Source organism: Phyllobates terribilis, unplaced genomic scaffold, assembly GCF_046119375.1.
Source record: "Phyllobates terribilis strain yellow unplaced genomic scaffold, ASM4611937v1 Scaffold_8__6_contigs__length_399053987, whole genome shotgun sequence".
NCBI classification, from domain to species: domain Eukaryota; kingdom Metazoa; phylum Chordata; class Amphibia; order Anura; family Dendrobatidae; genus Phyllobates; species Phyllobates terribilis.
Window position 1 is genome coordinate 291417417 of NW_027362768.1, and position 144179 is coordinate 291561595.

The following is a 144179-nucleotide window of genomic DNA, read 5'->3' on the forward strand; positions in this document are numbered from 1 at the left end:
CCACCAGGTTCTGGCTATTGTCACACACGACTATGCCTGGCTGAAGGTTCAGCGGTGACAGCCACAGATCTGCCTGGTCTGTTACAGCTGTCAACAACTCTGCAGCTGTGTGCGGTTTGTCACCTAAACATATTAGCTTCAGCACAGCCTGTTGCTGCTTGGCCAAGGCAGTGATGCAGTGCTTCCAGCTTCCGACTGATGTGGTCATTTCGGAGATGGAGGCTGAAGAGGAGGAGGAGGTTCAGGAGCTGTAGAATGTGGGGGCAACCCTGATTGACCCAGGGCCCACAATCCTCAGCATCTGGAGGACGTGTTCCGTCCCAAGGTCTGATTGGGTCCCGGCTTCCACTGTATTAACCCAGTGTGCCATTAGTGAGGTGTACCGTCTCTGGCCACAAGCAATTGTCCATATGTCCGTGGTTAGGTGGACCTTCTCAGAAACTGAGTTGTTGAGGGCACAGGAAATGTTCTGGGACATGTGCTTGTGTAAGGCGGGGACGGCACACTGGGAGAAATAGTGATGGCTGGGGATCGAATACATAGGGACGGACGCCGCCATGAGGTTGCGGAAAGATTCTGACTCCACAAGACTAAAAGGCAACATTTCAAGTACAAGCATTCGAGAAATGTGTCAGTTTAGTGCTGTGGACTGTGGGTGGTTGGCTGCGTATTTGCGCTTGCGTTCAAAGGACTGGGTTAGGGACAACTGAACGCTTCGCTGGGACAAGGACGAGGTTGCTGATGGTGATGGTTGCAAGTGTGCAATGACAGGTGCAGGGCGGGAGGCAACTTTGCCTGCGCCATGGTCAAGGGATTGGCAAGCACGCAAAATAGCGCAACAGACAGTGGTGTCACCCGCAGACACTGTTTGTGGACCCTGGCGTTCAGCCCAACTAGTCAGGTGCTTTGTTGTCATGTGCCTGAGCATGTTGGTGGTGGTCAGGCAGGTAGTTTTTCTGCCCCTGCTGATGCTGGCATGGCAGATGTTGCAAATGGTCTTTTTAGGGTTAACTGGACAGTCTTTGAAAAAAAGCCAGACTCGGGAAGACCTTCAGTAACAGTTGGTAACTACCCTCGTGCTGGTGTACCGGGGAACAGTTGCCCGACTTGTGTTTTTGGCCCCCCCTGCTGCTTTTTTATGCCTGTTGTGATGCTATGCCTCCCTCCCCCTCTGCGCTGCTGTCCTCGCGCTGCATGTCACCTTGCCAGGTTGGGTCAGTGACTTCATCGTCCACAACCTCGTCTTCCATATACGCAGCCTAGGCCTCCTCCAGACTTGCTGGCAATTGTGTCTCATCATCATCATCCACCTCTTGCAACAATAATTGCACTTTCCCACCATCGCCTTTGTGTGACCGTGGCTGCTCAAATATTTGGCCATCGCTATATGTGATCTCCTCTTGCCCCGCTTGAAGCGGGCCGGGCGACAGGCTCAAATCTATAAATGGAAAAGTGAACAGCTCTTCGGAGTGTCCAATTGTGGGATCACTTGTCTCCGGGCACTCGGCATGGTGGGAGGAAGGAGGATCAGGGTGAGGAATATGTGGTACAGACTCACCACTACTGAGATTTGACCATGTGGAAGACAGGGTGGTGGCGGTGGCAAACTGATTGGAAGCATTATCAGCTATCCAACCAACAACCTTTTCACATTGTTCTGGCTTCAAGAGTGGTGTTCCGTGGCCCCCTAGAAATTGGGACAGGAAGGTAGCTCGACATGATGTGGGTGGGTGTTTTGCTCCCTCAGCAGGCACAGTTTCATCTTGCCCATGGCCTTCGCCTCCGCATGCACCATCACCATCACGTCCACTTCCCCATCCCTTGCCATGCGCTTTGCCCATTTTAAATGGAGTTAAATATTTGGCACGCTCCAAGAAATGACACGATTATTACCGCAGTAATATCGGAACCAGTCTGATGACTATTGTTTTAGACAGTGGCCTTGTAGGCTGGTATTGGTCAGAGACCAAGTGTGAATAGGTTGAACAACACACAACTGGCACACTTTAAATGGAGTATAATATTTGGCACGCTTTAAAAAATGTCACAATTATTACCACAGTAATATTGAATCACGTCTGATGACAGCGGTTTTGGGCAGTGGCCTTGTAGTATGGTATTGGTCAGTGACCACATATGAATAGGTTTAACACCACACAACTGCCAGACTTTAAATGGAGTATAATATTTGGCACGCTCCAAAAAATGTCACAATTATTACCGCAGTAATATTTGACCACGCATGATGACCACGGTTTTAGGCAGTGGCCTTGTAGTATGGTATTGGTCAGTGACAAAGTGTGAATAGGTTGAACAATATACAACTGGCAGACTTTAAATGGAGTATAATATTTGGCAAGCTCCAAAAATGTCACAATTATTATCGCAGTAATATCGGATCATGTCTGATGACCACGGTTTTAGGCAGTGGCCTTGTAGTATGGTGTTGGTCAGTGACCAAGAGTGAATAGGTTGAACAACACACAACTGGCAGACTTTAAATGGAGTATAATATTCGGCATGCTCCCCAAAATGTCACGATTATTACCGCAGTAATATTGGATCACGTCTTATGATGGACAAGTTCCTCTGCTTCCACAATACAGCAATGTGAATAAAATGAAACAAATCTGGCTGTATGCTGCTAACAAGCAAATGGAACAGTAAAAATGGTGTATTATATTGCTTTTCAAGCAAATAATCAGGATTAAGAGCAAAAAGAATATTAGCCCTGATATCTAGGGTTATGGATATCAGTAACAGAAGCAGACAAAAAGTGCAATGGACTCTATTCTTCTCTATACACTCTCCACAAACTCTGCCTGCCCAACCTCTGCTATCACCAGGATTAATAATATGCATCTGGATTAGTCTTTAGAAGGACTGTTAGTTGAGATGTATATTGCTCTGGTATACCTATACTATTACCAAACTAAATACACCGCCAATTCTCTCCCTATCTCAGCAGCACCTCTCCCTACTTTGCCTGTCTGAAGGGTAGACTGTAACGAGCATAGGGTCACCAGGTCTTATATAGACCCGATGACGCTATGCGGCCAGCTAATCACTTTAATGCCACAAACAACATGGCTGCAACATTACAGTGAGTGGCAGGCAATGCCCACATGTTTATTCGCTGTCTAAACAGCGCCAAATATGCGGGGTGGGGACTCGAACTCCCGCCCAAGCATCCAGAAAGTACTCGCTGAGCGCTGAGCATCTCGAACAGTGAGATGCTTGGGCGAGTACTGAGCAGTAGCGAGCATGCTCGCTCATCACTAGTGATCACCAGATCTCAGTCTGTCTCCTGAGTGCACAGCCTGTCGTAGAATAACTCAGGCTTATATAGAAACTATAGTTTTAATAAACTTTTCATATATGAATAGTGCAGGTGAATATAAGAAACTTTTTAATATAACTTATCAGAGCAATCTGTTTCCTTCCCTGCTTATCAGACACTTCTTCCCCTCCACCCTCACACCCCCACACCTGCACCCCTGTCTCCTGAACTAGTCATCCCCTCTGTAAAAACAGCAAAAATCCATCTTGTTCAGACAAGACAGACTGTCAGCATTCTGTGGTGTCATATGATTATATTATACTTTATGGAGAGAGAATGGAGTGGAGTAGAGAAGAGTGAAGAAACAATTAGAGGGAGACGCAGATAGATGGTGCTGAGATTTCTAACGAATCTTTTACGTCACTCCAGTGCTGGATTTCATGCTGCTGCTGCTTCTCTATGTGTGCTAAAAAGAAAAGGACCCAATATTTCTCTCTGTGTGCTGTGTTGTGTAGGGAAGATGTCACGGCATCTAGTCTCCTACAACTAGTTCACAGTGAATTGCAAAATAGAGGGAGACACAGATAGGTGGTGCTGACCTTTCCGACAAGTCTTTTACCTCACTCCAGTGCAGCATTCACATATACAATGATCATTATTGCTCTAGAATTTCCTCCATACTGCTGCTTTTCTATATGAGCTAAAAGAGGAAAGGAACAGAAATTCCTCTCTGTGTGCTGTGTTGTGTATGGGATATGTCACAGAATCTAGTTGTCATGCTTCTGGGTTCAAACCCTTGAGCCTGTGCTTTGTTGTCAGCTTCTCTGTCTGCCAAGCCACAGTAGATACACCTTTTCTCCAGGTGTTTAGTTTCTGTTATCCTTGCTTCTGTCTTTTTAGCTTTTTAAGATAACAGGTGTTTTTATTTACTCATTTGTCTGTTCTATCACCTTTCTGGTGCGGCTTTATATACTTTCCCCCTGCTGGTATTTTCTGCTGGTGATAGCCTTAATTGGAAGTCCAGCCATACTGCTGTAGTTTAATCCAGTCGGTGAAAGATCAGATAGGGTTTATCTCTTTGCTGTTTATGTTCTTTAACGTACACCTATGTTCTGTTTCAATTTAGGAAGTAGACGGCATATTTTCTAACAGTACATACTTAATCCTTTATTTTGTATTTTGTGGTTTGTTTTACTCACTCTGGGATCTCTTTCTATTTCAGGATACTTTCCCTTTTGTAGGTGATTTACACTTTGCTCTGCCCTCCGGTTCCTTAGGAGGAACCTAAAGCGCTCGATGGCCTTTCGGGCAGCATTGGACCGAGTTGCCATTGTCTACTGTTAGGGTTATCTCAGCTCATGAAGGAACCACTAGGGACTGCGGGGTCAGGATCTTTAGTCTGTACAGGAACCGGCAGAGTCAGTTGTAGTGTTTTTTAGTGTGTTAACTATTTTCTCAAGTGAGTTGCTACGTTATCATAACACTAGTCTACTACCACTAGCTCACAGTGAATTGCAAATTGGAGGTTGAGATAGAGGCTGCTGAGGGGAAAACTGATGAAAGTGCTGAGTGCATGCAATATAATATCCAGAAATAGCATTAATCCTTATGTAAACCTACAGGAAGGCTTATCCTGAAAATTTTGTTTCTTCCTCTCCTGCTTCCAAGAGGCATAGCTTTTATTTTTCTGTCGACATAGCTGTTTGACAGCTTGTTTTTTTGTGGGAAGAGTTGTAAGTCTGAATGACACTGTTCATTTTTTCATGTGATACACTGGAGAGCGATATAAAAATTCCAAATGCTGCAAAATTGTGAAAAAAGTGTATTTCTGCAATTGTTCTGAGGTTTTTCTTTTACAGTGTTCATTAGATAATAAAAATGACCTGGGAATATGGTTCTCCAGGTCATTATGATGACAGTGATACCAATCATGCATAGTTTTTTGTTTTTTAATTAAGTGGTGCAAAAAAATTTGGAAATTCGCTAAAAAAAAGTTGTCTTGTGTCTCCATTTTCTGAGATCTGTTATGAAGTGCACCAATTCCTCTGGCAGAAAAGCACATCTAACAGAGCCACCCCAGTGCTTCATGCTTAGAATCCCGGTACTCGAGTTTCCTCCCACACTCAAAAGACATATTGATGGGGAATTTAGATTGTGAGATCCATTGGGGACAGCAATAATAATAATGTATGTAAATTGCTTCGGAATACGATAGTGCTATATAAGCAATGCATAATAAATAAATATGATGTTCTTTGGCTTGCAAGCCTCCCCTTGCTTCCTTCATACACTATGGTGGCTATGTTGAAGTAACTGGCCATTTTTCTGATCATTTTGGAGCAGTGGCTTTTTCTGTGCTCATTGGATTTTCAGGTCATGTGTTCATATTGATTCTTTCGTACCTTTTTGCCTCTTCAAAAGAACCGTGGATAGTTTAGTATTTTTCCCACGAATGTAAATTCATTTTTAGGAGACAGACACTGTTGTTCTTAAGTAATCTGCACATTTGGCTTTGCTACATTTAGTGCTTCCTGCCTTCACTTTTCCACCTGTCATCCTGTTTTTCCAGCTGCTTTAGTTCTCACCATTCCACATTCTGTTTGACAACTCCAGCTCTGCTGTATCATCACGTCCGCTCTGTGATGCTCACACTCACCTACAGCTTAGAGAATCCATCTCACCAGTTGAGCCTGTGAGGAGATGGACCAGCTGCCGTTTTCCCCCCTGAAGACATCAATACTGCTGTGATATATAATATGTAGGATGTGAATAATGTTTTGTACCTGATATGTTTTTCTGTTGTAACAAGTGTTAATTTCCCTGTGGGCTGCAGTACTAACCAACGGGCGCAAAATGTCTCTGTCCTCCTTTATACTGTTGTATAGAATGTAGGTGAAAGGTTAAGTCTGCCCAGCAACAATTGCAGGGACCGACAGTTATGTCAGGGTTAACTGTAAGGTCAGCCTGAAGTGGGGAGGAGTATTGGAAATCTCAGGGTAGTGAGAGATTGAGGAACTTAGTGATGTAGGTGTTAGAACCCTCCTGTTTGTTTTTTCCATCTTGTGTTTTGCGGTCACGTGACCATCTGCCTTTATATTCCAGCTCCGCTCTTTTGGCTGTGCTGGACTTCAGTGCTTGACTGTTTCTCTAGCCAGGTGCTTCGGTGCCTTTCTCTGTCAGTTGGCTTGGTCCTTCTGGGACCTCTAGTACCTTTTTGTCAGTTTTTCATTTTGTGTTCTGCAACAACTTCTCTGTTTAGGAGGTTTCCCATTTTTGTCCCAGTCCTTAGTTCTTTTAGGGACTCCTCCCCTTATGCTATGGTCTTCGTTAAGACTAACCGAGGACTAAGGCGGGTCTGTTCGCTAGGAACAGTCAGCCCGCTACATCGTAGGGATTCAGCTTAGTCTTATTGTAGGGACAGCTTTCCCCTATCTTTCCTTAGTACTTGTTGCAGATCATAACAGTAAGTCCAGCCCAAAAAACTATAAGGAAAAAAATTCGTGGATTAGTATAGTTTCCATCCAGGATTTGGCTCAACGCTTGCAGGGATTGTCTCTGGAGGTGGCCGAGCTACAGCAACACATGAGTAGCTGTTCTGGAGCGCATTTTGTGGAACCCCATGTGGGACTGCCTGATGTTTTTTATGGTAAACAGCAAGATTTTTTTTCCTTTAAAAATGCTTGTTTGTTATATTTTCGTTTGAGACCAAGGTCCTCTGGGAATGAATCACAGTTCATTGGTTTTATAATGTCACTTTTGCTCAATGAACCACAGGGGTGGGCCTTTTCTCTCCAACCTAATGATCCGTGTTTAAGGTCTGCAGAAGAATTTTTTTCTGCTATGGGGCTATTATATGACGATCCTGATAGAATCTCATCTGCTGAGGCAGAACTCAGGCGTTCGAATCAGGGGTCAGGTGATGTTGAAAATTATTGCACACACTTCAGGAGAAGGGCTTCAGAAGTCAAATGGAATGATCTTGCGCTGAAATGTTTATTTCTTGCTGTTCTGAGTGAAAGGGTTAAGGATCTGCTAATTGCATTCCCCGCACCTGAGACTCTGCAGGATGCCATGCAGTTAGCTGTTCGTGTGGACAGGAGACTGAGGTCCAGGGTGAATGAGGTAAAGACTCCTGTAATGTCAGGTCCTAGTCCCCAGAAAATATGCTCTGACGGCAGAGAACTGATGGAGGTTGGAGCGATGTCACTCCGCTCTCAGGAAAGAGACTGGAGGTTCGCCGAGGGATTGTGTCTTTATTGTGGCAAAGCTGACCATTTGATTAAATATTGTGAGCTTTGTTTAAGTAAAGAAAAAAAAAAGTCAGTTACGCCCGTATAGCTTGTTTATGCTCTGCAGGAGTATTTCTTTCTGGGAGTACTACTTTGCAGGAAAATTTGATTGAATTTCAGGTATTTGTGGATTGTGGTTCAAAACTTAATGTGATTGATAAAGGGTTTTTGGAAAACCTTAAATTAAAAACCAAACCTTTGTCATCACCTATTTCTGTGATTGCAATTGATAACACTCCCTTGAAATGTATTACTCACAAGGCTGCTGCATTTCCCCTCATTATCATAGTTACATAGTTACATAGTTTATAAGGCCGAAAAAAGACAAGCGTCCATCCAGTTCAGCCTATTTCTTGTGCACTGCAGCTATTCCGCAGCGTTGATCCAGGGGAAGGCAAAAAAAAAACCATGCAGTATAGGCCAATTTACATCATTGAGGAAAAATTCACTTCCCGACACCAATCTGGCAGTCAGATTAAATCCCTGGATTAATTAACTAAGCATAAGATGTAATTTTATTGTCACCCGAAAGGCGTCCAGGCCTCTCTTAAACTCATTAAGTGAGTTGGAGATCACCACTTCCTCTCCCAGAGAGTTTCAGAGTCTCACGGCTCTGACCGTAAAGAATCCCCTTCTATGCTGGTGCAGGAACCTCCTTTCCTCCAGACGCATAGTGTGCCCCCTCGTCTTTGTCACCATCCTTGGTATAAACAGGTCATGGGAGAGATCTCTGTACTGCCCCCTGATGTATTTATACATGTTTATGAGGTCTCCCCTAAGCCTTCTCTTTTCCAACGTAAATAGGCCTAATTTTGACAACCTCTCTGGGTATTCTAGTCCCTCCATTCCCCTTATTACCTTAGTCGCCCTCCTTTGTACCCTCTCTAGCTCCAATATGTCTTTCCTGAGCACCGGAGCCCAGAACTGTGCACAATATTCTAAGTGCGGCCTTACCAGCGCTTTATACAGAGGAAGAACAATGTTCTCATCATATGCCCCTATTCCTCTTCTGATGCATGCCATGACTCTATTTGCCTTCGCAGCTGCTGCCTGACACTGGGCACTCCAATTTAATTTGCTATTAACCAAGACGCCCAGGTCCTTCTCCATGTCAGATTTCCCCAACGGTTTCCCATTTAATATGTATGGGTGACTGCTGTTTTTCTTTCCCATGTGCATGACCTTACATTTATCGGCATTGAACCCCATTTGCCATTTTTTGGCCCAACTCCCCAATTTATCTAAATCCTCCTGTAGCTGTGCCCTATCCTCATCTGTATTAACTACTTTACAAAGTTTAGTATTATCTGCAAATATTGCTATTTTACTATGCAACCCTTCCACTAGATCATTAATAAATATATTAAATAATATAGGGCCCAAGACAGACCCTTGAGGCACCCCGCTAGTAACCCTGACACACCCTGAGCTTACTCCATTGATAACCACCCTCTGCTTTCTATCACTCAGCCAGCTATTTACCCACTTGCACACATTATCCCCCAGACCAAGCATTCTCATTTTATATACCAACCTTTTGTGTGGCACGGTATCAAACGCTTTGGAGAAGTCAAGGTATACAACATCCACTGACTCTCCCCGGTCCAGCTGTGAGCTCACCTCCTCGTAGAAGGCGATCAGGTTTGTTTGGCAGGAGCGATCCCTCATGAATCCATGTTGATATGGAGTTAGACCGTTATTATCATTAAGATATTCTACAATAGCATCTCTAAGAAATCCTTCAAACAATTTACCCACAACAGACGTTAAGCTGACTGGTCTATAGTTCCCAGGGTCACTTTTAGACCCCTTTTTGAATATTGCTATCACATTTGCTTGGCGCCAGTCTAGTGGGACAGTCCCTGTCCATAAAGAGTGCTTGAATATAAGATACAGCGGTCTGTCTATCACATTACTTAATTCTTTTAGTACCCGGGGGTGTATGCCATCTGGGCCTGGTGACTTGTCTATTTTGATATTATTTAGGCGTTTCTGAACTTCCTCCTGGGTTAGGTGGGTGATATTTAGTGGAGGGTTTACTTTATCACTCTGCATTTCCTCCGATAAATTGTTTTCTTTTGTGAAAACAGTGGAGAAGAAGCTATTGAGTAGGTTTGCTTTACCCTCATCGCCCTCTATGATTTTACCCAGGTGATTTTTCAATGGGCCAACTCCATCAGTTTTAATCCTTTTACTGTTTATATAGTTAAAGAACAGTTTGGGATTCGTTTTACTTTCCTTGGCAATTAGTCTCTCTGTCTCCTCTTTTGCTATTCTTATTTGTTTCTTACAGATTTTGTTTTTTTCCCTATAAGATATTAGCGCTTCCTCGCTGCCTTCTTGTTTAAGTTTACTGAAAGCCCTTTTTTTGTTTTTCATTGCCCTCTTGACTTCCTTATTTAGCCACATTGGCTTCCTCCTATTCCTAGCCCTTTTATTCCCATAAGGTATGTACCTTCTACAGTGACTATGTAGGACTGTTTTGAAAATTTCCCATTTTCTATCCGTGCTCCTATTACTGAAGATACTATCCCAGTCTATAAGGTGAAGGGCATCTCTTAGCTGATCAAACTTTGCCCTCCTGAAGTTCAGTGTTTTTGTGACTCCCTTGCTGGGCACCCTACTGAAGCACATGTGGAATTGTATAATGTTGTGGTCACTATTTCCCAGGTGCCCCCCGACCTGCACCTCAGTTATTCTGTCTGGCCTGTTAGTTAATATTAAGTCTAAAAGGGCCGTCCCTCTAGTTGGTTCCTGCACAAGTTGTGACAAATAATTGTCTTTGATAATTGACAGAAACCTGTTTCCTTTCTGAGATCTACAGCTTTCGGTTTCCCAGTCTATATCGGGGTAGTTGAAGTCCCCCATAATAATCACCTCGTTATTTTTTGCTACTTCGTCTATTTGTCTCATTAATAGACTTTCCGTGGCTTCTGCTATATTTGGTGGTTTATAACAGACTCCTATGATAATTTTATTATTGTTTTTTGCCCCACATATCTCCACCCATAAGGACTCGACCTCCTCATTTCCCTCCCATACATCCTCCCGTATTGTAGGCTTTAGACACGTCTTTACATATAGACAGACTCCACCCCCTTTCCGACTTCTTCGATCCCTTCTAAACAGACTGTAACCCTGTAAGTTAACTGCCCAGTCATAGCTTTCATCTAACCATGTCTCGGTTATTCCCACTATGTCATAGTTACCTGTAGATATTTCTGCTTCCAGTTCATCCATCTTGTTTGTCAGGCTCCTGGCATTTGCTAGCATGCAGTTTACACGATTTTGTTTTGTTCCAATCTTCTCCCTGTGGATTGTATTAGAAATTTTCATACCTCCCTTCCAAGTATCTTGTCTTGGACCTTCTTTGTCGCACTTCATATCTTTCATTAGTATGTTCTCTGGTTGCATGTTCGTGTCCGGCGTTTTTCTTCCCATCCCCTATCAATGGAGTTCACGAAGAAAATTTGGTTGTATTAGATAATTTACCCTCTCCGGTCGTTTTTTTGGTTAAAACTGCACAATCCTTTGCTGGACTGGTCTACTAATGTGATTAAGTCTTGGAGTCCGAAGTGCTATGATAAATGTTGTAATGGTCGCATTGCGGCTGTGGAAAAAAGGGAATTACCTGTACCTATTCAAGATTTTTGGAGGGTTTTTTCAGAGGAGGAGTCACAAGTTTTACCTCCTCATATGGATTATGATTGCACCATTGAGTTTGTTCCTGGAGCTACTCTTCCTAAGAGTCGCTTGTTTAATCTGACTATTCCTGAAAGAAAGGAATTGGAGGAGTACATACAGACTAGCCTGGCTGCTGGTCACATTAGACCTTCTAAGTCGCCTGTAGCAGTTGGATTTTTCTTTGTTAAAAAAAAGGACGGGGGTTTACATCCATGTCTGGATTTTCGTGAAATTAATAAGATTACTGTATGCAATTCCTACCCATTGCTGTTAATTCCTGACTTGTTTAACCAGTTGGTGGGGGCCAAGTGGTTCTCTAAAATTGATCGCCTGGGGGCATACAATTTGTTACGATTGAAGGAGGGTGATGAATGGAAAACTGCTTTTAACACTCCGGTAGGTCATTTTGAGAATCTGGTGATGCCTTTTGGTCAGAACCTTATTAATGACATCTTGAGACCTTTGATTGGTAAGAATGTGGTTGTGTATTTGGATGACATTTTGATTTATTCACCAGATTTAGAGTCCCATTGGCAGAATGTACGTGAAGTTTTGCAGTTATTGAGTGATAATTCACTCTTTGCTAAGCTGGAGAAATGTGAGTTTGCTGTGCAGAAAATTAGTTTTTTGGGCTACATTGTCTCCAGCGAGGACTTTGAGATGGACCTGGTGAAGGTTCAGGCTGTGCAGGAATGGCCTACGCCTATTGGTTTGAAATCTATACTGAGATTTTTGGGTTTTGCCAATTATTGCTGGAAATTCATTAAGAATTTTTCTATAATTGTTAAGCCTCTGACCGATATCACCAGGAAAGGTGCGAATACGGTCCAGTGGACTACTGAGGCCATTGAAGCGTTTGAGTATCTCAAAGAGAGGTTCAGTTCTGCCCCTATCCTTATGCAGCCTGATGAGACCAAGCCTTTTTTGGTCGAGGTCAATGCTTCATCGGTGGGGGTTGGAGCAGTTTTGTCTCAGGAGAACAAGGATGGAGTACATCCTTGTGCCTTCTTTGCGAAAAAAATTTCGGAAACCGAACTGAATTGTGATGTTGGAAATCGGGAGTTGCTGGCTATTAAACTCGCGTTTGAACATTGGCATCATTTTTTGGAAGGCGCTAGATTTCCTATTCAGGTTTTCACAGATCATAAGAATCTGGACGCTGCCAAGCGCTTGAATGCCCGTCAAGCTAGGTTGGCACTTTTTTTTTCTCGGTTTCATTTTTCTGTTACCTATATCCCTGGTACTAAGAATGTTAAAGCCGATGCTTTAACTCGCAGCTTCTCTCCTACGGTCGGTGCCGAGGAGGAGGAGAGCATTTTACAGAAAGGAGTTGTAGTAGCGGCATTGGACTCCGTTTTGGAGAATGGGATTCTGAAAGCTCAAGATGATGCTCCATCTAACACTCCCCATGGGAGGTTTTTTGTGCCTAGAGCCTTTAGGAGAGAATTGTTTGTAGAGTGTCATGAGTCTTGGTTGGCAGGTCATCCAGGAATTTCTGAGACTAAGAGACTTATCAGTCGCAGTTTTTGGTGGCCTGGATGGCAGAAAGAAGTCATCAAGTGGGTGCATCAATGTACGGTGTGTGCTAGGTCAAAGGCTTCACATACTCCTGTTGCGGGGTTGCTTTGTCCTCTAGAGGTTCCTAGTGCGCCTTGGACGCATCTCACAATGGATTTTATTACTGATCTTCCTGTGTCCAAGGGTTTTACTGTCATCTGGGTGGTCGTGGACCGTTTTAGTAAGATGTGTCATTTGGTTCCATTCATTAAGTTGCCCTGCGCCAAGACACTCGCTAAGGCGTTTGTTAAGGAGATTGTCAAGCTCCATGGCGTTCCCACGGATATTGTTTCTGATAGAGGACCTCAGTTTGTGGCTCGCTTTTGGCATGCTTTTTGGGACAGGTTGGGAGTCCATTTGTCATTTTCGTCTGGGTATCATCCTGAGTCTAATGGACAGACTGAAAGAAAGAACCAGGATGTTGAACAGGTTTTGCGTTGTTTTGTGGCGGACAATCAAGAGGTGTGGTCTGAGTTTCTGCCTCTCGCAGAATTTGCTCTTAACAATCATACATCCTCCTCTGCTGGGTGTTCTCCTTTTTTTTATTGTACTGGGAGACATCCATCTTTTGGTTCGTTCTCCAAATTGGGGTTGGCAGTGCCGGAGGAGGAGAATTTTTCCGGTGATTTGGAGAGAGTTTGGACTAATGTACATTGCTACCTTCAAGAGGCTAACAAGAAGTCCAAGAAGTATTTTGACAGGAAACATAAGTAGTTTTTTTTTACTGTGGGTGACATGGTTTGGTTGTCCTCAAAGAACCAGCGGTTGAGAATTCCCTCTAAAAAACTGGGTCCTAAGTTTGTGGGTCCATTTAAAGTACTTCAGGTTGTTAACCCGTCTGCTGTTAGGTTGGATGTCCCTAACTCCTGGAAGATTAATCCTGTGTTTCATGTTTCCTTGTTGAAAACGGCTGATGTATCAGATAGGGACGCCACTGTCACAGTTCCTCCTGTGGTGGAAGACGGCGAATAGAAATTTCTCGTATCTTGAATTCTAGATGGCATAGAGGGAGATTACAGTATCTTGTCTCCTGGAAGGGTTTCGGTCCCGAAGACAACTCCTGGGTAAGGACGGATGATGTCTCTGCTCCTATGCTTGATAAAGCTTTCCACAAGAGGTTTCCGGATAGGCCTGGGCCTAGAGGATCAGGAGGATCCTCATAAAAGAGGGGGTACTGTTAGAACCCTCCTGTTTGATTTTTCCATCTTGTGTTTTGCGGTCACGTGACCATCTGCCTTTGTATTCCAGCTCTGCCCTTTTGGCTGTGCTGGACTTCAGTGTTTGACTTTTTCTCTAGCCAGGTGCTTCAGTGCCTTTCTCTCTCAGTTTGCTTGGTCCTTCTGGGACCTCTAGTACCTTTTTGTCAGTTTGTCTTTTTGTGTCCTGCAACAACTTCTCTGTTTAGGAGGTGTCCCATTTTGTCCCAGTTCTTAGTTCTTTTAAGGACCCCTCCCCTTATGCTATAGGTCTTCGTTCAGACTAGCCAAGGACTAAGGCGGGTCTGTTTGCTAGGAACAGTCAGCCCGCTACATCGTAGGGATTCAGCTTAGTCTTATTGTAGGGACAGCTTTCCCCTATCTTTCCTTAGTACTTGTTGCAGATCATAACAGTAGGAGAGGAGAGTGTGCAGACATCTGGAGAGGAAAAGGACTTGTGTGGAGCTGGAAGGCACATGGCAGCAAGAACCATTACAGAACTGTACAGGTGACTGAGATCCATTTAAGCAGACAATTTGGTGAAATCTATTTGTGGGAGAATTAAAGAAAGGAGTGAGTCCAATGTTGGCCAGACGTGGGAGGCCCTGTTGAGAAGGGTCTTACCCAGCTGAGGACACGGTACAGTAGAGGGATGTGTGGCACCCCAGGGGTCTGGTTACCACAGTAATAGAAATATTACCTCTGAGAGCAAGTGGGAGGTTTCCTGGTCAGGAGCCCTTAAGCATGCAACACCTCCTGCCCAGTCCTGGGAGGGGAGGAATCTGCCCTTATAAACTGGGTCTGGGGCGGGATTAGTCAGTCAGAGCCTGGAGTGAAGTTCCAGACACAGGGCAAGAAACAGCAGGAGCTCTGTAGGAGCAGGAGCTGAGTGCCAGGGGCTGGAGCTAAGCAGAGTTCGCCCTGGCAGAAGAATCTAAGTACCGGACACCGGAGTCCGAGGCTGTGGGAACCTCTAAGGCCAGCAGCAGAAACCAGCCGGCAGGGGATTCCAGGTCCTCTGGCCATAGAAGCCCGGAGGCTCAGTCACAAGGAAGGGACCAGCACCGCCATCGAGGAGTGGAGGCTATCAGAAGGCCCCAAGTCACCAGCCATACGGGTGAGCACCACACGGTATACTCAGGGATGTGGGCTACTTCCACTCGCTTACAGCAAGGTAGCCAGGAAGAGTGCAGATAGACGGGGAGGCCTACAACTCCACCTGGCCAGGGGAACTCCTGCTCGCTCGCAGACTGACCAGGCCCCTTATGCTAGCCAGTACTCCCGGGAGGGTCTGCCTTAATATAATCAGTAAAGACCCTGAACTGCACTGCAAAGACTCTGAGTCGTTCCTGCTTTCTCACCGCATACAGCACTACTAGTACTGGGACGCCCGTGCACCATCACTCCCATCATCCACATTCCCTGCCCTGAGGCCATACTCTTCCCGTGGGGAGTTATCCCATCTTTATCTGCGCACACCACACCAGCCTCAGCGGACTGCCTCGCAGCGGCGGTACACCCTGACCGCAATCCACGGGTGGCGTAGTCGGACATTAAACCACAAAAACCCTATAAAGACTGCCACTGGTTTGACCACCCTGAGCCACGGGACCGGGTCGCCGCCACGGAGACTGCAACCCCCAGAGACCCGGCTCCGGGTAACCCACACGCTCGCACACACGGCCCAGGGGGCGCGTCAGATGCGGCTCTAAGAGAGACCCTTGTTTACAGATCACAGACTGATGTTTGGGTGCAGAGTTCACAGCGTAACATATCAACCCGTGTGTCCCTGTACCGGACAGATGGAGGTTTATCTGATTTGCTCTTCTTGATTACCATCCACTTGTAAGGTGCCGTCGCCCAAAAGTAATAAGAACATACCTCTGTATGAGACAGAAGAAGTTGTAAAGTGTACTGCCTGCTGCCTTGTGTACCTAAGTGTGCTGTCAAATAAAGAGTTCCTTGTTTTTATGAATGTGCCTGGTGTCCTTGTCTGGAAGTCTATTGGACCTGATGAGGAGTGGAATGGGACCTGCCTGAAGGTGAAGGTACCAATAGCAACACTGCAAGCATACACACACATCCAGAACTCTTGTTTTTTATGTAACGTGCCGGGGTGTCAGACTCATAACACTCACCTATGGCTACCACATCGGGCATCGTTACAAGCCTACAACAAAATGTTAATGAGTACCCATATGCATCATGTTCAAGAATCATTAAAAGAATTCACTTTCACTTGACTGAAGGTTTATTGAAAATCACCTTTTATAGACAAAATGTAGCCCGAAGCTGTAGGTTCTCTATAAGAAGGTGATCAGAGACATATTTCTGTCATAATGGATCTATAGACATGATATTGACCTGGGAATAAAGCATGGAATCTGTGGGCTGACGATCTGTAATATACAGGAGTAAGAACAGAGGTTCATGTTCCTATTTATTAGGTTGTAGTACAGAAATTCAATAATAATCAAAAGATTTCCCAAACAGTAAAGGAACTTATAGATTTTCACTGTTATAACGTTTTGCTATTTTAAAGGGAACCTCCTGTCACATCAGATATCACTATTAACCTGGAAATATAGGGTTAATCTGCAGATTATTAGAGTTAGAAAGGTGCCCGGTTGCTGTACTGAAAGTGCAGCACCTGGGAGAAAATTAACTTTATTCCTCCCATGAGCCGCCAGATTTCAGTCATAAGGGCGTGCCACTAACTGACAGACGTTCCTCCGGCGCATCAGTGCCAGATTTGGCTGGATCTTTAAAGAACATTTTCTCACAATGTTTTTATCATCTTCAAAAAAGGTTGTGCAATCAACCATAAAGTAGTTAGAGGGTAATGTCACATCTTGCAGATTTTCCATCCATATTTGCAAGTAGAAAATTTGCAGTAGCCAAGTGTTTGAGTTGTTAAAAAATCTTTTCCACAAGCTGTAAAAAAAAAAATCTGCAGGGTAAAAATTAATGTGTGGTGCAGATTTTGACTTCACACCATATCAATTATTTTGTTGCAAATTTTTACTACAGTTTTTATTACAAAGGGTGAAATCTGTGGCCAATTTGCACCATTACTAGAGATGAGTGAATCCGAACTTAAAAGTTCAGCGTTCGTACCAATCAGTTAGTGTCTGGTGCTAAATGCCAAACATGGACTTTCCCCCGAAGTCTGTTGCAATGTTAGGCGTTCCGGGGAAAGTGAGAGAGAGATTTTATTTTTCCCAGATCCATAGTTTGGGTCTCCATTGTTTTCAATGGGGTTCACATTCTGGTTCAAGTTCTGGTTCTTGGACTAAAGTTTGGGTCGAGTACCAGAACCCGAACTTCCACGTGTCTGCTCATCCCTAATCAATCAGTTACAAAAAGTTCCCCAGACTCCTAGAGATAAGAAATTGTTTATTGCGTTTTTTTAACAATCCCAAATTAAATTGCATAAATCTGGGTGTCATTATTTCCTTTACCCTACATCAAAATAATTTGTTTCTTCATATGTATGGTAATGGTTGACGCCTTTCTTGTCTTATCAAGTCACAGAAATGAGTAACGCAAGAAAAGATCCTGCTTGAGAACAGAAGAACATCTGCTTTTAGAGAACTTGTGGTTTGCAGAAAAAGGAACTTGCAGGGAGGGGTGGGGTTGAAACAGATATTTAGAGATGAGAGGGTTTAAAGGAAAAGTAGACAGATTTGGGTATTAAAAAATTTACCTCTACCAAAACTTCAAAAAAGGAATAAACAGGAAGCAGCAACCGGACCAGAGTGCTACTTTCCTGGATCATAAATGAATGATTTGTGTATAGCTTAAGTGACGGCGAGGCAGGGTTAGGAAGTGTGACTTCAACAAGCCGAGCGTTAACCACAATCTGCCTGTCCTCTTCCTGTTAGTAGGATCCTATTCTGTCACCAGCTCGTGTGTGCATTGACACTGTGACGGGACCAACTTTAAAGTCACTGCAGTATGTTGCGGTGCAGGACGTAGGACATTGGGTGACTTGGTTTTTGTATTGTGAAAGCAGATTACAGAAGAAGAATAAAGTCAGAAGCGATCTTAGACAATTTGATGGATCGGTCATCATGATGTGAAGAATTAGAGAAGATATTTAATAATGAAAAACAAAGACACAGACATAACAGATCAAAAGATCAAAAGAGATAGAATTGGAATACAGGCAAGACTGGATGGAGAATTAGTAATAACCAGATAGTTGTAACTAGGAGTCTTGGTAAAAAGCTTAAAAAAAAATTTATAAAAAAAGTTATATTAAATGGGGAGCAGAGACACAGCAAGATACCTAATGCCATCATCAGGTTCACCTACGAAAGAAAGAGGGGTCCAGCTTCTAATGGAAGACCATGAAAATGGTGAGTACCCATTTCTTTAACTATTACAGGAGAGGACTTGTTGTTGTTATTTTTATGTTTTGGTTTCTCTTTATATACATTATCATTTGATGACTAACGTGAATTACTAAGATTACTGGAGACACAATGTACACTATATGGACACAATATACACTACACATTACACCTACAGGAGCTTTTATCACATCTCATCTTAAATCCATAGGCATTGATACAGAGTGGTTTCTCCCTTTGCAGCTATAACAGCTCCCGCTGTTCTTGGAAAACCTTCTACAAGATTTTGGAGGTGTCTGTGGGAATTTTTGCCCATTAATCCAGAAGAGTTTATGAGGTCAGACCCTGATGTTGGAAGGGAGGGTCTGGTTTGAAATCTCTATTCTAGTTCATCACAAAATCACAAAGGTGTTGGATGGGGGTGAGGTCCAGGCTCTGTCATGTTCTTCCACACCATCTCCCCCAACCAAGACTTTTCTACTCCTACTTTGTGCACTGGGCACAGTTATGGGGAGCAAAAAAAGGTCTTCCCCAAACTGTTCCAACAAAGCTTGAAGTTACAATTGTCCAAAATGTATTGTATGTTGTAGCATTAAGATTTCCCTTCACTAAAACTATGTGGCATAGACAAAACCATTAAAAATAATCGCTCCTCCACCAAGCTTTACACCGGGCACAATGCAGGCAGGTAACGTACTCCTGGGATTTGCCAAACCCAGACTCATCCATCAGATGCCAGATCGAGAAGTGTGATCCATCACTCCACAGAACACATTTCTACCTCTCTCCAGAGTCCAGTTGTGGCTGTTTTACACCACTCCATCCGACATTTGATATAGTGCTTGGTGATGTAAGGCTTGTATGCAGTTCCCATTGAAATACATGCTTTGAAGCTACTGGTGCACAGTTTTTGTGCTGATTTTAATACCAGATGAGGTTTGGACTCTGCTGCTATGGGGTCAGCAGAGTGTTCCCCAGCACTCAACGACCCAGCTCTGTAAGTTACATGGTGTGATACATTGTGGATGACTTGCTTTTCTGTACCATCACTCACAGGTGATGGTAGAATATATAGGCAGGAATACATTTAACAAACTGACTTGTTACAATTGTGGCATCCTGTATCAGTACCAGTCAGCTCTGTACCACGAGCCATTCTTTCATAGGTGCTATCAAAGGCAGACTGCATATTCCTGTGGCAATTAAACTGCATGAAAAGCTATAATCTCAATGATTAATATATTTGTCCAGATACTTTTGTCCATAGAGTGTTTCTTAAAACTGCACAATTCCTTATGAGCAACTACAGTGGGGACATATACTGTATGAGAACAGGATGCCAACTTAGGCTACTAATTATCTATGCCCTGTCCAGTGCCCACAGGTAGCCGAGAAGCTGTGAGGCATTGTGTTTTGGTCACAGACATGTAGGTAACTAATACTATATGTTTGTGTTGACTAGAATCATATTAGGGAATTATTTTTTTAAGCAATTTTCATATATACTGAAAAGTGGCTCCAGCGTTAAGTTCTTTCCCACACCGCCAACCATAAAATGTTGCAAGTTCCTTCCTTTGAGATTTATTATGCTTTTTGTTTTGTGGTTATTTGCACTTTACACAATATTCCGTGATTTTTATTTTATGTGATCCCTTACCCAGGGCTTGACAACAGGTAATATTGGAAGTTCCAGGGCCACAGGATTGATAGATGTATTGACCATTCGCTAGGAGACGGCTCCACAGCAATCCTCTCATAAAATTCTAGTTTAAAATTGCATCATGTCAAATGCAAATTTGATGTCTACTTATTGCAAAAAAACAGATCAAGTGTATGCATTTGCAATATCACATGTCTCTGAAAGAGCACATTACATGCAATATTACATCCGAAGGAGGGGAGAGTAACGGGTTTGCTGAGTCGCTGCAGGGCTTGCTTGACATAACTATGTCACGCAAGCCCTGGGAGAGCATCGCTTGAATGGTGCTGGCATTGGAGGTGAGTATAAGTTGTTTTTATTTTATTAGGGGGAATATAGTGAGTAGTGTACAATCCCTTTAAAGAGTATATAGACCTTTGCATATTTGTTTTTGTGCAAATGCATCTAAAAAACCCCAATGGAGATATTTTACAACTAGTTTTGTTTGAAAAAATACCTATAATTTTGCTGATTCAAGTCCTATGTATACCTGCTTAACTTTCTAGTATATTTGTTACTTATTATCAAATGTACCATAGTAAATAGTAGAGGATGTTTCGAAGATGTTCCAAAAATGGGCTATAAGGGCACAATCCCAAGGGGCATTTCCATATCTGACCTCCTGCATCTGAAATAAGGCAGAAAAATCTACAGTAGAAAATACTATTGTGGATATTGCTGCAAAAAATGATGTAGTTAAGCCTCACATATCACCCTTTGCAGTACCATCTGCACTATAAATTGATAATCTGTGGACTTTAAATCCACAGTACCCATCAATTTATGCTCAATTTGTGCTGAAATTTTGTAAAATCTCATGAACATTGCTCATTTTCCAAACATAAAATCTGTTGTTTTTACACAAAATAAAAAGTACCCCTAAGGCTGCGTGCCCACGATGCATTTTTCAAGCATTTTGCTGCGGAATTTGCGCAGCGTAAACGTTTGTAAAACGCTTGGTAATCCGTCCCCCATGGTCCCCAATGACATTCCGCAAGATCAATGCCCATGCTGCGGAATTTTCCGCAGCGTTTTTGATGTGCGGAAAAATCCGCAGCATGTTCATTATTTGTGCGTTTACGCATGCGGAATTGCCTTCTTCAATGCATTAGAAAAACGAAAGGCAATTCCGCATGTCCAAAACGCTTCAAAAACGCTCGAAAAACGCGTGTGAAATTCCACATGCATTTTTCCAGGCAAGGACATGCAGAAATGAAGAGGAAATTTTCCGCTTCATTTCTGTATCGTGGGCACATAGCCTAAAGGTAACACCTACTTTAGACGTCCCTTTTAATAGGACTTGATGCCTGATGCTTGTTACACTGTATAACTAATCGATCCCTAAGGTTATCCGATACACAAGTTTCTACACTAATGTTTCTTTTCCCATTGTGAACCCAATGGCTTCCTCCTCTGTGACTTCCTTTGTTTCCTCTGTCTTTGCTTTGTAGTTTTGTAGTTTTCGCAATTGTTTCAAGGTTTTTTAAGTTGTCCCAATAGAGATTCCAGTATCTTCACTTCCATTTCTGTCACATACTTGTGTTATCGGAACTGTTTCCTTTATTAGCATCAGTCCCAGAAAGGTCCCCATTTCCTGCACTTTTTGAACAGATGCAGTGATAGAAACTTACAAAGCAAAATGTGGCAAAATTAAGGCACAAAGAACTGGTGTACAGTACGTAACTTGTGCTAGATTTATGAAGTTTACAGACTTTTGCACAAATTGCACCAAATTTATTTTCCCCATGCCATTTAATTTGTATGTAAAATATTGGTGTAAAGTAAGCCAATTAATAAGTGGAGTAAGGAATAGAAAAATGTCCCAAGATGCATGAAATCTATGACACATGTTCTACTGTGATGCGATTGGTTGACTACAATTAATCTTTATCCTCCAGTTACTTTATTACAGCCTCTATTATTTGCAAAATTATCAGTAGAGATGATCACATCGATCCGTAATTAATCAAACAAGTTATGAATTTCCAGAATATTTTGGCATTTGAGTTGCATAATTCCAGCAAAATGGCTTCCAGGAAAGTCTTAAACATTAAACAAAAAAGCATATTATAATCATCTGTCCCAGGCTCTCACCTAACTCTTTATACTGAGTAAATTGAAGCTTTACGGTCCTCCACACGGCTCTCATGAGTTCACATGGGGGTTGGCGCATTTCGTTGAAGATAGTGATGTGCATTGAACCCACTTTTCCCAACACGACCATAATAAGTAATGAGCCTAGGACAGGTAAGTATAAGGTGCTTTCTTGTAACTCCCCTCCTTCCCTTCTGTTTTTTAAATTTTAGGACCTGGAGTGATCCCAGATCATAATTATCGTCTTTTCTTGGCAATAGGGACACTTTCAATTTGGACCGAATAGGGCATTGATCCAGGGAGCTAGTCTGATTGCCGAATGTGGAGTTGGGAAGGAATTTTTCCCTCAATATTGAGCTACTAGCATCTGCCCCATGTGGTTTTTGCTTTCCTCTGGATCAACATGCTAGGCTATTGATTGAATTTGATGGACTTATATCTACCTTCAATCTTAAAAGCTATGAAACTATAAATCAGCAAGGAGATTCAAGTGAATCTGCCTAAAAAAAATTGGGGGTGATTCACTCATCTCTAGGGATGAGCGAACCCCAACTGGAAAGGTCGAGGGTTCATACTGAACTTCTAGTGTCCGGTACCCGACCCAAAACACGGAATACTTACTGTATGTCCGGTTTCCCGTTCCAGTTCGTCATCCTAATAAAGCTTGTTGAAAGGCTGCAGTGCAGCAAATCAACAAGCTCTAAGGCTGTGGGCACTTCCGGCTCCATCTCAGCCATGTCAAAAAATGGCATGGCTGCGATTGGCCAGCGCAACACAAGGCTTGGCCGGACTGTGTAAAATAAATAAATATTTAAAAAAAAAACAACAACAAAGTGCTGTCCCCATCGTTTTTAAAACCAGCTGAGAGAAAACAGACAGCTGGGAGCTGGTGTTATTATTCTGGGAAGGGGCCAATATCCATAAAGGTTCCCAGCCTATTGATATCAGCTCACAGCTGTCTGTGTAGCCTTTACTGGTTATTAAAAGGGGGACCAAAAAAATGATGTGGGGTCCCCCTGTATTTAATAGCCAGAAAAAGCTAAACATATAGCTGTGGGCTGATATTAATAGGCTGGAAAGGGGCCTTAGGTATTGGCCCCCTCCCAGATTAATAACACAGCCCTCAGCCGCCCCCAAAAATGGTGCAACCAATAGCTGCACCATTTCTGGCGCTTAGTCTCGACTCTTCCTGCTTGCTCTGGTGCATTGGCAAGCGGGATAATGGTTTTATGGTTGATATCAGGTGTTTTATGTCTGCTGCCATCAAGCCCAGTAGTTGGTAATGGAGAAGCATCTATAAGACACTCCCATTAGTAGCCCCAAAGTCAAAAGTAAGAGAGACAAACCCAGAGAAAAGTCCTTTATTTGAACAAAACACTCCCTGACAAATCCCTTATTTTACCTATTTATTAAGATAAAGTTAAAAAACAAAAATCAAAAGTAATCCTCATCAATAATCCTTAATGATGATGTCCCATGACGATCCCCGACTCTGCTCCATCCAGATGCAGTCCCGAGCAGTGACATTAGTAATGTTACCGTTCAGCACGAAAAGCTTGAACCCATTGGAAGTAGAATGTGAATATGACTGCTGCGACTAGCAATGACGTCACTAAAGTTATCGCACTTCATAGCTGATGAACTGCGGTAACCTTACTGAAGTCACCGCTCATTACTCCGGCACTCACACTGAACCTGTGAGAACTGGCGTCTGTAAACTGAGGTGACTGCATCTGGATGGAGCAGAGTTGGGGATCATCGTGGGACCTCATCATTATGGATTATCGGCGGACAGATGGGGATTACTTTGATTTTTTATTTTTAATTTTATCTTAAAAAATGGGTAAAAGAGGGTATTTGTCGTGGAGTGTTTTGTTCAATTAAAGGACTTTTCTCTGTGTGTGTCTTTCGTACTTTTGACTATGAGATTAGTAATGGGGATGTCTTATAGACACCTCTCCATTACTAATTCCTGTGCTTGATGTCAGCAGACATAAAACAGCTGACATCAACTCCAAAACCATTACCTCACTTGCCAACGCACCAAAAGCGGGAATAGCCAAGGCCATCTAATGGATGTGCCATTTCTGGGGTGGTTGAGGGCTGGTGTTATATGTATGGGAAGGGGACAATATCCATGGTCCCTTCCCAGCCTATTAATATAAGCCCACAGCTGTCTGCATAGAATTTGCTGGTTATTAAATATAGAGGAGACCCCACGTCATTTTTTTGGATCCCCCTTTAATAACCAGTAAAGGCTACACAGACACCTGTGAACTGATATTAATAGGCTGGAATGTTTATGAATATTGGCCCCTTCCCTGAATAATAACACCAGCACCAAGCTGTCTGCTTTCCCTCACCTTGTTATTAAAAATAGAGGGGACCCAAAGTCTTTTTTTTTTGGACCTCCATTTTTAATAACCAGTAAAGGCTACGCAGACAGCTGTGAGCTGATATTAATAGGCTGGGAAGATTAATGGATGTTGGCCCCTTCCCAGAAAAATAACACCAGCTCGCAGCTATCTGCTTTTCTTACTAATGTGATTTAAATCTGGGTGGGTTTCAATGAATGGATGGATATTTACATATGACATTGATAAGAATAGTTTACATTGACTTGCACTGTTTTTGGACCATGTATTATCTAGCATCACACCATTCTATTGATTCTATCCAGCCTGTTGAGTAAACTAATTAACTAAATGTTTACTGACTAATTTAAGGGATTTAAGTCATTTACTTATACACATTTATTTGCAGGGCAATTGTCCTGCTCTTACCCCCATTTTGCTTCCTTTTGCAGCCTCCGGCTTAGTGCCCACGATGCAGAAATGAAGCAGAAATTTTCCTGAGCATTTCTGCATCTCTTTGGCAGAAAAACGCATGCATTTTTTTACATGCGTTTTGACGCGTATTTGATGCGTATTTGCATGCGTATTTGCCATGCGTTTTTCCAATGCATTGTATAGGCAAATACGCATGCAGAAACGCACAAGAATTGGTCATGTCCGTATTTTTTTTGCGAGTAAAATCTGCGCAGAAAAAATACGGACCATGTGCACAGAACTTGCAGAATGTGATAGGAAGCCATGGGATAAGGTATGCAATGCGTTTCTGGAGAGTTTACGTGCTGCAAATTCGCACCAAAATATGCACCAAAAACGCATCGTGGGCACACAGCCTCCTAGTCCTTACTACGACAATTTTACAAACATTTTACAGCACCAAAGTTTGGGTCCCCATTGACTTGTATTGGGTTAAGGTTCAGGGTCAAGTTCGGATCCAAACCAAACTTTAAACTCTATATTTGTCGAATCTTCCGAACCCCAACATCCATGGGTCCACTCATCTCTACTCATCTCTATTCATAAGAGAAAAAAAAACTGGCTGCCATAAACTTTTAAAAAGCTTCGCTCGCATCTTGGTTTGCTAATTAATGGCAGTGTTGGATCATATGCGAGTATGATAGACACAAGTGGCGAGAATGGACCCCCAATAATGGAGCTTGTCAGATTTCTTTTATCATGGTTTCCAACATTTTAGGGGTCAAAATAAAGTGCTATCTTTTGGCCGGATTTGCGATTTATTTCCTTGCATGGCAGAAGAAGTGACTGCAACATATGGTAGAATTGTTGCTCACTGTTGATCAGTATTGTCCTCAGCTTTGTGCTCTGAATAGCTACAAGTCACTTGGGACACATAAAAATTGTTGAATTCTTTTTATAGCAAAAAAGACCAGAAGCTTCCTCATTTACAATGAACATGTCACTGTGACGCGCCCCTGGGCCTGCTGTGTCGCGCAGCGTCTCGCGCACGGGGGCTTACCCGGAACCGGATCAGATGAGGGTTGTAGTCTCCGAGTGGCGGGGACCCGGTCCGTGCCCAGGGAGTCAACTCAGTGTGTGGCAGTCTTGATAGATGTTATTGGAGTGTCGACTACGCCACCCGTTGATTTGCAGCTATGGAGCTGTCGCTGCAGGGCAGACCGCTGAGGCCGGTGTAGAATTGTGCAGCGTGATAGTATAACCCCCAACGGGAGGGGTATGGCCTCAGGGCAGCCGACGTGGAAGATGAGGGTAGCAGGAACCACTCAGAGACGGTGCGGTGTAATTCAGGGTCTTTACTGGTAACAACGATAGACCCTCCCGGAGTACTTGCTAGCGAACGGGGCCTGGTCAGTCCTTGAGCAGATGGGATCTCCCCTGGCCAGGCGGAGTTGTAGGCCTCCCAAACTGACTGTACTCTTCTGGCTACCTTGCTAGAAGCGGATATAAGTAGCCCACGTCCCTGAGTGTACCGTGTGGTGCTCACCCGTATGGCCGGTGACTCGGGGCCTTCTAATGGCTTCCGCTCCACGATGGCGGCGCTGGTCCCACGCGTGTGACCGTGCCTTCGGGTTTCTGGGCCAGAGGACCTGCAATCCCCTGCCGGTCGGTTTCTGCTGCTGGGTAAGGATTAGTCCCCACAGCCTCGGACGCCGGGTCCGGTAAGAAAGCTTCTCAGTCAGGGCGAGCTCTGCAGCTGCCAGCCCCTGACTTGTAGTAGTATTGCTCCCACTGAGCTTCTGCTGTTTCTTCCTGTGACTGTTTCTTGTCTCTACTCTCCTTGACTGACTAACCCTGCTTCAGCCCCGGGTTTATATAGGGGAAGGTCTTCCCCTCCCAAGACTGGGCAGGAGGTGTGGCATGCACAGGATCCCTGGCCAAGAGACCTCCCACCTGCTCTCAGACATAACATTGCTTGTTACTGTGGAAACCAGACCCCTGGGGTGCCACATTCCCCCCTAGTGAAATTTAGTACTCCGGGACTAAACATATTTTAGAAAAACATAACAAGATATAACAATAACATTACAATAAAGAAACACATAAAGGTGGTCACGGCATGTCCGTAACCGGGTGCAGTTTTTGAAGAAACAAAGGTGTCCATTTCACCAAAACAGGGAGACGTAACCAGGTAGGGGTCTGTCCTACCCCGAGTCCTTAACAGTCTCTAGTCCATCCTGGGTTACGCTCCAACTAATTGTACAAGGATTCCCGGTAGATCAACCAAGGATTCCTAAAAATAACTAGAAACACAAAATTATACACAAGCAACAATACACAGGTAAACATAAATAAAACAATTTATACACTTTAAATCCTCCAGCGTGCGGGTAACTGGCCTCTAGTGGCCCTAGTGGACCTACGGAGCTGACTGTCTAGCCCTGAACTACAGGGTGTAGGAGCTGTCAAGGGTAAACTGGGCAGCTGTCTACCGGCTCTTTGGCTCACTAGGGATATGGCAGGCTCACTGCAAGCAGAGGGTTGATCCTCCTGGTCTGCGGGTGTGGGGTCTTCTGCCTCCTGGACCGGCTGTTCTTCCAGCTCTACCTGTTGCTCCGTAGGTGCTTGGGATGCTGGTTGGAGGAAGGTGAGTACGGGTACCACAACTGCACCATTGACTTGAGTCCAAGACCGAGGGAAGTCCCCGAGCACAGTACTAACCATATCTTCCCTTTCCTCTACGGGTCGATGGTCTTCTTGTTCCTCTTCAGGGTTCCTCAGTTGTTCGGGACACTTCTTCAGGTGGTCCCGGGATACAATGGCTGTAGTTTCCCCTCCGTCTTTACTGATGGTACAAACCTTCGGGTTCTCGTGGCTTGAGGGCAGTACGGTGTACGGGTCCTTCTCCCACTGGTCGTCCAACTTGTGGAGCCGTCTCTTCCTCTTCAAGACCTGCTCTCCGGGTACCAGGGGAACAGCGGGAGCATACTGGTTGTAAGTTTTCTCTTGTCTTTCCCTAGCCTGACAGAGACTTCGCTCCACGCTCTCCTGTACTCTCCGGTACTGCTGCTGCCTCTGTGTCCCAGTCTGCTTCTGGTGAAGTGTCCTCGGGTGTCAGGACTCCCATTTCCAGGTCAACAGGTAACTTACCAGGTCTTGCCCTCATTAGGTAAGCCAGGGTACAGTTGGTGGAACCTACCGGGATGTGGTTGTATAGGTCCACCAGATCGGGCAGCTTCTCAGGCCACAGACTGCGTTCTTCCAGGGGCAACGTTTTCAGAAGATCCATTACCACCTGGTTCATTTTCTCACAAAGTCCATTAGTTTGCGGATGATAGGGTGTCGTCCTTATCTTCCGGCAGCCATACAGAGTGCAGAATTCTTGGAAGACCTCCGCTTCAAAGGCAGGTCCCTGGTCTGTCAACACTTGGTCCGGGTACCCGTGTGGACGGCAGAAATGCTGGTGGAAGGCTCTCGCTGCTGTTCGAGCTGTTAAGTCCTTGACGGGGACGACAACCAAGAACCGGGAGTAGTGATCCACGATGGTTAGTGCGTAGACGTAGCCACTTCTGCTTGGGGTCAGTTTTACATGATCCAAGGCTACCAGTTCCAACGGCTGCCGGGTGATGATGGACTGCAGGGGAGTCTTCTGGCTGGTACGGTCCTTCCTTCTTAGGTTGCACGGGCCACAGTCTCTGCACCACTTCTCAATGGTTCCCCTCATGCCTACCCAGTGGAATCGCTCGCGCAGCAGGAACTCCAGCTTCTTCCACCCGAAGTGTCCAGCTCCGTCGTGGTATGCCTCCATCACCATGGCTGCGTCTCTTCGTGGCACCACTACTTGCCAGAGTAGTTCATGCGTCCGGGAGTTAACCATTCTGCGGCACAACTTCCCCTTGTAAAGGAACAGTCGACTCCTCTCTGCCCATAGTTGTTTGGCTTCCTCCGGAGCGTCTGGTTCAAGGCAAGCCTCCGGGCGAGTCAGCATCTCCTTCACCAGTCGGACGGCAGGGTCGCTGTCTTGCGTTTCCGCCCAGTTGTAGTGAGGTAAGGGGTTCAACGTAGCAGCCTGCTTACTCCTTACCCGGTGGGAGTACTGGATAGTCCCATGACGGTGGAACGCAGGGAGTTCAACTTCTTCCAGTCCCTCCGGATCTTCTCCTTCGTCCGGCAGGTTGGGCATCCTGGACAGGGCGTCCGCGTTGGTATTGGAGCGTCCGGCCCGGTATTTGATTGTGAACTCGTAGTTGGACAGACGGGCCATCCACCTCTGCTCCAGGGCACCGAGTCTTGCCGTGTCCAGGTGTGTCAACGGGTTGCTATCCGTGTACACGGTGAACCGGGAAGAAGCGAGGTAATGCTTAAAGCGCTCGGTGACTGCCCATACTACGGCCAGGAACTCTAGCTTAAATGAGCTGTAATTCTCGGGGTTCCTTTCGGTGGGTCGCAGCTTTCGGCTGGCGTAGGCGATTACTCGTTCCTTCCCCTGCTGGATCTGGGACAGTACGGCTCCTAGCCCGATGTTACTGGCGTCGGTGTAGAGGATAAAGGGCTAGCTATAATCCGGGTACGCCAGGATTTCGTCCCCCGTGAGGGCCATCTTCAGCTGGCGGAAGGACTCTTCTTCCAGCTCCTCCCATTTGAAGGGCGGCTTCTGGTTCTTGGCCTTCCGGGACTGGCCTATCAGGAGGTCCTGCATAGGTGCTGCCTTTTTGGTGAAACCGGGAATAAACCTTCGGTAGTAGCCTACCAACCCGAGGAACTGCCGCACTTCTTTTACGCTGGAGGGGCTTGGCCATTCCTTAATTGCGGTGATCTTATCAGGGTCGGGAGCCACTCCGTCAGCGCTCACCACGTGTCCCAGGTACTGCACCTTTGGTTTCAGGAGGTGACACTTGGAGGGTTTCACCTTTAGGCCGTAACTCGCCAGAGCTTCGAACACTTCCGCCAGGTGTTTCAGGTGGTCCTCATACGTCTTGGAATATACGATGACATCGTCCAGGTACAACAGGACCGTCTCGAAGTTTCTGTGGCCCAGACAACACTCCATTAGTCGTTGGAAGGTTCCTGGTGCGTTGCAGAGTCCGAACGGCATGCAGGTGAACTCGCTAAGTCCCATCGGGGTGGTGAATGCGGTCTTCTCCCGGTCCGCCTCTGCTACAGGAACCTGCCAGTACCCGCTAGTGAGATCCAAGGTAGAGAAGAAGTTAGCAGATCTTAAAGCAGCCAATGACTCCTCTATCCTTGGTAAGGGGTACGCATCCTTGTGTGTGATACGGTTGATTTTCCGGTAATCTACACACATCCTCATGGTGTTGTCTTTTTTTCTGACTAAGACTAGTGGAGCTGCCCAGGGGCTACAGCTATCCCTGATCACCCCAGCCTCCTTCATGTCTCTAAGCATCCCCTTGGCGAGTTGGTAGTGTGCAGGGGGTACGGGTCGATACCTCTCTTTTATGGGAGGATGGTCTCCCGTGGGGATGTGGTGTTCTACCCCCTTGACTCGCCCGAAGTCTAACGGGTGTTTACTAAACACTCTCTCGCACTCTTGAACCACCCGATAGACTCCCTGTTTCTGATGTGAGGGAGTGGAGTCAGTACCCAAATGTAGTTGCTGACACCAGTCCTCCATTGTTTTCTTAGAGCCGTTACCTTCCTCCGGGTGAGATGGAGGCAAGGGTTTCACAGATTGTATAGCATTTTGGTTAATGGTATATAATTTGGCTAGCGTGGCATACCGGGGCAGGTACACTTCCCTCTTCCCGATATTGATTATGCGAACGGGCACCCTCCCATGGCGTACATTAACCACCCCCCGTGCTGTCAAGATGGTGGGCCTACTGTCTGAGTAAACTGGTTCTACCATTGCCTGGTAATCTCTACCTCTCAGACCAATAGCTGCCCGGCACCAAATCATCATTTCACTTTTTGGGGGCATGGCAATAGGAAAAGGGTCACACATTCTTACGCTACCAATCTCACCGCCGGAGAGTTCCACCTGTTGCCGTCGCATCAGTGCCCGGATCTCTTTCTGGAGCACCAGCTGCTCGCCGGAGCGGGCGTTCTTGGCAACCTGCTGTAAAAGGAAAATCACCTCTGCAAGACAATTTTCAATTACATTAGTTCCTAGAGTTATTTTTGGGTGACTCTCATGTTTGTCAATATCTACAATGATCAGTCCCTGTGCTGCCAGTTCGACTCTACCGATTTTGATGGTCACCTCTTTAAATCCGATCTGTGGCACGGGCTGGCCATTGCTGGCGATGATACTCAAGTCGTTGTCAGGGTAGCGGGTAATATCCGAGTCATTCCAGTACTGCTTAAAGAGCACGTACGGGATGGTGGTGACCTGTGACCCGGTGTCCAGTAGGGCACTCATGGGAATGCCATCCAGTACCACAGGCAAGACTGGACGTCCTCCCACATATCTGTCGCGCCAGTTCGATGGGCCTGGTGATCTTTTTCCTGGGGGTTGGCCCTCTACCCCAGGTTGTGCCCGTTTAAAGAACAGTACCTTGCCATATGTCCGGGTTGATTGCAGCGGCGGCAGATGGGTCGTCCGTCTTCGCTGTATCGGTCACTGGGTCTTCCTCTGGCCGGTGGGGTCCTCCTTGGTCGACGCCACGGGATGTCCTCCGGTCCGGATGCCAGCTGGATCTTCCCTGGGGTGGAAACCTGTAAAGACTGCACAGTTCGGGTTAGCGCAGCAACGCTCTTAGCTAGCTCTTGGACCTGATGGTGTAGGTCTGGAGCCGGGTTATTGTCCAAAGCCTGCGCATCAGCTCCCACAGGCCCTGCCGACAAGGGCGCCGCCTCCTGGTGGTAAGTGATAGCTGGGCGCCTGTGGGTCACAACGCCACCCGGTGCCGGTTCTCGGAGCACCCGGATGGCTCTGTCCTTGAACTGTGCAAAGCCCAGATGGGGATCCTGTAAGGCCATCGCCCGCAACTGGGTTCGGTGGGCATTACAATATAGTCCCTCTATAAATTGTTCGGTCAACAGCCTGTCCTCGTTTCCCACTCCATCAGGGTCGGTCTGCTTAATGGCCCTCAGGGCCTCTTGTAGGTTTAGTGCATAGTCCTTTATACTCTCATGCGCTCGCTGCTTGCACCCGTAGAATCTAAGCTTAATCTCGGCTGAGGTGCGGGTATCAAAGGTATCCTTCAGCCGGGTTAGTATCCCTGCGACAGTCTTCCTCCCAGGTGGCCAGGATTTTACTTCCCTTTTGGCTGCCCCGGTTAGTTGGGCCACCAGGATGCTCACTTTTTGCTCTTCTGTGAGGGGGTACACCTGGAAGAGGCTATCCAGCTTTTCTCTAAAGTCATGCAGGGTATGTGACTCCCCTGAGTACTGGGGTAGCCAAGCTGCTCCCGGGATATAGGGCATGGTGAAGGGCATAACTGCAGCAGCGGTGGCGCTGGCGGGGGTTGAGGCAATGAAGCTCTCCTCCGCATCCGACATCTTCCTCCCCCCTAGTGGACCGTGGCCTACCTTGCGATGATCCTGTTCCGTAGGCCGCGGCTCCGCAGTAGATCGTCAGGGTTGAGGACCTTCCGTCGCGCTCCGGTGACGTCGGCGTCTGCTGGGCTCCTTCCAGGACCTTACGCAACATCCGGACGTGAGGCGGGGCTTCAGTTCTCGCGCGCTTTCGGAGTCCACGCCCCTCTTCTTCCCGCGCAGCGTCCTCAAGATGGCGTCCAACGGCGGGAAAACTCCACGGATGGCGGGAAGAAGGCTGAAGATGGCGCCGGATGGCGGGAATCTTCACAGATGGCGGGAAGAAGGCTGAAAATGGCGCCGGATGGCGGGAATCTTCACCGATGGCGGGAAAACTTCACGGATGGTAAGTTTTAAAAGTCTCTTTTTCAGGCACGCAGTACCCGGTGGTTGCGGGCACGAAATCCTGCCGACTACGCCAAAGTTGACGCGTTCCTGGGCCTGCTGTGTCGCGCAGCGTCTCGCGCACGGGGGCTTACCCGGAACCGGATCAGATGAGGGTTGTAGTCTCCGAGTGGCGGGGACCCGGTCCGTGCCCAGGGAGTCAACTCAGTATGTGGCAGTCTTGATAGATGTTATTGGAGTGTCGACTACGCCACCCGTTGATTTGCAGCTATGGAGCTGTCGCTGCAGGGCAGACCGCTGAGGCCGGTGTAGAATTGTGCAGCGTGATAGTATAACCCCCAACGGGAGGGGTATGGCCTCAGGGCAGCCGACGTGGAAGATGAGGGTAGCAGGAACCACTCAGAGACGGTGCGGTGTAATTCAGGGTCTTTACTGGTAACAACGATAGACCCTCCCGGAGTACTTGCTAGCGAACGGGGCCTGGTCAGTCCTTGAGCAGATGGGATCTCCCCTGGCCAGGCGGAGTTGTAGGCCTCCCAAACTGACTGTACTCTTCTGGCTACCTTGCTAGAAGCGGATATAAGTAGCCCACGTCCCTGAGTGTACCGTGTGGTGCTCACCCGTATGGCCGGTGACTCGGGGCCTTCTAATGGCTTCCGCTCCACGATGGCGGCGCTGGTCCCACGCGTGTGACCGTGCCTTCGGGTTTCTGGGCCAGAGGACCTGCAATCCCCTGCCGGTCGGTTTCTGCTGCTGGGTAAGGATTAGTCCCCACAGCCTCGGACGCCGGGTCCGGTAAGAAAGCTTCTCAGTCAGGGCGAGCTCTGCAGCTGCCAGCCCCTGACTTGTAGTAGTATTGCTCCCACTGAGCTTCTGCTGTTTCTTCCTGTGACTGTTTCTTGTCTCTACTCTCCTTGACTGACTAACCCTGCTTCAGCCCCGGGTTTATATAGGGGAAGGTCTTCCCCTCCCAAGACTGGGCAGGAGGTGTGGCATGCACAGGATCCCTGGCCAAGAGACCTCCCACCTGCTCTCAGACATAACATTGCTTGTTACTGTGGAAACCAGACCCCTGGGGTGCCACAACTGCATCACGCAGGCAAGTGAATTTCTACTTTAGATACCTTTTATAATAGCGTCTGTTGGAACTAATCAAGGTTTTGAAATCTGCTGTCAACAGCAGTAACATTTGGAAGTGAAAATTTCCTCTTGCAGGAAAGCGTGCAGTTTTGGGATAGTGTAAATTAAATTGAAGCTATTGCATCTGCAGGTTTTTTGCTCATAGGGAACTTTAGGCCAAGTCTAGATCTTGTCGGTGGAGGTTAGAACTGCTTCTTACAGATGGAAAGGGCGCAGTCAGATTGCTGTATAAATCGGATGGCAATGAGAACGTAGTGCACAGACTGGTCGGCGGTTCTCCCGCCCGAGCATAACAGCTTCATATATTTCTATTCAGCTGTCACGCTCGGGTCAGGAGAGCCGCTGGAAAGTCTGTGCACTGCGTTCCGATCGCCATCCGATTTATACAGCCGTCAGTCTGCCCGCATACAGTAGTGTACAAAACAGTAGCAATGTGTTCAAAAACATGAGTTAACCCCTTAAGGACCCTGGGATTTTCCATTTTTGCATTTTTGTTTTTTGCTCCCCTTGTTCCCAGAGCCATAGCTTTTTTATTTTTTGGTCAATATGGCCATGTGAGGGCTTATGTTTTGCAGGACGAGTTGTACTTTTAAACGCCATTACTAGTTTTACCATATCGTGTACGGGAAAACGGGAAAAAAATTCCAAGTGCGGTGAAATTGCAAAATAAGTGCAATACCACAGATGTTTTTTTTTAATTTTTTTTACCACGTTCACGGAATGCTAAAACTGACCTGCCATTCTTATTCTCCAGGTCATTACGAGTTTGTAGATACCAAACATGTATAGGAAAAAAAATTTCAAAGTTTGCTAAAAAAAAAAAATGGCGCCATTTTCCAAGACCCGTAGCGTCTCCATTTTTCGGGATCTGGGGCTGGGTGAGGGCTTATTTTTTGCATGCCGAGCTGAAGTTTTTATTGATACCATTTTGGGGTAGATCCGATGTTTTTATCGCCCGTTATTGCATTTTATTGCAATGTTGCAGTGACCAAAAAACGCAATTCTGGCGTTTAGAATTTTTTTCTCGTTACGCCGTTTACCGATCGGATTAATTCTTTTTTTATATTGATAGATCGGGCGATTCTGAATGCGGCGATACCAAATATGTGTATGTGGTTTTCTTTTTAATTATTTTATTTTGAATGGGGCGAAAGCGGGGTGATTTAAACTTTTATATTTTTTTAATTTTTTCAATATTTTTAAAAACATTTTTTTTTCACTTTTTGCATGCTTCTATAGTCTTCCTAGGAGACTAGAAGCAGCACTTGTCTGATCGCCTCTGCTACATAGAGGTGATGAGCAGATCACCTCTATGTAGCAGAAATGCTCCTGTGCTATGAGCGCTGACCACTAGGTGGCGCTCATAGCGATCAGTATATGACAACTACTGGGGTCTGCTGCAGACCCAGGGTTGCCATGCCCACCCATCAGTGACCCGCGATCACGTGACAGGGTCACCCATGGGCGGGGTAACTGATGCGCTTCCGGAGCGGCGATGTTAAATGCTGCTGTCAGAGATTGACAGCGGCATTTAACATGTTAACAGCTGCGGGTGGATCGCGATTCCACACGCGGCTGTTGCGGGCACATGTCAGCTGTAAGAATCAGCTCACATGTGCCCGGTTCAGTGTGGGCTCAGCGCCGGAGCCCACGCTGAACAGGGGATGACAGCCTGGTGCGTAATAATACGCCCCAGGCTGTAAAGTGGTTAAGCACAAAATCTTTATACTAGTTTTTATTTCCATGCATTGGGAACATTGCACACTGTTTTCTAATTTAAAACATGAAGAGAAATGTATATAATTTTAACTACTTTACAGAAAATAACAAAAAATTAACATTGGGCTATTCTAAATAATAGCAGTGTCTGCATTTGTCTTTACAAACTCACAATATGTCCTCTTTGTTTGATGATTTAGCATTCCTGTGAATCACTAACCTAATATTTAGCTGTATAACCACAGTTTTTAGAACTGCTTCACATCTATGTTGCATAGAGTCAACCAACTTCTGGCACCTGTCACCTGTTATTCCAGCCCAGGATGCTTTGACTACATCCCACAACTTTGTGCCATTTGTTGGCTTTTCCTCAGAAATGGCATTTTTGATGTCAACCCACAAGTGTTCTATTGGATTAAGGTCCGGGGATTGGGCTGGCCACTGCATAACCTCAATTTTGTTTGACTGGAACCAAAATTTTGCATGTTTGCTGGTGTGTTTATGGTCGTTGTCTTGTTGAAGCACCCATTTCAAGGGCATATCCTCTTCAGTGTAAGGCAACATGACTTCTTCAAGTATTTTAATATATGTACACTGGTCCATGATCCCTGGTATTCGGTCAATAGGTCCGGCACCATAGTAAGAGAAACATGTCCATCACAGGACCAGGAACCACGAAGGCCCCAGCGTTACCAGGGATAGTGGTTGCCAGCAGAAGGTCCTACTACCAAGCGACAGGTGAAGGAACAGCACGACACATGAGCTAGGCCCAGTTGCAGGCTGGCCAGGAGCATACAGAGAAGCAGACACGGACCAGGAGGCCTTATACCCGCTCACTGGGGAGAAGTCCTGAAGTGCACCCATCCTACTGAGTACCCTGGACCGTACCTGACATCCGCACCAGTAAAGGTATTGAAGCGAATCCCCTGTCTCTGTCAGTTACTCCTGCTGCGCCATCCCGTCTGCATTACGAGTCCCAGCATCACCACCCACTAAGCTCCACACTGCCCCGGGGGCCCGCTCCACCTGTGGGGAGCAGAAACACGTCAGCTGCCATCCCATCACCCCCCGGAGTTCTGCAGCAGTGCTGGTAAACCTTGCCAGGTACCACAGGTGGAGTCACAAACTATTTACTTTATTTTTTTATTTTCTATCCAAGTTACAATCCCCTTTTTGGTTGACCGCCCTGGGCCACGGACCGGGCCAGCCACTGTGACATATCCCCCACCAGCATCCATAGGCCGAGTACCCCACAGCCCTGGGGGCGCGTCAAAAAGTTCTGTAGCTCCATGGTTGCACACTGCCAGGACTGTAGGTCACTGGTTGCTCATTGCCAGGACTGTAGCTCCCTAGTTGCTCACTGCAAGGACTTTAGCTAACTGATTGCACACTGCCAGGCCTGCAGCTTCTAGGTTGCACAATGCCAGGCTGTAGTTCATTGGTTTAACACTGATGGGACTGTTGCGCATTGCTTGTATACTGCTGGGCTTTAGCTCGCTGGTTGAACAATGATGAGGCTGTAGCTAATGAGTTGCACACTGACGGGACCAGGGCTGATTCTAGATTTTCTGCTGCCTGAATCAAAAATTAAAATGGCCATCTCTGTTTTTACTTCCAAAAAAGAATTCAACAATGAATGAACCATACACAAATACTGTATACAGTATATCAGCATGATGAAACCATATACAGTATATATATGTACATACAAAGAACAAAGAAATGTAAAAAACATACACATACTGTATTGTACTGTATATACCAACAGCAAAGAAACCATATACACAAGTATATGCTAGTATCTAGCAATGAATAGACCATACACATAAATATTAGAGATAAGCGAATAAATTCGAGTGGAATTAAATTCTACTCTCATTTTACAAATATTTTCATTTGTCAAAATGTGGATTGTTTTGTAATTTGCTCCGATGCAAATTTAGCAAAATGGCATACTCTTATTCACACTGAACGATTATCGTTTCCTGATAATTGTGCAGTTTGAACATGTTGCTCATTTAATGTTTGATTTTTTAGGCTTGCTTCAAATCAACGATCTTGGCAGCACATCATCTTTTGTAAACAGAGCATGTGCTGTTGAGAACAATGATAGTCTATGAAACAGAATGATCTATTACTGATTATTCTGAGCACATATCAGATGTCTGCCTAAACAGCCTATTAAATGACCGACGATCAGCAAACATGTTGCCAATCAGTGGTTGTTTAACACTGCAAGTTGGACGCCTGACTTCACCTTCTGTTCCTGCCCTTTAATAGACTGGTGGTATATATAGCTTTTATGGGTCAAGAAGCTACTACTTATAACTCCCTGGTTATGCACTGCTGGGCTGTAGCTCCCTGTCCAGGCTTTGCCTCCCTGGTTGCACATCTCCAGTGCCCTAGCTTTCGAATTGCAAATTGACTGTCTGTAGTTCTCTGGTTACCCACTGATGGGGCTTTAGCTTATTGGTTGTGCACTGCCGGCCTGTAGCTCTCAGGTTGAACACTGCCAAAGCTGCAACTCCCTGGTTGCACACTGCTGGGACTGAATCTCCCTGGTTACACACTGCTAGGGCTATAGCTCCATAATTGCACACTGCTGGGTTGTGTATCTCCTTCATTACACGCTGCTGGGATCGAATCTTCCTGGTTGCACACTGCTGGGGCTGTAACTCCATGGTCACTCCCCATTGGGGATGTAGCTCCTTGGTTGCACACTGTTGGGGCTGTAGCTCCATAATTGCACAATGCTGGGACTGTAGCTCCATAGTTACTTCCTGTTTTGGCTGTATCTCCCTGATTGCACACTGCTGGGGCTGGGCTGTATCTCCTTCATTGCATAATGCTGGGGCTCTATCTCCCTGGTTGCACACTGCTGGGGCTGTATCTCCCTGATTGCACACTACTGGGGCTGGGCTGTATCTCCTTCATTGCATAATGCTGGGGCTGTATCTCCCTGGTTGCACACTGCTGGGGCTGTATCTCCCTGGTTGCACACTGCTGGGGCTATATCTTCCTGGTTGCACACTGCTGGAACTGTAGCTCCATTTTTACCTACTGCTGGGGCTGTAGCTCTACGGTCGCTCGCTGTTGGGGCAGTAGCTCCATAATTGCACACTGCTAGGGCTGTAGCTCCATTGTTGCACACTGCTGTGACTGTAGCTCCATGGTCGCTCCCTGTTGGGGCTGTATCTCCCTAATTGCACACTGCTGGGACTGTAGCTCCATAATTGCACACTGCTCAAGCTGTAGCTCCATAATTGCACAAAGCTGGGGCCGTAGACTTCTTGCTGCACAATGCTTGGGTTGTAACCTCCCGGCTGTACACGCGTAAGGCTATTGATAGCTGCAATGCTTGCTGTCATACGTTGTAAGTTGTAAGTCAGACTCCTCTCCAGGCACACTTTACAGCTAATTTGTGACCATATACTTATATTGTTTCCTGCCATAAGTACTGTTTAGTCCTGCTGCCCAATATTTACTTGCTGTTATCAGTAAATGATAGGCACAATAAAAAGTGTAGGGTAGGGGAACACCATATTCCGAACACGAAATTCAGTTAATCAGTGAAACTGTGAGCGGAAAAGGATGGAGTTCACAGCTTCAGCAAATCTGAAGTTTAACAGGTCACTTCTTATCCCCTTGTAGTCATTTAACTTGGATTTTAATACATTTATGAATGAGGATGGACTGAGGGTGATCTAGACCCCATCCATTGAAGGTCATAGAACCCTTACTGACTATGAAAATCACTAGTCATGACTTTCCCTCTTATGGCCAGCACTAGAGATAACAACGTGCTTCTTCATGACGCATTTCTTTAAAAAGTTGTTTTAATTATAATTGTCGTTTTAACCTTTGTCAAGGGTTTGAGAGGAAATGTGGGTCTTAGGACTTTAGTGTCACCAGTTGGGGAAATAAATGTATTTAGTGGAAAAACTCCGTAAGGGCCATTTTACGCTTGTTTATAATTGAGAACTAACCTTTTTAGGTACTCTCATTCCCAAACTATCTAAAGAGGTTGGCAATCACCCAACAAATTAGTCAAACGCTCTTTTGTCAGTAAGATAGTTTATAAGTAGGGTTACAAAAACATTCTTGTAAAAAAACAAGACCTTTTACTCAGAACATCCAGACTGAAGATTGTTCTATGCACATGGATGTGTTGAACGGCCACAATTGGGCAGTGTGAATGGGCCGTTAAAGTGCATCTGGCATTATACTTTATTGCTTCTAGCACATGTGACTGATAGCTGCTGTGTATATTTAAGAGGAGGTGACAATACTCCTGAAAAAACAGATGCTGTGTATCATTGGTGCGAGAAGGCTGCTACCTACCTTTCAGAAGGGACTATGCGGAACTAACCGGAAGAGTAAGAGTTGCAGGGGGGCGAGTTTGAATGCAACTCCTAGTCAGGTGCCATTGATGACGGAGTTCCTCAATATAAAGAGTCTGTGCACGAAACCGGAGATGGTTTTGGCGCCAAAGGAGAGAGCGGTCCAGACGTGCTCAGGAGGAGATGCTACAGATGGAGTGACAGGTCTAGGCCCGAATCCCAGACCTGCACCAATCAAGACCCAGAGTCCAGACGATGCTGGTCAAGAGCCGGAGCCCAGCCATCTTTCCCTCAGACTTGGAAGACACCCGACGTTGGTCAAGCACCGAAGATCCATGAGGACTAATGTGCCACAAACAGGAAGTTGATATCACCAACCATTCCCATTTAATTTAGGTGTATCCATATAAATGGCCCACCCTGTATATGAATAAGAAACAAAAAGAAATCACCAAAATCACAAGTTCAAAATGTAGATTTTCTTTTTTATTTTATCAGATCACAGAACTGATTTGTAACACAGAAGGAATGAAGGGATCTATGTTGTACCCCCTTTTGCTTTAAATAAGTGAAACACAGTTCCATATTAGAAGGTTTGCCGATCTTTAGCTAATTTCTGTAGATATTTGCAAACTGCACAAATAATTGTATGTCTTCCTGTAGAAAATATAAAATATTTCTAAATGCACTGTATGTTTTCTTTCAAAAGGAAACACAATGGTTCAAACAAAGGAGACAAAGATCACATCACCAACCAAAGATGAGCTACTGGAGCAAATTACAGTATGTTGGTCCCTTTCTAAATCCATCCTGTGCTATCTTATCCCATTCCTGTTTTCATTATTTTAACCATTATATTGTTAGTTTTCATTTATTTTTCTATATGCAGTGCAATTCCATAAAAGCTCATATTTCATGGTTGTCTTTTTACCAGTGGCATAACTAGAGTCTGATGGGCCCACACGTTTTTCTCCCCCTCCCCCATTATGTAGTAATATCCCCCATCCTGGTATATATCTCCCCCATCATGGGCCCCTTCCTGGTATATATGTCCCCCATTATAGTATATATGTTCCCCATCCTGGTATACATGTCCCCCATTATAGTATATATGTTCCCCATCCTGGAATATATGTCCCCCATTATAGTATATATGTTCCCCATCCTGGTATATATGTCGCCCATCCTTGGCCTCTTCCTGGTATATATGTCACCCATCCTGGTATACATGTTCCTTGTCCTGGGCCCATCCTGGAATATATGTCCCCCATCTCATCCTGGTAGTCACATCCCCCATCTTGGTATACATGTCCCCCATCCTGGGCCCATTCTGGTATATATGTTCCCCATCCTGGTATATATGTCCCCTATCCTGGGCCCATTCTAGTATATATGTTCTACATCCTGGGCCCATTCAGGTATATAAGTCTCCAGTCAAGGGCCCATCTTGGTATACATGTCCCCTATCCTGGTATACATTCCCCCCCATTCTGGTATATATGTCCCCCATCCTGGTATATATGTCATCTATCCTGGGCCTATCCTGGTATATATATATATATCGCCCATTCTGGTATATATGCCTCCCATTGTAGTATATCTGACCACCATCCTAGTATATGTCCTCCGTTCTTCCTCTATTCTTTAAAGCATAAAAAGAAACGATTCTACTCACCTTACCGCCACTTTAACACTGCACGATGTCCTCTTCTGTAGCCAGCACCTGACATTAGCGTGCTGACGATGGGCAGTGCATGATGTCACCTCCATGCACAGCCAGTGACTTGCACGCCAATGTCAGCTGCCGGCCTCAGATTGGCCGGCGACGCAATGCATTTCAGCTGAATGTGCATCCTTGAAGGCACATCCAGCTGAACTAAGTGCTGCGTCAGCGGGCCTCCTCCCACACGGGTCCAATCGCGGTCGCACCATTTGTGACCACGATTGTTACGCCCCCGGCTTTTTACTCTAATTGATAGTAGTCAATTTGCAGTGACATTTTTTTTAACTCAGGTACAACAGAGACACCAAATAGTACACGTATGGTTGTATGTCAGATTTATAGGCTTGCACTAGGCAAAATATAATAAAACCAGACATGCATTCTGAGTCCAGTGATGTATTTCCGCTGCTGTACTGGTCTTTGTTTACATGCGTCACAGGTGGTTACATCGCAACTAGAGCACATATGACCGCTGCAGCCAATCACTAGGCTCAGCAGCTTGTGCCATCTACTTTGGCATGACTGCTGAACTCACTGATTGGCTGAAGTGATCATGTGCTCTAGTTTTAATATCCCCACAGCTGTCTGTAAATAAAGACCAGAGTAGTATTGGAGAGGCAGCACTGGTAGTTATTAAACTCTGATTTGATTATTTTTCCTTAAAACGTTCAGGCATAAAAAAATCGAAAATAGAAAATCCCTTTAAGAAACACATTTCATAAAACAAAAGTATGTTGTGCACACATTAGAAAATCACAGTGCAATAAGTCCAAGGCACGTCTCACATAAGTACTACACACACATCACATAACTACACCACACACTTCACATAAGTACATTGTACACATCAGACATGGCATACACTGTGTTCCAAATTATTATGCAAATAATATTTTCTCAGATTTTCCCAAATTACCTATATGAATTGCAGTCATTGTAATTTTCCAGTCAAATAACTATTAGGCTATGTACCCACGTTGCATTTATGAAGCAGAAAATTTCTGCTTCATTTCTGCAAGTCCTCTCCCGGAAAAACGCATGCGGAATTCCGCACGCGTTTATCGCGCATTTTTCGCGCGTTTATCACGCGTTTTCCACATGTGGAATTGCCTTGCGTTTTTTATGCATTGGACAAAGGCAATTCCGCTTGCGGAAACGCAAAATTAAGGCTGTGTGCCCACGTAGCGTTTTTCAAGCGTTTTTGATGCGGATTTCCGCAGCGGAAACGCTTGTAAAACGCTTGGTAACCCGCACCCCATGGTCCCCAATGGGATTCCGCAAGTTCTATGCACATGTTGCGGATTTTTCCGCAGCATTTATGCTGCGTTCAAAAATCCGCAGCATGTCATTTAATTTTGCGTTTCCGAAAGCGTAATTGCCTTTGTCCAATGCATAAAAAACGCAAGGCAATTCCGCATGTGGAAAACGCGTGATAAACGCGCGAAAAATGCGCGATAAACGCGTGCGGAATTCCGCATGCGTTTTTCCGGGAGAGGACTTGCAGAAATGAAGCAGAAATTTTCTGCTTCATAAATGCAACGTGGGCACATAGCCTTAATGACATGCTGCGGATTTTTGAACGCAGCATAAACGCTGCGGAAAAATCCGCAACATGTGCATAGAACTTGCGGAATCCCATTGGGGACCATGGGGTGCGGGTTACCAAGCGTTTTACAAGCGTTTCCACTGCGGAAATTCCACAGCATAAGGCTATGTGCCCACGATGCAGAAATGAAGCAGAAAATTTCTGCAGCATTTCTGCATCTCCCTGGCAGAAAAAAACGCATGCAGATTGTGCATGCGTTTTTCCTGCAGAATACATGCGGATCCACATGCGGGTTCACATGCGTTTCCACATGCAGATTGACAAGCGCTTTCCAGGCGATAGCATCACTTGGAAAGTGCTTGACAACTAGGTCACACTGTATAAATCCATGCAAACAGCATGGATTTATACAGTGTGAACCGTAAAAATGAAAACAAATAAAGCTATACTCACCCCCGATGCCCGGCGTGGCTGCAGCGCTCGTTCCTGTCTGGTTCCCGGCTGCCGGCATATCGCGAGACAAAGCGGTGAAGGGCCTGCGGTCACATGACTGTGACGTCACCGAAGGTCCTTCAGCGCTGCTGGCATTCAGAGAGAAGACGCCGGACAGGTGAGTATAAATTTTATTTGTTATTTTATTCTTTTTTTACAGGTACAATGGTACCCAGGTCTGGAGGAGAGTCTCCTCTCCTCCAGAACTGGGTACCATCCGCACATAGAGACGCATAGAAGCCGCTTGTACAAATGTACAGTCGCGGTTTCTATGCGTCTCAATGAAATGACATGCTGCGGATTTTTGTACGTAGCATAAACGCTGCGGAAAAATCCGCAGCATGTGCATAGAACATGCGGAATCCCCTTGGGGACCATGGGGTGCGGATTACCTAGCGTTTCACAAGCGTTTCCGCTGCGGAAATTCCGCAGCATAAACGCTTGAAAAACACTACGTGGGCACACAGCCTTAGAGTACAATTGAAAGGTTTTTGTACAAACTGCCTATGATAACAGTATATTTAAAAAAAAATAAAACACTCAAACTGCACTCAAAATGCATGTTCCAAATTATTATGCACAGCAGAGTTTTCAACCTTTTCATTTTAATAAAGAACAAAAAAATGGTCATTTTTGAAATTATAAGCATTAGCAGGTTATTACAAACTGAAATCAAACAGTTTTCAACTCAAAATTTTATTCTAGGTGATGTTACATTTGCACATAGGACCCCTTGTTCGAAAGGAGCTTCTGAACTCTCTCGTCCATTGAATTTGTCAGGTTTTGGATGGTTTCTGCTTTAATTGTTTTGCATGAGGACAGAATACCCTCCCAGAGCTGTTGCTTAGATGTGAACTGCCTCCCGCCATCATAGACACTCCTTTTGATGATGCTCCAGAGGTTCTCAATGGGGTTGAGGTCAGGGGAGCATGGGTACCACACCATAAGTTTGTCCCCTTTTTATGCCCATAGCAGCCAGAGATGCAGATGTGTTATGTGCAGCATGAGACGGGGCATTATCATGCATGAAAATGATCTTGCTGCGGAATACACGGTTCTTCTTCTTGAACCATGGCAGGAAGTGCTGTTTGAGAAACTCAACATACATTATGGAGTTCATCTTTACCCCTTCAGGGATCCTAAAAGGGCCGACAATCTCTCTCCCCATGATTCCAGCCCAAAACATTACTTCACCTCCTCCTTGTTAGCGCCGTAGCCGTGTTTGCATGGGGTGTCCATCAACTAGCCATCCTCCACTCCATCCATCTGGACCATCGAGATCATTTCATGCATGATAATGCCCCGTCTAATGCTGCACATAACACATCTGCATCTCTGGCTGCTATGGGCATAAAAGGGGACAAACTTATGGTGTGGCACCCATGCTCCCCTGACCTCAACCCCATTGAGAACCTCTGGAGCATCATCAAAAGGAGTGTCTATGATGGCGGGAGGCAGTTCACATCTAAGCAACAGCTCTGGGAGGGTATTCTATCCTCATGCAAAACAATTAAAGCAGAAACCATCCAAAACCTGACAAACTCAATGGACGAGAGAGTTCAGAAGCTCCTTTCGAACAAGGGGTCCTATGTGCAAATGTATCATCACCTAGAATAAAGTTTTGAGTTGAAAACTGTTTGATTTCAGTTTGTAATAACCTGCTAATGCTTATAATTTCAAAAATGACCATTTTTTTGTTCTTTATTAAAATGAAAAGGTTGAAAACTCTGCTGTGCATAATAATTTCGAACATGCATTTTGAGTGCAGTTTGAGTTTTTTATTTTTTTAAAAATATACTGTTATCATAGGCAGTTTGTACAAAAACCTTTCAATTGTACTCTAATAGTTATTTGACTGGAAAATTACAATGACTGCAATTCATATAGGTAATTTGGGAAAATCTGAGAAAATATTATTTGCATAATAAGTTGGAGCACAGTGTACAAGCAAAGCGCACACATCAGACATGTCATAAATGTGCAACGCGCACATCAGACATGTCACACAAGCACAGAGCACGCATCACACAAGCGCAGCACACACATCAGACATGTCACATAAGCACAGTGCACAAGTCAGACATGACGCACAAGCGCAGCGCACACACACAAGCACTGTGCACAAGTCAGACAAGTCACACAAGCACATCAGACACATCACAAAAACACAGTGCTCACATCACACATGTCCCACGAGCACAGCACAAACATTATACATGGCACATAAGCACAGCACACAAATCAGAGACATCATAAAATTACAATGTGCACATCAAACACTGCACACGAGCAGAGACTCAATTCAGAAGTTACAAAGCTCCACCCACTAGCACCAGTAAGCCCTGCCCACTAGTGCAGCTAAGTCCCGCCTCCATTTATCCCACACTGAAATCTTCTGTTTACATTCCAATGCAATACACATTATGTGGTATACAGTTCACGACCCTATTATAGTTGTGATGGCCCCCTCCCATCTGGACCGAAGCTACATCTGTTGCGCAGGCTATTTGCTCGCCTTTGACCCTGGCAGTTGGAGAGTTGGCTACAAATACATGGCTGCCTTCATTCATTTCTATAGGTAATGAATCTACTGGTGATTTGTGACATCACATCATTATGGCATATATGTCACATGCCTCTTTAGAGACTTCATTGTTTCTTTAATTTTTTCCCTTGTCTGTTAGGGTCCGTGCCCACGATGCGTTTTTCAAGCGTTTATGCTGCGGATTTTTTGCAGCGTAAACGCTTGGGAAACGCTTGGTAATCTTTTTCGCATGGTCCCCAATGAAATTCCGCAATTTCAAAGCCCATGCTACTGAATTTTCCGTAGCGTTTTTGATGTGTGGAAAATTCCGCTGCATGTCCATTATTTGTGCGCTTAGGCATGCGGAATTGCCATCTACAATGCATTAGAAAACGCAAAGCAATTCCGCATGTGCAAAACGCTCGAAAAACGCGCGTCAAATTCCGCATGCGTTTTTCCGGGCAAGGAAATGCAGAAATGAAGTGGAAATTTTCTGCTTCATTTCTGCATCGTGGGCACATAGCCTTACTATACACTTTACCACATCAAGAATTCATGTCAGCTATCATTTTGACACCCTCTGCTTTGTCTTCCTTTTTCTTAATCATTGAGAGCAGAACTTGCAAAATGAGATAACAGAAATTGTGGCTGAAATAGATGATTTTGAGCGCCTGCAGCTAAGGTGAGTAGAATTTACCACTTACGTTGCGCATAAACATGTTGCGCTGCTGATCAGAGATTTAAGTCAAAGTTTAATCTGTTTTCTCATAGTCGAAAAGAACAAAGGGACAATGAATTGCTCAGTGCAAGCAGGAAATTTAACATGGATCCAGAGAAGGTGAGCCTAAAAGTACAGAAAAATGATTAATAATTCAATGACTTGTGAACGTATGTGGTACATATAATAACATTATGGACCAGGGGCAGGGGTGTAGTTACTGGGGGTGCAGAAGCTGCAGTCAGCTTACAAGCAGGGGGAGCCCATTGTAATTTACAAGCAATGCGAAGCTGGTAGCACTAAGGAAGGATGTGGTGACCCATCATAAAAGTCTGGGCTCGATATCTATTTTATTTATGTATTGAGGTGTCAGACTCTTAAAATGAAAATTAGATTTGAATATACTTGAATTCAGAAAAAGTAACAGAGATAATTCATTGTTCATAACCCTCATTACTATCACTGCTCTCGTGCTCATTACAAAGTATGAACATCTAGAAATAAGCAAATGTGCATTAGGCCACATTCAGACAAACAGGTATTTTTGTACATGAGAAATTACGGACTGTTTTTGAAAGGGTTGTCCAGGCTTGGAGTTCAGTGTGTGCGCTGTCAGGATTCTCCGGTTCCGGTGGTGAGAGCTGACGGGTGTGTCACCGCAAGTTTGTGTTTTGCATACATGCAGTCACATGCCGACTAAACATGTGTGGCCTCCTTCAATTCAAGTGAATTCAGAGGGGCTGGACACGTCTAGTTGTAGTGTGGCCGGAAGTATTCAGATTGCATACTTGCGGTCACATGACCGCCCACTCCCGGCACCAGCACCGGCAAATCGTGACAGCGCACACTGTGCGCTCGGTAAGAATTCACAAGTCTGCAGTCACAGAGTGATTATAGTAAGGTCATCCAAACCAAAGAGCATATTAGAATAAAAGGGGCTATTTTATTGGCTTAAAAGCCTCCAAACAAAGATGTCTGAATCCACTATTTTTTGTATGATCGCCCACCCTTCTATGGCAGCATCCTGACTAAGTGCTCTTTCACATGCCCAGATATTTCCAGTACTGGAAAAACCAGTACCGGAGATATCCGTGTCCGTGTGTACCTGTGTAGCATATGTGTGGCAACCGTGTGCCGCCTGTGTGCCGCATCAGGATCACACGTACCGGCGCCTGGGAATCAACGGTACAGTTAGCGCTGTTCCCAAGTGCTGAAGGAATCACTCATCGTCGTCCCCTGCTTGCGCTGTGATCAGCGCAAGCAAGGGACAATGTTGAGAGTAGTATTCACCTTCTTATGTCTCCAAAACCTGTAAAAATAAGAATAAAATAAAAAAATCTTTATACTCACCTGGCTTAAGGCGACCGCACATGCTGAGGGCAGAGGAGAATGACTCACTGCAGCGAGCGGGCCCCTGAACTATGCTGTGCTCAGTGAGTGACAAGACACCGCTCACTGAGCTCAGCGCAGGTCAGGGCAAGCCAGGTGAGTATAATGAATTTTTTATTATATTCATATTTTTACAGGCTTTAGAGACATCGGGAGGTGAATACTACTCTCAATATTGTCTCTTGCTAGCGCTGATCGCAGCGCCAGCAGGGGATAATGATGACAGATGCCTTCAGCGCAACAGCTGTACTGCTGATTCCCAAGCACCGGTAAGTGTCACACTGATGACACACGGGTGTCATGCGTGTGTCATCAGTGTGCATGTGTGTGGGACGTTTTGCAGCGTGTGCAGCGTGTAAAAAACTGAAATGTCAGCATGTTTTGACCATGGACACGCGGTACATGGAAACACACTGACATGTGCGCAGACCCATTCATTTGTATAGATTTACATGTGTCAGTGTCTTCAGTACGTGTGAAAACTGTCACCACACGTACTGGACACACTGACATATGAAAAAGGCCTAAAGAACTACTGAGAAGATGGGGTGTCCTTTATGGAGTAGACCATGTCCAGGTAGCTGATAACGCTGCAGGTTCTGAAGATTAATGAGTCCTGTCCTAAACTGATGCATTCATTAATGAGGACACAGCACATGCCACAAGGAACAGACATTATCAAACAACAAAATAAGCCTAAAAACAATTGGTTATTCTGCAAATAAAATCAGTGTCACATACTCACCAGCCCCACACCCTCCACCAATCATCTCTATCATGCCCCACAGTTTTGTTTCGGCAGCTGACAGATACAGTGGGCTCTTGCAACGTACAGCCAGCATTATGTAGCAACAAAAATACAAGAGGTGGCCAGCAAATGGGTTCGTTGGGCAATTGCTGTTCATGGCACTCTACTTAAGGCCTCATTCGGACGTCCAATTTTCATGTACGAGAGCTATTTGTGTTCTTCACGGATAGCACTCGTACCTGTGATAGTCTATGGCGCCATTCACATGTCCGATTTTGATCCGAGGTGCGGCAATGCAAGTGAATGGGTCCGTGAAAAAAATCAGACCGCACTCAGAAGACATCCAAATGTGGTCCAATTTTCATGGCCTGTCAGAATGGAGAAGGTGGAGAAACTTTTTTTTTTATTTCTCCATGTACGAGAAAAGTAGATGACACTCGTACCACACTCTGATAAAACTTTAATCAGAATAAGGCCACGACCCCACTATTAGTGTTCTGTCAGTATTTTTCTCAGGAGTGGGAGCCAAAACCAGGAGTGGGTGATAAATACAGAAGTGGTGACTTGCTTCTATTATACTTTTCCTATGATTGTTCCACTCCTGGTTTTGGCTTACAGATACTGGTGTAAAAAATTCACCAAATACTCAGTGTGTGCACGTGGGCTTACAGTCTATGGCGTTGTTTCATGTGTCATTAATTTTTTGCAGACTAAATGTCTACAGAACAAGTTGATGTCGGTTTTTGATCCGGATGGATCAAACGTGTTCATTCAGACCAATGGATCCATGAAAAATTGGACAGAAGACAGGTTTCATCCTTGTGTCATCCAAGTTCAATCTGTTTTTTTCCTGTTTTAGAGCTCATGCAGACGTCTAATTTTCACGTACCAATGCGATCGGTGTTTTTCACGGATAGTGCTCATACCTCTGATAGTGTGATTCACATACCCATGGAGACATGTCTAATATTGATCTGAGGGTCGGATCAAAATCAGCAATGCAAGTCAATGGGTCCGTGAAAAAATCAGACTGCAACCGGATGACATCCAAGTACAGTCTGATTTTCATGGACTTTCAGGATGGAGAAGGTGAAGAATTTTTTTTTATTTCTCCAAGTACGAGGAAAATGGATGACACTTGGACCATACCCTGATCAAAATCTGATCAGAATAATTGCTCCGTTTTTCTCGTATGGCTACGGCCCCACTATCAGTATTCGGTCAGTATTTTTCCTCAGTATTTGTTAGCCCAAAACCAGGAGTGGGTGATAAATGCACAATTGGTGATTTGTATCTATTATACCTTTTCTCTAATTGTTCTTCACCTGCTTTTGGTTTACAAATACTGACCAAATACTGACAGTGGGGCCATAGCCTATGAGGAAAAATCTGAATGACGTCAATGGGTAAGGGAAGTTGACATTTTTTTCCCTTAAAAAACGGATGAAATACCAATGGACACACCGCCCAAAATGGATAAAAATAGGATCAAGCATACTGATGAAAAAACACCTTTTTTTCTTTTCTCATATGCAAAAATAGGATGTATGAATGAGGCCTTAATCCACAATTTCCACTTAACAAGTTCTGTTACTATATGCCCTATAAAACTTATCTTTCATTAAATGTTTTTTTTTTACTTTTTGTCATATATGTCGTCCAGGGAATTCAGTTGCTTATTACTAAGAAGTTTGTGGAAAAAGAGCCAGAACAAATTGCAAGCTTCCTATATAATGGGGCAGGACTCAGCAAGGCTGCCATAGGGGAATACCTCGGACAAAGGTGAGTATATGATAAATTTTAAAAGCATCAATGGTTATTGCTTACTCCGTGTTAACCAGTCATCTTCCCCTGTGTCTGCGCACAAGCAGCAGTCTGTCATCCGTAGAGCTTCCCTACAGTGCAGTATTGGATAAATCATATTTTAATCAGGATTATATTGCAGCAACAAAACAGTCCTTGGGAACATTTCCCTAATGACGACGCTGCTAATTATCTCTTAATTGCCATTAGATTTGATAATGAATTACAAGAGTAAAAACAACCACAAGCGATAGCACACGTGACGGTAAGCATACAGGCCACTAGTGATCGCCGCTCCTTTATCGCACGGCTCTGTGCCATGCAGCCCCGCGAGCTGCGGAACAAATAGGTTTATTTGCAGGAACAGTGACGGTCGGTTAATCCACTCCCATTACTGACCTGTCTGTCATTTTCTTGACACTGCATGAGCTTTCAGGACAATGCTGCAAACATGGATGCCGGGTTTGGGCTAGACTCCAAGAAAATCCTCGCTGCACAGCCATTCAGTAATTGCAATATAGAAATGAAAATGACAATGAATATATAGTTTCACAACAACTAAGTGCATATTCCAAAGTGCAAAAGCGCTGATTTTTTTTTTTCGCTGCGATTTTTTTTCCCGCAGGTGCCCGCACAAAATTCTGCAGTAGAAATATTCTCTGATTATTGCATTTTTGGTATGTTTTTGGTGCAGATTTGAAGCAGAAATGCATTTTTTTCAGGCTCCCTATATAAGCCACCAAAAAATGCACAGTTCAGTAAAGACTCAGGTATGAGTTTTCTGCCGGGTTTAGATGACAATATGAAGAATCATTCGATTTTCATCCAGAAAACTTTGAAGATTTTCATCCGTTTTGTCATCTGTATTCCATCCGTTTCCATTTTTAAGAGCATTGTGGTATTCCTGCAGCATCCGTATTTACGCATCCAATTTCCTATATTAATAATGGCAATGTATCCATAAAAATCGGATGATATCCAGATGATCCGTAGGGGATCTGATTTTGTCTGCTCATCCATAGACTTGAATGGGCGAGTCTCTCCAAAATATGGAATAGAATAGTGCATGCTGCTGGGGTTGAGACTCGCCTATGGGTGCGCAAAAAAAAATTGAATTCCATATGGATTAATCGTATAGCATCCAATTTTTACAGATACATTGCAATTCTTTAACATAGGAAACAGTATTTGGTATTGTAGACTATATTCTTTGCTGGGGTATAAAAATGGATTGTGTACGGATGACAATACAGATGGAAAAAGGCTGTTTTTTTCTGGATGAAAATTGGACACTTTTTTTATACACTTGTGTGAAGCAGATTTTCTGAACAAAAAAAATACAGCACTTATGCTACACTACTCAAAAAAGTAAAGGGAACACTTAAACAACAGAATATAACTCCAAGTGAATCAAACTTCTGTGAAATCAAACTGTCCACTTAGGAAGCAACACTGATTGACAATCAATTTCACATGCTGTTGTGCAAATGGAATAGACAATAGATGGAAATTATTGGCAATTATCAAGACACCCTCAATAAAGGAGTGGTTCTGCAGGTAGGGGCCACAGACCACATCTCAGTACCAATGCTTTCTGGCTGATGTTTTGGTCACTTTTGAATGTTGGTTGTTCTTTCACACTCGTGGTAGCATGAAACGGACTCTACAACCCACAGAAGTTGCTCAGGTAGTTCAGCTCATCCAGGATGGCACATCAATGCGAGCTGTGGCAAGAAGGTTTGCTGTGTCTGTCAGCGTAGTGTCCAGAGGCTGGAGGCGCTACCAGGAGACAGGCCAGTACACCAGGAGACATGGAGGGGGCCGTAGGAGGGCAACAACCCAGCAGCAGGACCGCTACCTCCGCCTTTGTACAAGGAGGAACAGGAGGAGCACTGCCAGAGCCCTGCAAAATGACCTCCAGCAGGCCACAAATGTGCATGTGTCTGCACAATCGGTTAGAAACCGAGTCCATGAGGGTGGTATGAGGGCCCGACGTCCACAGATGGGGGTTGTGCTCACAGCCCAACACTGTGCAGGATGCTTGGCATTTGCCACAGCACACCAGGATTGGAAAAGTCGCCACTGGCGCCCTGTGCTCTTCACAGATGAAAGCAGGTTCACACTGAGCACATGTGACAGAGTCTGGAGACGCTGTGGAGAGCGATCTGCTGCCTGCAACATCCTTCAGCATGACCGGTTTGGAAGTGGGTCAGTAATGGTGTGGGGTGGCATTTCTTTGGAGGGCTGCACAGCTCTCCATGTGCTCTCCAGAGGTAGCCTGACTGCCATTAGGTACCGAGATGAGATCCTCAGACCCCTTGTGAGACCATATGCTGGTTCGATTGTCCCTGGGTTCCTCCTAATGCAGGACAATGCCAGACCTCAGGTGGCTGAAGTGTGTCAGCAGTTCCTGCAAGATGAAGGCATTGAAGCAATGGACTGGCCCGCCTGTTCCCCAGACCTGAATCCGATTGAGCTCATCTGGGACATCATGTCTCGCTCCATCCACCAACGTCACGTTGCACCACAGACTGTCCAGGAGTTGGCGGATGCTTTAGTCCAAGTCTGGGAGGAGATCCCACAGGAGACCATCCGCAACCTCATCAGGAGCATGCCCAGGTGTTGTATAGAGGTCATACGGGCACGTGGAGGTCACACACAATACTGAGCCTCATTTTGACTTGTTTTAAGGACATTACATCAAAGTTGGATCAGCCTGTAGTGTGTTTTTCACCTTTAATTTTGGGGGTGACTCCAAATCCAGGCCTCCATTGGTTAATAAATTTGATTTCCATTGATGATTTCTCTGTGATTTTATTGTCAGCACATTCAACTTTGTACAGAACAAAGTATCCAATGAGAATATTTCATTCATTCAGACCTAGGATGTGTTATTTCAGTGTTCCCTTTATTTTTTTGAGCAGTGTACATAGCAACGTTGTCTTTGTCAGTCATTATGAAAGACAAAATCATTAGACTTCCAATAGATTGCATAATCGGACTTCGCGAGATCACCCTGGTGCTAAAAGAATCTGCTAAATGATAAATTCAGCTGTTTTGAATGTGCACTAGTAAAATATGAATGGATCATCAACTTATTATTTTTTTTCCATTGTGTCTTCCCTTTGCTGTTATTTTCCTCTCTTGGCCCAATCCCATTTCCTTCCTTTTCCTTTCCTTTCTCTTTTGTTCTTTCTCTCCAGGGAGTCGCTGAATATTCAGGTTCTGAACGCTTTCGTGAAATGCCACAACTTCAACAAACTCAATCTAGTAGATGCTCTGAGGTAGGAATTTTATTGTATAGTATCAGCCAATATTGCCACGGGGTGGCGACTTTCTACATAATACACTGAATTAAAGGGGCATAAGGAGTAACGTTTCTCCTTGTGGAGAGTGACATACTGGCTCTGGCATGCCAGTGTAAGGAGGTAATGCTCCTCTGGGAAATTTAATATGCAAATTGCCTCTTTGGAGAAGAAGAGGACTTGAACTCTATAGCGCCACCTGTTGGAACTAGCAATCCTACAAGTCACTGTCAGCCCTTTAACGAGCCTTGTAATATTGCTTACGATAAAAGCCAAATCAGAATTTCAATTTATAGACACAGTGTTTTGGTGTATTGCCCCTCGTCAGTGCAAAGTATGATGACTGATTTGGCTGCTTCCAAGAGGTGGCGCTATACAGTTTAAGTCCTCTTCCTCTCTGAAGAGGCAATTTGCATATTAAAGGGGTATAAGTGATTAAAGTCAATTGCACGTTCTAGACAATAATATCTAGTACGTTTTAATAATAGATTCCTATGGTTGCAGATGCCACAGTGTGTCTGAGTAAATTTTTTTAACTTAACTTATACATCTGAAATGCGTTAAATACATTGCTAAAATGTGATGTCTACAAAGACTAACAGAATCCAATAGGAATACATTCATTTTGTCAATGTTTTCTTAAAGGTTTGTTCTCATGATCCTATCTTCAGGAGCGCACTGCTCCCCAGTCTCCCAGGTTCCTTCTTGCCGAGTGACGGTGCACTCCTAAATAATTACAATATAGTGGCAATTTTGCATCGCTGGCCCGAACTGTGTTTTCTCTGATGTTGCTAGAGGAGCACATGGCTACTGGTGCTTGCTGGATCCAGTGGTCTGTCCAACTTACAAACTCAATAACAAAAAGCTTGTAAGTGTCCACTCCTTGCCTAGAAAACTAGCCACCTTTGAAAGACTGTAGCGGTGACCAGTAACCTAAACTTTAGAATTAAAAATCCTTCTGTTGTTGAGAAAAAAAAGGATTTTTATTAAGAGATGAATTTCAAAGTTGTTTGTTTTTACAACCACTTTACATTTTTACCTATTTAAGATCCTGAGACAACCCTTTAAAATCCTCTCCTAGTTATCTTAGCTGTTAAGCCATTTCAGAATCTTTTCTATACTCGAGTATTTACCCAAGTTACTTCTTTGAAAGAGTATTCCGATATGAGATATTTATGGCATATTTGTGGCACCCCAGGGGTCTGGTTCCCACAGTAATAGCAATATTACGTCTGTGAGCAGGTGGGATGTTTCCTGGTCAGACATCCTATGCATGCCACACCTCCTGCCCAGTCCTGGGAGGGGAAGAACTTCCCCTATATAAAGCTGGGGCTGAGGCAGGGTTAGTGAGTAGAGAAAGAGCAGAGAACACAGACAGAGACACAGTCTGGTCTGGAGTGGAGCAGCTTTAGGAACAAGAAAGATCAGGAGCTCTGTGGGAGCTGTGCTAAAAGAGATCAGGGGCTGGAAGCTGTAGAGCTCGCCCTGATTGAAGAGTTCTTACCGGACCCGGAGTCCGAGGCTGTGGGGACTAATCCTTACCCCGCAGCAGAAACCGCCCGGCAGGGGATTTCAGGTCCTCTGGCCAAGAAACCCGAAGGCACGGTCACACGCAAGGGACCAGCACCGCGACGTGGAGCGGAAGCTACCAAAAGGCCCCGAGTCACCGGCCATACGGGTGAGCACCACACGGTACACTCAGGGACGTGGGCTACTTTTACCAGCCTCTAGCAAGGTAGCCAGAAGAGTACGATTAGTTGGGGAGGCCTACAACTCCGCCTGGCCAGGGGAGATCCCATCTGCTCGCGGACTGACCAGGCCCCGATCGCTAGCCAGTACTCCGGGAGGGTCTACCTTTGCCACCAGTAAAGACCCTGAACTACACCGCACCGTCTCCGAGTGTTTCATCATCCACGTCCGCTGCCCTGAGGCCATACCCCTCCCGTTGGGGGTTATACCATCCCCGCTACACAACCGTATCACCGGCCTCAGCGGTCTGCCCTGCAGCGGCGGTCTCCTGACCGCATTCAACGGGTGGCGTAGTCGAACATTCTAACATCTACTGCTAAAGACTGCCACTCAGCTTGACTCCCTGGGCACGGACCGGGTCACCGCCACGAGACTACTACCCCTATCAGATCCGGCTCCGGGTAGGCTCCCGCGTGCGCAACGCTGCGCGACTCAGGCCCAGGGGCGCGTCAACTTTGGCGTAGTCGGCAGGATCTCGTGCCCGCAACCACCGGGTACTGCGTGCCTGAAAAAGAGACTTTTCAACTTACCTGTGGTGAAGATTCCCGCCATCCGACGCCATCTTCTACCTTCTTCCCGCCATCCGTGGAGTTTTCCCGCTGTTGGACGCCATCTTCTGCCTTCTTCCCGCCATCCGTGGAGTTTTCCCGCCGTTGGACGCCATCTTGAAGACGCCGCGCGGGAAGAAGAGGGGCATGGACTCCGAAAAGCCCGCGAGAACTGAAGCCCCGCCTCACGTCCGGACGTTGCGTAAGGTCCTGGAAGGAGCCCAGCAGACGCCGACGTCACAGGAGCGCGACGGAAGGTCCTCGACCCTGACGATCCACTACGGAGCCGCGGCCTACGGAAGAGGATCATCGCAAGGTAGGCCACGGTCCACTAGGGGGGAGGAGGATGTCGGATACGGAGGAGAGCTTCACTGCCACAGCCACCGCCAGCGCCACCGCTGCAGCGGTCATGCCTTTCACGATGCCCTATATCCCGGGGGCAGCCTGGCTACCCCAGTACTCAGGGGAGTCACATACCCTGAATGACTTTAGAGAAAAGCTGGATAGCCTCTTCCAGGTGTACCCCCTCACAGAAGAGCAAAAAGTGAGCATCCTGGTGGCCCAACTAACTGGGGCAGCCCAAAGGGAGGTAAAGTCCTGGCCACCTGGGAGGAGGACTGTAGCAGGGATATTAACCCGGCTGAAGGACACCTTTGATACCTGCACCTCAGCTGAGATTAAGCTTAGATTCTACGGGTGCAAACAGCGAGCACATGAGAATATAAGGGACTATGCACTAAACCTACAAGAGGCCCTGAGAGCCATTAAGCAGACCGACCCTGACGGCGTGGGAAACGAGGACAGGCTGTTGACCGAACAATTTATAGAGGGACTATATTGCAATGCCCACCGAACCCAGTTGCGGGCAATGGTCTTACAGGATCCTCATCTGGACTTTGCACAGTTCAAGGACAGAGCCATCCGGGTGCTCCGAGAACCGGCACCGGGTGGCGTTGTGACCCACAGGCGCCCTACTACCGCTTACCACCAGGAGGCGGCACCCTTGTCGGCAGGGCCTGTGGGAGCTGACGCGCAGGCTTTGAACAATGACCCGGCTCCAGACCTGCACCATCAGGTCCAAGAGCTAGCTAAAAGCGTAGCTGCGCTAACCCGAACTGTGCAGTCTTTACAGGTTTCTACTCCAGGGAAGATCCAGCTGGCAACCGGACCGGAGGACATCCCGTGGCGTCGACCAAGGAGGACCCCACCGGCCAGAGGAAGACCCAGCGACCGATACAACAAGGACGGACAACCCATCTGCCGCCGCTGCAATCAACCCGGACATATGGCAAGGTACTGTCCTTTAAACTGGCACAACCTGGGGTAGAGGGCCAACCCCCAGGAATAAGATCACCAGGCCCATCGAATTGGCGTGACAAATATGTGGGAGGACGTCCAGTCTTGCCTGTGGTACTGGATGGCATTCCTATGAGTGCCCTACTTGACACCAGGTCACAGGTCACCACCATCCCGTACGTGCTCTTTAAGCAGTACTGGAATGACTCGGATATAACCCGCTACCCTGACGACGACTTGAGTATCATCGCCAGCAATGGTCAACCCGTGCCACAGATCGGATTCAAAGAGGTGACCATTAAAATCGGTAGAGTCGAACTGGCAGCACAGGGACTGATCATTGTAGACATTGACAAGCGCGAGAGTCACCCAAAGATAACGCTAGGAACTAATGTGATTGAAAATTGTCTTGCAGAGGTGATTTTCATTTTACAGCAGGTTGCCAAGAACGCCAGCTCCGGCCAGCAGCGAGTGCTCCAAAAAGTGATCCGGGCACTGATGCGACGGCAACAGGTGGAACTCTCCGGTGGTGAGATTGGAAGCGTGAGAATGTGTGACCCTTTCCCTATTGCCATGCCCCCAAAAAGTGAAATGATGATTTGGTGCCGGGCAGCTATTGGTCTAAGAGGTAGAGACTACCAAGCAATGGTAGAACCCGTCTACTCAGACAGTAGGCCCACCATTTTGACAGCACGGGGGGTGGTTGATGTACGCCATGGGAGGGTGCCCGTTCGCATAATAAACATCGGGAAGAGAGAAGTACACCTGCCCCGGTATGCCACGCTAGCTAAATTGTTCACCATAAACCAGAATTCTGTACAGGCCGTGGAACCCTTGCCTCCATCTCAACCAGAGGAAGGTAACGGCTCTAAGAAAACAATAGAGGACTGGTGTCAGCAACTACATTTGGGTACTGATTCCACTCCCTCACACCAGAAACAGGGAGTCTATCGGGTGGTTCAAGAGTACGAGAGAGTGTTTAGTAAACACCCGTTAGACTTCGGGCGAGTAAAGGGGGTAGAACACCACATCCCCACGGGAGACCATTCTCCCATAAAGGAGAGATACCGACCCGTACCCCCTGCACACTACCAACACGCCAAGGGGATGCTTAGAGACATGAAGGAGGCTGGGGTAATCAGGGATAGCTGTAGCCCCTGGGCAGCTCCACTAGTCTTGGTTAAAAAGAAGGACAACACCATGAGAATGTGTGTAGATTACCGGAAAATCAACCGTATCACACACAAAGATGCGTACCCCTTACCAAGGATAGAGGAGTCTTTGGCTGCTTTAAAATCTGCTAACTTCTTCTCTACCTTGGATCTCACTAGCGGGTACTGGCAGGTTCCTGTAGCAGAGGCGGACCGGGAGAAGACCGCATTCACCACCCCGATGGGACTTAGCGAGTTTACCTGCATGCCGTTCGGACTCTGCAACGCACCAGGAACCTTCCAACGGTTGATGGAATGCTGTCTGGGACACCGAAACTTCGAGACGGTCCTGTTATACCTGGACGATGTCATCGTCTACTCCAAGACCTACGAGGACCACCTGAAACACCTGGCAGAAGTGTTCGAAGCCCTGGCAAACTACGGCCTAAAGGTGAAACCCTCCAAGTGTCACCTCCTGAAACCAAAGGTGCAGTACCTGGGACACGTGGTGAGTGCTGACAGAGTGGCTCCCGACCCTGATAAGATCACCGCAATTAAGGAATGGCCAAGCCCCTCCAGCGTAAAGGAAGTGCGGCAGTTCCTCGGGTTGGTAGGCTACTACCGAAGATTCATTCCCGGTTTCACCAAAAAGGCAGCTCCTATGCAGGACCTCCTGATAGGCCAGTCCAGGAAGGCCAAGAACCAGAAGCCGCCCTTCAGATGGGAGAAGCTGGAAGAAGAGTCCTTCCGCCAGCTGAAGATGGCCCTCACGGGGGATGAAATCCTGGCGTACCCGGATTACAGCCAGCCCTTTATCCTCTACACCGACGCAAGTAACATCGGGCTAGGAGCCGTACTGTCCCAGATCCAGCAGGGGAAAGAACGAGTAATTGCTTACGCCAGCCGAAAACTGCGACCCACTGAAAGAAACCCTGAGAATTACAGCTCATTCAAGTTAGAATTCCTGGCAGTGGTGTGGGCAGTCACCGAACGCTTTAAGCACTACCTCGCCTCTTCCCGGTTCACCGTGTACACGGATAACAACCCGTTGACACACCTGGACACAGCAAGACTCGGTGCCCTGGAGCAGAGATGGATGGCCCGCCTGTCCAACTTTGAGTTCACAATCAAATACCGGGCAGGACGCTCCAATACCAACGCGGATGCCTTGTCCAGAATGCCAAACCTACCGGACGTGGGGGAAGATCCAGAAGAACTGGAAGAGGTTGAACTCCCCGCGTTCCACCATCATGGGACTATCCAGTATTCCCACCGTGTAAGGGGTAAGCAATCCGCTACGTTCAACCCCTTACCTCATTACAACTGGGCGGAAACGCAAGACAGTGACCCCGCCGTCCGACTGGTGGAGGAGATGCTGACTCAGCCAGATGCCCGCCTTGACCCAGACGCTCCGGAAGAGACCAAGCAACTGTGGGCTGAGAAGAGTCGACTGTCCCTTTACAAGGGGAAGTTGTGCCGCAGAATGGTTAACTCCTGGACGCATGAACTGATCTGGCAAGTAGTGGTGCCAAGAAGAGACGCGGCTATGGTACTGGAGGCATACCACGACGGAGCTGGGCACTTCGGGTGGAAGAAGCTGGAGTTCCTGCTGCGTGAGCGGTTCCACTGGGTAGGCATGAGGGGAACCATCGAGAGGTGGTGCAGAGACTGTGGACCGTGCCACCTAAGAAGGAAGGACCGTGCCAGCCAGAAGACTCCCTTGCAGCCCATCATCACCCGACAGCCACTGGAACTGGTAGCCCTGGACCATGTGAAACTGGCTCCAAGCAGATCTGGGTATGTCTATGCCCTCACAATCGTAGATCATTACTCCCGGTTCCTGGTGGTGGTCCCGGTCAAGGACTTAACGGCTCAAACAGCAGCTAGAGCCTTCCAGCAGCACTTCTGCCGTCCACACGGATACCCGGAGCAGGTGCTGACGGATCAGGGACCTGCCTTTGAAGCGGAAGTCTTCCAGGAGTTCTGTACTCTGTATGGCTGCCGGAAGATAAGAACAACACCCTATCATCCGCAAACCAATGGGCTCTGCGAGAAAATGAACCAGGTGGTGATAGATCTTCTGAAAACATTGCCCCTGGAGGAACGCAGTCTGTGGCCTGAGAAACTGCCTGATCTGGTGGACCTATACAACCACATCCCGGTAGGTTCCACCAACTGTACCCCGGCTTACCTAATGAGAGCAAGACCTGGTAAGCTTCCTGTTGATCTGGAGATGGGAGTGGTGACACCCGAGGACACTTCACCAGAAGCAGACTGGGACACAGAAAGGCAGCAGCAGTACCGGAAAGTACAGGAGAGCGTGGAGCGAAGTCTCTGTCAAGCTAGAGAAAGACAGGAGAAGACTTACAACCAGTATGCTCCCGCTGTTCCCCTGGTACCTGGAGAGCAGGTCTTGAAGAGGAAGAGACGCCTCCACAAGTTGGACGACCAGTGGGAGAAGGACCCGTACACCGTACTGCCCTCAAGCCATGAGAACCCGAAAGTCTGCATAATCAGTAAGGACGGAGGAGAAACCACAGCCATTGTCTCCCGAGATCACCTGAAGAAGTGTCCCGAACAGCTACGAAGCCCTGAAGAAGATCAAGAAAATCCTCAACCCGTAGAGGAAAGAGAGGAGATGGTTAGTACTGTACTCGGAGACTTCCCTCGGTCTTGGACTCAAGTAAATGGCGCTGTTGTGGTACCCGTCCTCACCTTCCTCCAACCAGCATCTCAAGTACCTACAGAGAAACAGAGCTGGAAGAGCAGCCGGTCCAGGAGGCAGAAGACCCCACACAAGCAGACCAGGAGGATCAACCCTCTGCTTATAGTGAGCCTGCCGTACCCCTAGTGAGCCAAAGAGCCCGTAGACAGCTGCCCAGCTTACCTTTGACAGCTCCTACACCTGGTAGCTCAGGACCAGTCAGTCAGCTCCGTAGGTCCACTAGAGCCACTAGAGGCCAGTTGCCCGTACGTTGGAGGATCTAAGTGTTTAGACTGTTTATTTGTATTTACCTGTTTTCTGTTACCTGTAAATAATTGTGTATTTTTAGTTATTTTATAGGTGTCGTTTATGGATTATCCGGAATCCTTTGTACATATGTTGGAGCGTAACCAGGAATGGACTAAAGACTGTTAAGGACTCGGGGTAGGACAGACCCCTACCTGGTTGCGGCTCCCTGTCTCTTGGTGAAATGGACACCTTTGTTTTCTTCAAAGACTGCACCCGGTTGCGGACACGCCGTGACCATCATAATGTGTTTTTCTTTGTTATGCTGTTTCTGTTTATAACTTGTTTTGTTTACAAAAATATGTTTAGTCCCGGAGTACTAAATTTCACTAGGGGGGAATGTGGCACCCCAGGGGTCTGGTTCCCACAGTAATAGCAATATTACGTCTGTGAGCAGGTGGGATGTTTCCTGGTCAGACATCCTATGCATGCCACACCTCCTGCCCAGTCCTGGGAGGGGAAGAACTTCCCCTATATAAAGCTGGGGCTGAGGCAGGGTTAGTGAGTAGAGAAAGAGCAGAGAACACAGACAGAGACACAGTCTGGTCTGGAGTGGAGCAGCTTTAGGAACAAGAAAGATCAGGAGCTCTGTGGGAGCTGTGCTAAAAGAGATCAGGGGTTGGAAGCTGTAGAGCTCGCCCTGATTGAAGAGTTCTTACCAGACCCGGAGTCCGAGGCTGTGGGGACTAATCCTTACCCCGCAGCAGAAACCACCCGGCAGGGGATTTCAGGTCCTCTGGCCAAGAAACCCGAAGGCACGGTCACACGCAAGGGACCAGCACCGCGACGTGGAGCGGAAGCTACCAAAAGGCCCCGAGTCACCGGCCATACGGGTGAGCACCACACGGTACACTCAGGGACGTGGGCTACTTTCACCAGCCTCTAGCAAGGTAGCCAGAAGAGTACGATTAGTTGGGGAGGTCTACAACTCCGCCTGGCCAGGGGAGATCCCATCTGCTCGCGGACTGACCAGGCCCCGATCGCTAGCCAGTACTCCGGGAGGGTCTACCTTTGCCACCAGTAAAGACCCTGAACTACACCGCACCGTCTCCGAGTGTTTCATCATCCACGTCCGCTGCCCTGAGGCCATACCCCTCCCGTTGGGGGTTATACCATCCCCGCTACACAACCGTATCACCGGCCTCAGCGGTCTGCCCTGCAGCAGCGGTCTCCTGACCGCATTCAACGGGTGGCGTAGTCGAACATTCTAACATCTACTGCTAAAGACTGCCACTCAGCTTGACTCCCTGGGCACGGACCGGGTCACCGCCACGAGACTACTACCCCTATCAGATCCGGCTCCGGGTAGGCTCCCGCGTGCGCAACGCTGCGCGACTCAGGCCCAGGGGCGCGTCATATTCACAGAACATATACTAGTCATATCCGACATGTCTCCTCTCCTCCTCTTTTGGGTGCTAAGTGGAGGAGCAGGGGATTCTCAGTCTACATGTCTCAAAGGAAATATTCTTTAAAAAGTATCTAAACTTTTTTAATCATCTTCCAAACATTGCAAAATTCGGTATTTTTCTAATATACTTCCTTATTTTCCTTCCCTCTCTCACAAACACTATGCTGCAGTGCCATTTCGATGCTCAGTCCCTTTAGAAACTGTTTTCAAGTGCTGCTCAGCAATATCATATGCTATAATCAATCAGAGTATGGAAATTGTCCTCTCTGAGTACAGGGGTGGGGAGAAGAGAGGCTCAGACAGAGAAAGTCCCAAACTCTGTTTGAATTTAGAGTATGGATCTTGCACAAGCAGCAGTTGAAAGGAGATTCTAAAGGAGCATGAACTACGCATTGAAACAGCACTGCAACATAGCATTCACAGGGAGAAGTAAGCAAAATAAGGTAGTGAAGTACATTACAAAAATTAAAAATTTTAATTTGTTTGGAGGATAAAGGAAAAAATATAGCTTAGGTACTTTGTAAGTGGTACAATCTGATAATGTAACACCAAAGAATGTTGTGCACCTCTACCACAACCAAAAATAGCAACTAAATCTTTATGATCTGTGTTCTTCCAGACAATTTCTTGGTACTTTTCGATTACCAGGAGAAGCACAGAAGATTGACCGAATAATGGAGTCTTTCTCAGCTCATTACTGCCAATGTAACCCAAGCACCTTCAAGTCCACAGGTAACCATGGCCAGTGTAACTGATTATTCTAATTTCTATCAAGAATTACTAATTTCACACTGCTATCTTGTGGAGAAGTGTTCGAGGATATGCTGCATTTTCTTTTCAATATAGCCATCGACACGCTGAGACATTAAGGGCCCGATTGGTCAAAGCTTTTCTGCCAGAATTCTGGCATAAATTTGTGAAAAATTGCAAAATTTAGGTGCCAAAAATTTGTGACTTTTGCCATTTTCATGGCAGTTTCTCCCAGCTCCTTCTACAAAAAAAATGGAGCTGGGGCGGGACGGTGGGACGACACCTGAGCTTGTCTAATTCATGAAGAGTTGTGGCATTCCCTACTCCAGAAATCTCACTCCAGTCCATGACCAGAGTGAGATTTCTGGTATGGCACACGGAGTCGCTCACCACTCAACAGACGCTCCAGATTCATGAAGAGGTATGCACCTCTTCATGAATCAGATGCGTCTGACTCCAGCACCCCTCTGGAAGAGCACCGGTCTTTATGAATTGGGCCCAATGTGTTTTTAATATTTTTGGCAAGGAGATAAGTGATCCACATCAAGTATGTATTACAAACCCAAGCAACTCATGGTATACATAGTTACCATAATTGTGTAGGTAACTTGTCTCACCCCAACACAGAACCATCCATTTTTGGGAAGTTAGCACTTTTGGCCTGGAATGCTGCGAATTTGCCAGGATTGCTTCCGAAAGATCTGGACTGTTTCCAGATATGGGTATACAGTTGCATACATCGGGGGTTTATATTTAGAGTGTGTGCCCAGAGATTTTTCCAGTTTAAAATATGCTGAAAATAAGCCATAACCGTGTGAACAGAGCCTTATTGCTGAAAATGTAAAACCATTTCAAAGGGAACCAGTCGGCAGATTAATGCTGCCCTAACCATGCACACACAGCCTGGAATAGCAACATGCTCCCTCATTACAGTGAAAAACCTGTTGATCAAGCTGAGCCACCCAATGGAGAATTTTCCTTGTACCTGTCTCTTCTTATGTATTCTCTAAATGTTGCTGCATTTTAGAGTTAAACATAGTTCGCAGTAATGAGGAAGCCTGTCGGGATTTTTTGCCGCCTGTGGTTACGGCAGCATGAATCTGCTAACAAGTTCCTGTTAACTAGAAATTCCAGGTCAATGTATTTGGGTGCTTATCTCATAATGCATATTACTTGACTCTCTATAATCAATATCGGAGTCAGTCTCACAGTCGGGTTCGCTCTGGTTTTATACCGTTATGTGCGCTTCTAGCTAATTACAGAATCTCAAATACTGATTCATTGAGGAAACTTTAGACTGGAGCTGGAAATGGGATATTTGCTCTACCACCCACTGATATTCCCTTTCATTTAACCACCAGTTTCCGTGCTTGCGGAGAAACACACTGAGTACAAGCCATCAATACTTCATCTAGTGCTGCCGATGGGATTTCTAGTTCTATTTTACCATATTTTTATATAGTGATGTAATGGAATATTATATTCTTTGGTTGAGGATTTAAGATGTAATTTCTCCGTGTCTCCTCCTGATGGACATTTGGTGGTCTTGCTGGTTTTGTTTCTATATATATTTGCAGACGTAGCGCCTATATGCCAATATATGATAGGACTGCTCTAGTTTGTGGTCTGCTGGGTTGATGTTCTCAACATCCTGTTTGAGTGTGATCAAATGGTCTATGTGGAAACAGTAATAAAAATGCAAAATGCTTCAAGTCTTTTGGTTCCCTTAGATACCGTAAAATGTGTCGTCTGTGATTCCAAAATCGCTAATGATATCTATTGTAGCAGCGAAGCTTAAGGCTGAGGCTACAAGCCAACACTCGTTGTGTGGCCAAAGATAGCTGTATGCCTCTGCTACTACACAGTAGCATAGTGCAAGAGAATGGGGTTGCATTGTGACCCGCAGGGTACCATGACTACAACAAAAAATCCGAATGTTGATGACTTGCTTGCTGCCATGGTGGTACCTAATGCAAACTCCATTTACTTGCACTGTGCTTCAAAGTATCTATGGCAGCACAAGCTCTGTCATGGTCAAAGTTGCCTTAAAGATCACATTATTTCTACAGACTTAAAGAAGTACTCCCATCTAAGTTTCTATTCCCTAAATATTCTGCAATCATTGTATTATATAGCACTGTGTACTTACAATTGCTCATGTTGCCTTTCCACCCAGATAATTCTTCTCTTTTCTCTGCTCTATGTAGAAACAGGAAGTCTCTTATCCCTGCAGAAATTATCCCTCTCTTCAACTCCTGTCCCAGCTGCTCCCTCCTCCCCTCTGCCAGGGACTTTTTTAGTGACTCATGCAGGGAAAATTGACCTCCTGTTTCTACATAGAGCTTAGAAGGATTCAGCTAGTCAGTGTTTAATCACGTGATGTCATAGACCTAAAGGAAAACAGAAAAATTAGCTGGGTAGAAGGGAAAATGAGCAATTGTAAGTACACAGTGCTGTATGAGATGATGACTGCAATATATTAAGAGGATAAAATGTTGATGGGAGGGCTTCTTTAATACTTTCAAATGAGACTTAAAGAGGTTGTCCAGGTTCAGAAAAGCCAAAAAACCTAAAATAACAAACTCAGAAAGTACTCAATGTCCCTGGGTCCAACGCCGGTTCCCTGCCTTCTTCGATCTCGGTGTTGTGGCTGCAGGGGTGAGGTCACATCAACAGCGTGAGTCAACGTCCTAGTCAATCACTGAACTCGGGAGCACAAACATTGAGTTCATGCCATCAACCTCAGAACAGCTGCTGAGCTCAGTGATTAGCTAGAACGGTGACACGACTCATGTTGCAACCAAAACACCGACAGTGGCAGTGTTGGGGAGCCGGCGCTAGACTCAGGGAGGGTGAATACCTGTTGTATTTTAGGTATTTTTCAGAGAGCTTGGTTCCCATTTTCCTGAACGTGGGCAACCTTTAAAGTGCTCGCCTGTGTAGCTTACATTTATTAAGCATAGGCTGATAAAATAGCAATTATGTTAAGGAAAAGATCTTTTTTTTTAAAATACCAAGCTCATTTGGTTTGCTAGGTGGTGGTATGACAAGCCATTTTGGCGCCCAAGGAAATTCTTGGAAAATGTGCTCATTCTATCAGTATCAGCTATAGCTACAAAATAAGAGTGACAGCCGCAGAGCTCCCATAGACGGTTTGTCTCACTCTACAGTTGTGTAAGCCATAACCTTTTTTTTAATTACAGTAAGTTATCAATATTTTATCATTCTAATTCAATACAGTTTAGCACCACCCACAATAATCAGCCTTAGTACCCCTTTAAGAGCAGCCTTAAAGCTCCCGGCTGAGTAATAGGTTTAGTGACCATACAAACTATAATAAAAACCAGAATAAATACCAGACACAAGGGAAAATATTTTCTCATATGATTAAAAACACCCATACAGTAGAATAGTGTGGGTTGACAGTGTCAGAGACAAAGCAAGTTCATACCCTCTAACTCTGTAATAATACTCTCTGAGGGTCCCCTTAAAACAAATAATGCCTCCTGAGTGCTCGCTATAGAAAGTATAAATGCCCCAGTAGTGTCTCTTTAAAAAGTAAACATTCCCTGTGAATGCCCCCTCCAAAGTAATAATTCCATCTCTGTGCCATCCCTGAAAAATATTAGGTTTATACTGACCTAATCCAAGCAACTGAATCCTCTTTTTTTGTGCACACACAGTGGGCCGCCATGGGCAGCGCAACACAGTGACATCATTGTGCCACCTTCACCGGGATGCTGACATCTTGAAGGCCATAGGCTAATAGCATCCTAGAGCCTACAGAATGGAGAGTGGTGGGGAAGGGAGCCTCTGGCTCCTTGCTCTACCATAGGTTGCTGCCGATTCTGCGTAATTCTGATGCCCTTCATTCAAAGTGGAATTTCCCCAGAGACTGGGGCACTTGGCATGGCCCCGGATTTTCATCACTAGCGATGCCACTTCTTAGAAGTGCAACATTTCATTTTTTTAAATGTCGTGCCTCTAAAAATTCTGCAACAGCCATTGTGGCCATGCAATGCTATGTCACTTTATCATACACCCCTAGACTTTTAGGTGGACTTTTAGTACCTGCAAGAAAAGTTTTTTTTCTTACTTTTTTTCAACTCTACAGGCTTTTTGCCCTTTATGCCTACTTCCCTGCCTCCCCAGGCTGTGGAGAATAGCAGACGCCTCTGGGAGTTTAGGGAGGTCTTTCCTTATTCCAGGAGCCTCTTGGACGTCCCGAGAGTATTGACAAGTATGCCTCTACAGTCAGTCACCGTAAAAATACATAGTAAACATTTTTTTATTTTAAGATGGCAGAATATGTATGACGTCTTCACATGTGTGGTGTACCTTGCATACCTCAGGGGTTTACGTTTGGCAATTCTCCTGCCATGAATGCAGCAAATATTTAATGTGATGATACAATTCTAAATCCTTATAGCAATTGCAAGTTAGAAGGCTTATACTGTGTTTTATACAGATATTTAGTAAAAAATCCGATATAAAAAAATCAAGTCCTCCTTCTAATTTCTTCATCTTTTTTTTATATATTCATTCATTCAGACAGTTGTTATATCGTCTCCTTCTCACTCATCATCTTAAACACATCTTTACACAACCCAAGTGTAAAGGAGAAGCCTGACCTGCAGCATTTCATTTCTTTACATCGGGGTGTACACCCAGGTGGAGATCTGCCCACAGAGCTGCTGACCGTGAGTAAGCTTAAAATATCATTAACATAATGATAAGAAGTTGTCCATTACCCAGAGTGAGCTGCCATCTCCAGTCAAGTAAAAAAATTCCATGCAATGCTATCCAACATCAGATCATGGTTTCTCTGGCCCACCAAGCCAAATTGTTCTGAGAGTCCACCCTCTATTTACTGTGCACAGATACTATTAATTGTATTATACATTATTTTTGATCATTGTACACCTAGGATTTTTTATCAATAATCTTTTTCTGAATCAAGTAATAAATAAATCCTAGTGTCTCTAGGTTGTCTTCTGCTGGGGCTTTGACCTCCAGATTCTTCCATAACAGAGGAGGATTGTGCATGTGGAATTGCACTGCCTGATCCTTTGGTTTTCCTGGGAGATAAGAGGTGTCTGACAGTGTTTTACTCCACTTTCCCTATTCAGGACACAGCTTGCATTTGTGATGAAAGATAGTTGTCAGCTAATGGGCACCTTAAGACTCACAGCCACCAAAAGGACTTGTAGTCCTCTCGTGGGTCGTTGTGAAGCTGGTGCTTCCAGTAGGTTGGTTATTTTATTGGGCTACTGCAATAAATCCATGACTATTTTTTTATTCACTAAAGTACATGGGCCTAAATATGATTTGAATATCGCTTAGTAAGCATCAGGCCAGCACCCAACATTTTAGTCAATATCAGCTTTTTTACATGATCCCAGAAAGCTTTTATAGGGCCCAGTGGTTTCATGCATTTTGGCTCATACACCCAAAGTATACTGTAAACACAATGTGAACTGAGCTTTACAGAGTGGCTTCAGCCCAAAATCCTGTATCATGTACCCAGCATCTGCAAATGTTGGCATATTGAGGTTTTTATAATTATTGTCGCACGAATATTTTGTGTTTGACATCCATGCTCGCTCGTTCCTGGCAGGACATGTACGAGAGCCTGAAAAAGGAGCCATTTCAGCTTCCAGAGGATGAAGATGCCTGGGAACTCACACTTGCCTTCCAAAAACCACAAAGAGAAGGATGGCTCCTCAAAATGGGTATGTTTTTTTTCACCAATTGCTAAAAGTCGAGCCTTCTTGGCGCATCCAACTGGTGTAAAGACACAGGTCTTCTGCATTTGAAAAGATAAAGTTTGATCCATGTGAAACTTTTCAAAATATTTTGTGCTTAGATGGGAAACCTAAGTCTAGAGGGTAGAAATTTACATAGACAGAGGTGTAACTATTGTAGGTGCAGGGGTTGCAATTGCTCCCGGGCCCTGGAGACTAGAGGACATCTAAAAGGTCCCTTTGATCCAACGTTTCGCACAGAGCTTTCTCAAGGGGATACATTTATTAGTTGGAAATATAATTTGTTTCGCACTCTGGGGCCAAAGTGAAGAGTAGGACATTATCTGCTTTGCATAGATGTAAGTAAACGTTTTTTGTAGATCAGCTATTTTTGAAGCTATGGACAGAGACTTGTGAAGAAACCACAAAAGTAACTATGTCAAGTTGTATGTGACTTAGTTCCCCTGTTGGTACGTAATTCTGCATTTCAGCAATACATATAGTCTCACTTCCCATTTCTTCATAAGAACGTAAATGTCCCCTTTTTCTAAAATTGCACGCTGTTTTTTACATCTCTGAATGTGTAATGTGTGTCACATCCCTATATTAATATCTTTTACATTAGCTGTGTTCAGTATTTTGTGCCTGTTGGTCAAATGCCTCTGAGAAAAATGTAAATGATCCCAATTTTGGGGAAAAACATAATTAGGAAATTTGCTTCAAAACCGAAACCGGGTCACTGAAAAATCATGGGAAAATAAAAGAAATGACATAAAGGATGTGAAGACCGAAACAGCCCACTTTTAAGGGGTTATCCAACTTGTAGACATTTGTAAGAATGGCTGCCGAAATTGTGAAATAAGAAAATAATTGCTACATCCTCTATATTCTCTCCCCCCAGCACTGACCCTTTTTCTTATGCGGGAGAATTGGTATTCTTTATTGCCACTAATTTGTGCCATATATTACTGTGTCATTTTATTTATTTACTTTACTATTTTTTTTTGCAATGCAAATATAGAAAGAAGCGATTTTTTATTACATTTTTTTTTTTATATATATTTTTTACTGTTCATGTTTTTAACTAACTAACCTAATCTTGTGGTGGGGACTTTTTGCTTTTCAATACTTTTTCTATTTTTTTTATAATTTTTTATGTTTATATTTTTTTTTATACAGTTTGTCCCCTTAGAGATCAGTAAAGATCTCTGGGGAAACATTTTTTTTTTAATTTATTGATAATTTTTTTGCACTGTAACTGGGGCATTCATAGAAGCCCAATAACAGGGGGAAACAACACACTATGGTAAGATAAGTCACTGGCAGACATGTTCTGCATCTGCTAAGACCCATCAGCTCTGCTATGCCAGCGGAGACCCGGTGATCATGTGATCGCCAGGTTCCAGAGAGGCATCGGCACTGCTGATGCTTCTGTAGTATACTACATGGTGCAGAAACCATTATAAACCACTTCTGTCTTCTCCCTAGTGTTCCCGGCTGTGTCTGCCAGCTAGAGACCTGGCCTACTTCAGCTAGATTGCAGAAGTAATAGATTTAACTTGGCACTGTAAATTTACAATAGCATAGGGTTAAAGCCCAGGACCAAGTGCCATAAATTTACACTACTTGGTCCTTTTCAGGTTAAAGATGGTGATATTACAATTAGTCATCAAAAATTCACAGATGCTCAGAGGGGCACAAATGTCAATCTTTCATCAACTACTAGTTTTAAAACTTCACCTTCATAGTTGGAATTTAATAAAAGTGAAGATTTAAAACTAATGGATGGTGAAATATCGAATTTTATGCCCCTCTGGGCATCCGCAATTTTTTTCATTCTTTAATAAGTGCTGAATTTTTCTGCAGATCCTCCAAAGGAGAACTGAAATATTACATGATGCCCATTAAAATGAATTGACAAACCTGGTCCTCCAAAGATAAAGAGATCCTTTTTTTCATAACCAATTTCTCTGTTGTATCTTATTGATGGACTTTTTGTACACTTCACTTTAGCTAAAATGAATCACTATAAAAGCTAGAACTTTTTGGGTTCCGAAACACTTGTTTGACACTTTCCCTGATTTTAGGCTTTTCAGTTTGCTTAATGAAGGGTAGTAGGTTCAGCCATAATGCAATGTATGTGATAGGGACAAGCAACGAGGAAGTCTCTTTTACACAAGGAGAAGTAACGTTCGATCATGATCTCACACATACTGTAAATGGAGGATGTGAAATGTTGTTGCTTAATCTATGGGAAAATAGCACTAATCTCTCAAATGTGCTCTCCACAGTTATGCAACAAAGTGAATCGCATAAAAAAAGTTTTTGATATGCTAAAAGCCCCCTATCCAGGATGTGTCCAGCCACCATAGATGGACAGCAAGGGAAAGATCACTAACAAGGGTTACTCCAATGTTTTCTTGATGATTTTGGATCTGAATGAGAATATTCATTCACTACCAGCAGGCAGAGATGTTACAAATATTAATAAAACTCCTTGACTGTAGGCTTTCTCTACTTGTAGGTCAAGACACATACGTTTCAAATATCATACAAAAAACAGAATCCTAGAGGAGACAGGTCCCATAGCAAATTTTTGCATGGGAGCCTCTTCGCACACGTGACACCCCATCCTGACGCTGACTAGTGCAGTGCAGATCAACTCGGAAAATATTGTAGTTTGTAGACCATAGTTTTTGGACTATAGGATGATGCACCTTATTGTAAGATGCACGCCCATGTTTATCGAAGTAGGAACCTCAGCACCACAAAAAAGAAAATGGAACGGTAGTTCTTGCTGCAGCATTATTTATTTTGATCCAGCAAGGAGTCAAAACAGATATGGTCCAACGTTTCGTCCGAGAGCGATCTTTATCAAAGGCATCTGTGTGTAGCAAGAGCCGGGAACCAGGTAATGCGGCAAGGTGTAAGCCATGGGCACCCCAGGTTTAAATATAAAAAAATAGGTATAATGTGTTTCCTACCAGTTGAAATTTTTTTGTTGGCGTAAATATCATAAGTGGAGAGGTCAAAATAAATAATTTTTATATTCTAAGCTAGAATAGGGAGGTAATACTGTAATTAAGACATCTCCTTTTAGTTTTTCTATGAAGCTTGTACATACACATATACACACAACACTTCTGTGAACACAGCAGATGTACACACAGCTCTGCTGCCTGAACAGTACATGAATAGACAGCACTGCCGCACACAGCTTTGCTACATACACACACAGCACTGCCACAAACACACATTACTGCATATACACACAATTGCACAGTACTACTGCAAACATACAGCTCTGTTATATATACACCTACAAGCACACAGGTCTGCTGCATACATGCATACATACACAGCTATGCTGCTGCTGCATACACACACACAGCACTGCTACAAACACACAGCGTTGCTTCATACATACACACAATCGCTCAGCACTGCTACAAAAGCACACCACTCCGCTACATACACATGATCACTCATACATATCAGCTGAATACATACTTACACTCTCACAGTACTGCTGCTCCATACAAAAACACAGATCTGCTGCATACAAACACACAGCTCTGCTGCATACAAACACACAGCTCTGCTGCATGAAAACACACAGCTCTGCTGCATACATACACACATCTCTGATGAAAAATATAAACACTCACACAGTACTGTTGCATAAATACACACACACAGCTCTGCTGCATACACACACTCACTCACATAGCTCTGCTACATACATAAACATACAGCTCTGCTGCATACACACACTCACTCACATAGCTTTGCTACATACATACACTCACTCACATAGCTCTGCTACATACATAAACACACAGCTCTGCTGCATATATAAATACACTCATTTCTGATGAACACATACATATACACACACCACACTGCTGCATACATATATGCACACACAGCTCTGGGCTACATACATACATAGTACACACACATATCTCAGATGACCACAAACACATACTACTGCTGTACACATAGCTCTACTGCATACATACATACAGACATATACACAACACTGCTACATGCACAGACCTCCAGCCACATCTTATATCTATGTTATTAATGAGTAAATCAGTAACACGTGTAAAGTTGTCTTCTTACTGTATCCCCCACACTTTCAGGCACGTGACGGATCACATATGACAAGGACCTGCAGTTAAATAGGTCCTTTGATCTCCTGCTGCACAATTCCATGGTTTGCTTTTTCAAGACCTGAAGTATGGGAAGTTCTATGCAGTAGGGGGAGAGTTAACTTTTTCATCATTCAAGAAAAAAACAAAACTGAAATTTTAAGCATCAAACAAACATCCCAAAACTCTTAGACAGTTCATATGTTATGTGAGAGATGCGGAGGAAGAGGGGGATTTTGCATCTTCACTCTTGGCACCAACCTGCTTAATAACTCCCCTTTAAAAACTGAGCTGGCCGAATACCTTATTAACATATATATATATATATATATATATATATATATATAGGAATAATGTTTTTTCACTATGAACACCATATGGGAACATATCAATTCATTTGCATTTAAAAAGGCAATTTTATGAGCGACCAGTAAGCATCTGAGAAGTAAATGTCCAATTTCCTCTTCATCATGGTTATGATGAGTTTGATAGCAGCTCATATTGCTTGTTACAGGAGGCCGCGTGAAGACTTGGAAGAAAAGATGGTTCATTCTCAAGGACAACTGTCTATATTACTTTGAATATACAACGGTAAGAATGGCATACCAATGAAAGGCCAACAAGAGGCGTAGGTCAAAATGGAGAGATTAACATCCTCCTGTGTTTATGTCTTTCCAGGATAAAGACCCACTTGGAATAATTCCTCTGGAAAATCTATCTGTGGAATTAGCAGAAGACCCTAAGAAGCCGGTAACTATAATCATTAAAGTCGGCAGAGGCAATCTTTATTCTAATTCTCAGTAGCTCTCATGGAAAAGTGGAGGTGCTATTCTAAAGATCAAAATGGCCTTACCATTATGTTGCCCAAATTTGTTACGCAGGACAGAATGAATTAATGTTTGTTTCTTCTTCACCTTTTCAACCCAAGAACCAAATTTTTCATCCCCTTGTTTGTTAAAAATATAGTTCCACTGAGTGAAACTAACCAATTCTGGGCCCCCCTTCAAGTGCTTCTGACATGCCCCCAGGGCAATGGGGTACTCGGCAGCTGGGCCTATGGATGCTGGTGGGGGATATCATGGTGGCTGGCCCGGTCCGTGGCCCAGGGCGGTCAACCAAATAGGGGAATTGTAACTTGAATAGGAAAAATAGAATAAATAGTTTGTGACGCCACCTGTGGTACCTGGTAAGGTTTACCAGCGCTGCTGCAGACCTCCGGGGGGTGATGGGATGGCAGCTGAGGTGTTTCTACTCCCCACAGGTGGAGCGGGCCCCCGGGGCAGGGATGGTGTGAAGGGATGCAGGAGAGAGGGGACCCAACCGGGTCAGAGGAAGAACAGACACACACACCGGGGCTAGTTTCAGTACCTTTACTGCAGATGGTAGTCAGGTACGGTCCGGGGTATTTGTAGGTGGTGTCATAGGAGGATTATAATGAGGGCAATCCGGGCTACTGCCCGGGGCCCCGAGCCTGCAGGGGGCCCGCGGCTCCGGGCGGGGTGTCTAATGCCGGATTGCCTCAATATATGTGCGGGCCGCCGTGGCACATACCGATAGCAGTGGCGGGAGGGGGGGCCCCGGACCGCTCCCCCAGCAGCGGCCGCTGCTGCTTCTTCATCGGCCGGGCCAGCACTGCAGCAGTTAACTTCCCTGTGCTGGCCCGGCCGCGTCACTGCTAGGAGACACGGCCCTGTGCACGGCCGTGTCTCCTAGCTGTGGCGTCACGCAGTGCGCGCCCGACCTGCACTGCTGCAACGGAGAAGTCAGAGCATTCAGGAGGAATGGAGCCAGGGGATGGTGAGTGTGTGTGTGTGTGTGTGTGTGTGTGTGTGTGTGTAGGCAGATATCATTGTGTGATTTCTGTTTATATGTATTTTTGTGTTTCAAATGTGTTTATGTGTGTATGTATATGACTCGCCCCCTGGGCCGAAGGGAACCCGGAACCGGGCTTCTGGGGGTTGTAGTCTCCGTGGTGGTGACCCGGTCCCGTGGCTCAGGGTGGTCAGGCCAATGGCGGTCTTTTTATAGGGATTTTACGTTAATTGTCCGACTACGCCACCCGTGGATTGCGTTCAGTGCGGACCGCCGCTGCAAGGCAGACCGCTGGGGCTGATGGTGTATGCAGCTGAGGTAGTGTGACTCCCCACGGGAAGAGTGCAGCCCCAGGGCAGAGAATGTGGATGATGGGAGTGATGGTGCGCGGGCGCTACATATATGTCTGTATTTGTTTGTGTGTGTGCGTGACTGCATGCGGCCTCCTGCTGAGTATAAGTGGCGCCGTGCGGCCTCCTGCTGTCTCTGGGGGCGGGTGCCGTGCGGCCTCCCACTATGTATAGATGGCGCCGTGCGGCCTCCCGCTATGTATAGATGGCGCCGTGCGGCCCCCTGCTGTGTATAGATGGTGCCGTGCAGCCGCCTGCTGTGTATAGATGGTGCCGTGTGGCCCCCTGCTGTGCATAGATGGCGCCGTGCGGCCTCCGGCTGTGTATTGATGGTGCCGTGCGGCCCCCTGCTATGTATAGATGGCGCCGTGCGGCCCCCTGCTGTGTATAGATGGCGCCGTGTGGCCCCCTGCTGTGTATAGATGGCGCCGTGCGGCCCCCTGCTGTGTATAGATGGCGCCGTGCGGCCCCCTGCTGTGTTTAGATGACGCCGTGCGGCCTCCTGCTGTGTATAGATGGAGCCGTGCGGCCTCCTGCTGTGTATAGATGGTGCCGTGCGGCCTCCTGCTGTGTATAGATGGCTACGTGCGGCCTCCTGCTGAGTATAGATGGCGCCGTGCGGCCTCCTGCTGTCTCTGGGGGGGGCGCCGTGCGGCCTCCCGCTGTGTATAGATGGCGCCGTGGGGCCCCCTGCTGTGTATAGATGGCGCCATGCGGCCTCCTGCTGTGTATAGATGGCACCGTGCGGCCCCCTGCTGTGTATAGATGGCGCCGTGCGGCCTCCTGCTGTGTATAGATGGCGCCGTGCGGCTTCCTGCTGTGTATAGATGGCGCCGTGCGGCCTCCTGCTGTCTCTGGGGGGGGGCGCCGTGCGGCCTCCCGCTGTGTATAGATGGTGCCGTGTGGCCTCCTGCTGTGTATAGATGGCTACGTGCGGCCTTCTGCTGAGTATAGATGGCGCCGTGCGGCCTCCTGCTGCCTCTGGGGGGGGCGCCGTGCGGCCTCCCGCTGTGTATAGATGGCGCCGTGCGGCCTCCTGCTGTATATAGATGGCGCCGTGCGGCCTCCCGCTGTGTATAGATGGCTACGTGCAGCCTCCCGTTGTGTATAGATGGCTACGAGCGGCCTCCCGCTGTGTATAGATGGCTACGTGCGGCCTCCCGCTGTGTATAGATGGCACCGTGCAGCCTCCCGGTGTGTATAGATGGCTACGTGTGCTCAATATTGAGTCATACAATTAATGTAAGGCTATGTGTCCACGATACAGAAATGTTCCGGATTTTTTTTGAGCGTTTCTGCATCTCCCTGGCAGAAAAAACACATGCGGATTTTACATGCGGATTGTACATGCGGATCTTACATGCGGATTGTAAATGCGTTTTCCTGCCAGGGACATGCGGATGTGAAGCGTTCTTCACTTGCATTTCCGCATGCGGGTTGACAAGCGCTTTCCAAGCGATTTTAGCATCACTTGGAAAGTGCTTGACAACTTGGTTACACTATATAAATCCATGCAACCAGCATGGATTTATATAGTGTGACTGTAAAAGAATGGTAAAAAATAAAAAATATATACTTACCTTCTGATGGCCTGCCGACGTCAGCGGTCGCGTGACCCGTCACATGACTAAATGACATCACGGCAGGTCCTTTTCAGACCATCGCGAGCTGCCGGCAAGCCAGGACGCATCGGATAAAGACACCGGGGGCCATCAGAAGGTAAGTATAATATTTATTTATTTTTTTTTTTTACAGGTTCGCTGGGATGCGAATTCCATGCGTTCTAATGCAAGTCAATGGCGGCGAAAACGCCACGCTTCCGCAAAATAATTGGTAGTGCTGCGGATTTTTTCGCAATGATAATCCGCAGCGGAAATTTACGCAGCATGTACACAGCACATGCGGATTATCATTGGGGAACATGGCTGACCTTCTACCAAGCGTTTTTTAAGCGTTTCTGCAGCGGAATTGCCGCTGTGGAAACGCTTAAAAAACGCATAGTGGGCACACAGCCTAAAAAAAAATATTATAATTAATATTGTGCCAAATTAATTTCACGTGAACTATCACAGGGGATCATGTGACATGTCACGTGATAAATCAGGTGTGTGTGTGGGGGGGGGGCCCGCGCCTTCTAAACTGCCCGGGGCCCTTGCTACTCTTAATCCACCCCTGGGTGGTGTGCACTTCTGGTCTTGCTCCCCAGTGAGCGGGTGTAAGGCTTCCTTTCTGTATCTTCCTGTCTCTCTCCCTGGAGCTTCTGACCTGCCTGGAACAGGGTCTAGCTCCCTTGATGTTTCTCTCACCCGTCTTGCTTGGCGGCGAGGGCTTTCCCACTGGTTACCACGATCCCTGGACGCTGTGGCCTTCATGGTACCTAGTCCTCTGAATGTGCGGTATTCACGGGTGGACTGAGGGATATGAAATCCTCCTCAGTATGCTGGATTCCCTACTGGGCATAGAGATCCCAATAGGCTCGGGCCCGGTGCCCGGCTTGCATCAGGTGACGAACTCTTTGTGGTTCCTCTGTCCCTCATGGCTCTTCTCTTCTCCTTGCCTTCTAGCCCACTCTAGGCTCTCACTGGCCAGACTAGCCCGCAGCTTGGGCCTAGCCTGGCTTTCAGCCACACAGACTTCAGCTTGTCTGGTGCAGCAGCATCGTGTTACACTGCTTCCCACTGACTGACTTCCTGAACTCCACCACCCAGTATATACAGTACAGACCAAAAGTTTGGACACATCTTCTTATTTAAAGATTTTTCTGCATTTTCATGACTATGAAAATTGTACATTTACACTGAAGGCATCAAAACTATGAATTAACACATGTGGAATTATATACTTAACAAAAAGTGTGAAACAACTGAAAATATGTCTTATATTCTAGGTACTTCAAAGTAGCCACCTTTTGCTTTGATGACTGCTTTGCACACTCTTGGCATTCTGTTGATGAGCTTCAAGAGGTAGTCACCGGAAATGGCCTTCACTTCACAGGTGTGCCCTGTCAGGTTTAATAAGTGGGATTTCTTGCCTTATAAATGGGGTTGAGACCATCAGTTGTGTTGTGCAGAAGTCTGGTGGATACACAGCTGATAATCCTACTGAATAGACTGTTAGAATTTGTATTATGGCAAGAAAAAAGCAGGTAAGTAAAGAAAAACAAGTGGCCATCATTACTTTAAGAAATGAAGGTTAGTCAGTCCAAAAAATTGGGCAAACTTTGAATGTGTCCCCAAGTGCAGTTGCAAAAACCATCAAGCGCTACAAAGAAACTGGCTCACATGAGGACTGCCCCAGGAAAGGAAGACCAAGAGTCACCTCTGCTTCTGAGGATAAGTTTATCCGAGTCACCAGCCTCAGAAATCTCAGGTTAACAGCAGCTCAGATTAGAGACTAGGTCAATGCCACACAGAGTTCTAGCGGCAGGCACATCTCTACAACAACTGTTAAGAGGAGACTTTGTGCAGCAGGCCTTCATGGTAAAATAGCTGCTAGGAAACCACTGCTAAGGACAGGCAACAAGCAGAAGAGACTTTTTTGGGCTAAAGAACACAAGGAATGGACCTTAGACCAGTGGAAATCTGTGCTTTGGTCTGATGAGTCCAAATTTGAGATCTTTGGTTCCAACCACCGTGTCTTTGTGCGACGCAGAAAAGGTGAACGGATGGACTCTACATGCCTGGTTCCCACCGTGAAGCATGGCGGAGGAGGTGTGATGGTGTGGGGGTGCTTTGCTGGTGACACTGATGGGGATATATTCAAAATTGAAGGCATACTGAACCAGCATAGCTACCACAGCATCTTGCAGGGGCATGCTATTCCATCCAATTTGCGTTTAGTTAGACCATCATTTATTTTTCAACAGGACAATGACCCCAAACACACCTCCAGGCTGTGTAAGGGCTATTTGACCAAGAAAGAGGGTGATGAGGTGCTACGCCAGATGACCTGGCCTCCACAGTCACCAGACCTGAACCCAATCGAGATGGTTTGGGGTGAGCTGGACTGCAGAGTGAAGGCAAAAGGGCCAACAAGTGCTAAGCATCTCTGGGAACTCCTTCAAGATTGTTGGAAGACCATTTCCAGTGACTATCTCTTGAAGCTCATCAAGAGAATGCCAAGAGTGTGCAAAGCAGTCATCAAAGGAAAAGGTGGCTACTTTGAAGAACCTAGAATATAAGACATATTTTCAGTTGTTTCACACTTTTTTGTTAAGTATATAATTCCACATGTGTTAATTCATAGTTTTGATGCCTTCAGTGTGAATGTACAATTTCCATAGTCATGAAAATACAGAAAAATCTTTAAATGAGAAGGTGTGTCCAAACTTTTGGTCTGTACTGTATATACCTGACAGGGCTCCATCTAGTGGACTTGGGTGGAGGTGTCTGCTTGTATTGAGGCCACTGGTGAGAATCCCATCTGTGCAACACCCAGGAGTTCTGTGACAGCCTGCAGCTTCAGGGCGTCACACTTCTTAGCGGCCACATGGTGTGCCTTTATGGTATATACAGCTATTTCTCCAAAATTCCTCGTCGACATGCACACATAAGGCCCGATTCATCATGGCCGGTGTTGTTCAGGTTGGTCTTGATGAGGGTGCCTTCTGGAGTCAGACACTCCTGATTCATGAAGACGTGTGGGCCTATTCATGAATCTGGAGCATCTGTTGAGTGATGTGCGCCTCCATGCGCTATGCCAGATATCTTACTCCAGTCAGGTATTTGAGTGAGATTTCTAGCATAGGGAACGCCACAGTTTGTCATGAATTAGAAGAGCTGTGGCGTCACACCTCTACCCCCACCCCGCCCCAGTTACGCCCATTTTAACGGAGCTGGGAGAAACTGGCATGAAAATGCCAAAAGTCGAAAAATGAAGGCTAAACTCCAAGCTGTACCTAAATTTTGAGACTTTTCAAAGCTTTTACTCTAGAATTCTGACATGAAAGCTTTGATGAATTGAACTCATATACTCCTCTTGTGGTGGCTTATCTCACATGGAAACAACAGGATTGGATGTTGTAATTCTACATGCTCGATTCTTCTTTCTCCTGGCATCCTTCTGCCGGGTGAAAGTTGGGAAGCCCCCATATATGTAAGTCGCCCACTACTGCCGTAATTTGCAGGTTCGGCTGGCATTAATCAATTGTGTATGTGGACCTTAAAGGGGTTTTCCTTTGACTTGTTGATCAGTAGGGGTCCGAGCACTGGGTCCCACACCAATTGGCAGAATAGGGATCTTTTAACCAATTTAGAATGGAGTAGAAGCACATGCTTGACTGACGCTACATTTATTCCCTATGGAACTACTGAGCATCAAGCCCATTTCCGACCTGACACTCTATTTTGTAACGGAGATAAAAATGCCTTGTCAGGGATAAAAAATTACCTGTTCTGCTGATTGGTACAAGTCCCGGTGCTCAGATATCCCCCCTTCCCATTCAGTAAGTTACCACCTATCCTATGGATAGGTAATAACTTGTGTAACTGGACAACCCCTTTAAGCCTGTACAAGCTCACTTCGTCTTCTGTACATATGTGGAAGGTTCTGCAAAGAGTCTCCTATGGCGGTGGCTGCAATAACTCCGGTGCTTTCATCATATTTATGGTAAAGGAAGGGTGATTCATGGGACTAGGCTCAATGGTTCTGTATTTTTAGTAAGTATGCATTATGTTTAGTTATTTTCCTGGCTATGTAATCCTGAAAAAAACTTTAATGATCTGTGTGAAACATTTTACAAATTTCCATACAATCTTCTAACTGCTGTAAACCAAGTTAGAAATGTTAGAATATGAGCAGTGTATGATGCCCCAAGTGGCCAACTCAAGAATTAAAAGGAAATGTAAATGTAAAGTTACTATATTATTAGTTATTGCATTAGGATTTGCCATATTTATGTCTTTTATTTAATTTAGCACTGCTTCGACCTGCACGCGAGAGGGCAAACTGTTAAGGCATGCAAAACCCAAGCAGATGGGAAAAAGGTGCAAGGAAATCATCAATCTTATCGATTGTCAGCTACAAGTCATGAAGAAAGGGAAAGTTGGGTAAAAAGTCTGAGGTCAGTCTTTACAGAATATGCAAAAAAAAATTCAATTGCTCTATAAGTCACGCATTCTTAAGATTCAGGGCTTTATGTACTAAGGTGGAATTGTACAATGCCATCTAGATTTTCTTTAGACATCCTTGATTACAGGCACCCGTCACATTGCAGGCTGGTAATTATGCCCCGTTAGACCAAAATATCTGCTTTTTTTTTGTATATACATTTTGTAATGGTTGAGCAATCATGGGCCATCTCACATGCCAAGCTATTTCCATAAGTGTCCATTCATTTTAACTCTTCTACGTTCTTGACCCACAGCCTTTTGCAAAAATGGACAGAAAACAGTCACTTAAAATGTAAAGTTATGCATATCTACATTTATGTAGTGGTTTAAAGTGGAGATGAATTCAAAATGATATTTCTATTTAAATCAATGATATTTTGCTATTAAATGGGTAGTTCGGGACTAAGATATTGATGATCATATTTTTGGTCCAAGTGCGATCCGACAAAACATTGTATCGCATTCGGACCAATGTAATTCTATGGAGCCATGCAAATGTCCAATTTTTTCCTTGGTTAGAAGAAAAATTGTCAGCATGCCCAAGGTGGATTCTATTATCAGATCATGCTCGGCCATGCAAGTCAATGAGTCCTGGGAAAACATCGGAGTGCACTCGGATGACATCTGAGTGCGGTGCAATTTTCACGAAATGACAGAATGGAGAGAATTAAGAATTTTTTTTTTCCATCTTCCCCTCATCCAATAAAATCAATCACACTATGATCACACTCTGATCAGTGTCTGATTAGCATAATCGACCTGATTCTCTCAGATGAGAAAATATGGTGGTGCGTCCCTAGCATTAGGATGTCATCAATATCAGATTGGTGGTGGTCCAACACTTCTAATAATCAGCTGATACGAGGTTCACAGTGTACAGCTCAGAACACTATGTAATGGCACTGTAGCTCTGCTCCTGCTGAAGTTAATGAAGCTGAGCGACATAGAGAGCCCCTATGGGGACATTGATGATGTCTGTAAAGTACTGTAGAAATTAATTACGCTACATAAGCAAGTAAAATAAATAAGGATAGGTCATCTCCTTTAATGATGTGCCAGATTTTCAGTAACAGATATCTCTTGGTACTGCAAAAGGAGTTCAAGCCCTTCCATTCTTGTTATTATGGGCAGTCAGCACTTATAAGCTTCATCAATGTGATCTTCTGATTTAGATTTGTCGTGAATTCTCACCATTTGTCAATGGGTACAATCTGTTTGCAAAGTAAACTTAACAGACTTATCTTCTTTTAGATCCAGTATTTCTTGGGATCCTTTCTATGACACAGTCACCATCCAGAAAAAGATCTCAACAATCAAAAATGGTCACTGATGAAGACGAAAGCAAAAGTTGTACATAAACAAATATTATGTGATCCCAGCAGACATTTCCCTCAAAGTGCTGGATATATATTTGGACCTACTTACCTGCAATTTGAGGTCAATATTACAGCTTTGTATGACCATGGCAAAACATCAGCATTCTGAGCTGAAAACTGATATTATTGTAAATTTTCTCTTGAAACCTCAAACTCAAGGAGGACTATATGGAAGATGACAATGCAACAAGGCTCTCTGGTCTTCGGAATCCCTTATGGCTTCCATAAACTCTGCTGTATGTTGTCAAGTTCACTCAGAAGTGTATATTTAACCTATAATTAACATGGACAAAGTGATGTGAACTGAAACAAGAGAACAGAGGCATTAACATGGGTGGACCAATATTCGTGGAGGCGAGAGATGAGCAAAACATAATTGACTTCACTACAAATTTCTCAACATTTTTGATTCTCCCGAAAAGAGAAATAGTTGGGACACGATTCATTAGGATCCAGTTGCCATTTTTTGGGTTTGCTGTAGGCTGAGAAAGAGTTAAAATATAAAAAAAAAACTTTATACTCACTTTTCCTCATCTGTTCTTACACAACCCCCATGGCCACACCTATGTCCACCTTTATGGTCCTTCACGAAGTCTTCTGATCTTCTGTCCTGTTCTTCTTCCTTTCCTTTGCGTGATGCCAATCTGAGGCTTGTGATTGACCTCACCTTGGTCATGTGGGCCAGCGATGTACATCATGACTTGTGTCACTCATTCACGTAACCAAATGTGGACAATCTGATGCCTGTGATTAACCTTTTGCAGTCACTTGGGGAGGTGACACCCATCCAAGTGACCAAGTCAGGACAATCTGATGCCTGTGACTGACCTTTTAAGGTCAGTTGGGGAGGTGGTATATATCATGACGTGCATCACCCGTCCAAGTGACCAAGTCAGAACGATTTGATGCCTGTGACTGACCTTTTGCGGTCACTTGGGGAGGTGGTAAATATCATGACGTTCATCACCGGTCCAAATGACCAAGTCAGGACAATTTGACATCTGTGATTGACCTCTTGCCGTCACATGGGTTATATGTAACCTCCCCATGTAACTGCTTGAGGCTAATCACGGGTCTCAAATTGACCTCACGCACTGGAATGGAGAAAGAACAGAAGGCCTCATCCTGAGCTGGTAACTAAGGAAGGGTAAAAACAGGTAAGGAAAGGTGTGTTTCATTTTTTTTGTTAAACTCCTTTGGGGAAGTTTTGTTTTCGGACCAAATTCATTCAGACTGAGTTTGCTGATCAAATTCAAGCAAATCTTCCAAAGTTGAATTTTGGGACATTCACTCTTCTCTAGTGGTGGTCCCTCAGATGGGTCCCAATATCCTTTTACGCCTCATTCCAATTCTTTGGAAAATGTATAAATGTGTAATAAATTACAAAAGGGGGATAGGGGAGTAGATGTATAGGGGTCATCCTTGAAATGTTTAGACAAGCAAAAACAGATTGCACTTGTCTGAGCACACAGGAAATTATGCTCATATACAGGAAATGTATGGAGGAACTTGCTCTACCTGTCCTGTGTGTAATACTTGACTGTACATGTACTAACATGATAAATCGCCCAGGGAATTGTTTTTGCAATTATCACTATTTTCTTATCATTTTGCTCTAATATGTTAAATATTTGATGGCACTAAATGGGTCAACATAAAATTAAAAAACTTTTTTTTTGCAATTCCTTGTTCAGCTATACCCCATGTGGCCAGAAGAGGTCGTCCAACACCATGATACTAAGCAGAAACATAATTACCGTGACTATCTCGCTCTGCAATTATATCAGCATTGCTCATAAAGTCTCTTGGCATATTTCACAGCTTAAAAAAAAAAAAAGACAATTTAGCGGGACTACATGACGGTGTCACTTCGATTTGCAAGAAACTAGAGACATTAGATTGTTGATGATATATAGGTTACCCATTATGATGAATGTTACAGTTTCACAGTCACTTTCATCATATTCTCTGGGTGAAAAATGATAGACCACCCCGAGAGCTCATGCACGGTTGCATGTGCTCCTCTCGGAGTATTGCTGCTGAAGATGAGTGTTGTCCCCTCCGGCAATGATCCACTTTGAAAATATGATACATGTCTCCAACACGGAGTGTGCATACATTCAATACCAGCTACAGATCTTTCCTCATTAAAACTGATGTATGCAAATGAGGCACCAAATATTTCTTCTTTGAAGTCCCTGCTAACAAGCACGATAAAAGGGATGCAATTTAACCCTTTCCCTTTGAGGAGAGATCAGCAGAGCTATTACTCGTATATGATTCCTGACGGCTGCATTTCCATCCCAGGAGCCCCAAGCTTCCATACAGAACCTGGGAAAGGGGGGGGGGGGGGATAGTAAAGGACCTTTCATCTAAATCCCTGATCGCTCCCTATCACGTCAGTTTTACCTCCAGAGGAACATTACTGTCAGAAGATAATTTGCAGAGGGGGATCTTTAAATATGGCTGCCCACTGGGAATTTTCAAACCAAATGCCTTATAATTAAGTCTAGGTTATTGGTTGGTATATTTAACCCACTTGTTCCAGAGTTGAGTGCAATGGAGTGGGGGGCATTTAACATCAGTAAGTGCAAGTGTGGGTGCACATATTGTGTCTTTATGTAAATGCTTTGCCTTACAAAGTATTTAATGGATGTCGGTGAGATGACGGAGCTGCAGTGCACGGTGTGATGTGTGTGGTCTATGGATCACTGGACTTGCAGCATCGAAGCATCAGGTTTAATTGGTGCTGAGGAGAGGAGGTTTCCATGGTAACAACACATCCCATCTCTGCACTGCGCTACTATGGGGTAGGACACACCCCGGAGAGAGGGATGGGGAGATGGAGAGAGAGAGGAGAAAAGGAGGAGAACATTGGAGGAGTGGTAGAGATCTCGAGAGTCCAAGACGGGCTGAAGGAAGGAAATGACTTAGATGGGCAATGCATATCATAGATGTCGAAATGAGCAAAGTGGTGGAAAAGGTGGGGGGATGATGAGAAATTTTAATATGTGATAGAGAAACAAACAGCGGAGGAGAAAAAAAAGGGAGGGATACCAGGAAAGATTGATGGAGCGAAGGAGAACTTCACTCCCCCTGCCAGACCTCATTGGCTACGAGGGAGATAAGATAGTCCAGGTTGTCTAAGAGAAGCTCCCAGGTTGTGTGAAGATCCGATGACTCATTTCCATAGTCGCTTTCTCTACTGAATCTCTTATAAAAGACGAATATGTAGAAGAAGAGCTCTAGAACACATATTACCCCACTAATGCTTTCTTGCTAGTGTATCATTAACTCCTTTCCCTCCACATACCGCAAATGGTTGTGCATGTATAGGTGACAAAGACTGTGCAGATAAATCTATCAATGGGGGCTGTAAGTGTTTCCGTCTGTCACTGATCTGGATACATGAAGATGGATTCAGCCTCACTGTCTGCAAGAGGGAGGATGGGGGAAACCTGCCACCATGATAGATAAGGGGGAGGCAAGAGGTGAGAGAGGAGATTGTAAATCACATGCTGAATAAGCCGGTTCCTGCTGTCTCTCTTCACTGACCAAGACTGGAGAAAAGTCCAAGGAGAAGAAAGAGTGGATCCAAGAAAATTAGAAACAACAGATATTAATATGGAACTTGAAGGTAAAGCAGCTTTGTAGCCTATGTAAGGAATATATCAGAGAAATGTTTTTTTTTTTTTTTTATACCATATAAAATAAACTCAACTCCATGAGGGGTCCATGTGTTGATTTGATGCACTTTTTAAAATCCTCTGGTCAGTTTTAACACTTTTAGAGATGCACCACTTTTCTGCCTTGTGTAAATTTTGACGCTCAGTTCTGCAGCATTCCATCTATACTGTATAAGAATCATTAGATATGATATTCAGTTCCGGTTAGATGCATCCCATCCAGTCTACAAAGAGCAACAATTCTTAAACATCCAATGCCTCAAAAATTCATTGTGAGACACAAATTAAAGAGAATTCCTGTTTCTACATAGAGCAGACAAAAGAGAAGAATTAACTGGTAGTGATGGGCGAGCACTAAAATGCTCGTTGCTCAGGTCGAGCACATTGGAATACTCGGGTGTTCGACCCGAGCAACAAGCTCAATGTAAGTCTATGGGAAACTCTAGCATTTTTCAGGCGGTTCCCCCCGTCAGTCTGCAGAGGGCCTAAAAACAGTGCTCAAATGACATGGGAACAGCATGGGGAAGACCCCTGGAAGCATTTCTGACTCCCAGGTCACTGCTGTCAACAATGTTGTCAGAGGTATTACGCCACTTTTACGGACTCACAATAAAACATACAAAAACAAAACCAAAATGGATTTTCCTGGGAAACAAGTTAAGGAACATCCTTTCCAGGATAATGACTTGTATATACAGGCAAAATAAATACTCCTCCACACTATAGGCTATGCTCACATGTAGCGTTTTTGATGCGTTTTTGCACTTTTGTATTACTTTCAACCGTGACAAATTCATTCACCAGGAAATATCATTTTAACATTTTACAACCTTATCTGGCCATGTGGTGTGTAACACATCCTGTTTCATTTATGAAGGAGGAACTCTGAAAGTCACAAAGCCTATTTTTATAGGGCCATCAGGCGGCCTTTACTATTCTTAGAGAGCCATCAGCCGGCTATGCTTTGTTGTTCCCATTACTAAAGAGTGGGTCTCCTATACTGTTATTGCGTATGCAGTGAGTGGCAGGGCTGCCCAAAATTTGGACGCACCCCAGTACCCCTTTGAAAATTTGGACGCACCCCAATACCTCTTTGAAGATACTTAGAGGAGGGCCTCCTGAAAACAATGTTCCCATTATTAGGAAGTGGGTCTCCCATACTGTTTGCCTATGCACTGAATGCAAGGGTTGCCAAAAATTTGGAAATACTCCAATGCACCTTGGAAGAGAAGTAGAGGAGGGCCTCCTGAAAAAAGATGTTCCCATTAATAGGAAGTGGGTCTCCCATTGTGCTTGCCTATGCAGTGAATGCAAGGGTTGCCAAAAATTTGGAGCCACTCCAATGCCCCTTGGAAGAGACGTGGAGGTAAGAGGGCCTCCTGAAAACAATGTTCCCATTATTAGGAAGTGGGTCTCCCATTGTGTTTGCTTATGCAGTGAATGCAAGGGCTGAAAAGAAAATTGGGAGGCACTCCAATGCCCCTTGGAAGAGACGTAGAGGGCCTCGTGAAAAAATGTTTCCATTATTAGAAAGTGGGTCTCCCATAGTGTTGGCCTATGCAGTGAATGCAAGGGCTGCTAAAAATTGGGAGGCACTCCAATGCCCCTTGGAAGAGACGTGGAGGAGGGCCTCATAAAAAAATGTTCCCATTAGAAAGGAGCGGGTCTCCTATACTTGTAATGCCCATGCACTAAGTGTATGGCTGACAAACATTTACCCCTGGGGGGTATACATGGACATACTATATAAAAAAAAATGTTACCGCCATCATAAACACCCTTTAAAAAAATGATGCTGGTGTTGCATCACGGACCACGATCACCCTGGTGATGTAGTGGTGGAGGATGAGGATGAGGAGAAGGAGGAGGACAAGAGCAAATAGCCAGAATAAGGAAGCATATACCCATGTGTGGGTATGAAAAGGTGCATGGGAATACACCTCCCAAAAAAAAGACACTGGATTTGAGTTTATGTTACGCTGCTATCATTCGGTGGTGTTGAGAAGTCTGGCCCAATCCAGCCCTTGTTCATTTTTATAAGAGTCAGCCTGTCAGCATTTTCAGTTGACAGGCGGATGAGCTTATCAGTTATAATTCCACCAGCGGCATTAAAAACCCGCTCTGATAAAACGCTAGTGGAAGGGCAGGCCAGGACCTCCAAGGCGTAGAGAGCCAGTTCATTCCACGTATCCAGCTTGGATACCCAATAATTATAAAGCACAGAGGAATCACGGAGGACATTGGTACGGTCAGCAAGATACTCCCTCAGCATCTTCCCAAACTTTGCACTCCTTGTGAGAGTACCCCGCGCCTCACGGCCTGTGCAATGGGAGAGGCAGAGAAAATTCTCCCAGAACTTTGACAGTATTCCCCTGCCTCTGCTGGATTGAAGTTGCGTCTCTCTCGTCTGTAGTCCTTGGTTGTCCAACGAACTGTGACCTCAGCCGCCAGCGTTTTCAGATGGGAATTTTTTTAATAGTTCCGCAACAAGAGCCTTCTGGTACTGCCCAATTTTTGTAGACCTGTCCGCCTCAGGAATAAGAGATATAAAGTTCTCCTTATATCATGGGGACTAGAAGTGTCACCAAGCAGTAATTACTGTCAACCAAAATTTTGAGAACGCGAGGGTCATGGGAAAGGCAGCGTAACATAAACTCAGCCATGCGTGCCAGACTGCTAGCAGGCAAGACTTCCTTGTCCTCACCAAGAGGACGACTGACCATGCTATCCTCTTCCTCATCCTCTCTGTTCTCAGGCCATCCACGCTGAGCAGATGGTATGATAGTTCTGCAGGTAGTATTGTCTATAGCACATGAAACTAGCCCCTGTTCTTCCTCCTCCTCTTCCTCATTGTCACCCAATCCACGTTGGGATGAGATGAGCTTGGGCTGTGTGTAATCACCCTGTATGGTTCCTTGCTCCATCTCATTGTGCTCCGCCTGCAATGCATCCTCTTTGATTGTGAGCAGAGAGCATTTCAGAAGACAGAGAAGCGGGATGGTGATGCTAATTATGGCGTCATCCCCGCTCACCATCTTGGTGGAGTCCTCAAAGTTTTGGAGGATGGTACATATGTCTGACATCCATGTCCACTCCTGAGGTCTTATGTGTGGAGTCTGAACTGAATACCGACGGCTTTGCTGATGCTGGTACTCAACAACTGCCCTCTTCTGCTCACAAATCCTTCCCAACATCTGCAGTGTAGAGTTTCAACGCGTGGGGACATCACACACCAGTCTGTGAGCCGGAAGCTGCAAACGCTGCTAAAACACGGCAAGGGCGGCGGAAGCTGTAGGTGACTTTCTAAAATGGGCACACAGGCGACGTTTATTAACAAGCAGATCCGGCAGCTCCGGGTAGGATTTGAGAAACCGCTGAAGCACGAGGTTAAGCACATGGGCCAGGCATGGTACGCGTGTGAGCTCGCCTCACACAGAGCCACCAGGTTCCGGCCATGTCACACACGACCATGCCTGGCTATAGGTTCAGCGGTGTGAGCCACAGATCTGCCTGCTCTTTCAGAGCTGTCCACAACTCTTCAGCATTGTGTGGTTTGTCACCTAAGCATATTAGCTTCAGCACAGCCTGTTGCCATTTGGCCGAGGCAGTGCTGCAGTGCTTCTAGCTTGTGACTGATGTGGTCATTTCGGAGATGGAGGCTGAAGAGTAGGAGGAGGCTTAGGAGGATGAGGTGCAGGAGTTGTAGACTGTGGGGGCAACCCTGATTGACCTAGGGCCCGCAATCCTTGACGTCGGGAGGACATGTTCTGTCCCAAGTTCCGAAAGGGTCCCGGGTTCCACTATGTTAACCCAGTGTGCCATCAGCGAGATGTACCGTCCCTGCCCACAAGCACTGGTCCACGTGTCCGTGGTTAGGTGGAGTTTCCCGGTAACTGCGTTGTTGAGGGCACGGCTAATGTTTTGGGAAACTTGCATGTCTTAATCGCAGAGACGGCACACCGGGAGAATAAGTGGCAGCTGGGGACTGAGTACCGAGGGACGGCCTCCGCCATCAGATTGTGGAATGCTTCCGTCTTCATGACCCTAAAAGGCAACATTTCGAGTGCAAGCAGTCGCAAAATGTGGGAATTTAGTAGTGTGGCCTGTGGGGCGTTGGCTGCCTATTTGCGTTTGCGTTCCAAGGACTGGGGTATGGACAACTGAACGCTGCGCTGGGACAAGGACGTGGATGTGCTTCCTGATGCTGCTACTTGAGAGTGTGCAATGACAGGTGTAGGGCCGGAGGCATCTTCGCATGCACCATGGACAGGGGATTGGCTTACATGCACAACAGCGGAAGAAGCAGTGGTGCCACCCGCAGACACTGTTCCTGGACCCTGGCGTTCGGCCCACAAAGTCAGGTGCTTTGCTGCTATGTGCCTGATCATGCTGGTGGTGGTCAGGCTGGTAGTTTTACCAACCCTGCTGATGCTGGCCTGGCAGGTGATGCAAATGGCCTTTTTGGGGTTATCGGCAGAGTCTTTAAAAAACAAGACTCGGGAAGATCTAACAGTTGTACTGGCAACTTCCTTTGTGTTGGTGTTACGGGGAATGGTTGCCTGCCTTCTGTCTGTGGCCACCACACTGCTTCTTCCTGCCTGTTGGGGTGCTCTGCCTCCCTCCCCCTGTGTGCTGCTGTGCTTGCTCTGCATGTCTTCCTGCCAGGTTGGGTCAGTTACTATATCATCCACCACCTAGTCTTTCACTTCCGCACCCTGGTCCTCCTCCTGACTTTCTGGCAATTGTGTCTCATCATCATCCACCTCTTGGGGCACTTTCCCACCGTCGCCTTCGTGTGAACTTGGCTGCTCAAATATTTGGGCATCGCTACATGCGATCTCCGCTTGCCCCGCTTCAAGTGGACCAGGCGAAAGGCCCGAATTTATAAATGGAAAAGTAAACAGCTCTTCGGAGTGTCCAAGTGTGGGATCAGTTGTCTCCGGGCACTCGGCATGGTGGGAGGAAGGAGGATCAGGGTGAGGAATATTCAGTCCAGAATCACGACTACTGAGACTTGACCGTGTGGAAGACAGGGTGTTGGTGGTGATGGTGGCAAAGTGACTGGAAGCATTATCTACTATCCAACCAACAACCTTTTGACACTGCTCTGGGTTCAATAGTGCTGTGCTGCGGTCCCCTAGGAATTGGGACAGGAAGGTCGGGCGAGAAGATGTGGGAGTTTGTTGTGGCACAATTTCAGCTTGCCCACGGCCTCGGCCTCTGCATGCACCATTACCGTCACATCCACTTCCCTGCCCCTTGCCACGCGCCTTGCCCATTTTAAATCGAGGATAATATATATACACTGCCTTCCTGATATCTCTGCAGATGGATTAGTCCTCAGAAGGACTGTTTGATGATATGGATATGTGTAATATACTTCTGTTCTACCTACACTACCTAATAAACAAGCGAATCTCTTCCTAGCTCAGCGGCACCTCTCTCTACACTGTTTGATTGCGGAGTAGACTGACGAGCACGCCGGCGCCAGGTCTAATATAGACCTAATCACGCTGTGCGGCCAGCCAATCACTGTAATGCGACAACCAACATGGCTGCGGCATTACAGTGAGTGGCAGGCAATCCCTGCATGTTCATTGGCTCTGTAAAGAGCGCCAAACATGCAGGGAGGGCACCCGAGCATCCGCCCGAGCATCTCGCAAGTACTCGGCGAGCTCCAAGCATCTTGAGTACTGAGATGCTCGGGCGAGTACCAAGTACTTGCTAGTATGCTCGCTCATCACTATTAACTGGGTAGAAAGGAAAAATGAGCAATGTAAGTATACAATGATAAGTAATATGTTGACTTCATTATATTAAGAGGATAAACATTTTGATGGGAGGAGTGCTTCTTTAGGTTACAGGTTCAGAAACTTTCACTCTAATCGGCTCCATTACAAACTTTTGCTCTTTCCATTGTAAATTGCAGAACTACAGTATGTCTGACCAGACGAACAAGAAATTAGGAAATAAAGTCCATCGTTGACCTTGTCAGGCTGCAAGCATAATGTGACCTAGGGGTATAGCAAGCTCTAAAGTTGCTCATACGCTTACAGAAGCCATTGGCCAAACACTTGTATGATTATCAGCTGCTCCTCTCAACTTTCCTATTCTCATGTACTTGTGGCGCCCTGCTGCGCATTGGTGCCACAGATCCCAGAGGGGTGCATGGACGGATTCCTCCACAAGAGGCCCTCATAGCATTCACACACCTCCACCTTCAACCTCAGACCAGCAGAGGAAGCCCGTTAGGGAAATAAAAAGGGAAGGTGGAGCTAGGCAGTTAGTCAGTCTGCTGCAGCCAGAGAGGTTGTCAGGTCAGTTCAGACTCAGTGAGCTCAGATTAGTGAGCCTAGGGAGTGCCGACGCCAAAAGAGCGGTGAAGCACAGTGTGCTTGCTGCAGTGTGAAGCCTAGTGAGGGCCCCGAGCATGGCCGAAGGTGAGTGGAAAGAGAGCAACATAGGGGGCAGAGGAGCTTAACCAGCTCACCCCAAAACCATTTACCGGACACCGGGTCCACGCCTACAGGGGGCCTATATCCCCAGCAGGAATAACCGGAACCCCTGGCGAACTATACGTCCCAGGAACACCAAAAAGCTAACTGTTATACCAGGGTCAGGAGTCACGGAGGCCCAGGAGACCAGGGAGTGTGATCTCCAACAGAAGGCCCTACCACTAGGTCAGCAGGTGCAAGACAGAGACCAAGTTAGGCCTAGCTCCAGGCAGGTCAGAAACTTATCGAGGAAAGGCAAGAAACAGGAGGCCCCACACCCGCTCACTGGGGAGAGTCCTGATATGCACCCTTCACCCTGAAGTACCCTGGACCGTGCCAGAAACACCACCAGTAAAGGTACTGAAGTGACCTGTCGTGTGTGTGCCTATTCTTCCTCTGACCCGGCTGGGTCCCCTCTGTCCTGCATCCCTACACTTACGCTGCCCTGAGGCCCCGCTCCACCTGTGGGGAGCCGCACCAACTAAGCTGCCTGAACACCGGCCTCAGAGGACTGTTGCAGCGCTGGTGATCCTCACCAGACACCACGGGTGGCGTCACGAACATTCCCCTATCCCATATAACTTCCCCCTTTCTTTTAAGAGTGACCCCAGGATACGGGCCCGGGAGCCGACCACCGCGACATCCCCCGAGATCAGGCAATAACAAGGCCCGGGCGCCGAGTCGTCCCCATCCCCTGGGCGCGTCATACTCTTTGCTTGACCGAGAATGCATGTGCTTTCAATGTGGAAAGGAATATAGTAAGCCACTACACTTCTGAAACAAATCACTGTACACAAGTATATTAAAGCCACAAAGACCATGAATAAAACCAAATTACTGCATCAAAACGTGCATTCAAAATAAATCTGAAATAGTAATCACTAGTCCCAGTGGTCAATAAATCATTATTCAGGTATGGTTACCAACAAGCATACAGTAAAAATATAGCAAATAGCAATATATTAAATACAGGGCAATGCAATTGCTATGCAGAGGGCAGCCAGGTTAGGAAGCTGGGTTTATTCATTTAATACACATCCTACCATGGCGCAAAAAATCTACGGACGTGGATATATGTACATGTAGCACCCCGAGGGCTCGGCTGCTACAGGGGTATTGCACCTCAAACCAGAGGTGTGATATTCCACTCCCGGGTAAGGATGGAGTGTGGACCAGGACTCGTTTAGCTGCATACAGCACACACACCCCATTTCCGAGGGACAGGTCAACGGTGCTCCCACTAGACAGAAGTGCAGGCATGACAGCATCTGTCCCTGGCTGGAGTGGGGCGGGGGGTGGAATACCCAGTGGTGTAGGAGCAGATAGGGGTGGGTCTCTGGGCATAGGTAGGAGCCCATTGGTTGCAAGTCACCTGGGCTCACACATAGAGGGAGGTATTTAAGGTGGGCACCATCTTAGGACAGTCCAGTTCAGTTCAGAGAGGAGTTCAGCCAGAGAGGGCTGACAGGGAGCTGTGGCTCAGTCTGGGCCTAGCTCCAGAGGCAGGCCTGGAGTGGAGGCCAGAAACAGCAGAAAGAGAGAGGAGAAGGAACAGAAAGGAAAGTAAGAAAGGAACTGGAACAGAGGAGAAAGGAAACAAGGAACACAGAGAAGGCCCAGAGACACGAGGACAGAAGGAACCCCATATGCCCAGGAGATACAGGGTGAAGGGTTGGCAGAGCAGGGTACCGGAACCCAAATTGGTGGAGGCGAATAATCCTCAGCCAAAACTGGAGGTTGTGACCACATCTTGGTGCGACCCCTCACTACATCCACCAGGAAAGCATACCACATAGGGTCAGGGAAAACGGAGAGAGGTTTCGCCAACAGAAGGCCCGAGGAAGCTGGACAAAGGTGGGTCACTGGTGGGGACGGCCAGAGAAAGGAAAGGAAGGGAGCCCTGTGCCACGCACTGGAATTGCCTGGGAGTTGGTCGAGCCCCTTGCCTGGTGAACGCAGCACGGCTCAGGCGGTCCTTCATGTGCACAAGTGACCTGGATGAGAACTGTGAGTAAAGCATTGGAAACTGCACCACAAGTCTCTGTGTTTCATCGCCGCACCAGCACCATCAGTACTGGGACGCTCACACCATCACTCCCATCATCTCACACTAGCTGCCCTGAGGCGATACTTCTCCCGTGGGGAGTTATTCCATACTCGGCTGCGCAAATTACATCAGCCTCAGCGGTCTGCAGCGCAGCGGCGGTCCCCACTGACCGCAATCCACGGGTGGCGTAGTCGGACCATTACAATACAAATAGACTGCCACTGAATTGACCACCCTGGGCACGGACCGGGTCAGTGCCACTGAGACTACATCCCACCAGAGGCCCGGTTCCGGGTATCCCCTGCACAACACAGGCCCAGGGGGCGCGTCAACTTTGGCGTAGTCGGCAGGATCTTTACCAACCCGCCACAAGCGGGTATTGCGTGCCTGAAGAAGATCATACATGTACCTTGAAAAGAAGTCTCCCGCCATTTCCAGAAGTTTCCCGCCGTCCGGAGTCGTTTCCCGCCATCCGGAGACGATTCCCGCCATCAGACGCCATTTTGGACCGTTTCCTGCCATCTTCATCCGTTTTTCCCGCCCTGGCAGAGCGGACGCCATTATGTGCGCACCAAAGGACAGCAGGAAGCCGCCTCCCATCGTGGGCCAGGTCCCAGAGTGGCGCCAAAGGAGGGTCCCGCCCCCAGCAACAATGAGTGCAGCAATGGAGATGTCCATCAACGTGGGGGGGCTGCCCCTAAAGGTGATTGTCAGCAGATGCCCCCAAGACCACCCCCCATGGGGGTGGATAGGAAAGAAAACTGTGGGGCCGGGCGCGGCCTGGATCAGTCTGGACCTGCCGCACCTGGAGATGGAGGGAGCAGAGAACTCCACCAGCACCCTGGCCCGCAGCCTGCTGCAAGCTGAGCCACCCTGCAGCCTGACAGAGTTGCTAGCCCAGCTGCCCAGGGACCCGGACAGTGCGCGCGCAGCGCTGGAAGACCTGAACAGGAGGATGGTCCGGGCGCAGCGGGATGTGTTTGCCGGGTGGAGAGAGGAGATGGCCCGGCAGCACGAAGGCAGCCAGCGGAGGACCCCGCCGGGACCGGGCAGCACGCTTACCGCCGGGCGCGGAGAAGAGGGACCGGCAGCTGCAGACGACGCCGCGGAGGAGGCCACGGAGACCGAGGCACGTAATGGGGACGCCACCACCCCAAGCCCTGGGAACACCAGCCTGCCCTCACCCTCCACTGCGGGACCCGAAGCCCTGGGGACCGTACCTGACATCATGCCTCCACCGCCGCCAGCTAGGCCTCAGGCTGCAATCGTCACTGTCACGCCCCACCCCGCGCTGTGCCCTCTGAACCCGGGCGCCGTAAAGCGGGAGACGTCACAGGCCGGGACGCAAGACCCAGCACACCCGGGCGCCGCTGCCTCACCAGCGCCCCCTACCTTGGCGGTGCCACCCCCGGGTGCGACCAACAAGCGACCACCGGCCTGGTCGCAAGGTCGAGTGCCCCCGGGTGCTGCCACTCGTCCGAAGCCTGCGGTGCCACCCCTGGGTGCGGACCTGTACGCCCAACATACCAGCCCAGACGGGCTGCCCTTTGAGTGGCCACCGGAGTTTGTCAACCCCCGTCTCCGGAAAGAACAACCCCTGAGCGAGCCTCTGATCCCGGCCACGGAGCCTGCCAACATCGCTCCACCCCCGCCGGAGGATGCCCAATTTGCATGGGACCCCACCGGCGAGAATCTCATGGGGTTCACCCAGGAGACCCGGGCGGAAGCAGCCCAGCGCCTGGATTGCTGCCGTCAGCAGCTGGCCACCTTTGAAAGGGAGCGACGGCAGAGGCGCATCAGGGAGGAGCGACTCCAGGCCAGGAGCGCGGAACAGAAGAGGAGGGCCCGACAAGATGCCCACGTCATCCGCGGTCCCAGAGCCACCGGGACCGTAGTCAAGTTCCAGCTGGAGCACGGCTGGGGCTTCATCAGAGACCCGGAGGCTGACACCGACGTCTTCGTCACTAGAAGGGACGTCGAAAGCCACCTGCCAGAGGGACATCACGGACGTGACCTGTACCCCGGTGACATGGTCACTTACACCCGGCACAAGGGCGCAAAGGGACTGTACGCCCTCCATGTCCACCGTCTAATGGAGGAGGAACTGCGGTACCGCCCAGACATGGACTACCCTGAGGGTCCGGACGGATCTGAAGACTACCCGGAAGAGCGAGGAGGACACCGTTACCAGTAAACGGTAAAATGGAACTGTTCCCGTTTGTGAAAGTGTGGTCCCCGTTGGGACAAATAGTGAACTGTTGACTGTTTAAAAATTGCCCCTAATCCCTAACCAGGCTGAGGACTGTGAGCAGCCATTCCCCTATCCCCACTGGCCAAGGACTGAGAGCGGCCAACCCCTTGTAAAAAGTTGCACTTCTTAAAGCGCCCCCTACTGGTTTTATACAAAAACCGCAACATCTACCTAAATGCGGATTAAATGGACTGTTGCACCTTTTCCTGGTCGCAAGTTGCGCAGCGGCCAGAGCTCAAGAATCTGTTTGAAAATGTTTTACTTGAAAATATCTCATGTGAAGAAGTTTAAAATGCTGCTAAAATAGTAATGCAAAAGTTTTATATAGTATTTTATAAAAGAGTTCCAGTGGCCTTAGCAAGATGTTGTATGAAAATGTAATCAGTAACGTTAAAAGGAAAAAGAGTACCTCCCATACAGGGATGAGTTTTTAGTTAAATGTCTTATATGCGAATGCATTCTAAAAATTTTGTATGTTGAAAATTGTTTTATTCTATTCCAGCCCGAGGACGTGCTGTGGTTTACCAGGGGGGAATGTAGCACCCCGAGGGCTCGGCTGCTACAGGGGTATTGCACCTCAAACCAGATTTTTCTGTATTTTCATGACTATGAAAATTGTACATTCACACTGAAGGCATCAAAACTATGAATTAACACATGTGGAATTATATACTTAACAAAAATGTGTGAAACAACTGAAAATATGTCTTATATTCTAGGTTCTTCAAAGTAGCCACCTTTTGCTTTGATGACTGCTTTGCACACTCTTGGCATTCTCTTGATGAGCTTCAAGAGGTAGTCACCGGAAATGGTCTTCCAACAATCTTGAAGGAGTTCCCAGAGATGCTTAGCACTTGTTGGCACTTTTGCCTTCACTCTGCAGTCCAGCTCACCCCAAACCATCTTGATTGGGTTCAGGTCTGGTGACTGTGGAGGCCAGGTCATCTGGTGTAGCACCCCATCACTCTCCCTCTTGGTCAAATAGCCCTTACACAGCCTGGAGCTGTGTTTGGGGTCATTGTCCTGTTGAAAAATAAATGATGGTCCAACTAAACGCAAACCGGATGAAATAGCATGCCACTGCAAGATGTTGTGGTAGCCATGCTGGTTCAGTATGCCTTCAAAATTGAATAAATCCCCAACAGTGTCACCAGCAAAGCACCCCCACACCATCACGCCTCTTCCTCCATGCTTCACGGTGGGAACCAGGCATGTAGAGTCCATCCGTTCACCTTTTCTGCGTCGCACAAAGACACTGTGGTTGGAACCAAAGATCTCAAATTTGGACTCATCAGACCAAAGCACAGATTTCCACTGGTCTAATGTCCATTCCTTGTGTTCTTTAGCCCAAACAAGTATCTTATGCTTGTTGCCTGTCCTTGGCAATGGTTTCCTAGCAGTTATTTTACCATGAAGGCCTGCTGCACAAAGTCTCCTCTTAACAGTTGTTGTAGAGATGTGTCTGCTGCTAGAACACTGTGTGGCATTGACCTGGTCTCTAATCTGAGCTGCTGTTAACCTGCGATTTCTGAGGCTGGTGACTCGGATAAACTTATCCTCAGAAGCAGAGGTGACTCTTGGTCTTCCTTTCCTGGGGCGGTCGTCATGTGAGACAGTTTCTTTGTAGCGCTTGATGGTTTTTGCAACTGCACTTGGGGACACTTTCAAAGTTTTCCCAATTTTCCGGACTGACTGACCTTCATTTTTTAAAGTTTTGATGGCCACTTGTTTTTCTTTAGTTAGCTGCTTTTTTCTTGCCATAATACAAATTCTAACAGTCTATTCAGTAGGACTATCAGCTGTGTATCCACCTGACTTCTGCACAACACAAATGATGGTCCCAACCCCATTTATAAGGAAAGAAATTCCACTTATTAAACCTGACAGGGCACACCTGTGAAGTGAAAACCATTTCCGGTGACTACCTCTTGAAGCTCATCAAGAGAATGCCAAGAGTGTGCAAAGCAGTCATCAAAGCCAAATGTGGCTACTTTGAAGAACCTAGAATATAAGACATATTTTCAGTTGTTTCACACTTTTTTGTTAAGTATATAATTCCACATGTGTTAATTCAAAGTTTTGATGCCTTCAGTGTGAATGTACAATTTTCAAAGTCATGAAAATACAGAAAAATCTTTAAATGAGAAGGTGTGTCCAAACTTTTGGTCTGTACTGTAGGTTGAACCCCCACAGTCCCCCACACAGCATACAGTGCCTACAAGTAGTATTCAACCCCCTGCAGATTTAGCTGGTTTGATAAGATGCAAATAAGTTAGAGCCTTCAAACTGCAAACGAGAGTAGGTTTTATGAACAGAAGCATAAATCTTACAAACCAAAAAGTTATGTTGCTCAGTTGAATTTTATTAAATTTTAAACATAAAAGTGTGGGTCAATTATTATACAACCCCTATGTTTAATATTTTGTGGAATAACCCTTGTTTGCAATTACAGCTAATAATCGTCTTTTATAAGACCGGATCAGGCCGGCACAGGTCTGTGGAGTTATCTTGGCCCACTCCTCCATGCAGATCTTCTCCAAGTTATCTAGGTTCTTTGGGTGTCTCATGTGGACTTTATTCTTGAGTTCCTTCCACAAGTTTTCAATTGGGTTAAGGTCAGGAGACTGACTAGACCACTCCAACACCTTGACTTTTTCCCTCTTGAACCAGGCCTTGGTTTTCTTGGCTGTGTGCTTTGGGTCGTTGTCTTGTTGGAAGATGAAATTACGACCCATCTTAAGATCCTTGATGGAGGAGCGGAGGTTCTTGGCCAAAATCTCCAGGTAGGCCGTGCTATCCATCTTCCCATGGATGCGGACCAGATGGCCAGGCCCCTTGGCTGAGAAACAGCCCCACAGCATGATGCTGCCACCATCATGCTTGACTGTAGGGATGGTATTCTTGGGGTCGTATGCAGTGCCATCCAGTCTCCAAACGTCACGTGTGTGGTTGGCACCAAAGATCTCGATCTTGGTCTCATCAGACCATAGAACCTTGAACCAGTCTGTCTCAGAGTCCTCCAAGTGATCATGAGCAAACTGTAGACGAGCCTTGACATGACGCTTTGAAAGTAAAGGTACCATACAGGCTCGTCTAGAACGGAGACCATTGCGGTGGAGTACGTTACTTATGGTATTGACTGAAACCAATGTCCCCACTGCCATGAGATCTTCCCGGAGCTCCTTCCTTGTTGTCCTTGGGTTAGCCTTGACTCTTCGGACAAGCCTGGCCTCGGCACGAGAGGACACTTTCAAAGGCTGTCCAGGCCGTGGAAGGCTAACAGTAGTTCCATAAGCCTTCCACTTACGGATGATGCTCCCAACAGTGGAGACAGGTAGGCCCAACTCCTTGGAAAGGGTTTTGTACCCCTTGCCAGCCTTGTGACCCTCCACGATCTTGTCTCTGATGGCCTTGGAATGCTCCTTTGTCTTTCCCATGTTGACCATGTCTGAGTGCTGTTCACAAGTTTGGGGAGGGTCTTAAATAGTCAGAAAAGGCTGGCAAAATAGATCTTTAATCCACACATGTGAAGCTCATTATTCTTGGTGCCTGAATTACTTCTTAATACTTTAGGGGGACCAAACAGAATTCTTGTGGTTTGAGGGGTTGAATAATAAATGACACTCTGAATTAACTTTTAACGTTTTTAAAAAAAAAAAAAAAAAATTTGCTGCAGTGCATTTCCCACTTCCAGGCTGATCTACAGTACAAATGTCACAATGCCAAGTTAATTCCGCATGTGTCAACCAGCTAAATCTGCAGGGGGTTGAATACTACTTGTAGGCACTGTAATACCCACAGAGTCCCCTATATAATGTGATGGCTCCCATAGCTCTCCACACACAGTTTGATGGTCCCACAGCCCCCAAACAGTGTGATGCCCCCACATAGTATGATGTCACTACATATTCCCTGCAGTTTGAAATTTATTAAATGATGCCTAGTTCTCCTGTACGTGGAGAGCATAGGTATGAAAAAATGCAAGCGCACAATAGGGTCTTATCCAATTAATAATTGTTACAGAAGTATTAAAAACTGCTCACCTAGTAGGGTTGTGTGGGACACAACACCTATAAAGCCTGGACTCCAAATGCTGCAGCTTCCTATGCATATGTCAGAGATAGGTGCTGGGAAAATAAGTTGTTTCCTGCTCTCTGGAGTCACGACAAACCATTAATATGGATAAAAATGTAGGTTATTGTCTACGCGTTTCAGAGTCCACCAACTCCTTCCTCAAGACAACCATACATAACCATTATGGATAAAAATGTAGGTTTATTGTCTACGCGTTTCAGAGTCTACCGACTCCTTCCTCAGGACTACCATACATAACCTTACTGTAAGGTTATGTATGGTTGTCCTGAGGAAGGAGTCGGTGGACTCTGAAACGCGTAGACAATAAACCTACATTTTTATCCATACTAATGGTTTGTCGTGACTCCAGAGAGCGCAGAAACAACTTCCTTACCCAGCATCTATCTATGGAGAGCATAGCGGCATTCTGTACAAAAAAAACCAGGTTGGTTGAATGTGTCCTTCTTACCAAGAAACACAAATCTGCAAACTAATTTTTGCAAGGATTACTTCTATTGAAAACATATGTTCAAGGGGTAAATATGAGTGGTTGCCATCCTTAGCTTGAGGCCACAGAACATTTTCAATGTGCTCATTTTTATTCATGGTCCCTATGATTTTTTTTTCAACATTTGTGCTTGTGTTCAAAAAAAGCTTTTTGGCACATAGTTATGCAAAGAAGAGAGCAATTTAATAGAAGGTTTGAAATTGAGAAACATGAAACATTTAAAAGGAAAATGTCTTGCTTGGGTTGTTTAATAATAGGAAGAATATTGAACCCATATTAAAAGAGGCATCCTTAGGTACCAGAATGAGCTATTTTATGATAGCTCCTTGGTAAGGCTTATATTGTAGATGGCTGGTTGGGGTACAAAGAAAGCTGTTTTAGATTATTATTATTTTTTTTTTTTTTAATTATTATAACAATAAAATAATAATAGTAATAATAATGATACTTATTATTTTTTATGATTGTTATTATTGTAAGTATTACATTGAACTCTCTCAGATATTCTGCACTGTATGTGTGAATGGTTTCCATACCTTTCTCCTCTTTCCTCATTTTGAGGTCTCACCAGTATACTTGTTATGTTTACTATTTATTGTGCATCTTCCATTATGGGAGATTTATGATGTCCATATGTTTTTCTACGACCTGCTGCAGGATGTATTCCTCAGCATTATTGCCACTGATTGGCGTTACCATTTGTATTTAGATACCTTTCGCTAATAATTGCATATTCATACTTTTTGCATGCTACAGCCTTGTTTGGTTTATGCATGGAATCATATTAACTACTGTTTATTGTTTCTTGTGTAGCTTGCACATGGTTGAGTGAGGTTCCTCTGTTACACACGCCAAGTTTTCTCTTTTTACTTACTTACGTCAAATTTGTATCAATAGAGACTATTATTATAAGTTGGGTAGTCGTCTCTGTCCCAATGTGTTTAACATGTCCTTGGGAGTAGTCCCGATCTTCATTTTTACTATATGAAGTAAGTATACTGTGCCTCCAATAATCCTCGGAGTATAAAAAATTCAAGTATCTACACTATAAGTAAAAAAATAATATTTGTGGGTTAGTTCACTTGCAAACTGATGTTCTAATATATTTTGATTGCTAAACAGGGAATTACAAACTGTTGTCTATCTGGAAAGGGAAATTGCTAGTTAATAAAGACCTGGGATTACAGCAGCATTGGCACTGATTCAAGCAGATGGTAAGGCTATGCTAACAGGCGGCAGGGCATGGGAAGCACAAGTAATGTCAGCTAGCAGGTTTGTAAATATAGTGACTGTGTCTAACCTCGTAGCTATCTGTATCATTGCAGACAATGATAACTTCCTACTGCACTGTGTGCACAATTATTTGGCAAGTAAGTACTTTGACCATATCATAATTTTTATGCATATTTTCCAACGCCGCGCTGTATAAACTTGAATTCCTGTTGGATGAAGCAGATCGGGTGATGTGTTTTGTGAATATTTAAGTAATGAAGGAGGCTGAGAGTAAGGATATTAACATCCTTTATTAAGGTGTGCAGAATTATTAGGCAGCTGTCACAGGGATACTGCGACAGAGAGGAGCCAGAAGACCGCGGTGTCTGGTTTCACGAACTCCTGCACTGGTTAGAAGTAATTCACTGTGAAGACCCGGGGTCTTACATGGGCGTAACGCTACTCAGACAACACAGGGTGAGGTTAAAACAGCGTGGCAATACTTTATTGAACCACAAAGCGGACAATAAACAAACAGAACAGTCCCAGCAAATGCCCAAGATGGTACAACATTACACAGTCTCACCCTTCCTTCTCCGCCCGCCTGGGATAGAACAGCTGCAACTTTGGAAACTTCCAGGGCCGACTTACCTCAACCAGTGGCCCACCGCTTCTGGTTGGCTCCCACAGAGGGAAGGTAGCGGCAAACTTAGGAAGCTAGCAGTCCATCGAGGTACAAGGCCAGGAGACAAAATGGTCCCACTCTGTCCTCTCGAAGAGTTTCCATGGGGCTCCTGGTAACTCTAAATGTCTCCATGGGTTCTAGGCGACCGGTGGGTCCCTCCAAGCAACCCCAAAACAACATATTCATGGGGCCAGGTGACTTTTTCGTCCTCTTCTGGTCTTCCCAAAATGTATCCATGTCTCTCTGATGGTTAATGGAGCAGATCTGTATCTTTCCAGTCAGACTAGAATCATGTAGAATACAAATCTGTGTCTCTTTGGATGCCATGCAATCCATCTTCTGTCCTGAAGGATGTCTATAATTATCCTTCTAAAGTCTTTCCTTGATTCCCTGTCCCAAGTCTCACTCCTACAGAAGCACATCTCCTTTTTAAGCACACATCCACAGGTCAAGGGTCATTAGTCACATGTCAGAGGTAAAGGTGCAGGTCTCAGCTATCATTGTTTTAGCTAATCTATTTACATAGTTGGTATCACAGGGGCTGTTGTAAATAAACATCTAGGTGGCGTTTAGTACAATTTGTCATTAGCATAGTAAACATAATTGTTTCCAAAGGAATACCCTTCAAAGTTCAGGGTTGTACAAATACTGGTCTGTTCCTATTGACCAGACACAAATACACAAATATAATAGGGTATTTCTCTTGGATTAACGAATCTAATTGTCTGGCTTTTTAAGATTTTAGGCTGTATCGTCACATTCACCATCTTATTAAATAGTGCAGTTTTTTTCCTAGCTAGCAGTGCAAGGGTTAATCTGGTCAGTTGAAGCTCCTGGAACTTTCCCACCTGGATTGTCTCAGCTGTTCAGTGTTGGGCATTCCCCTCTGCTATATATACTTGTCTCTGGCACTTAGGGATTACCAGTATTAGTTCCTACTGCCTGGTTCTGGAGTTGGAGGTATAGTTCGTGGTTGGAGTTGGTGTTTTGGAGAATTATTCGGGAGATTGTTGCTTGGAGTTTTGTCTGTGTGCACATCCTCATCCTCTTCTATTTGGCTTCTCCTTCCTTTCTCTCGCCTATGTCCCACTCTGTTGTTTGGTGTATGAATTTTGTATGGCTGTTATTTTCATTTATCCCTGTCCGTCTTCCATTGTTTGTCTGGTTAGTGTGCTCCTATACACTTTAGCTTTCCACTACCCTGGGTGTGGGGATAGTTAAGGGTTGATATAGGAGCATAGCAGGGCATGTGAACACAACGTTTCCACCTTCAGAAGTAATCCGGGGGACAGGGATAGACTAGGGCACCCCTAGTTCTAGGGACCTGGTTAGCGCCCATAGTCCCAACACCATCATTACAGTAGCTTGTTTTCCTCAGGCAAAATGAGTCAAAAAGAGATTTAACTGACTCTGAAAAGACCCATTACCTCCATTTCAATTTATGAATTTATGTGTTTTTTTCAATGGTGGTTGGAAATTCAACCTTCCTTATTTTGGCCGTGTCAAAAAGTGTTAAAAGTCTTACAGAAGGATGCAGCACTATTGAAATTGCTAAGATATTGGGGCGTGATCACAGAACCATAAAAAGTTTTGTTAGATATTGTCAACGGGGTCTCAAAACATGTGTTCAGAAAAAAAGACATACAATAACTACCAAAGATTTGAGAAGAATCAATCATGAAGTGACCAGGAACCCATTATCCTCCAGTGCTGTCCTATTCCAGAGCTGCAACCTCTCTGGAATAACCAGAAGTACAGGGCATTCAGTGCCAAAAGACACAGCCCAGGTAAGGAAATCTGAAACCTGACCTCCACTGAAGAAGACACAAAAGGTGACATGTGAAGACTCGGCCAAAAAATATCTGAAGACAGATTTTTGAAAGGTTTTATGGACTGATGAGATGAGAGTGACTCTAGACGGACAAGAAGGATGGACCCGTGGCTGGATCAGTAATGGGAACAGACCTCCACTTCGACTCAGACACCAGCAAGGTGGAGGTAGGATCTTGCTATGTGCTTGTATTATGACATGAGCTAGTTGGACACTTTGGGGTTGAAAATAGAGTAAAAATCAACTCCCAAACCTACTGGCAGTTTTTAGAAGACACTTTCTTCAAGCAGTAGTACAGGAAAAAGTTAGCATCTTTCAAAAAACACATTTTTATGCAGGACAATGCTCCATATCAGCATCACAGTCTCCACTGCTCAGCTGTCAGTAAAGGCCTTAAAGATGAAAAAATAATGACATGACCCCTTACTCACCTGATTTAAACCCAATTGAGAACTTGTGAGAGATTTGTAGTGAAGAAAAACAATCACCATTATGGGTTAAGATGGCCCGGTGCAGGAAAATGAGTGAGTTAAGATGGCCATTATGGGTTAAGATGGCCCGATGCAGGAAATGCATTGTCCCCCCTCCACACCCAGGGCCTCAATGCAAGTAGTTAAATATAATAGTATGACAGGGTCATATTTAAAAAGTATATCCCGTGCACCACTAGGTGCCCCCTGCAGACTTGGTACAACCCTCCACTCAGTTGTAAAAACTGAATAATCCAATAATCCAAGGCACCAGGTAGTATCCTTCAAAAAAGTTTTATTGGCATCAGTGTACACATAAAAAATGGGCATGCAATGTTTCGCCCACACAGGGCCTTTTTCAAGCCAAGAAAATATGTACACCTTGTTTTTGGCTTGAAAAAGGACATGTGTGGCCAAAACGTTGCATGTCCGTTGTTTTATGTGCACACTAATGCCAATAAAACTTTTTTGAAGGATACTATCCAGTGCTTTGGATTCTTGGATTATTCAGGGAGCCGTCATATAAAGCTTCACCATATAATCTGCTCATCAGTCCTCATGCTGCACTGAGGAACAAGGAGTAGCTTTTTTGTTCTTTTGTTTTATTTTTGTCAGTTAGTTCTTCAGTAGAGCACAATATTTTGTGGAAGCTTTGGGGACATCATTTTTTGTGAGGGTCTTTGGGGGTATCCTATTGTGTGTTTGTATGTGGGGGGACGACAATGTCCTATGTGTGAGCTTCCGTGTAGTTATCATACTGTATGGGATGGGTTGTTGGAGCCATCATACTGTGTGTAGGGGCATCATACTGTGTGGCAGCTGCTGGAGTTATCATACTGTGGAGGGAGCTCTTAAGACTATTGTACTGTGTGGGGTGCTATAGGGGTCATCATTCTGTGTGGGGGCATCTGTGGAGGCCATCCTACTATGAAGAATAGCATTGAGGGAGGCATAAAACCATGTCGCAGTTGGGGTTGGAGCCATTGTACAGTGTGTGGGGACTGTGCAGTCATTATACTGTGTGGGGAGGGTTGTGGGGGCAATTATACTGTGTGGTGGACTGTGGAGGCATCATACTGTGGGCAGAGGGGCTGTGGGGGCATCATCATGTATGGTAGGCTATGGGACCATCATACTGTCGGGGGAGTTGTGGGAGCTTTATGTTGTGTGAGTGACTGCAGGGCCATCGTAGTGTGTGGGTACACCCTAATGTGTGGGGGTCATTGTAATGTGAGTTGGGGTCTTTAGTGTCATCATAATGTGTGAGGGTGTGATTATCATTGTGTGTGTATTACTGTGAGGTCATTATACTGTGTGGGCACACATGCTGTATGTGGAGGGCATCATACAGTGTAGGGGGCTGTGGAGTCATATTGTCAGGGAATGTGAGAGTATCATACTCTATGGAAGGCTGTGAGGGTTATACTGTAGGGGATCTGTGGAAGCTTCATACTGTGTGAGAGCATTGTAAAGGCATCATACTGTGTGGGGGAGGGGCTAATGATCATCATAATATGTGGGGGGCTCTGAGGGCCATTGTACTGTAAAGGAGAGGATTGTAAGGGGTATCTGTGTGTGTGGGGAGCCCGTTGGGAATTATACTTTGTGGAGGCATCATACTGCATGAGGGGCTTTTGGGGCATCTTGCTGTGGGGCATCACACTGTGTGAGGGGCTTTGAGGGTATCATACTGTCGGGGAAGTCACTGTCAGGGCATCATAATGTGTGCGGGAGATTGTGGGGAAAGTCACTATGAGGCCTAAAAAATATGCGTGAGGGAACTTTGAAGACATCATACTCTGTAGGGGCATTGTGGTGACATCATACTGTCTTCGGGGGCTGTGGGGTCATTATATAGATTTGTGGGCACTTGGAGGAATTATACTTTGTTGAGGACACTGTGCGGGCAAATTATGTGAGGGAATTCAATTTTTAAGTATCATACCGTTTGTGGGAGGCATTATTTGGGAGATATGGGGGCCAAGAACGGTATCATAGAGTTTGGGAACACTGAAGAGCTTAAGCAGTGGTGTAATTACAGTGTAAATGCATTGATATGATGCGCCCCCAGGGCCGTGGGGTACTCGGTGCCGGGCCGGTGGATGCTGAGAAAAAGGGATATGTCACAGTGGTTGGCCCGGTCCGTGGCCCAGGGCGGTCAACAAAAAGGGGGTTGTTATTTATATGGGGTTTGTAGTTTTACGAAGTGTTCGTGACGCCACCTGTGGTACCTGGTAAGAATTACCAGCGCTGCTGCAGTCCTCCGGGGGTGATGGGATGGCCGCTGAGATGTTTCTGCTCCCCACAGGCGGAGCGGGCCCCCGGGGCAGTCTAGGTGCAGATGGTGGGTGGTGATGCTGGGTGTTGTAGTGCAGAGGGAGAGATGGCGCAGCTGAAATAACTGACGGAGGCAGTGCAGTGCAGTCATCCGAGTTTTTACTCACAGTTCTCATGTAAGTTCCACAGGTACACTGCGCGGGTGCCAGCCTCCCACGTCGTGCTGCGTCCACCAGAACGGGGGTTCAGCCCTTCCTCAGATGTGTCAGGAGTGCTTGACGGAACCCCGCTTTCTTATGTTCCTTACTAGACCGACTTCATGCTGGGTCTTCTCCCTCCTGCCCTGCGCTTCCCCACTCACGTGCTCTGAAGTCCCTCTGGGCAACTTGGAGTTCCCGGACCGGCTTGACCCTCATAGTGACTAAGATGAGGCTGTGGCAACTGCACTATAAAAGTCAGAAGCCTCCGGTTTTTCCAGCCGTGACCTGGAGTAACACGGCTGGTCCAGGGGCTGGTCCCCTTCTTGTGGCCTGATCCCTCTGCCTCCTGGCAGATTCGGGGCGTACGGGTGTCATCCTGCACTCGCCATACTCCCTGGGATCCCTTCTATAGAACGGAGCCTTAATCCTCTACTCCCCTCCTGGGCCTCTGTCACTAGGCCCCACTGGTGGAGCAGAGCTCCTAAAGAGACTCTGCTCCCTGACTGACTGTCCTCACTGTCTGACCTTCTTCTGTCCTGCCACCCTAAGATGGCTTCCCTTTATATACCTCCTACTATGGTGCTCCCCTACTCTACTTCCTCCACCCACACCCACTACTGGTTCCCCCTACCTTTGGTTCCTCCCACTCCAGCCAGGGACAGAGCTCAGCAGGAAACACAGTGCAACTTGCCCTTCCAGCCGGCCTGGAGCAGTGTAGTGTTGAATGTGGGTGTTGGGGTTCCGGGCAGCACTCCCTCCTTACCTGAGAGAAGGAGACACCACATCTCTGGGTGAGGTGCCGTACCTCTGTAGCGACTGAACCCTCAGGGGCGCCACAGATACATGTCCCACTCTATATTGGGAGCAGGTGTGGATATATAGCCATTGCCTCCAGTTCAGCTGCACAGGGGCCCAGAAATGGAGGGGTGCCCATACCCACTGTGCAGGGTCGGATTATAATTAGGGCAATTTGGTCTACCACTTGGAGCCCAAGGCTCTGGAGGTCCATGGTCAGATTGCCCTCATTGTACTCTTTTTAATCTTATTGCTGGGCAGAGAGTGTTCCTGTAGTACCACTGCCAGCAATAAAGTAGCAGCCGTCACTTTCTCTACTACTCAGCCAGTTTGATAATGTCATCACAACACCTGCATCATCTAATAGGCGCCCGAACAGAAGAGGATGGAACTGGACTGGCCTTGTGGAGTATTATTTGGATAAGTAAGTACATTTTTTTTTTTTGTTTTAAATAACACAAGGGGGAAGACTATGATGGGGGAGAGGAAATATTAAAGGGGATCTTAATAAATTGGAGCAAGAGGAGGGGGAGGACACATTGCAGGGACGTATAATGAATTGCAGAGGTGAGGTGAGAGGATACTATACATGGACTTACGATGAATTGGTGAGGGGTGAGAGAGGACACAAGACGGAAACTTATAATAAAGTGGGGGTCAGAGAGAATTCACTATATAGAGACTTATAATGAATTGTGGGTTGGGAAAGAGGTCGAAGAGCAGAGACTTATAATGCATTATAGGGTGGAAGAGAAGACACATGTCAGGGACTTATAATAAATTGGTTGTTAGATAGAGGACACAGGATAGGCTTTTGTAATGAATCTGGGGAGAAAATCACATTAGTTAATTAATGTTTATTTATTGGGCTGCAGAAAAATGGCTAATTATAGTTCATGGAAGCATAGTGTTGGCTTATCAATTTATATTTTGATTGGTGCGTGGCTAATTGTATATTAATGGTATGATACATACTTGTATTCAAGGACAAAGTGTGGGAGATTTTTTATTCAGGAGGCAAATGTATATATACAATATATATGACCTTGTTATTTCAGTGCCGCGGTGATCAGTGCGGCAACATGAGTCTTGGGTGGAAGACGTTGACATGAAGGTCTGACCAGAAGATGACTAAAAAACAAAAGAAAATGACTCAATCAGAGATGTCACTAGTAAGTTACTGGATATTATACTAAATATTTATTCTGTATCTACACTGTATGACTTGTAGAGAAATGATGGGAGTAATATCTTGGTTGTAAAACAACTTCCCTTATTATGTATAGCATCATCCCTTAGTATATTCTGTACTCTGTTATCATGTATAGCATGCACTATCCCTTGGTATATAGTGTACTCTCTTGTCATGTATTGTGATGTCCCTTATAACATAACTTTCTCCCATACTTTGTATTGCGCTGTTCCATTATTACTGTACATAGCATCCTCTCTTGGTATCTATAGTGCTGTCCCTTATTAAATAGCATCCTTTCTCATTATGTATAGTGCCATCCCTTACTACATAGTGTTCTTTCTTATTATTATGCATAGCACCATCCCTAATTATGTACCATACTCTTTTATATATAAAGTGACTGCTGATGGCGTAGCATGCGACCTGACCAGTTCCATATATATAAATCGGCTGACGAAGGCAATTCTAGCCGAAACGCGCGTAGGGCAGAGCAGGAGCAAGCGGCGTGGTTCTCCCAGTTGCTGTAAGTAAGTGATCCTTCTTGATCACATCATGCATATCATGGAGCATAATTTCCTCACTATTTTCTACAGTGACTGGGAATACATACGAGCTTAGGTATCCTCTGCAATCATGTATCACTATGGGCACATGTGATGCAATCATGACACCTCTATATATAGAGTACTATTGTGGGGATTAATTTAAGGCAATTAAATGTTTTAGATATAGAAATTCCTGTAATACACACTGTTGCCGTATAGGTACCGTCCCAATTTAGGGTCACCTTGCCGCTGGTGGGACGGCTTGTATACTTTTTTTGATCAAAAATAGTTCACTAAGTACCCTATATTTATTATGCAACTTTGCTTTACATTTATATATAATGATGGTAGGGTATGAGATATATTTTTGTCTTTTGTAGGTTTTGCTTCTTTTTGCTAGTGTGAACATGCTCCTAATTCTTGCATGTCTACCATCTTAGACCTCAGTTCACATTGCTTGGTTTTTTATCTTGTTTGCATTCTGTGCAATTTAAGGGTGTGGCATCCCCTTTGTTGAGCTGACTGGTACATATGTAGCTTACCACGGGCCTGAGTGGTCTGGAGTTGGGACCCGGTCCTATTTGTCTACCCTTTTATATGCATTACTTCAACTTTGATATACAGTAAGGTTTTTAATATAGGCAGTATAGGTACCGTCCCAATTTAGGGTCACCTTGCCGCTGGTGGGACGGCTTGTATACTTTTTTTGATCAAAAATAGTTCACTAAGTACCCTATATTTATTATGCAACTTTGCTTTACATTTATATATAATGATGGTAGGGTATGAGATATATTTTTGTCTTTTGTCTTTTGTCTTTTGTAGGTTTTGCTTCTTTTTGCTAGTGTGAACATGCTCCTAATTCTTGCATGTCTACCATCTTAGACCTCAGTTCACATTGCTTGGTTTTTTATCTTGTTTGCATTCTGTGCAATTTAAGGGTGTGGCATCCCCTTTGTTGAGCTGACTGGTACATATGTAGCTTACCACGGGCCTGAGTGGTCTGGAGTTGGGACCCGGTCCTATTTGTCTACCCTTTTATATGCATTACTTCAACTTTGATATACAGTAAGGTTTTTAATATAGGCAGTATAGGTACCGTCCCAATTTAGGGTCACCTTGCCGCTGGTGGGACGGCTTGTATACTTTTTTTGATCAAAAATAGTTCACTAAGTACCCTATATTTATTATGCAACTTTGCTTTACATTTATATATAATGATGGTAGGGTATGAGATATATTTTTGTCTTTTGTCTTTTGTCTTTTGTAGGTTTTGCTTCTTTTTGCTAGTGTGAACATGCTCCTAATTCTTGCATGTCTACCATCTTAGACCTCAGTTCACATTGCTTGGTTTTTTATCTTGTTTGCATTCTGTGCAATTTAAGGGTGTGGCATCCCCTTTGTTGAGCTGACTGGTACATATGTAGCTTACCACGGGCCTAGGTGGTCTGGAGTTGGGACCCGTTCCTATTTGTCTACCCTTTTATATGCATTACTTCAACTTTGATATACAGTAAGGTTTTTAATATAGGCAGTATAGGTACCGTCCCAATTTAGGGTCACCTTGCCGCTGGTGGGACGGCTTGTATACTTTTTTTGATCAAAAATAGTTCACTAAGTACCCTATATTTATTATGCAACTTTGCTTTACATTTATATATAATGATGGTAGGGTATGAGATATATTTTTGTCTTTTGTCTTTTGTAGGTTTTGCTTCTTTTTGCTAGTGTGAACATGCTCCTAATTCTTGCATGTCTACCATCTTAGACCTCAGTTCACATTGCTTGGTTTTTTATCTTGTTTGCATTCTGTGCAATTTAAGGGTGTGGCATCCCCTTTGTTGAGCTGACTGGTACATATGTAGCTTACCACGGGCCTGAGTGGTCTGGAGTTGGGACCCGGTCCTATTTGTCTACCCTTTTATAAGCATTACTTCAACTTTGATATACAGTAAGGTTTTTAATATAGGCAGTATAGGTACCGTCCCAATTTAGGGTCACCTTGCCGCTGGTGGGACGGCTTGTATACTTTTTTTTATCAAAAATAGTTCACTAAGTACCCTATATTTATTATTCAACTTTGCTTTACATTTATATATAATGATGGTAGGGTATGAGATATATTTTTGTCTTTTGTCTTTTGTAGGTTTTGCTTCTTTTTGCTAGTGTGAACATGCTCCTAATTCTTGCATGTCTACCATCTTAGACCTCAGTTCACATTGCTTGGTTTTTTATCTTGTTTGCATTCTGTGCAATTTAAGGGTGTGGCATCCCCTTTGTTGAGCTGACTGGTACATATGTAGCTTACCACGGGCCTGAGTGGTCTGGAGTTGGGACCCGGTCCTATTTGTCTACCCTTTTATATGCATTACTTCAACTTTGATATACAGTAAGGTTTTTAATATAGGCAGTATAGGTACCGTCCCAATTTAGGGTCACCTTGCCGCTGGTGGGACGGCTTGTATACTTTTTTTGATCAAAAATAGTTCACTAAGTACCCTATATTTATTATGCAACTTTGCTTTACATTTATATATAATGATGGTAGGGTATGAGATATATTTTTGTCTTGTCTTTTGTAGGTTTTGCTTCTTTTTGCTAGTGTGAACATGCTCCTAATTCTTGCATGTCTACCATCTTAGACCTCAGTTCACATTGCTTGGTTTTTTATCTTGTTTGCATTCTGTGCAATTTAAGGGTGTGGCATCCCCTTTGTTGAGCTGACTGGTACATATGTAGCTTACCACGGGCCTGAGTGGTCTGGAGTTGGGACCCGGTCCTATTTGTCTACCCTTTTATATGCATTACTTCAACTTTGATATACAGTAAGGTTTTTAATATAGGCAGTATAGGTACCGTCCCAATTTAGGGTCACCTTGCCGCTGGTGGGACGGCTTGTATACTTTTTTTGATCAAAAATAGTTCACTAAGTACCCTATATTTATTATGCAACTTTGCTTTACATTTATATATAATGATGGTAGGGTATGAGATATATTTTTGTCTTTTGTCTTTTGTAGGTTTTGCTTCTTTTTGCTAGTGTGAACATGCTCCTAATTCTTGCATGTCTACCATCTTAGACCTCAGTTCACATTGCTTGGTTTTTTATCTTGTTTGCATTCTGTGCAATTTAAGGGTGTGGCATCCCCTTTGTTGAGCTGACTGGTACATATGTAGCTTACCACGGGCCTGAGTGGTCTGGAGTTGGGACCCGGTCCTATTTGTCTACCCTTTTATATGCATTACTTCAACTTTGATATACAGTAAGGTTTTTAATATAGGCAGTATAGGTACCGTCCCAATTTAGGGTCACCTTGCCGCTGGTGGGACGGCTTGTATACTTTTTTTGATCAAAAATAGTTCACTAAGTACCCTATATTTATTATGCAACTTTGCTTTACATTTATATATAATGATGGTAGGGTATGAGATATATTTTTGTCTTTTGTAGGTTTTGCTTCTTTTTGCTAGTGTGAACATGCTCCTAATTCTTGCATGTCTACCATCTTAGACCTCAGTTCACATTGCTTGGTTTTTTATCTTGTTTGCATTCTGTGCAATTTAAGGGTGTGGCATCCCCTTTGTTGAGCTGACTGGTACATATGTAGCTTACCACGGGCCTGAGTGGTCTGGAGTTGGGACCCGGTCCTATTTGTCTACCCTTTTATATGCATTACTTCAACTTTGATATACAGTAAGGTTTTTAATATAGGCAGTATAGGTACCGTCCCAATTTAGGGTCACCTTGCCGCTGGTGGGACGGCTTATATACTTTTTTTGATCAAAAATAGTTCACTAAGTACCCTATATTTATTATGCAACTTTGCTTTACATTTATATATAATGATGGTAGGGTATGAGATATATTTTTGTCTTTTGTAGGTTTTGCTTCTTTTTGCTAGTGTGAACATGCTCCTAATTCTTGCATGTCTACCATCTTAGACCTCAGTTCACATTGCTTGGTTTTTTATCTTGTTTGCATTCTGTGCAATTTAAGGGTGTGGCATCCCCTTTGTTGAGCTGACTGGTACATATGTAGCTTACCACGGGCCTGAGTGGTCTGGAGTTGGGACCCGGTCCTATTTGTCTACCCTTTTATATGCATTACTTCAACTTTGATATACAGTAAGGTTTTTAATATAGGCAGTATAGGTACCGTCCCAATTTAGGGTCACCTTGCCGCTGGTGGGACGGCTTGTATACTTTTTTTGATCAAAAATAGTTCACTAAGTACCCTATATTTATTATGCAACTTTGCTTTACATTTATATATAATGATGGTAGGGTATGAGATATATTTTTGTCTTTTGTCTTTTGTAGGTTTTGCTTCTTTTTGCTAGTGTGAACATGCTCCTAATTCTTGCATGTCTACCATCTTAGACCTCAGTTCACATTGCTTGGTTTTTTATCTTGTTTGCATTCTGTGCAATTTAAGGGTGTGGCATCCCCTTTGTTGAGCTGACTGGTACATATGTAGCTTACCACGGGCCTGAGTGGTCTGGAGTTGGGACCCGGTCCTATTTGTCTACCCTTTTATATGCATTACTTCAACTTTGATATACAGTAAGGTTTTTAATATAGGCAGTATAGGTACCGTCCCAATTTAGGGTCACCTTGCCGCTGGTGGGACGGCTTGTATACTTTTTTTGATCAAAAATAGTTCACTAAGTACCCTATATTTATTATGCAACTTTGCTTTACATTTATATATAATGATGGTAGGGTATGAGATATATTTTTGTCTTGTCTTTTGTAGGTTTTGCTCCGAAACGCGCGTAGGGCAGAGCAGGAGCAAGCGGCGTGGTTCTCCCAGTTGCTGTAAGTAAGTGATCCTTCTTGGATCACATCATGCATATCATGGAGCATAAATTCCTTCACTATTTTCCTACAGTGACTGGGAAACATTTGTATCCTCTGCTGGCAATCAACCTCTATATATAGAGTACTATTGTGGGGATTAATTTAAGGCAATTAAATGTTTTAGATATAGAAATTCCTGTAATACACACTGTTGCCTTGGAGTATTAACACTGAGCAGTCATATATGGGACATGATATTCAATGAGTCCTAGAATCTAATTGATATCCCAGTATAGACGTGCACATTGTCCCCTATGATCTGCTTTATTCGTGCCTCCATTGTATTTACATTTAATTTACCTCTATATATTAATGAATATAACGTCATTCTTGTCTCCAAGCTCTTTTTCTATTGTTTTTATATAATTGTGTGTGATCCACATGTGTCTCCTCCTAATTCTATATTTTGCTAAATAAAAGTTTACATGTTTTCTAATTGGGACGTGTTTCGAAGTCTTTCTCCTGTTGTCTAATCTTTGGTATATACATACTTCGGTAGTCCTTTTTTATTGATAAATAAGTCATAGTATGGGGTTTTATTTATTTTCACTACTGAATTACCCCAAATGTTCCATATTGTTAACTATTATAATATAAAAGCTGTAGCTTATAAAGGAGCCCAGACAGCACAGGGGCCCCAGGCTGTTAGTGTTCTCCCTTAGTCGGGAGCTTTGCCCTCTTGCGACTGCGCCTATGTGCCATGACTCTGCCTACTCCGCCATTTTTTTCTGGGGGAAGGGATTTAATTAGGACTTTTACTATGGGGACCATAATTTCAACTTACGTATGCCTCTGGTCTGTGTCCCTAAGGGGATAAAGGTTTGCATATCACATCTGAACATATGTGAAAAAAAGTGTATTTTCATTGTTCTTGGTGGAATTGTAAAAGTATGTTTTATTTAGAAAATGTCATTATTTTAACCTGCTCATTAGCCAAATAGATTTGCTGTTCTAAAATAGTGAAACCAGTGAAATACACGTGCACACATGGCTTAATATAGATGTCAATACACTTGTGTGTGAGAGATGAGCAGAGGCAGGAAGTATATGTAGCACCCCGAGGGCTCGGCTGCTACAGGGGTATTGCACCTCGAACCAGAGGTGTGGTATTCCACTCCCGGGTAAGGATGGAGTGTGGACTAGAACTCAGTTAGCTGCATGCACCACATACATCCCATTTCCGGGGGACAGATCAACGGTACTCCCACCAGATAGATGTGCAGGTACGACAGCGTCTGTCCCTGGCTGGAGTGGGAGGGGGGGAGGAATATCCCAGTGGTGCAGGAGCAGAGAGGGGAGGGACTCTGGGCATAGGAAGGAGCCCATTGGTGGCTAGTCACCTGGGCTCGGGTGTCAGAGGGAGTATAAAAGGTGGGCACCATCTTAGGAGTTCAGTCAGACAGAAGAAGAGGAGAAGAGTAGTGACAGGGAGCAGCAGCCCTGTCTGGGTGCTGCTCCTGAAGGGAGCAAGAGAGAGAAAGACAAGAGGAAAGGAACAAGGAAGGAATGGAACCTGGAGAAAGGCCCAGAGACATGAAGGAAGAGGGAACCCGAACACGCTAGGAGTCAGTGGGTGAAGAGTTGGCAGATCAGGGTACCGGATCCCGAACTGGTGGAGGCCACTGATCCTCAGCCAGGAACCGGAGGTCGTGGCCACGTCTTGGCGCGACCACTCACTACACTCACCACGAAGGCACGCCACATAGGGTCAGGGAAACCGGAGATAGGTTTCGCCACCAGAAGGCCCGAGGAAGCTGGACATGGGTGGGTCCCTAGTGGGGACGGCCAGAGAAAGGAACGGAGAAAGGAGTTCAAGGTCACACTCTGGAACTGCCTGGGGGTTGGTCGAGCCCCGTACCTGGTGGACGCAGCACAGCTCGGGTCGTCATCACCTGCAGGACTGACACTGATAACATCTGTGAGTAAAGCATTGAAAACTGCAATCAGTCTCTGTGTTCCATCGCACTACCAGCACTAAAGGTACCGGGACGCCCTTTCTATCACTCCCTTCACCCGCACCAGCTGCCCTGAGGCCATACCTCTCCCGTTGGGGGTTATACCACCATTGCTGCACACATACCACCGGCCTCAGCGGACTGTTCTGCAGCGGCGGCCTTGCGACCGCAAATCAACGGGTGGCGTAGTCGACACTTAAACAACATCTACAAAGACTGCCACACACTTAGTTTGACCACCCTGGGCACGGACCGGGTCCCCGCCACTCGGAGACTACTACCCCCATCGGATCCGGCTCCGGGTATTCCCCCGCGCACACGTGCGCCGCACTACAGCACTGGCCCAGGGGGCGCGTCATATACAGGGAAACGCATTGATCTGTGGGCCTTTAATTAAATGCCTTTTAGGCAGACATCAAACGAGATGGCATGAGGGAGAGAGAGAAAACAAGATGGAGAGAATGTACTTATAGAAATGGAATAGTAGAATCATATAGTAAATAAATAAAGGGGAATAGTAAGTTCAAGTAATTACAAACTTCAATATAGAAGGCTGGTCTCAGAGGGGATGATTCCTTCTCTAATAGGATTTAATCATTTTTATGATCCATTAGCAACAACAAATTTCAACTTTGCATTTTGTCAGATGCAAGTGACAAGAGAAAGCAAATATTTATTTATTTTAGAGTCTCCTTAAAGGGGTTGTCCACTACTGGTTGTCCAGTAACGATACCCACATCCTGGGCTGGTGCCACTCCTCCATACTAATCACTATAATGTCCTCTGCCATGTTGCTAATATCCACACCTGATGGGGGTATCACATGAGCCAAGCCGCAGATCAGCTGCCGCATTCTCACTTTTTCCAAGCAGAAGAAACAGTGCTTGTTCCAAATCTTTGTTTCAAAGGATTGTCCCAGGAACAACATTCACAGAACAGTGATAAATGTATCTGTAAATGGATCTATATGTGGAGGTCCTACCACTGGGACCTGATCTGATCCTGAGATTTCTTTGTCCTCATGTGAAGGGAGAGGTAGTGCATATGATTTACTACTAGTGCATTCACACATTGGTCACGCAAGAGCACTACTGCTCCAATGGGTGTGTAGAACGGAATGGAGGAGTGGCTCAGTGGTTAGCACTGCAGCCTTGCAGCCCTGGGGTCCTGGGTTCAAATCCCACCAAGGATAACATCTGCAAGGAGTTTTTATGTTCTCCCCGTGTTTGTCTGGGTTTCCTCCGCGTTCTCCGGTTTCCTCCCACACTCCAAAGAGATACTGATAGGGAATGTAGATTGTGAGCCCCAATGGAGGCAGTGCTGATATTGTCTGAATTGTAAAGCGCTGCAGAATATGTTGGCGCTATATAAATAAAAAGATTATTATTATGCATGCACACTAGGGCTCCATAGGTGACATGGGACCTCAATTTTCAGAACCAGCTTGATCCCTACCGGTTATACCGGTTATGGGAAAATCCCCTTAGAGAGGGTTTAGAGATTGGAGAGCTTTCATTAATTTGGAAAGACTTTCTACAAGATTTTGGAGCATACCGGTTGGAATTTTTGTCTCTTCATCTATAAGAGCATTTGTTAGATCAGATACTGATGTTGAAAATGGCCTGGTTCACATTTTTTGTTTTAGGGGGGTTGATGTCAAGGCTCTGTGTGGCCAATCATGTTCTTCCAACCTAAAGTTGTTTTGGGCCTTTCTCAAACTGTTCCCATAAAGTTGGAAACAAACAATTTTCCAAAATATCTTGCATGCTTTCTTTCTCTTCACTGGAACCAAGGGTCTTAGGCTGACCTCTAATCCCCCCACACTCCATATCATTGTCTCTCTTCCACCATACTTTACAGTTGACGCAATGACATAGCGCTGTTCCTGAGATGTCAGCAGCACTGCAATTCCTGCACACTGTTATGTTACGTGACTGCTGCAGCCAGTCAAAGGTCATTGATCAGCTGTAGCCTTCCTACTTCCATCACACAAAACTGTTCTATTTAACAGAACTGTGAGCACTGCAGCCAATCAGAGTCCAATGACTGGCTGCAACAGACATGTGATATAACAATGTCAAGTGAGCACTGGGAATCACAGCACTGGCTTTGCGCCAGACTGGGAAATAATATGTTTTTGTTATGTAGGACACTTAAACATGGTTTATCCAGTAGTGTACAACCTTTCTTAATGCCAAAGGAGGTTTGGAACTCTGCTGTTATTGAGTCAGCAAAGCATTGGCAACTTTGATGCACTATGCACTCAGTGACCCCACTCTGTAACTTTATGTGGCCTGACACTTTGTGGCAAGGCTATTGTAGTTCTTAATCTCTTCCACTTTTCAATAATACTACTGACAGTGGATGGTGGAATATTTAGGATAGTAGACATTTAATGAACTGACTTGTTACAGTGGTGACGCACTATGAGGCTGTGTGCCCACGTAGCGTTTTTCAAGCGTTTTTGATGCGGAATTTCCGCAGCGGAAACGCTTGTAAAACGCTTGGTAACCCGCACCCCATGGTCCCCAATGGGATTCCGCAAGTTCTATGCACATGCTGCGGATTTTTCCGCAGCGTTTATGCTGCGTTCAAAAATCCGCAGCATGTCAATTAATTTTGCGTTTCCGCAAGCAGAATTGCCTTTGTCCAATGCATAAAAAACGCAAGGCAATTCCGCATGTGGAAAACGCGTGATAAACGCGCGAAAAATGCGCGATAAACGCGTGCGGAATTCCGCATGCGTTTTTCCGGGAGAGGACTTGCAGAAATAAAGCAGAAATTTTCTGCTTCATAAATGCAACGTGGGCACATAGCCTGACAGTTCCACGCTAGTATCAGTGAGCTCTCTACTACGAGCCATTCTTTCATGGCCTATAAGTCTCCTTATGCTGACTTGGCACGCTTCACAAGGAGAAAAGTTCTCCCTTAGCTCTCCATTCTTTCTCAAGTGTTAGCAAACGCAGACTTCATGGCTAAGGGACAAATTGTATATGTGGCACCCCAGGGGTCTGGTTTCCACAGTAATGTAATGTTATGTCTGAGAGCAGGTGGGAGGTCCTTTGGTCAGGGATCCTGTGCATGCCACACCTCCTGCCCAGTCTTGGGAGGGGAAGAACTTCCCCTATATAAACCCGGGGCTGAAGCAGGGTTAGCAGTCAAGGAGAGTAGAGACAAGAAACAGCAGAAGCAATACTACTACGAGTCAGGGGCTGGCAGCTGCAGAGCTCGCCCTGACTGAGAAGCTTTCTTACCGGACCCGGCGTCCGAGGCTGTGGGGACTAACTCTTACCCAGCAGCAGAAGCCGACCGGCAGGGGATTTCAGGTTCTCAGGCCCAGAAACCCGAAGGCACGGTCACACGCGTGGGACCAGCACCGCCATCGTGGAGCGGAAGCCATTAGAAGGCCCCGAGTCACCGGCCATACGGGTGAGCACCACACGGTACACTCAGGGACGTGGGCTACTTATATCCGCTTCTAGCAAGGTAGCCAGAAGAGTACAGTCAGTTTGGGAGGCCTACAACTCCGCCTGGCCAGGGGAGATCCCATCTGCTCAAGGACTGACCAGGCCCCGTTCACTAGCCAGTACTCCGGGAGGGTCTATCGTTGTTACCAGTAAAGACCCTGAATTACACCGCACCGTCTCTGAGTGGTTCCTGCTACCCCCATCATCCACATCTGCTGCCCTGAGGCCATACCCCTCCCGTTGGGGGTTATACCATCTACGCTGCACCATCCATCCACCGGCCTCAGCGGACTGTCCTGCAGCGGCAGCTCCATAGCTGCATTCAACGGGTGGCGTAGTCGTCCTGCATCTACCGCTGTTACATCGCCGCTCAGTTTGACTCCCTGGGCACGGACCGGGTCACCGCCACGAGACTACAACCCTCAAGAGATCCGGCTCTGGGTAAGCTCCCGCGTGCGCAACGCAGCGTGACACAGGCCCAGGGGCGCGTCATATACACCTGTGTCAATGGGACTGGATGAAACAGAATTCATCCAGTGTGACAGAGACTTCCATAGTCTCACTGCTCTTACCATAAAGAATCTGCGTCTCTAAACCTTCTTTCCCCTAGGCATAGAAGACAAACCCTTGTCCCTGTCATAGGTCTAAGTGTAAAACGATCATTAGAAAGATCACTGTACTGTCCATTCATATATTTGCACATTGTAATAAGGCTCCTATGTAGTGATGAGCGAGCATGCTCGTTATTCGAGATTTACGAGCATGTTCGGGTGTTTTCCGAGTATCTTCGGCAAGCTCGGGTGTTATGTTTTAGTCACTCCATGCTCATGATTTGCGACTGTTTAACAGTTTTAATACATGTGAGGAACGTCTAAGAAACAGGCATTCCTCACATGCATTAAAGCTGGCAAACAGTCGCAAATCATGAGCACGGAGGGACTAAAACATAACACCCGAGCGCGCTGAATATACTTGACGAGCACCTGAGCATGCTCACCAAAAGGGTTAACAGAACATGCTTGATCATCACTACTCCTAAGCCTTCGTTTTTCCAAACTGAATAACCCCTAGCTTAACCTATCATGATATTGCAGTCCATCCAATCCCTTAAATAACCTTGGTTGCTCTTCTCTGCACCCTCTCTAGTTCAGCTATGTCCAATTTATATGTTGGAGACCAAAATTGTATACAGTATTTTAAGTGTGGCCGCACTACTGACTTGTATAGAGGCAAAACTACCTTCTCGTCATGAGCATTTAGGCCTCTTTTAATGCATCCCCATGATTTTATTTTCCTTGGCAGCAGCTGTCTGATGCTGATCACTAAAGTGGAGTTTGCCGTGCATCCATATCTAGTTAAAGTATCACCGATGCATAGCCGGGTGGTGCCTTGCCCTTGCTGTATGACATGCTGACTAGAGATGAGCGAATCACATTTTTTTAATTTAAAGATAGAATTTTTAGGAATTTGCTGAACATGGCGAATTCGAAAAATTCGAACCACATGAATTGACTAAGATGCAAAAGATTACATCAGCCATAAACTGGAGAAGGCTCGCATGACCTAGGAAGCTGCTGGGCAGCTTTCCTCATGAGGCCTTGCAGCTATCACTTATTTGGGAAGTTAGCCTAGGGGTCCTGCTCTGCCCCCATCTATTGAGGCCTGTTGGCACATAAAGAGGTGAAATACTAGAGATAGGACCATCCTGATTGGGTACACCATGTCGCTGTAGGATGATTTTTTGGCTTTTTTGGTCAAAATAATGTTGTCCAAGTACCTTATGTTATTTATACATGTACTATTACTATTTACTTACCTACTTACTGCAGAGCATTTGCTCATTGTTTTTACCATCCAAGGTTTTATTTAGGAAGTTAGTAAAAAAATGAATTTTAAATGATTTCTGATCAATATGTTGATAATAATCTGTCTCATGATCAGAAAACATGGTCCCGAGAAGACGGTTGTCAATTGATATTATAGAAAGGATTATTAGGCTGTGTTCATGTTGTGACCATCTTGTAGTTTTTGCTTTGATTTTTTGAAATTGTGGCAAAATTGCAGCATCTTTGCCATGATTTTGGAAAACGCAAAACACAAAGCTGCCACATTGTGGCAAAATATACACCATGGCTGCAATGTGTGAACACAGCCTAAAACCCTATGAAAGGTAAACTGAATGTGACAATAGATGCTGGATGTCTTAATCAATTTTGTTAATAATTAAGTGCCACTTTTAACAAAATGGTAAGGTTAAAAGAAGAAAACAGTTAGCTATGGATATATCAAATATCAATGTGTTAGGAGAGAAAACTCAAAGGAATATGCCTTATAAAGAAAACTGCAGAATGGAACAAATGAAAAACAAAGTGACAAAAACCTGAAGTCAATGTTTGTGACAGAACTGTAAGAAATCGGCTGAAACAAATGGGATTTACATATTTTAAAAGAAAAAGAAAAATGCCCAAATAGAAGAAAATAAGGTTACAGCGAGCTAAAAAGAAGCTATCGTGGAGTCTAGATGATCAGATGATATTCACTGAAGAATCAGAAATCTGCACTGGAAAAAGTGATCTAATGAAAGATATGAAGATCTGAAGAAGACAATCAAAATGTCCTCATTTATTTATAATAAGGGGATGCGTGACAGGTAAACAAGTTCATGACGGGGCCATTTTTCCCCTTTCATACAAGGAACATTTTCTGTTTTTTTTTCATACGGGTGCTTTAGACGGCTTTAACAATTTTTTCTCATTTGGATATTCAAATAATTTTTGCCTTTTTTTTGCAATACAAGAGGCCTAATTTTTATGTCATTTTTAGGCTCCTTTTTTCTGATCTCATGGAAATATGTAGAGAAAAATAGGAAATACGTGTTTTGGTTTCATTTTTTTTTTTATTATATTTTTTGCAACCACAAAGGATCACTAAAAATGTTTAAATCATATTCTATTTATTTATTTCTTCTTAATTAATTGTTTTATTTTTTCATTTATTTCACATGCTATGAGTTGTAAAGTGTTAAAAGACATTCTGGGGTATTTTAATTTCATATAAATACATTTTTTTATTGCTGATTTCCACTGTAACTGAAGCTAGCAAATTAGCCCAAGTTACAGGAGAAACTTCATTTCCTGCCTGAATAGCAGAATTGATTGGGTCTCCTAGGACCTAGCAGATCCTGTTCTCCCTATACCTAGTAATCACAAGGCAGGCCCGAAAAAAGTAATGGTTTTCCTTCCTGACTAATTCATTTCAAGTTTTGCACTTTGCTAGTGTCATGAGGAGGTACCTGCAGCTCATTCATCTTGCACAGGTAGTCCAGCTCTTCCAGGATGGCACATGCATATGTACCATCACAAGAAGGCTTGTTGTGTCACCCAGCACAGTATCAATACCATGGGGCAGTTACCAGGTTAGAGGCTTTTACAAAAGGAGAACCAGAAGAAGTCATAGAAGGGTATTAACTTAGGACTATGAATGAGAACCCTTCAATTCCAAACGTGTTGGAACAGTTTCCAGGAATATTTTTCTACCATGTTTTTAATACTATACAAAAAATTTTGTTTTTATTCTTTTTGGATGTGTTGCTGGACATTGGCACTTTTCTGGATATCTCCATCAGCATGATCAGTTTCTGTTCCTTCCTTTGTGCTAGGATGAATAAGAGCACTGGCAGAGCCCTACAAAATTACCTTCAGCAGCTACTGGTATGCATGTTACTGACCAAATTGTGGGGATAGAACTGTGAGGATCCGTAGGTGGACCAGTGCTTACAGCCCAACACCATGAAGCTCAATTGGCATTCAACAGACAACACCATAATTGGCAGACCCACCATTGGTGCTTTATTCTCTTCATAGGAGATCAGCTTCACCCTGGTTAGTGATGGTCTGGGCAGGCATATCCTTGGAGGGTTGCACAAATCTCCATGTCTTATCCAACATACTGTAACTGCTGTTTGGTTTTGTAATGCAATCCTCATAGCCAATATCAGACCTTACACTGGTGCAGTGGACCCTGGGTTCTTCTTGATGTAGTACAATGCCAGGTCATGTGTATGTAGGCAGTTCCTGGATGACAAAGGCATTTATGCCAATGACAGTCCCTCATGTTCCTCAGACCGGAATCCAACTGAGAGCCTCCGGGACATCATGTCTCAGTGCATCTGACCACCAAAAAGCACCACAGACTATCCAGGAGCTCATTGATACCCTGATCTAGGTCTGGGAGAACATCCCAAAGACACCATTTGCTTTCTTAGCAGTAACATGTCCAAATATTGTACAGGGTGCATGTCATACCCCAGAGTTGGGTATTACTAGGAACTCTGTATAGGTTAATACTGTATATTAATGTTATCGTCAGTCAGCACTTATTATGCTAGTTGCAAGGGAAACAGTTAACATCCTCACCAAGGCAGGTTGCCAAGAAAACAGTTAGTGGGTGGAGTTTCTAGTGCACAAAAGTAAGAGACAGAATATAGTTAGTTTGGTTAGAGTGAGAGAGTCCAGAAGAGAAGAGGGAGTATGAAGAAAGAGAAGAGGGAGAGAGAGTCCAAAATGGGAGTTTAAAGAAGAAGCGAAGCTCAGCGAGCACAACTACAGACACATTCACACATGTGAGGGGGACTTCTCCTCTGTTCCTATCAGGCTGCAATGGAGTGGCTAACTCAAGAGAGGTCTGAGGGAGCACCAACGTCTGCCAATTGGGGTGAGTGATCGCCTGATTCTACAGAGCACATTGCTCTGTAAGTGGGCCCGGAACTTAGGAACAACATTCGGCCAGTTGGTGGTTACTCATAGAAGACTATGGGGATAACGTTAAGCCATTGCCCCTCATGCTATATGAAAGTTAGTGAGGTTGGGACAAAGAGGTCATTCATGGATAGAGACCCTGAAGGGGTGAAACGGAAACTCTATAGCGTCAGTACTGGACACCAGACATTAGACACCTGGAGGGACTTACTGATATTGCTCCTCATTGGTACCCATCACTCTGCCTCCGCTACCAAATGCTGTCTGTAAAATGGAACTGTTTGTCATCAGCACGTGTTGCCTGTACTGTACTCTCTTCGGCTGTAACCCCTCCTTGGGCTGTGAAAGAGTAAAAGCTTACAGTCTGTTTTACCGTTACCAAAGTCTCCTGGCTTCATATCTCTCTCTCCTACCTCTTCCTACCCCTGTCTCCCTCCATACCGAAATACCATGGGGAACATTCACCACAACCGCACACCATCAGTGAGGGGGCAGTAGAAGGACGTTTAACCCTCACACACCCACAGCCTTGTATCCTTATTTCAAATGTGCCTCCTCAGCGCCAGGCATCGGGCACGGCCACCACCAACCGTTTAATGGGGACCAGAGAGGATCCGACCCATGCCTGGTGTACTGAAGGGGTTCCCATCCATTCTGCGCTCTGGTGCATTACATGCATACCATCTAGTGGTGGCCAAACACACTAAGATGAGATACATTAAAAGTTGCTGTGATTAAGTTTTTAACTTAGATTTTGGGGTGATTCGGAATCCAGCCCTTATTGATTGCTGATTTTGGTTTCTATTAACCATGATAGCTCATTTTAATCTCAACAAATTTCACAATTTAGGGCTCATACTCATCTGCGTGAAAAAATGAACTAGTGCAATCCGATAAAAAATCGGATTGCACTCTGACTAATGTTATTCAATGATCCAGTGCTCAAGTGCGATTTTTTTCTCAGCTCAGATTGGACTGAGAAAAAAATCACAGCATGCTGGAGTGGCCACGTCTATCGGACGAGACTCACCAATGCAAGTCAATGGGTGCGAGAAAAAAATCACACAGCATACTGCCCATGTGTGGCACCCCAGGAGTCCGGTTGCCACAGTGGCATTGCCTCCCTCACAAGGGGTGATGCCATGCCTGGAAGCAAGCAGGGGTCCCCTAGTCAGGTATACTAGCATGCAACACTTTCCTGGCTCCAAACCAGCAAGGGGAGCTCCTCCCCTTAGCAACTGGAATATGGAAGCGGGGTTAGTAAGAGTTAGTGAGAAGAGTTGAATACAGGACATTGAAGAGGAAAGACCTGGGGAGTGGAGCTGCACGACAGTTCACCCCAGAGAGGAGCGTAGAAGAAGTTGTGGACTGATTATTAACTGCGCCATCCCCTGCACTACACTGCACAGCAACATCTATAACACCACCATTTCCTGCCCTGGAGCTAAGCTCTGCCTGTGGAGAGCTGAACCAACTCTGCTGCGTCATCACCAGCTCCAGAGGATCAAGACCCTCCACTATCAAGGAAGTGCGGCAGTTCCTCGGGCTGGTAGGCTACTGCAGGAGATTCATCAAGGGTTTCATCAAGATATCGGCACCCATGCAGGACCTCTTAGTTAGTCGACTGAAAATGGCTCTTACTGGAGACGAAGTCCTGGCCTACCCCGACTATGGCCAACCCTTTATACTTCATACAGATGCCAGCAACGTGGGATTGGGAGTGTTGCTGTCCCAGGTACAGCAAGGCAGAGAGAGAGTGATTGCCTACGCCAGCAGGAAGCTCCGGCCCACGGAAAGGAACCCCGACAACTATAGTTCCTTCAAGTTTGGAGTTTTTAGCCATAGTCTGGGTTGTAAGAGAGCGCTTCAAACATTACCTCGCCTCCTCCAGATTTACAGTCTTCACGGATAACAACCCGCTGACGCACCTGGAGACTGCGAATCTTGGTGCCCTAGAGCAACGATGGATGGCCCGACTGTCTAACTACAAGTTTACCATGAAGTATCGGGTGGGGCATAAAAACACAAATGCTGATGCGCTGTTCAGGATGCCCAACTTGCCAGATGGGGGAGAAGACCCGGAAGAGCTGGAGGAGATAGTGCTACCCGCTTTCCATCATCACGGGGTGACCCAGTGCTCCCACTGTGTGAGGGACAAGCACTCCGCCAACAGAGAGGCCACATTCAACCCATTGCCCCACCATGGATGGGCAGAGACGCAGGATAGCGACCCAGCTGTCTACCTGGTAAAGGAGTTGCTGACACAAGCTGACTCGCACCCTGATCCAGATGCTCCACAGGAGACCCAACAGTTGAGAAAGGAGAAGGGCAAGTTGTTCATCTACGAGGGAAAGCTGTGTCGAAGAAGCATCAACTCCCTGACACACGAACTGGTCTGGCAGGTGATAGTCCCGAGGCGGGATGCGCCAATGATCTTAGAAGCGTACCACAATGGAGCAGGACACTTCGGGTGGAAGAAGTTGGAAGCCCTGCTACGTGAGCGATTCTACTGGGTTGGCATGAGGAAAGCAATCGAGAGATGGTGTCGAGAATGTGGTCCATGCAACCTGATACGAAAAGACCGCGATAGCCAGAGGGCTCCCCTGCAGCCCATAATCACCAAACAACCACTTGAACTGGTAGCCTTGGACCACGTGAAGCTAGCCCCAAGCCGGTCGGGCTATGTCTACGCTCTCACCATAGTAGACCACTACTCCCGATTCCTGATAGTAGTGCCAGTGAAATATCAGTCGGCTCAGAGGGCAGCCAAAGAGTTTCAACAACACTTTTGTCATCCGCACGGTTACCCTGAACGAGTGCTTACCGACCAAGGTCCAGCCTTTGAAGCAGAGGTGTTCCAGGAATTCTGTAACTTGTATGGCTGCAACAAAATAAGGATGACTCTGTATCATCCCCAGACCAATGGGTTGTGCGAGAAAATGAACCAGGTGGTAATAGACCTGTTGAAGACGTTGCCCCTTGAAGAACGTAGCCTGTGGTCAGAGAGGTTACCAGATTTGGTGGACCTATATAACCACATCCCGATGAACTCCACCAACTGTACACCTGCTTACCTGATGAGAGCAAGACCTGGTAAGCTACCCATCGACTTAGACATGGGAGTTTTAACACCAGAGATGACATCATCAGATGCGGATTGGGATACCGAGTGGCAGCAACAATACCGCAAGGTGCAAGAATGTGTTGAGAGAAGTTTGTCCCAGGCGAAACAGAAGCAGGAGAAAACTTACAGTCAGCATGAACCTGCAGTTCCCTTATCACCTGGAGAACAGGTACTTAAGAGGAAGAGACGAGTCCATAAATTAGATGACCAGTGAGAGGTTGAGCCATACACCGTCTTACCTTCAAATTTCGATAACACCAAGGTGTGCCTCATCAGTAAAGATGGAGGAGAAACTTCAGCGGCAGTCTCAAGAGACCACCTGAAGATATGCCCTGAACAGTTGAAACACAAAGAAGAAGACCAAGACAGCCCTCAGCCCACAGAAAAAGTGGAGGAAACGGTCCAGACAGTCCTTGGAGCATTTCCCCGGTCTTGGACGCAGGTGAACAGAGCAATTGTGGTACCGGTCCTGACCTTTCTCCAAGAGGCCTCACTGGAAGCTGCAGAGGCTCCAGAACATCTGGAAGACCAGTCGGCCCCAGAGACAGATGCTTCATCAGCAGCAGATCAGGAGAATCTACCCTCTGCTAGCAGTGAACCTGTCGTACCCAGGGTGAGCCAAAGAATTCGTAGGAGATTACCCAACCTACCTGTTATGATCTGCAACAAGAACTAAGCAAAGATAGGGGAAAGCTGTCCCTACAGTAAGACTAAGCTGAATCCCTACAATGTAGCGGACTGCCTGTTCCTAGTGAACAGACCCGCCTTCATCCTCGGCTAATCTGAACGAAGACCTATAAAATTAAGGGAGGAGTCCCTAAAAGAACTAAGGACTGGGACAAAAATGGGACACCTCCTAAACAGAAATTGTTGTAGAACACAAAAGACAAACTGACAAAAAGTTCTAGAGGTCCAAGAGGACCAAGCAAACTGACAGAGATAGGCACCGAAGCACCAGGCTAGCAAAACAGTCAAACAACACTGAAGTCCAGCAAAGCCAGAAGGAGCTGGAATATATAGGCAGATGGTCACGTAACTGCAAAACACAAGATAGAAAAAACTAACAGGAGGGTTCTAACACTACCAGTGTTACCTCAGACTACCCGTAGTGTAGTTCACACTGAACCCACCACACCAGGGGTAGACACTAGGAACCAGGGTAGGTCAGTGACAACAAATGTACTACGTAGATCGACCCGGAGTACTAAAGGTCAGCTCCCTGCCCGCTGGAGAAACTAAAGTGTAGGAGAACTAAAGTGTATGTTATATATATGTTGTAACCATTAAATAATCTTGGATATATATAGTTGTTAAATTTATGGACAATTGGACCACAGGACTAGGTGTGGTCAGGACAATATTGAAAATAGTTAGTAAGTGGCCTTGAAAATAAACCGCAGACGTGGCCGAAGACCAGGCCCAATGACAGTGTGCCCTGAAGCCACGCCCAGGGACGATACACAAAGTGGGCAGATGCGGTTCCCACCAGCCAAATTTCAGTTATCCGGAAAAAGACAATCCCCGGATTGTGGCGTAAAAACTAAGCGCCGCAGAGACTGCTATAAATTTTTGTTGAGTTTTTGTCATTTTTGACTTTGTAAACTATTTGTAATGAGAATTGTTATTGTTAATTGTTAATTCAAAAAGGTATCCTCAGTCCGGGAGTACTGAAGTTAACTAGGGGGGAATGTGGCACCCCAGGAGTCCGGTTGCCACAGTGGAATTGCCTCCCTCACAAGGGGTGATGCCATGCCTGGAAGCAAGCAGGGGTCCCCTAGTCAAGTATACTAGCATGCAACACTTTCCTGGCTCCAGACAAGCAAGGGGAGCTCCTCCCCTTAGCAACTGGAATCTGGAAGCGGGGTTAGTAAGAGTTAGTGAGAAGAGTTGAATACAGGACATTGAAGAGGAAAGACCTGGGGAGTGGAGCTGCACGGCAGTTCACCCCAGAGAGGAGCGTAGAAGAACAGGACACCGGAGTCCGAGGTTGTGGGGCACTGAAGGCCCAGCAGCAGAAACTGGAGGGCAGGAGACTGCAGGTCTCCTGGCCCCATCAGACGCCCGGAGGCTCAGCAGCACATAGGGCCCAGCACCGCCACGTGGGAGCGACACTCCAGGAAAGCCCGAGCTGCCTGCCATACGGGTGAGCACAAAGACATTTTACTCAGGGACGAGGGCCACAGCACAGCTATAAGCAGCAGGGCCAAAGAGATTAGCGCAAAGGGAAGGCCTCCAACTTCACCTGGCGAGGTGGATTCCCAACTTGCTTCCAGGCCGCCCGGACCTCTACTACCAGTTAGTACCCGTACCCCGGTCTGCCTAACCACCACAAGTAAAGATAAGAGGAAACCGCCATTAAGTTGTGGACTGATTATTAACTGCGCCATCCCCTGCACTATACTGCACAGCAACATCTATAACACCACCATTTCCTGCCCTGGAGCTAAGTTCTGCCTGTGGAGAGCTGAACCAACTCTGCTGCGTCATCACCAGCTCCAGAGGATCTGCACCGCAGCGGCGGCCCCATATAGCCGTATACCACAGGTGGTGTCACGAATGTTATATATATAAAACTTTAATTCCCCTTTTCTCAACATCCCATTTTATTGACCGCCCTGGGTCACGGACCGGGTCACCGCCACTGTGACACCCCCAGCACCGACCGGTCCGGTTACCAAGTACCCCACGGTCCAGGGGGCGCGTCACATGCGTATGCCATCCGTCCCTATACAACCCAGGAAGCTCATCATTTGACACAAGGGATGTTATAAATTTGAAAAAAAAAAATCACACCTCCACGGAAACCAGCAACATGAGTCACACTATCAACGTTGAACTGATGCTGTTTCTGGTGCATCAGTGGTCTGAATTGTGCGAGACAGCAAGCATGAAGGTTGTGGGGAACAGAGTCACCAGCATGCATCGTGGAAGTACATTTGCTGCGAGCTGTACCCCAATTATGGAAGCAGCTCAAAACAGATTCAAGAGGATTTAAGTAAGTAAGCCCAATTTAAACGTTACATTCTGATTGTCGTAATATATGTGTAATCTTTTATTTGGAGAATTTTTTTTTTTTTTTTTAAAAAACAAAAACATTATGTGTTAATTTTTTACAACCCAAAATAAACCACCCACAAACAAAATCACAAACCTAAAAAAAAAATAAGCACCATACTATACTACCAGTGATCTTATAACACACACTATACATGTTATTGCGTGCAACATCCTTGACCGATATTACTTTACTATTCTAATATCTTCAACTTTTTTTTCCAGTGGGTTTAGTGACAAGACGATGGAGGAGTTGCCAGGACCAGTTCTGCTGTGAGATGCAACAGTGGAGCAAGAGTGGGGGTGTAAGTGGCTACCTTTTTCACTTTGGTGTTTGTATGTTTTCCTTATGATTTTGCAGTCCAAAAATAATTTTTGCTCTGTCATCCGTCACCTTACAGATCGGGCAAGGGCAAAAAGGGAACTACCTCAAGCTCGGAAGGGCTGGAGGCCGGGGAGGAATCTGACCTGAAGGCTGTAGCTGGGGGACATGAAGAAGATGAGCCAGCGGAGACCACCACCACAACCCAGACCATTGACATCTCCCCCAAGCCACCCATCATCCAGTGACGCTACCCGCCAAGGAGAGCCCCCACACCATCACTGGCGGTCAAGACTTGGAAGTTGCTGTGAGTGAAGAGGTTGAGAAGGATTTCTGTCATAGTCTGGCCCGCTATTTCCACCATGTCCCCTTTGATTTACGGCTGAAGGCCAGGACTGTTATACAGATTATTTTCAGTGCCGCAACACCACCAAATTGTCCAATGTCGGTTTTCGAACTCCTAGAAAGGTGGCAGCTTTCTTGGGAACCAAACATTGAACCCCAGAGAAGGCTACTCAGCCGATCCACCTGCACGACGCCCTCCAAGACCAGTGCCAGCTTCCCACCAGCCAGCACCACCTCCTCCAGTGACAGCCATCCAGAAGCCAGCACCACCTCCTCCAGTGCTAGCCACCCAGAAGCCAGCAGCACCTCCTCAAGTGCCACCCACCCTGAAGCCAGCACCACCTACTGCAGTGACACCCACGCAGCAGACACCACAGTCTCATCCAATCCAACGATTTTGGCACTGAACAACCCCATCACCATCATGTCTCCTGCCACAAACACCTTTTGGTGGTTAGAATGTGGGGAAAAACCAAGAGGACACTGGCCAAGGGAGATATAGAAATGAGAATTTCATTGCTGAGATGCCACAACAGCCCACAGAAGCCACCTGAAACACAGGAAGAGGATGGTATATTTGGGGCGGACAACCCTTTCCTATACAACACTTCGGACCATGGGGTCTTTCCATCATTTAGTCCTCTTCTCTCACTTACCCCCTATGTCTCCACTCCAGTAGCTGTTCCCCCACCTTTTTCCACATCCAGTCCTGGCCCTGATGTGAGTTCCCCACCGTCTTATTATAATTTGTATTTTTTTTTCTTTTTCAATTGTTTTTTATATTACTGTTGTTTTGGCGTATGAGATTAATATGCCTATGTAATATTTTATTTTTGACGATATCGTTATTAAAATATTGTTTGAAAATACAAAGCACCTTGTTCTTTTATTTCATACTTTACACAAACACGTAATTTTTAGTAGTGTTACAGCATACTGTATCTGTAATCATGGGCGTACCCAGGATCAAAACTAGGGGGGCAAGCCATGGTCACAGATACCGAAGAGAAATATATATATAGTACAATGCAAAGCTTTCACTTCTTACATTACATGAGTGATAGCTCAGAAGCCGGCGAATCGCTCCACACAGTATACTGGCCGCCATAAAATGACCCATACAGGATACTGGTCCCCATATAACGCTCCATACAGGATACTGGCCCCATATAACGCTCCATACAGAATACTGGCCCCCATATAACGCTCCATACAGAATACTGGCTCCCTTATAACGCTCCATACAGGATACTGGCCCCCATATAACGCTCCATACAGAATACTGGCCCCCATATAACGCTCCATGCAGGATACTGGCCCCCATATAACGCTCCATGCAGGATACTGGCCCCCATATAACGCTCCATACAGAATACTGGCCACCATATAACGCTCCATACAGAATACTGGCTCCCATATAACGCTCCATACAGGAATTTGGCCCCCATATAATGCTCCATACAGAATACTGGCCCCCATATAATGCTCCATACAGAATACTGGCCCCCATATAACGCTCCATACAGGATACTGGCCCCCATATAATGCTCCATACAGAATACTATCCCCCATAAAATGCTCCATACAGAATACTGGCCCCCATATAATGCTCCATATGGAATACTGGACCCTATTTAACACTCCATACAGGATACTGGCCCCCATATAATGCTCCATACGGAATACTGGCCCCCATATAACACTCCATACAGGATACTGGCCCACATATATTGCTCCATGCAGGATACTGGCCCCCATATAACGCTCCATGCAGGATACTGGTCCCCATATAACGCTCCATACAGAATACTGGCCACCATATAATGCTCCATACAGAGTACTGGCCCCCATATAACGCTCCATACAGAATACTGGCCACCATATAACGACCCATACAGAATACTGGCCCCCATATAACGCTCCATACAGAATACTGGCCCCCATATAACGATCCATACAGAATACTGGGCCCCATATAACGACCCATACAGAATACTGGCCCCCATATAACGCTCCATGCAGGCTGTTCCCCACACATAATGCCTCATGCAGGCTGTCGCCCCCCACATAATGCCCGACGCAGGCTGTTCCCCCCACATAATGCCCCACGTAGGCTGTTCCCCCCACATAATGCCCCATGCAGGCTGTTCCCCCCATATAATGCCCCATGTAGGATGTCACCCCACCTTATAATGCCCCATGCAGGATGACACCCCCCCGCTTCCTTATAATGCCCCATGCAGGATGTCACACCCCCCCTCCCTTATAATGCCCCATGCAGGATGTCACACCCCCCCTCCCTTATAATGCCCCATGCAGGATGTCACACACACCCCCTCCCTTATAATATCCCATCCAGGATGTCACCCCCCCCTTATAATGCCCCATGCAGGATGTCACACCCCCACCGTTATAATGCCCCATGCAGGATGTCACCCCCCCTTATAATGCCCCATGCAGGATGTCACACACCCCCACCTCACCCCCCTCCCTTATACTGCCACAGGCCTCCATACAATAAAAAAAAAAAATCAAATACTCACCTCACATCTCACCTGCTGCCGCTGCTCCGGACTCCAGAGTCGCCGCTATCTTCCCGCTCTGCACTGTGACTGCTCAGGAGAGAGCGCGGTGACCTGAGATGTCACAGTGCAGCAGCCGCGGAGGATGCAGGAGCTGCTGCGGAGGCACGGGGAGAGGTAAGTATTGTGCCGGGTGCCGGGGCCCTGAGCAAGCCGGGGGGAACGGGCGCTGCTCAGGGCCCCGGCATTTGCCCGGGTGCGCCGGGTGCTGACGCCGGCCCTGGTGTGCGGCGTGCGTGCCTGCTTCTAGGGGGGGGGCAGCTGCCCCCCCCTGCCCCACGGTGGGTACGCCCATGTCTGTAGTGACAAATAATACATTTTAACTTAATTAATGTTAACAGATTAACATAAAGCGGTACTTAAAATACATCAGTAGGCCTATAGCAGTGATGACTTTCCATTGGATATCAGGATTTTATATTTTAGCCTCATGAGTCTTTTAGTGACCAACGTTTGGAAGTTGTTTAGTATGTTTTATTTTTCTTTTCTTTTTCTTTCTTTTAAACTTCCACCACAATTTTGTTAATGAGCTGAGGGAAAGCCGACAGCTGGTGGCTGATGTTTATAGCCTGGAAAGGGGGTAATACACATGGAGCTTCCCAGGCTATTAATGTCAGTTCACAGCTGTATATTTAGTTTTAACTGGATTTTAAAATTGCCCCCCCAAAAAAATGATGTGGAGCCCCCCTGTGATTAATAACTAGCAAAGGCTAGGCAGACAGCTGGGGGCTAATATTAATAGCTAGGAAAGGGCCATGAATATTGGCCCCCTCCCAGACTAAAAACATGAGCTCTCAGCCGCCCCAGAAAAAGCGCATCCATAAGAGGTGTCAATTCTGGCGCTTAGCCTCTGGTCTTCCCACTTGCCCTAGTGCGGTGGCAAGTGGGGTAATAGTATTGGGGTTGATGTCAGCTTTGTATTGGCAGCTGACATCAAGCCCAGGTGTTAGTAATGGAAAGGCATCTATAAGATGGCCCCATTACTAACCTCATAGTTAAATTGTAAAAAGAACACATCCAGAATAAATATCAAAAGACAGACCATCACTTCCTTAAACAGAAAACTGGTGTGTACAGGTGCTTACTAAGAGTAGCCATCTCCATATATAGCCAACAAATAAAGTAGTACTCTGTTGTGCTATAGTATGCAAACATGAAATATATGAAATTTGAATTGCATTACTGTTCTAGGAAATAGAAATAAATGAGAATTGTTAGAGCATAAATTGGCCAATTCATGTGTACCTGGCGGCCACGGTAAGATGGCTCTCATTGCTGGGAACCTACCTAGTGTGAATCCTCTCTTAGACTGAAGTCTACTTGTATGTGGGAAGGTAGGATCCTGCTAGAATTAAAACCACCTGAGGCTTAGGGGTGAAGTGCTCAGTCAGAAAGCCTATGTAAACAAACATCAAAAGACTGACCGTCACGTCCTTAAACAGAAAGCTGGTGTGTGCAGGTGCTTACTAAGAGTAGCCATCTCCATATACAGTACAGACCAAAAGTTTGGACACACCTCATTTAAAGATTTTTCTGCATTTTCATGACTATGAAAATTGTATATTCACACTGAAGGCATCAAAACTATGAATTAACACATGTGGAATTATATACTTAACAAAAAAGTGTGAAACAACTGAAAATATGTCTTATATTCTAGGTTCTTCAAAGTAGCCACCTTTTGCTTTGATGACTGCTTTGCACACTCTTGGCATTCTCTTGATGAGCTTCAAGAGGTAGTAACCGGAAATGGTTTTCACTTCACAGGTGTGCCCTGTCAGGTTTAATAAGTGGGATTTCTTGAATTATAAATGGGGTTGGGACCATCAGATGTGTTGTGCAGAAGTCTGGTGGATATGACGCGCCCCCTGGGCCGTGGGGGTACCCGGAGCTGGGCCTTGCAAATGCTGGGGGTTGTAGTCACCGTGGCGGCGACCCGGTCCGTGACCCAGGGCGGTCAAACCAGGGTAGTCTATGTGTATAGGTTATATATAGTCCGACTACGCCACCTGTGGAATGCGGTTATTGGTAACCGCCGCTGCGGAGCAGTCCGCTGAAGCTGGTGGTATGTGCAGCAAGGTAATGTGACTCCCCACAGGAGGAGTGTAGCTTCAGGGCAGCGTGACTGGATAATGGTATAAAAACTAGACACCATCTTAGATCAGAGTTCAGAGAGTGTGTTCAGTCAGTCAGAGGAGGAGAAGTCAGGGAGCAGAGGCAAGCGTGGGACGGAGCAGACGCGTCTCTCATCCTTCGGGTAGGTGAGTATCCATAGTCTGTACATACACTGCTAGGGACACACACACGACACATAGACACACAGGACACATAGACACAGACAGTACACACACGACACACAGACACAGACAGTACACATGTCACACTGAAATGAAGTGTGACATTACACATGTCACCCTTCATTTTCACACTGCGTTTTTTGCTGCGCTTTTTTATGCAGTGTGTGAATGGAGGTGCTTTTTTTACCTGCTTAAAAAAACGCAGGTAAAAAAAGCAGGAAAATACGCAGCGTAAAAAAACGCAGGGAAATACGCAATGTGTGAACGCAGCCTAAGACATATATTCAGTTGTTTCACACTTTTTTGTTAAGTATATAATTCCACATGTGTTAATTCATAGTTTTGATGCCTTCAGTGTGAATGTACAATTTTCATAGTCATGAAAATACAGAAAAATCTTTAAATGAGAAGGCGTGTCCAAACTTTTGGTCTGTACTGTATAAGCAACAAATAAAGTAGCACTCTGTAGTGCTATAGTATGCAAACATGAAATATATGAAATTCCAGAATATTTGACACTTCTTTCTGTGAGCATCACCAGTCTGTGGTGCACTTTACATTTGTGGCTTCATATGTTGTGAACTTGCAACCATTGAGTTTTATTCATGTGAAGACCCGGGGTCTAACATGGGCATAACGCTACTCAGACAAGACAGGGTGAGGGTAAAACAGTGTGGCAATACTTTATTGAACCATAAAGTGGACAATAAATACGTAGAACTGTCTCAGCAAATGCCCCAAGATGGTACAACATTACACAGTCTCACCCTTCCTTCTCCGCCCGCCTGGGATAGAACAGCTGCGACTTTGAAGACTTCCAGGGCCGACTACCTCAACCAGTGGCCCCTCGCTTCTGGTGGGCCCCCACGGAGAGAAGGTAGCGGCAAGCTTAGGAAGCTAGCAGTCCATCGAGGTAAAAGACCAGGAGACCCGAGGGTCCAAATCTGGCCTCTCCGAGAGTTTTAATGGGGCCAGGCGACCGGTTGGTCCCTCCTGGCAACTCCAAACGTCTCCATGGGTTCTAGGCGACCGGTGGGTCCCTCCTAGAAACCCCAAAACAACATATCCATGGGGCCAGGTGACTTCTTTGTCCTCTCCCCGACTCCCCAAAATGTATTCTTGTCTCTGATGGTTAATGGAACAAATACAAATCTTTCCAGTTAGGGCCGGTACCCTCATGTAGAATACAAATCTGTGTCTCTTTGGATGCCATGCAATCCATCTGCTGTCCTGAAGGATGTCTCTCATTCTCCTTCTAAAGTCTTTCTGATCTCTGTTCCAAGACTGAATCTGTCTCTAGCACTACAGACATCCCTGTTTATATCTACATCTGTGAGAGGTCATCAGGCACAGGTAAGAGGTAAAGGTGCAGGGCTTGAGTATCCATAGCTCATCCCCCAAGATTGACTGGCAAACACCATACAATGGTATTTAACATATCTAGCAAACATTCATTGTTCTAGCTCATCTATTTACATAGTTTGCATCACAGGGGCTCTTGTAAATACACATCATTGTTTCAGAATCAAAGAGCAGATAACATTCAGGGTTATACAAATAATAATCTGTGTTAATCAACTAAAGAAGAACACAGATTAAAGAGTCAATATAAAAATAAAGGTTTGCTGTTCTTGCCATCAGAAAGTATGTCTGGCATAATTAAGATTTTACTCTGTATCGTCACAGTTCACTATGTGCCATTTACTATTTTTGTAACAATGTTGCCATTCTGTCTACTTTTCTTTTCGAGACATGTGAAGTAGGAGCTTTTTATAACATTTATATGGGGTTGTTTGCCCTATCATAGGGCTGTTTTACATCTCTCACCCTCCTTTTTTCCTGGGTTAATGTTGTTATGGCCCTGACACATATATTCTATGAGTGTATTTATTCTGGTACATATATTTAATACTCATTGTGTCCTTGGTGCTGACCATATATACATTGGTTATAGTATTAGGTCCTTGGTTTCACTAATATATTGATATTGTATCTATATTTATATTTTTTATATATACTATTTCTGTATACATTATCTGTGGCTTATACAACTTTATTGTGGGTTGTTGGATTTGTATGTCATTGTATGACTTTTTAAATTTTTTAATTGTTTTGGCTTGTCTATGTCATAATAAAATGTGTTATATTTGTGTGGTCCCTGTACTACAGGGCATGTTTCTTTTTTCTTCAGTTCATTTGTTATATTAGTTGCATTGAGGTTTTTAAATATTTCTGGTTGTATTGGCTTATTGGAAATAGCAGAAAGTTTCTAGATTTTATTATTATTATTTATTTATTTATTTATATAGCACCATTGATTCCATGGTGCTGTTCATGAGAATGGGTTACATACAAAATACAGATATCACGGTTAACAGACTAACAATGATAGACTGGTACAGAGGGAAGAGGACCCTGCCCTTGTGGCCTTTCATTCTACAGGATGGTGGGGAAGGAGACAGTAGGTTGGGGGGTTTCAGCAGCTTCAGTGTTGGGGAGGCGACAGCTCCGGTGGTGGTGAGGCGACAGCGGGGTCATTGCAGGCTCTAGCTTTCTTGAAGAGATGGGTTTTCAAGTTCCATCTGAAGGATCCAAATGTGGTGGATAATCTGATGTGTTGGGGCATAGAATTCAAGAGGTTGAGGGATATTTGAGAGAAGTCTTGGAGGTAATTGGGTGAGGAACAAATAAGTGTGGAGGAGAGAAGGAGGTCTTGGGAGGACCGGAGATTACGTGAGGGAAGATATCGGGAGATTAGTTGAGAGATATACAGAGGAGACCGGTTATGGATGGTTTTGTAGGTCAGTGTTAGTAGTTTGAACTGGATACGCTGGGGAATTGGGAGATAATGAAGAGATTTGCAGAGGCGAGAAGAGGAGGAGTAGCGAAGAGAGAGATGAATTAGATTGGCAGCAGAGTGAAGGGCGGACTGGAGAGGTGCGAGAGTGTTAGCAGGTTGGCCACAGAGAAGGATGTTGATTATAAACCCAATTTTCCATGGGGGGCTGAATAATTTTTTTAATGCAAATGCAGCTTAATAGAAGGTCAAAAATTAGGGTGTCAATGGGGTACTGGTAATGAATGAGTTATATTACTAGAATCCTATTCGAGGACTTACTTTCTTAGACTTCTGAAATGTAAATGCAGTACTAGGGCAGATGATTGCACTGACTGATTTTTCCATTTTGTCCTGATTTTTACATGAACCCATACACTAATCACTGGCACTCTCCTCCATACACTGCGCTCTCTCCTCTACCTGCGCTCCCGGTCTCCACTGCTCTATGAACACATTTCCTCCCTCACCGCCTCCCTTCTCCTGCCTCTCTCACAGTTTTCTTCTCATCCACAGGGAAACTGGATTTTCCACCTAATCCTATTACCCCCTGTGATTCCACAGAGTATCATTAAAAGCGCTCAGCACATCAGGGGAGCACAGGGGCAAATCTGTCAGTGGGAACATAAGAAGTCAGGAAAGAGGAAGGAGAAGGGGGGTGCTAAACAACCTGTAGAGGTGTTTACTGCTAATAAAAGCCTGAAAGAAGAATGGAAATGCGTGGGGATTGATTAGAGACATAAGAAGCACAGATGATTAGATAATGTTTGCAAACCATGATACAGATAGACAAATCTGAACGTGAGGGCTGCTTCTCATTACAGTCCTTGTCACAACTCTGACATTTAGACTGGGCTATTAATGGTGCCATCTGATCATTGCACAGAGAATGGTAGCGGCTCCCGTCATTAATGCCTTCCAGCCAGAAGAAACCACACAGCTGCATGTCAGCTGCAAACTGGGAGGAAGAAAAGAAAATATATGCAAGCAATAGAGAGAAATGACACATTAGGTAGCTGGGCATGGCTGAAACGCGTGGTGACACAGCAGAAATACATACAAAGAAATGTTGCAAGCTTTTTCTTATATTTCTAACTATAATCTGTAAGTCTTATTGTGCCCCCAAAAATTCCCAAATTTGTATCCATGCACTTGACCGCCTTTATTGGAACACAGACTGTGAAATTTGCCTTTCCGTCATGGGGTGTCACAGAGGGGAGAGGACAGATGGCACTAAGGTTATATAATGTCACTTGCTTGTCCCTTTCCACAGAATTTGTACACATATTTAGTACGGGACTCTCAAGCCCTGTGTGACAAAGGTCTCTTTTTCTGCAGAGAAAATCTGGAAGATTGTGTATTATTACGCCATGGCACAGCTGTTCTGTAAAGATGTGTTATGACCTCTAATGACTCGCTTAGCAAAGAGACCACACGGCGTATGAAGCTAGTTATGAAAGGACACGCAGGGAGCAAGGGACATTATATGAAGACAGATGGCAGTGGCCAATTTTGTCGTGTAAATTATTGACTTTGTACCAAGAAAAAAATGCCGGTAGTCAGCAGTTCTGGAGGTAACATGTACAGATGACAAACTGCGAAAAGCTAGGTGCCGCCATTAGGAAATATAATAACCTTTAGTGACCTATTTAGGATTTCGATACTTGAAGCCCAGTCTAAGACGTTACAGGTTGACTGGGAACTGAATATGGACCTGTCATCATGGTTGCCAACTAGAAATAAATGGAAAGTCTGTAAAAATATAGGATTTTTTTAAAACATTAGTTAAAAAATGATTTAGTTTTAGGCTGTTGGTAGTTGAACAGGTCCTCAATTTACAGCTGATATTAAACACTAAGTTCATATTGATTTATTAAGCTGTAGATATAGCTTATAATCTTTATCATGGGTGGTTAGTAGTGATGAGAGAGCATGTTCTGTTAACCCTTTCGGCGAGCATATTCGGGTGCTCGTCGAGTATCTTCAGAGTGCTCGGGTGTTATGTTTTAGTCGGCTGTGTGCATGATTTGCGACTTTTTGACAGCTTTAATACATGTTTGGAATACCTAAGAAATAGGAATTCCTCACATGTATTAAAGCTGTCAAACAGTCGCAAATCATGCACACAGCCGACTAAAACATAACACCCGAGCACTCTGTAGATACTTGGGAGAAACCCGAGCATACTTGTAAATCTTGAGTAAAGAGCAGGCTCGTTCATCACTAGTGGTTAGCACTGTTGCTTTGCAGCATTGGGATCCTGGGTTCAAATCCCACCAAGGACAACATCGGCAAGGAGTTTGTATGTTCTACCCGCATTTCTGTGGGTTTCCTCCAGGTTCTCCAGTTTCCTCCCACACTCCAAAAAATAACTGATAGGGAATTTAGATTGTGAACCCCAATGGAGACAGTGGTGATAACATCTGTAAAGAGCTGTTGAATATGATAATGCTATTTTTATTTATTTAACCCACTTATATAGTGCCATTAATTCCACAGTGCTTTACAGACATTATCAGCACTGTCTCTAATGGGGCTCACAATCTAAATTCCCAATCAGTATAGCTTTGGAATGTGGAAAGAAACCCACACAAACACAGGGAGAACATACAAACTACTTGCAGATATTGTCCTTGGT

At 45.5% G+C, this 144179-nt stretch overlaps 1 protein-coding gene and 1 long non-coding RNA gene across 3 annotated transcripts; both read left to right on the forward strand.

Moving 5' to 3' along the window:
• Nucleotides 1-17645: 17645 nt before the first annotated feature.
• CYTH4 (cytohesin 4) lies at nt 17646-85354 on the forward strand. Of its 2 annotated transcripts, none has more exons than XM_073644390.1 (13): nt 17646-18367; nt 40673-40746; nt 46866-46930; nt 47020-47086; nt 50767-50885; nt 54110-54190; nt 63993-64105; nt 68675-68823; nt 69741-69855; nt 74539-74615; nt 74703-74774; nt 82102-82247; nt 83548-85354. In XM_073644390.1, exons 1-13 carry the CDS (start codon nt 18271-18273, stop codon nt 83624-83626), a joined length of 1254 nt encoding a protein of 417 aa, XP_073500491.1. In that variant the 5' UTR covers nt 17646-18270; the 3' UTR covers nt 83627-85354. The 2 variants fall into 2 exon arrangements, with proteins under 2 accessions (XP_073500491.1, XP_073500492.1); XM_073644391.1 differs by having other exon boundaries at nt 18344-18367; nt 46861-46930.
• A 41334-nt stretch (nt 85355-126688) lies between these two features.
• On the forward strand, nt 126689-134242 carry LOC141156530 (uncharacterized). The gene is made up of 3 exons (XR_012247656.1): nt 126689-126937; nt 133385-133464; nt 133561-134242. It is a non-coding gene; the product is annotated as an uncharacterized lncRNA (long non-coding RNA).
• The last annotated feature ends 9937 nt before the right edge of the window (nt 134243-144179 follow it).

What these genes read in the sequence shown, in the direction of transcription:
- CYTH4 (XM_073644390.1), top strand. Translation starts at nt 18,271, where the DNA reads ATGGGGAGCAGAGACACAGCAAGATACCTAATGCCATCATCAGGTTCA. An exon ending in TTTGAGCGCCTGCAGCTAAG is followed by an intron (nt 46,931 to 47,019) that starts GTGAGTAGAATT and finishes GTTTTCTCATAG; the next exon opens with TCGAAAAGAACAAAGGGACA. An exon ending in ATTACTTTGAATATACAACG is followed by an intron (nt 74,616 to 74,702) that starts GTAAGAATGGCA and finishes ATGTCTTTCCAG; the next exon opens with GATAAAGACCCACTTGGAAT.